We start from the raw sequence: 144,179 nt of genomic DNA, 5'->3' as shown, positions 1-144,179 counted from the left end.
GCTGTGGCTCTGGGCTGGAGAGGTCAGAGTAAGTCAAGTTCCTACACGAGGTTGGACCAGAGCTCGCAGGTCAATGATGAGGCAGACTTGGATGTGCCTAGGGAGAAAGGGGGACACTGAAGAGGGGAATGACCCCCACAGCATTTAACACCCAGCTTCAAAGCAATCCTCAAAACAAGAGTTAAAGATTTAAGAACAAGATTCATTGTGATATAAAATGGAGATGTGCTAAAGATTTTTTATCCTACTTTTTAATGAGGGAAAAATTAAGATGTTAAAACTGATAAAAAGAACATTCTAGGGGTCAGAGCAGGTGAGGCAGAGAGGGACAGGAAGTATGTGTGGCCATAAAGAGGCAATTTGAGGAATTTTGGGGGCGGCGGATTTGTTCTGCATCGTGATTGCATCAGTATCAATATCCTGGTGGTGACAGAACACTATAGTTTTGTAAGAAATTACCATTAGGGGAAACTGGGTAAAGAGTACATGGGATCCCTATTATTTCTTACAATAGCATGTGAATCTACAATTATCCCAATATAAAGTTGGGCGTTTATAGACAGTTTAATAAAGAAATGTTAAAATAAGGGGGTGGGTAGGGCAGGGGAGAGAAATGCGGGGAAATGGGGACAACTGTAATTGAACAACAATAAAAAAAGAGAAATGTTAAAATAAGTTTTCTGAGTTATATATATAAATTGGTTAATGTTCTATGAGGCAATAAATAATAACATTTGGGGTTATTTTTTCTCCTGTGTGTAAATCATATGCACAAATCTTCAGGTTACTATGCAACTTCACAGACTATGAGCCCTTAATTAGTAGTAAATAGCAAAGCCAAACAATGATACATTCCCTTTAAAAATTAACCTTTAAAAGGACATGCTGTTAGCAGGGATGAAAACCTTTTCTTAGGATCAGTCTTTGGGGTACTGTGAGTTAAACTGGGAAATGGCAGATTTGGAAGAAAAAAGACATTTTCATGTATGTACGTGGGAGTTCACAGAAAAATGTGACTCAGAAGGTTAGAATTTTGGGCTTATATACCATCTTAATAGGGGAAGTAAATGAAGAAAAAGGGTCTAATGGGAAAACAAATGACTTTTAGGAAAGAGAAACAGGCCCAGAAGAGAATAGATAGGAGATATGAAAGCTTTGTGACAGCGACTGTCTTAAGTGATTTCTTACCCCTGATCACAGAACTCCTGGAGGAGGGGATTTATAAGAGCTGAATTATTTTGGGAGGCTCTGCTTTTTTAGGCAGATAAGGGGAGTTCAGAAAAAATTAACTTCACAGTCATCTTTCTGGCCTTACACAGTTTAGAATATATATATTCTAAATATATATGTATGTGTGTATATATAGACACATATGTGTGTGTATAGTCTTTCTAGAAGATACCCAGATACATAATATGAAAAATAGAGACATTTACTGAAGAAGATAAAAGATACAAAAACATTGCACATAGGATAATGATGCCTCAGTCTCCTTCAAAGTAGGCACCCTGGGACCTCACACAGTTCTCCCAAATGCCATCAGCTGCCTCGTCTTATTTTACTGAATCTCATCAATGGTCTGAAATCTCTTCCCTTTCAAAAGTGATTTTAGTTTTGAGAAAAGCCAGGAGTCACAGGATGCCACATCTGGGCCATAGGGGAGCTGAGTCACCTGGGTAACTTGATGTTTCACCAAAAAACTCTGCACGAGACATGATACATGAGTGAGCATGTTGTCATGATGAAGCTGCCAGTCACCAGCTGCCCATAACTGTGGCCTTGTGAATCATCTGAATAGTCTCTGGGGAGGAATGTTGAACACAAAAAGCTGACAAAGAGGGCATGAACATATAATGGAGTAAAAATAGCCTCTTCAATAAATGGTGTTGGGGGAACTGGACTGGTACAAAAAATGCAAAAAAAAAAAAAAAGAAAAAGAAAAAGAAAAAAGAAATAAACTAGACCGCCAACTTACACCATACACAAAAATAAATTCAAGATGGATAAAAGACTTAAATCTAAGTCATGATACCATAAAAGTCCTAGAGGAAAACATAGGCAGTAAAATTTCAGATATCCCATGCAGCAATATTTTTGATGCTATATCTCCTAGGTCAAGGAAAATAAAGGGAAAAAACCAAATGGGACTACATCAAATTAAAAAGCTTCTGCACAGCTAAAGAAACCATCATCAAAACAAAAAGGGAACCAACTGTATGGAAGAACATACTGGCCAATGATACATGGGACAAGGATTTAATCTCCAAAATATATAAAGAACTCACACAACTCAACACCAGGAAGACAAACAATCCATTCAAAAAATGGTCAGAGGACCTGAATAGACAATCTCCAAGGAGGATATACAGATGGCCCATAGACATAAGAAAATCACTGATCACAGTAAGATATCACCTCACACCTGTCAGAATGACCAGCATTAATAAATCAACAAACAACAAGTGTTGGAGAATATGTGGAGAAAAGGGAACCCTAGTGCATTGTTGGTGGGAATGCAGACTGGTTCAACCATTGTGGAAAACAGTACAGAATTTCCTCAAAAAATTAGAAATGGACCTGCCTTATGACCCAGCTATTCCACTGCTGGGAATATACCCTAAGAATCCTGAAACACTAATTCAAAAGAACTTAGGCACTCCGATGTTTATAGCAGCACTATTTACAATAGCCAAGTGCTGGAAACAACCCAAATACCCATCAGTAGATGAGTGGATTTAAAAACTGTGGTACATTTACACAATGGAATACTCCACAGCAGAAAGAAGAAGGAATTCCTACTCTTTGCAACAGCATGGATGGAACTGAAGACTATTATGCTAAGTAAAATAAGCCAGTCAGTGAAAGGCAAATACCATATGTTCTCACTTATAAGAGGAATCTAATGAAGAAAGTAAACTAATAAGCAAAATAGAACCAGAGACATGGAAACAGGGGACAGCTGCCAAAGGAAAGTGGGGGAGGGGCTGGGGAAAAGGGGAAGGGGGTAGTCAAAGAACACGCGTGAATGACCCATGGACATCGACAACAGGGTGGGGACGGACTGTGGGAGCAGGGGATGGGGCAGGATGGAGGAGGGCATGGGGGGAAAATTGGGACAACTGTAACAGAATAGACAAGAATGAAACAAAAAAAGGTATTGCAGGGCTTGTATTCAAGTAACTCTTGTTTTCCTTAATAATGGCCCCAAAGTGCAAAAGTAGTAATGCTGGCAATTTGGACATGCCAAAGAGAAGCCATAAAGTGTATGTGTTTATAAGAAACAACATAGTATATATGTATAGGGTTCAGTACTATCTGCAGTCCTAGGCAACGACTGGGGTTGTTGGAACATATCTCCTGCAGATAAGTGCATTTGGGTTTCCTGAATTCCAGCTGCCAGGACTGCCTACCTCCCTCACAAGCCTAGTTATCCCAGGTCTACCCTTGGCCCTCATGACGTCCAGCACTCCCTCCCTCCTGTGCTCATCATGGCCCTATAAAGTTCTCCCACAGGACATCCACCTCAGGTGAAGCCTACGTAGTGGTTGGGACTGGGTACCAATAGTTCTCTCTGCACACATCTTGTATGCTCAGGAAAGAAAAACTGGAACACTTTTCACTTAGTCTCTCAAAAAGAAAGTAACACCAGTCCAGCAAGACATCATGCATTGCTCAACTTCTGTTGGGAAAATTACTACATAGAAACCCTTCCCTCATTTCGTCGCCCCCTTCCTCCCTCCCTCCCTCACCTTTCAGGGTAGCCTGCTGGGCTCTCCATCCTGCCCTGTGTCACCCTGGGCATCCTCATCACTCCTTCCCAGGCTTGCCCACGCAGCCTGCTCTCCCCAGTGTCAGGTCAGAGCTCGCTCACTGGCCTCTGGGCATCCCAGCCTTGAAACCAAAGAGAATCTGTTAGAAAAATTAAAGTGTCCAATAACTGCTGCCTGTATTTTTATGAGAAGCAACTCACTCAGAAGTGGGGAAGCTGTCCCTGCAGGCAGCTTTTCAAGACACGCATACTGTCTTCATCTTGTTTCTGAGATTAAAGTGACCTCTTTATTAGAAAGAGGTGCCCTGCCTGGTACTGCTCAGTGGGCTGAGTGCTGGCCGATGAACTGGTAGGTTGCAGGTTCAATTCCTGGTCATGGCCCACGCTCAGGTTGTGGACTAGGTCCTCAGTTGGAAGTGTGCTAGAGACAACCAAGAGGCAACCGATCGATTTTTCTCTCTCATTCTTTCTCTCTCCCTTTCCCTCTCTCTAAATATTAAGTAAATAAAACCTTTTATTTTTTTTTAAAAAAGACGTGATTTCAGTAGAGAGTTTTCTTCCTCCAACACTACTGATATACAAAAGTCCCAGTCACCCCACATCTGACCCTGTCAGACTTCAGAAGAAGAGGGCAAGGATGGGGGCACAGGGGCGGGCCTCCTGCGGGGTGCGCCCTGAGCCACTGGCTTGTGTTCTGTGCATTCAGGGACACAGCATCTTCCCCGGGTGCAAGGGGCCGAGTGCCTCCGTCTCCCTGGGCTCCTTTCACCTTCTGTGAAATGCAGTGGCTGGATGAGAGGGTCTCAGAGATGGGGCTCTCCTAGGCAATGATTGGGACAGAAGCAGAGGCAGGAACTAAAATGACAAAGCAGAAATCCAAGTGACCATTTGAGCACTTGAAGTGGACCAGTGAGCAGGAATCACTGCTGGCCTGGTGACAGCCACCCATCACATGGCTGGGGAAGGTTGGGTGCTCACATAAGGGACCTAATTTCTGCACTGCACTGAAAAAGATGAGAAGGCCCACCCTCTCCCACCACTTCCACACCCAGCTTCTCGCCAGCGTGTAGCAGTGTGGCGCAGATGACTCCTTTTCCTTGCTTTAATGATCTAGTTTACTGCAGAAGCATAAAATATTCATGCGGAGAAAGGCCTGGGAAGCATCAGCAAATGCTTCCCAGGGGTTTATCTGTGCCAGGGGCTTGAATTCACAGGGAAAATGAACGGCCTGTTCCTCTGAGAAGCACTGCTGGGAGGAGCAGGACACAGCTCTCAGGAGGACACAGTGCCCAAGAGAACTTCGAGTGGTGGTTTCCCAAGGAAGGCCTCGGGGAAGGGCCAGCTGAGGGCCACCGGGACGGGCTGTGGCCCCTAGTAGAGAGGTCTTCTGAGATCACATTTCATGGTAACTTGAAGGATCCAGGAGATACATGGGAGGTGGCTGCCTCTGAGAGCGTTCACCTGCCAGCTGAACCAGAAGGAGGCAAAAATTAAGTAATATATTAAGTTAAATTAAATGTAGGGCGTCCCTTCTTTGCTGGTGTCCACTCCCCCACCCCCCAGCCTGGAGGAGGAGTAACGCTGAGGAATAGAATCCAGCTAGTTCGTTGCTTTTACAGCATGTCATGGAAATACAGTCGATGGAGCTTCTAAGGACACTGGCCAGACTCTGGATAGATCCCTTGTAGAGTTTACCAGCTCTGGTCAGTGCCACAAAAGCTGCTGAAAGCTACCTTGTTTTTCTTTCATTTTATAAACTAAGGTATAATTAACACATAGTAAAATTCACACTTTTTAGTGTATAGTGTTGTGAGTTTTGACTACAGTCATTCACCACAACCAACATATAGAATCGTTTCACCAGACACAAAAAGTTCACTGTGTCCCTTTGCAGTCAACCCTGCCTCCAACCCAGTCCCTGGCAACCACTGGTCTGTTTCTGCCCCTATAGTTTTGCCTTTTCCCAAACGTCACATAAGTGGAAACACACAGTATGTAGCCTTAAACCTGGCTTCTTTCACCTGGCATAAGGCAATTGAGATTCACCCATGCTGTTCCATACGTCAATAGTTCATTCCTTCTTATTGCTGAATAGCATTTCATTGTATGGATGCACCACATTTTATTTATTTATGCTCCACTTGAGGGGCACTTTCGGTTGTTTCCAGTTTCTGGAAATTATGAATAAAGCTTCTATAAACAGATTTTCATTTTTCTTGGGTAAATACCTGTCAGTGGGTTTTTCAGGTAGTATGACAAAATCTTTAACTTTCTACAAAACTGCCAAACTGTTTTCTGAAAAGGCTGTATTATTTTGCTTGCCCACCAGCAACGTAGGGGCATTGCAGTTGCTTGGCAGCCTCACCGGAACTTGGGTTCATTGAGCCTCTAGTTTTAGCCATTCTAGTAGGTATAGTGGATCTCATTGTGGTTTGAATTTACATGTCCCTAATGACTAACTATGTTAAACATTTTTGCATGTGCTTTTTTGCTATTCATATATCGTCTTAGGGGGAGTGTCTGTTCAAATAATTTACTCATTTTTAAAAGTTGACAGAGTTTTTTTTTATTGAGTTTTATGAGATATTTATATATTCTAGATTCAAGTCTTTTATCAGATATATGTTTTGCAAATATTGCCTCCCAGCTTGTGGCTTGTCTTTTTATTCTTTTAACAGTGTCTTTTGAAGAGCAGAAGTTCTTAATTTTGAGGAAGTCTACAGTTACTACTTTATTCTTGTATAGATTATGCGTTTAGTGTCATATGTAAGAAATTTCAGCCTAACACAAGGCCACAAATGTTTTCTTCTAGTTTTACAGTTTTGTTTTACATTTATGTCTAGATCCATTTTGAGCTCATTTTTATAGGGTATGAGGTATGGATTGAGGTTTATTTTTCTGCATGTGGATATCTAATTGTTCTGGCACCATTTCTTGAAAAGCCTATATTTTCTCCATTAAATTATCTCTGCATCTTTGTCAAAATCAACAGACGATATATATGTGATCTATTTCTGGACTCCCCATTCTTATCCGTTTGTCTCTCCTTTCTCCGATACCACCCTGTCTGGAGTGCTACGGCTTCTGGTAAATCTGGAAATCAGGCAGTGTGAGTTCTCCAACATTCTCCTTTTTCAAAGTTGTTTTGGCTATTCTAGTTCTTTTACCTTTCCATTTAAACTTTAAAATCAGCTTGCAGGCACCACTTTTCTCTGAGGAACCCATAGTTTTGCAGGGGCTGCCCAATCAGGATCTACACCACTGTTCATGATGTATCAAGACATGGTTCTGCCCCGGCTGGTGTGGCTCAGTGGGCTGAGCGCTGGCCTGCGAACCAGAGGTCAGCAGTTCCATTCCCAGTCAGGGCACACGCCTGGGCTGCGGGCCGGGTCCCCAGTCGGGGGCATGCAGGAGGCAACCAGTTGAGGTTTCTTGCACATATCAATGTCTCTCTCCCTGCCTTTCTCCCTCCCTTCCCCTCTTTAAAAAATAAATAAGATCTTAAAAAAAGAGAGACATGTTTCTACTGTAGGGTGATGGTTTGTGCAAGACTCTGGGACTGGACTGCTCAGGTCCTAGCTCCAGTTCTTACTAGAATGTAGCAAAGTTACTTGACATCCTTGTGCCTCAATTTTCTTTTCTGTAAAATGAAGAAAATGGTGATACCTATTTCATAGGATTTTTTTGTGAGGGCTGTGCTAACACGTGGATAACAGAACAGTACCCAGCACAGAGTAACCCTTAGTAAGTGTTAGCTATTATTTATATTATTTTTCCTTATCTCAACCTTTCCCGTTCTCTCCACACGCCCACTAACACTCCACAACTACTGAACTACTGATTTTTCTTTCAAGGGCACTTCTCAGGCTTTTGAGCCTTTTGGTAGCCAGGTTCTCGCATTGCCACCGCCCTCCTGGAAGTTCGATATACAGGTCTTCTTTGCTGTTTCACCTTAGCGGTTTCCTGTCATTGTGACATTCTGTAGAAAATCTGCTTTGTGAGCCATACACTTTGGCTAGTTGTAAAAGGCCAGGCTGGGCTCTGCTTACTGTGTCCCACGTCACCCAAGCTAAGGGCCAGGCCACAGTTATGGTCCCCGCGACTGCCAGCAAGCAAGGCCTGTGCCTCCCCTGCCAGACTGGTTCCATTCTTCCTCCATCAACCTGGCATATCCCCAAGGTCAGGAACTTGACCTGTCTGGTTCCATCACTGACTTCTCAACTGTGGAAACAGCTTCTCCCATAGGATCAGGAGACGCACGAGGTAAAGTCTCAGTGTCCCTGACCTACCACAGACCCCCCAGCGGGGTATTCATGCCTTTCCCACTGGAATGGGGTGGCTGAAGGCTGGGGGCTATACTGACTTCTATGCTGAATACTTTTTTAATAAATATTTTAATGATTTTTACAATCATAGTTGTAAAATGGACATCTTTAAAAGAACTCCCTGGGTATCATTTAACTTTTCCTTACTAATTCAAAGCCAAAAGCATGTGCAGCAATGGCTGTGCAGTGATGTCATGACGGGGGCCGTTTAAGGTGCGTAGGCTGCTCACCCCCTGCCCTCATGTCTCCCACACAGTCCTATAGATTAAGTGCATGGGCTTCCTCCTCTGTCAACCTTTACCTGTTTTAGGGCCCACCCCTTTCTTTCTCTAAGCTGAGAAATGAACCTGAACACTAGCAAGATTCCATTATTAATGGCAATAACAATAAGAAAAATAAAAACAGCCCCTGAGATCCGGGCGCTGGCCTGAGCTGGGCTGCGGAGGTCTCTGCTGAACACGACCCTCACAGGACATCCAGTCTGACCAGATCACTTTGTGAGCTGAGTCAGCGCTTGACAACAAACGAGACTGCTGTCCACCTGGAATCATGTCTAAACATGGCCCTAACAAGAATATCATCCAAATCGCCAAAACATCCTTCTCATTTGTCTAATATGAGTGACTTACTTCTTTGCCAATTACAGCTTTTGCTTCACTTCATTCCTTCCATTTTCTAGGTAAGAAATATTAAGATTCCCAATGACAGGATTACTTCCACTTTCTGACACTATCTTATTCAGAGCAAACCCTGCTTCTCTGAACACTCCTCAAAACCACTTAACACAAATCCTTAACAAGCCTTTAGGATACAGTTCTGCAAGGTGTGAGACACACTGCCTTACTTCAAAGAGGAGGATCCCAGTAGAAGTCCAAGAACGACAGCAGGGCCATTAGGAAGCTTTCCGTGTCCCTCAGGTCCCAAACCTTCCTAGAAACTGGCGATTTGTGAATCTGTATACATTTTGGATCAACACAAAATCAATTAGGAACAAGATCTCTCTTGCGCCCCCCAACTCCCATCCCTGCTCCAAATTATCCTGAGAGAGGGATATGTTCAGTTCTTCTTATTGCATTAAGAAGAACAAAGAAATTAACTGCTCAAAACATTTTTAGTAGAACAATGTCTGCCAACAGAAATTGCTTCAATAATGGAACCGAAAATAGAGTGCACAAATAAAGCTGTTGAGACGTCTACAGGTTTAATTTCAGCAAGTGTTTCTAGCTATTTAGAAGACATAAAAATGATCTTTGCAATGAGCAAGTAGTGTTTTATTACCATAGGGGAAGTAATTCTCATTTAAATAATTTCATTTCCTTTATGACACAGGAAGCAAACGTCTCATGCTTTTGGAAGGTGGTAGCCATACAAAAATACATCTGAGTGTAAATGTGAGGGTATTCTGTTCATTATAGTTAAAAGTTTGAAGTTTGGGCTAATGTTTGAAATGTATGAGAAGAGAATTGATAGTCCAGTCGGTGTGCTTCACTTCAGTCTTCTGTTCTGAGGGTCATCCAGACAATATTTAGGGCTCTTTCCAGCAGAAAGGAAGTTGGCACTTCAACGGGAGTTGCAGATGGCAGCAAGTCAGGACCTCCAGCCGGGGATGCTGCCCGCTCTTCCTTCCCATATTGTCTCAGGACCTCGGTGGGTCAGGAAGAAGCCCAAACCGTGAGCCCATGGGGATTTTCCATTCTCCTACAGGCTGTATTCCTAACTGCTATACCTTTCATGCCCCGTATCTGCTTATGAGCAGGAGGAAATAACTGTTTTCTCCTATATGGCAGTGTTTTCTTTTTCATTCTTTATTGAGCTGTCATTAAGTCTTGGTATTCTCTGGGGAAATCACTTTAATCTCTTTGGGGGTGTCTTACAAGCCCCTGAAGGTGATTCAAGTACATCCAGGCAGTATTTCACTACTGAATCAGAGAATAAGCTGTTAGGAAAACTCATTTGCTGTTTCACTTGAACGTCCCACTCTCTCCAGAGGCGGGCCTCAGCTGAATGGCCTGGCTGATAGGCGCGGCCTCCTGCTGTGTCCCAACAGCTGCATGGTCATTTGTGCTTCTGCTGGCTGACTCCTAATTCCCGCCACTGTCTTAACCGCTGGCCCCCTAAGGCTCAGGAGGATCGCAGGGGAGCATGAGATCTTTTTCAAGGGGTTCTGCAATTAAAGACACAAGACAAGATCCTTCCAGAATCAAAGTGGAAAAATATCTTTCATTTTCTGCCCTTGTAGGTTCTCTGCTGGGTCTCAGTAACAAAAGACAGACTGACAAGAGAAAAGCACACACATTTATTTAGTGTAAGTTTTAAGAGATAAGGGAATCTTCCTAAGGCAATAAAGACCAGAAAAAGCAGTCAATCTGCTTTTTTATGCTAGATTCCAAGAAGAGTTGAAAGTCATGGAAAGCCCCAGCTGGTGTGGCGTGGTGGGTTGAGTGCCGGTCTGGGAACCAAAAGATTGCCAATTTGACTCCTAGTCAGGGCACATGCTTGGGTCGTGGGCCAGGTCCCCAGGTAGGGGAGTGTGAGAGGCTACTGCTGTTTCTTTCCCTCTCTGTCTTCCTCCCTTCCCCTCTTTCTAAAAAATAAATTTAAAAATCTCTTTAAAAAAGTCATTGGAAAATAGGGTAGCACAAAGGTATGAGTTAAGAGCAGTAAACTGGGGGAAACTTAGCAAGGCCTGTCGATTTGGAGACAAAGATTTGAAGATAAGACCTGTTCATCTCTGGAGATAAGGATGCTCCTTTTCTACAGGCAGAAGGAGGGCATCTCTCATGTGAGGGTTTTATGAACTGCTCCATGGAAAGTCAGAGAGTTCCTCCTTCAATTGCTAGCTCTCAAATTCCATCAGCTTAAAATATTCAATATACCAAGGTGCCATATTTTGGGATTGCATGTGCTGAACGCCGTCAGGGTTGCAGGCAGCGAGGCTGATATTCTGCAGCAGGAGAGACTGCTCCAGGCTTCAGGGTGGCCTTTCTCAAGCTCTCATTTTGGTTTGCTCTCCCTACGTCCAGTCCTGATGAGCTCAGCCCTAACTTTCTGGATACACAAAGTTGCCAAATATGCCTGTTAACCCTATAGGTTTTTCACCCATCCCACCTTCCAGAAATTTCTCCCACACAGATGTTGGCTGAACAGAATTGTTGAAAACACAGGGCTTCCTACTACAGATTCTGCCAGCAGCCGGACTCTTGTTTTCTGGTCTTTTTCTAGACTCAGTTTCCCTATCTGTGAAATGAAAAGTCACATGGTGGGCTAGTCTGTAGTCTTTGCAGGACCATTAATTGGAGGGCCTGATGGGAGCCAGGATATTCCCAAAAGGTGCAGAAAGATTCTTTGTAAGTTTTTTCCTTGTGGTCTGATAATGTAACCATATACTCCTGGAAATAATTATTCATATGCTCTATTTCCCCAGAGCAACAGTACGGAGTTTCTACTTCATTACTCCGACCGAATCAAATCTCAGCTCATGAGAGCTAGGAGAGACCTCAAGGACCACACAATTCAGGGATTCTCAGCTGCTCTTACAATCCTTTACTGAGCTTTTTAAAAGTATGGTGCCTGGGCCCCACCCCCAGACTAATTATGTCAGGCTCTTTGGAGGGAGAGCCAGAGCCGCCTTCTGTTGAAGTTCCCCAGGTGATGTCAGTGTCCCTCAAAATCAAGCACCAATGATCTGGTCCAACATACTCCAAACATGGATAAGACAAACTGTGGAGGAGATGGGAGCCAAACCAAGGATGGTATGGCTTGTGACAGCCGAATGGAGGCAAATGTCACACAGGGAGTGGGAGAACAGAGAAACTGCAGAAGGTCAGTTAGTCAACCAGTTTTTTTGTTTTGTTTTGTTTTGTTTAATCCTTACCCGAGGACATTTTCTCTTTGCTTTTAAAGAGAGAGGATAGAAGAGAGAGAGAAACATCAATGTGAGAAACAATGATCAGTTGCCCCCAGCACGCCCCAGGACAGGGGATCAAACCCGCAACCCAGGCGTGCACCCTGGAAGTGGAAGGTTACTGGTTACAGGATGTCACTCCAACTGACTGAGCCACACCAGCCAGGCGGTCAATCAGTTTTGAACACCTGGTGTGCCAAGCTCTGGACTAAGTACTGGGGTTAAAAGAACACAAAAATAAATATCTTACACTTCTCCCAAGGAGCAAAATATTTGTGGATGGGCTTGACAATACATCAATAACTGGAGTAAGGGGAAAGTGGGCCTTATGCTCATAGATGTTCATCGGAATATTATTTACAATAGTGAAAAACTAAAGATGCTTGTCCGGTCATAGAATTCTTAAGTAAATACTAAGTTATATCTACCTGATGGAATTTCGAAGCCATGAAGTGAAGCTTAGTTTTCCTAGGAGATTTATTTTCACAAGGAAATGTTCTCATTATAAATGGAAAATATGTATAAGAGATGACCTTGTACATACGCTATGATCATAGGTTATATGTATAAGTGAAAGCCTAGAAGGAAACATACCAAAAGTTAACAGGTACTGGGAACAAGGTACTTCCTCTTTCTTATTTTTTCCTTCTTTTTCTCTGTTTTTCAATCATTTTTAAATGAGCCAGTTGGAACTCCCTGGCTGGGTGAACAGTGGGGGCCATTTCTTGCCTCTGTGTTCACAGTGCCCTGCGGTTCGAATGTCATTAGTGCAGCGATCCTCATCTGCAGGTAGGGACTGAGAGAGACCTGCCAGGGGCCTCCCAGTGGGTTAACTGGAAAGTCAGGTGCAAAAAGCAGAACCCAAGTCCCTCTCCTGTTTTTTGACCCTGGATTTTGGTGGATCTGCATAGTCTGAACACCTTGGCAGGCCTGGTACAGGGGAGGCTGTGGTGATGGGTTCTGCACAATCTGGGGCCTGGGCCTGCCCTGGGGGCCTGGGGCTTGCTCCCCATCTATTAAGCCCCTCTGGCAAGAATGGAGACCCATGAACAGCCAACCTTAGACCCAGGTATGTGGTAGGAAAGGTTCCTGTGGGACACTGGCTCCTTGATATGATCACCAAAACAATCTTGAAGACCAAATTGAGTTTGTTCTCGCTGTGGAGAGAAGCAGGACACACCTGAGTCTTAGGAGCTCCTGGAGGAAGGAGGACAAAGGCTGGGTGAGGTGGGTATTTCTATGCAGGAACTTGATTAGAATTGAGTGAGGATTATATTATAATAGTTTAGCACTGATGGATACAGCAAGGCTAGGATTAAGGGCAAAGATTTTGAAGAGTCTTGGATAGTAAACCATCTCCTGAGATTTCAAACTGTTAAAAAATAAAATGAGGCATGTTAGAATTTTAAAATGTATTTAAATAAAATGGATTTGATTGGACAGTGCCAAACTAGAAGTAGTTAGAAGCCTTCCATGGCTGGGAGCTAGAGGAAAACTTTTATAGGAAAAGGTGGAAGCAAACTAAGGAAATTATTGATGGGCTAGGGTTATTTGTGACTGGTTGTTTTTAGGTTCCCATTTCACACCTTGAGGCATTTACAGGCTTAGATTTGGCTTTGCTTATCCAGTCCTCCTCAGCATGAGAGCCACCTCAGTCTAATGGCCGCCTTGTTTATTTATTTGACTTAACACTATTGGAGAGTTCAACAGTGTGATGTTCATTTAAATCAGAGTTTCTCAACCTCAGCACTTTTGACATTTGGAGCTGTCCTGTGCATTGTAGGATATTTAACATAATTCCTGGCCTCTACCTACTAGATGCCAGTAGCCCTCCCCACCCACAATCATGAAAACCAACAATATCTCTTGCATTTCCAAATGTCTCTTGGGGGATATTTAAATTTAAATGAATCTTTCAGGAAGTTCTTAGCATCAACAATAAAGTTATTTACAACTTTTATCCTTGGCCAGCGTTCCCTATAATAGTAAAGTGAAACTGATAAAGACAGTGGAAGAGTAACCTCCCGTTAATACAGGCTGTAAGTCTGGGGGTGTAGAGGGTTCGGCTTCTGACCCCTAGCCTCCAGCCTCTTGCAGTCTTCTGTTTATGGTCAGCTTTCAGCTAGAAGATATTACATCTGTAAAGTCAAGAATCGGTGGCATCTAAAGAATGAAAAGATGCTAGTTTATCGAACCCTTGCCTGAACACCATAGCCTTCATGCTGTCCCATAAGTGCCATTACCCATTTTATAGACGGAAAAACAGACTCAGAAAAGTGAAAAGAATTGCTCCTGCCACTGGTGAATGGTGAGATTGGAATCTAAACTTAGTTGCCAGATTTAGCTAAACTTTGTGTGGGACATATGCACAGAAAATATTCATTGTTTATCTGAAATTTGAACTTAATTACGCATCTTGCAGTTTACCTGGCAATTCTACTTCAATACCCTATCTCTGGTCCCAGGGAATCAAGGCAAGGAGTGTGAGGGTGCTGGCCGCAGAACTGTTGGGTGGAGAACAGGCCGGGGCGCCCACGGAGCGTTGCCGAGAGAGGCAGTGGGGTGAAACCAGGCTGCTTGGTCTCCAGTTTGAGCGCCTGGAGAGGAGTGACCCCTGGTGGCCGAGCGGCACCCTGCACCCACCGCCCGCCCAGCCCCTGCACTAGAACACGGCTTCTGAGGACGGACATTGTTCTCTGTTCTGACCTCTCCCCAAGAGCAGAGGTCCTCCCAGGGACTGCGGGAAGGAAGCCACGAAGGCGAGCCCGGCTCAGAGCCTCCAAGGAGCGTTTTCAAGCCAGGTAGTTGCACTGGAGGTCCGGTCTCGGGTTGAGTCAGCCACTCTATCGCCCCCAGGCGGCTGATCTGCAAAGAGCAGATCCTCAAGCCCCTAAAACCGAAGGACTGATGAAATCTGTGCCTTCCTACCTTCCGCTTCTCTACTGGCCTTCCTGGCTCCTCCGCCCACTCCAGTGCGTGGGGAGTCAAGTCCAAACTGAAGGCGGCACTGAAAGGGAGTTCCTTGTTAAAATCAGCAGGAGTCTGTACCTAGGGTGGAGTCCTATAGTTACCATTGTGCAAATCTGCTTTTTACTAGATTACTTTAGTGCCATGCAAGCTCCACATGTCCCCTTGGGGGGCTTATTCTTACCCCAGACTTACTCTGTGCCCTACGCTGTGCCAGGATATGTCAAGTACAGAGGGTTGCAAACATGATCCACTTGTGGCCTTCTTTCCTGGGCTGTTGAAGAGAGAGGACTGAACGCACAATCACATAGCACCCTTGCCTTCCACCCCCCGGCCCTGTGGAAACCTCCCTGAGAGCCCGTTCCTCTGAGAGCTGCAGAGGCCAGGATCACTTGGGAATGTGTTGGGGTGTCTTCCCAGGGGCCCCTCCTCTGCCTGGGCCCAGCTGAACTTCGGCACTCTTTGTGTATTTGGCCCCAAAGGCCTTGAGACAGGCCAGCAAGCCAGGACAAGTGGAATAGGGAAACTGAGACAAATAGTTAAATAGCCATGTAATTTATAGCCATCCAATAAATTCTTTTAAAATTATATTGCACTGATTATTACAATTGTCCTGATTTTTCCCCCTCTGCCCCCTCCACCCAGAACCCCCTACTCCCTCAGACAATCCACATATCATCGTTCATGTCCATGGGTCATGTGTCTAAGTTCTTTGGCTACTCCATTTCCGATAGCATACTTTACGCCCCCATGGCTATTCTGTAACCACCTATTTGTACTTCTTAATCCCCTCACCTCTTCGCCCATTCCCCCCACCCCTCCCATCTGGCTACCTTCCGGTAACTACTTTTCTCTTGCTTTTAAGAGTCTCTCTATCTTTAAACTTTGGTCTTTTAATAATGATGTGTCCATCATAATTGGGACTCTATGCATTTCCTGGTCTACATGTTTATTTCCTTCACCAAATTAGGAAGTTTTCTTTCATTATTTTTTCAGATAGATTTCCAAATTCTTGCTCTTTCTCTTCTCCTTCTGGCACCCCTATGAGGTGAATGTTGGACCTCTCAAAGTTGTCTCTGAGGCTGTTTATAGTATCTTCATTTTTTTGGATTCTTTTTCCTTCTCATTGTTCTGACTGGTTGTTTTTTGCTTCCTTATGTTCCAAATCATTGATTTGATTCTTGGTTTCATCCACTTTACTGTTATTTCCCTGTAAATTGTTCTTTACTTCAATTAGTGTTTCTGACTGGGACTTCTTTATGCTGCTAATGTCCTCACTAAGTTCCTCGAGCATCCTTAAAAAACAGTGTTTTGAACTCTGCATCTTACAGATTGCTTATCTCCATTTAGTTTAGCTCTTTTTCTGGAGTTTTAATCTGTTCTTTGATTTGGGCCCTGTTTCTTTGTCTCCTCATTTTGGCAGCCTCCCTATGTTTGTTCCCATGTTTTAGGGAGAGCTGCTTTGACTCCGTGTCTTGGTAGTGTGACCAAATGTAGTAGGTGTCCTATAGAGTCCAGTGGCAGACTCCCCTATTGCCCAAGCTGGGTACTCAAGATGTATCCTCTGTGTGGGCTGAGTACATCCTCCTCTTAGAGCTGAGCTTTGGTTGCTGTTGGCAAATCAATGGGAGGGATTTACCTAGGCCAGTCAGCTGCAAGGACTGGCTGTGACCACTGACTACCACCTTCCGCACTCTGTGGAGGATCAGCTGTGCAGGGGCAGGGTGGTGGCGCTCCAACGTGGTCTGTATCTGTCCACTGGATGCGTTGGCCCTGGGGTCTCCTGAGTGGTGCAGGCCAAGGTCAGCTCCCACATGTGTTTTGCCCAGGGGACCCTGCCTGAGCTATAAAATAATCTGAGATGGCTGCTAGTTATGCTGGGCCTGGTGATACCCACGTGAAATCAAGGTATGACTCTAATGTGGCTGCGGGTAGGGCTCACTGAAGCCAGCTGTTGCTTGTTTGATAGGATTTAGGAGCCAAGATGTGCCATTCTTATGGAAAAGCAGCTGGGTGGACCTGTAATTTGCGTGGGGTAGGGCCTCTGTGGATGTCCAAGGTGGGTCACACAGTGTTAGCCAGGTTGATGGAGTCTCAGATATGGCACCAGCCCACCGGCTCTGTGAGGGGGAAGGGCTCAGCAAAGGGACAATGGCTTCCGCGTGCCCTCATGCCAGACAATTTAGTCTCGCCCTGTATGCCACTGGTGCCCTTCAAGTTGTCACCCCAGTGCTGGAGCTCAGAGGGAATAAGTCTGAGTAGGTGAGTCCATGTGTGGATTCCCCAAGAGGAAATGTTTAGGGCTCCAGCAACCTCTTCCCCTAATTCAAACCCCACTGGTTCTCACAGCGGGTTTTCATGTGGGGACTTATTTTCCTGGCACTGGAATCCTGGGCTGGAGGGCCTGGTGTGGGTCTGGGACTCCTCGCTCCTGAGATGTACCCCCCGAATTTTTATCCATGTGAGTGTGTGGCCAGCCCATTCTGTATCCGTGCCTGTCCTACCTGTCAGGATGGATGTGGTGTCTTTAATCCCCTCGTTGTCAGACTTCCACTCAACTTGATTTCTGACGTTCCTGAGTGGTCGCTGTTCTACATTTTAGTTGTAATTTTGATGTGGTTGGTGAAGAGGCGAGCCATGGCTGGCATCTTGACCTGAAGCCCCCACCCAGTAGATTCTATCTTCCCTAAACCAAAGACACTTAAGGGTAAATGGTTTACACTTCTCCCCAACCAGAGGGTCAATAGCTTAAATCACCCTACCCAGGGAGATAGATAGATAGCAGAAATCCAACTAGTGTCATTTGTGTCAACTATACCCAAGGACAGACTAAGTTAAGGGAATAATCTCATTTTGGCACAGAATCTCATAACCAGCAGAAAGGGGGCGGTGAGAGGGAATCAAACTGGTAACCTTTTGGTTCATAGGGCAGTGCTCAGCCACTGAGCCATACCAGCCAGGGCTCCCTTTCGCCTTTTTTAAGTTGCTGTCTGTGAGGCTCTGACGAGATTTCATTAGGAATCTTTTCATTGGGAAAAGAGGAGACAGGGAGGCATCAGTAGGATTTACCCAGCTGTGGGCCTCCAGTAGGGGAGGTGGCCTTGCTACTCTCCCCAAATTCCCTGCAGGGGAGGCCAGTGGGAAGCGGAGGCAGGTGGTGTGAGAGGGGTCCACTTGTCCTGAGCCAGCCCCTGGCCTTCCACTTCCTCCACTGTTCACTAGGCAACCAGCCTGGCCCCAGTCAATCCCCAGCCACAGTCTCATGAGGGTGGCCTCCTATGTCAGCTCAGATGCTAAGACAGAAGGGATCCCTTTCTGCTGGTCCCCAATTTGAGGGCACAGAATCTCATAACATAATTCTGTTATGTTACAGAATTATATGCTTATGACTTTGTGATAAAGATTTTGTAATAAAAGGGGGTGTTATTTGTGCCAGACCCTGTATGTTAGGCTCACTTCTCTGTCTCTGTAATTCTCATTCAGCACAAACCTTATGAATATTTTATTAAGATCCTCCCCTAAGACTTCCCCAAACTCTCAGCCTTTAAAAACCCTCAAAACAACAACAACAAAAGGAGAACCCAGCGCCCATTCTCTCTCTCTCTCTCTCACTTTCACATGCTCATGCCTTTCTCCTTCTCCACAGATGTGCATCTCTTAAACTCTAAGGGTCCCCATGAGACTTGCAACCAGGGAAGCAATGGGGAGTGGCAGCTCCTCCTGGGCTAACCCCCTGAACCTGTCCCCAAGGCCCCCTTTTCTCTGACTTCTCAGAGAGCCAAAGCAGCCCAGCCTAGACTCTCTACTGTTGCTTCTTCTATCCAAGGCCCATCCTTGTTTCAGTGTCCCCAGCTTTAATAAATCACCTAGACTTGTGTAAGAACCCACACACTACCAGCTGGCCTTAGGCAGGCCCGCTAAGGGCCAGGCCCCCTTTCCAGTAACAGCCCAGAGCTCATCCTGCTCTCTGTTTATGGCCTGGGCTCTACGGGTCTTTGGAGGGCCCACACTCAGTGCCTAAGCTGCCTGTTTTTCTTCTTTGCTCCATATTTCCTCTCCATCCTGCTCTGTGCAGGAGGCTGACGGCTGCACCAGGCCTCCCTTGTCCTCTAGCTGCAGATTGGGTTCAGCCAGAAGTGTAAGAGGATTCCCTGCCACGTCCTCTCCGCTGGTCTGAGGGTTGGTAGGGGCTGTGTTTCTGTGCCTGAGGGCCACAACTTTAGGGAAACCTCTCTCTCAACTACAGTCTCCCCTAGTTCTGGGAAGAGCTCTTTTCATTGCCTTTTTAGGGCTAAGGGGTAAAGTGAGGAGAGGGTGCTTAGTTAACCAGTAACCATGAGAGAAAAATGGGCCTTTCTAAAATACCTTACTAAGAAAAACCATGGGGGCAGTCACGTCTATCTTCCACATCTTCAATGCTCAAGATCAGTGATTATAGAAAACAGTGCCTGTTCTTTCTACATCCTGATAAAAATCAGCTCAAAGGGTTCTGAAGTAATTTAATTATTCCCGAACCCTATCCCCAGACTCCCTGACGCCAGGGGGCATAACCACCCAGCCTTATCTTCTCTATACATTCCTTCCACTTACTGTAAAACTGTTAATTGTTGAACCATATGAACCTTAATTGAAACTTCTAACACACCAGATGTACAGGGTCCAGCAGAAGTAAAGTTTGCTCGAGTGTGGTTGGTGGGGTATGTGAATGTCTCTCACGAGATGGACAGTTTGAACATTTCACCTAAGATGTCCTGTGGTGTGCTTGCATGTGATATTGTTATGTTACAGAATTATATGCTTATGATTTTGTGATAAAGATTTTGTAATAAAAGGGGGTGTTATTAGTGCCAGACCCTGTATGTTAGGCTCACTTCTCTGTCTCTGTAAGCACCCCAACTTTTCCAAAGTTGGAACCATTATTTCAAGGTTTGTTGGAACTCTGTTCTTGGGCTATCATTCTCAAATAAGCCCAAATAAATTTTTTTTAATATTTTCAGAATTTGGGTTGTTTCTGTTGACAGGGGGTAGTGGCATGAGAAGAAACTCTTCCTCTATTCTTTTAGGTTAAGTTCCTGAGAGCTTGCAAATTAAACTTTAAAAAGACAGGAAAACAGTTGCACAATTTGAATTACTATTTACAAGCACAGATGTTCACAGAAAAGAAATGTGTGGGGGTTCAGAACAAGCCACCCAAAGATGTGCTTCTGTGGTGTGTGGATTGCTTTGCGCTAACAACAATTTTAGTTTCAGGCTCAAGAGAAGCTTTGGCCTAGAAGAATTTGAATTAGGGGACTTGATCATAATAAGGCATTGCCAGAGATTAACATTTCTGACCCACCTGTAAGGCAGGGGAAACTCATCTGTCCTTCTTGGCATCACACTAGGACCCTTTGAAGCCCCCAAGGCAACTTGCCTTATCCCTAGCTCTGAATGCCTTCCAAACCTAGATCCTCCTTTCTGCCTCTGAACCTCTCCTGCGCGTGGGGTCTCTGACTCTCATTCAAATATGTGAGATTTCCATGCACATATAAGTATTAAATTTGGTTATTTTCTCTTTCTAATCTGTCTCATGTCCATGTGATTATTAGGCCAGCCAGTAAGAACCTTGAGGGTTGAAGAAAGTTTGTTTCTCCCCCACAAACAGAACTCAAAGAAAGTGGTTAAAATCAGGGGCTTATATACCATTTTAACAAAGGAAAGAGGTTTGGGCCTGAAGGGATGATAAATTGTGGGGAAGTGACTAGGAAATATGTGGGGGAAACTAATAGAAGATAAGGGTTATTTTAGTAAGTTTTGTTTATATGGATTCCTCTTAGTGCGGACTCTCTGTCTCTGGTGATAAGAGCCTCTTGGTGTGGGAGGGGGGACACCTTCACGAAGAAAATGTAGAGCCTTTCAGGCAGATAAGAGGAGGCAGACATCTCTTCCTGCACCTATTGATTCTCAACTGCCTTCAGCTCAAAATAATCCTTATGCTAAAGGTATATTTTGGAATGGTATGTCCTGATGCCCTTCATTTCTTCCTGTTGCTTCCCCTTGCATGCTTCATCATCGTCCATTGTTGATTTCTGTTAACCCTCTCAGGCCTTTGTAAGCAGTCTCTTACTGTTTGTCTTGCTAGACCGGTAGAGTGCCAAGGCCAGTCTCTAATTTCTATCTCTACTCCCCTCCTCACATGCAGTACGGAGGATGTCCTGGCATATAGCTGGAAACACAGAGATGATAAGACCCTCAAGGCCCTTACCGCCTAGAGTGACAGAGAGACCATAACAGGTAAGCAGGCTCTGATGGCAGCTTGGAAAGCCACCGGCTCTGCCTGGAGCATCAGAGGGGCTTCCCGAAGAACAAGACAGGCGAGCTCAACAGAGGAAAGCAGGCAATGCGGGGAGAAGCAGCAACATACATTTGAGGGCACAGATGTCATGTGAGGGGGACCGACGTTTCATAACCTCAAAATATGACTTTTGGGATATTGACTTTAAGCTGGTTGGTTATTTTTGAGAAACAAGAGACTCAGAAAGAACCCATGGCCTTCCCTCTTACCTGACTGCAGGAATTCAGATAGAAAAACCTGCTTGAATGAAGGGAGCATCACCTTAGTGTCATGAGGTAAACTAAATGCAGCAGACATGGAGAAGTCTGGCAAAGCCTGTTTGTTGGGCTCCCCTCTGTGTCCCATTGTTTCTGGGTGGCCTGGCAAGAATTTGTTTGCCACAAGTTGACTCTCTCATCTACCTGTAAAGTACCTTCTTTCCCTTTGAAATCCCAGATCCCAGCCCCTCTCTCCTTTGTCCAGAATGGCATATAAGCTTTAACTGCCCAATGCATCCTCCGTCTCACATTCTCATGTCACCCCCACATGATGTCTGTAATAAATTTTGGACATTTTCTCCTGTTAATCTGTCTCATGTTAATTTGATTATTAGGCCAGTCAGAAGAACTTAGAAACATGGGAGAAAAATTGTTTTTTGACCTTCACACTTTCCTCAGGCACCAAAATGGCCACAGGGAGGCCCTGCCTGAGTGAAGGGCAATCATTTGGCATGCCCCGAGCAGACAGTGGGCCCTTCCAGGTGCTGAGTCCCGCTCCTTGGCACCTCCAGTCTGACTGAGGAGCAGCAGCAGCACAACACAGAAGAGTCCATCTTGGAAAGACCCAAGTGAGCCCCAGGCAGTAAGTGCTAAGGGTGTGCGCGCGTGAGTGTTGGGGGATGGGTTCAGCCATGCCCATTCTCCTGCCTTCCAATGCCGTAGAGGTGAATTTCTTCTTCCACCTTTATTCTCTGGGGACCAGCAGAAAGGGATCCCTTCTGTCTTAGCATCTGAGCCGACATAGGAGGCCACCCTCATGAGACTGTGGCTGGGGATTGACTGGGGCCAGGCTGGTTGCCTAGTGAACAGTGGAGGAAGTGGAAGGCCAGGGGCTGGCTCAGGACAAGTGGACCCCTCTCACACCACCTGCCTCAGCTTCCCACTGGCCTCCCCTGCAGGGAATTTGGGGAGAGTAGCAAGGCCACCTCCCCTACTGGAGGCCCACAGCTGGGTAAATCCTACTGATGCCTCCCTGTCTCCTCTTTTCCCAATGAAAAGATTCCTAATGAAATCTCGTCAGAGCCTCACAGACAGCAACTTAAAAAAGGCGAAAGGGAGCCCTGGCTGGTATGGCTCAGTGGCTGAGCACTGCCCTATGAACCAAAAGGTTACCAGTTTGATTCCCAGTCAGGGCACATGCCTGGGTTTCAGGCCAGGTCCCCTGTGAGGGGCCTGTGAAATGCAGCTTATTGATATGATTTCTCACACATTGCTGTTTCTCTCCTTCTCTTTCTCCCTCCCTTCCCCTCTTTCTAATAATAAAAAAGTAAATAAGATCTTTTTTAAAAAAGGCAAAGGGAGATGTTGGAGGAGGGCAGGAAGAGATCTTCTCCCTGTTTTGCCCTCTTGCTGGAAGCAGGACCCCAGACTACTTCAGGGGAGTGTGGTGGGCAGAATGTCTCATGCCCTGTGTTATCTGCCTCCCCCACCCCCCAACCCTTGAGTGTGGGCAGAGCCTGCGAATATGACAGAATACCACTCCTGTAACTAGGTTGCTGATCAGATTACTCTGAATTAACCAGAAGGAAGACCATCCATGACGGGCATGACCTCATCAGGTGAGCCCTTCTAAAGAAGGCAACATGTCAGAGAGACCCTCTCTTGCTGGCTTCTAGAAGGAAGCAAGCTACCAGGTGTGAGAGGGCCTATGGAGGGGGCATGTGGCGAGGACCCGGGGCAGCCCCTAGGAACTAAGAGTGAGCCCTGGCCAACATCCAGTGAGAAAGCAGGGACTTCAATCCTACGACTGTGGGAACTGAATTCTGCCAACAATCTGTGCTCGGAAGAGAACCCTGAATTACAGGTGAGATCACAGCTGTGGCTGACACCTTGATTTCAGAGGTTGAGACCCTGCCCAGAGGACCTAGCTAACCAGCACCCACACTCCTCATAGAAACTGTGAGATAGTAAGTTTATGTTGTTTTTCTTAAGCTGCTAAGTATGCGGTAATTTGTTATGCAGCAACAGGAAACTAATACAGGCAGTATCTATAGGTCTTACCATCATCCTGGGTACCTCCATCGGGAACATTGCCACTAACCCCTGGCTTCCTTCTTAACCAGAAAGAGCAGGAAAGCTAACAACCCACAGAAATCCCCCCGACATGGGATGTGCTAAAAGAGAGGTCCCTTCGGCCCAAAGAAATCTCCCATATCTCCTGCCTTGTTCTAGCATCAATATTCACCAGTACTCATGTAGCCAACAAATACTCACATAGCGCTGTATCAGTTATCTATTGTCATAGTACTGCTGTATAATAAATTACACAAAAACATAGTGAGCTAAAGTAATAACTAATTATTGTTACTTGTGAATCTGTAGGTTAGCATTTTGGATCTTCTGGTCTCAGGTGACTCACTTATGAGTCTGGAGTCAGCTGTGGGTCAGGTAAGTGGCTCCGCTGTCCTGGCTGGCTCCCTTGCACATCTGAGGGTCAGCTGGCTATGAATGGCCTCCGCTAGACTGACTCAGACCTTCTCTACATTCCTCTCACATCCCTTTGGCAGACAGCGGGGTATATTGTCATGGCAATGGCAGGACCCAAGAAAGAATAAACCCAATTGTTCAGGAGGGCAAGTGGGAGTGCATGTATGCTTTCCAAACCTCTGCTTGCAGTCATGTTTGCTAATATCCCATTGGCCAAAGCAAGGCACATAGTGATCCCAGAGACAAAGTGCGAGGGGCCTATACAATTACAGGAAGAAAGGAGGCATTGATGCAATCAACTTGCCACAAGGGCCAAATACACACAGGCATTGTTCTGGGCTTTGCAATGGGAAAGAGGCTTTGAACATGGCTGGAGTATAGTGAGCAAGGAAAGGGGTGGCATGAAATAAGATTGGAGAAGTGGCAGGACCAGTGATATGAAATGCGGGTTGTATTCCAGGTGTGATCGGGAAGCCACTGGAAAATTGTAATGGGGGTGGGCGTGACAACATGATCTGATCGTGCTTTTAAAAAGATCACTTTGTTACATAGAGAATCTGAATGTGAGGGAGGTAAGTTAGCAGGAGGATACTAGGAGTAGTGGAGAGAAGGGAGGGGACAATTTTGAGCTACATTTGGAGGTGGAGCTGGCAGAAATTGCTGAGGCTTTGGATGTAGAGCACGAAAGGAGGAGGTATCAGAGTTTCTGGCTTGAGCAACTTGGTGACCAGAGAGGTGCCACTTATAAAGACAGAAAAGAGGAAGAGGACAGGTTGGGAGGAGTGATCAGAAGTTTGGCTTTGAATGTACAGTCACGCACAGAGTAAAGTCGTTTCAGTCAACAGCGGACCACATGTGACTCTGGTCCCATAAGATTATAAGGGAGCTGAAACATTCCTATGATGTGTTCATACAATACTGGTATAAACTAACCTACTGTGCTGCCAGTTGTATAAAAGTATAGCACATACAGTTATGAACAGTGCATAATACCTCATAATGATAATAAATGTTATTGGTTTATGTATTTATATACTGTTTTATCATTATTTTAGCATGTACTCTTCTACTTATTAAAAAAAAAAGTTGGTCATAAAACAGTATGCTGTGTTTTGCTGGCAGCAGCCTCATATTTCACATTTACCATGCCTCTTGATTGCATCATTTTCTCTTGTGCCTAATTTAATCTTGTAACATGCTCCGAGGGCTTCTAGCCTAGGAGCAAGAGGCTGTACCATATAGCCAAGGTATGTAGTTGGCTACATCATCTAGGTTTGTGTAAGTGCGCTCTGATGTCCGTACAATGATGAAACTGCTGAGTGATACATTTCTTAGAATGTGCCCCAGTTTTTGAGTGACATACGACTCTATTAAGTGAGAGATGTTCGTGAGACAACCAGGTCATTGGACATACGGGTTTAGAACTGCTGAAAGCAAGACTTGCCCTGAGGTTGGGTCTTGCAAGGGAGAAAGCTGGTTGGGTGGGGCAGAATTTCTCTGACTTAATGGATTGCGGGTCCTGGAGGCAAGGGTCTTGAAAGTTTTGATGAGCAAGCTGTGGCCTTGGTAAGTCAACTGCTTGGTTAGTTTACAATGTTATCTTTTAGGAGCTGACATTTCCTGGAGCAAGCAGCTAAATCATTTCTGCTTGGTCCTAGTATTATTTAACACAGGGACAGGAAAGTGTGTTCACTCAGTTCTCATCATTAACTGAGAGTCCTCAGGCAAGTGACTTTTTAAAAATAATAAATAACTACTATATGGTACTTATTTTGCTGGGAAGTTCTGAATGCTTTATGACTATTAACTAATTTAGTTTTTCCAACTACCCAGTGAGATGGGTACTGTTATTTGCCCCATGTTATAGATGCGCCTCTTTCAAACACAGATTAAGTAGCCTGTCTGAGGTCATGCAGCCGGCGAATGGTAATAAATCTGGGCCCCAGCCTCCAAATTTTAATCTTTCACTCGTTCAGCTGCTTAACTTCTCAGTTTTCCCCCATAGACAATGAGAGGGTTGGCCTAGATGATAAAGCCTGGGAGTTGGAGGGAGGGGGAGAGAGTAAAGAAAGAATCATTCATGACACTTTTCAAAGATGGTAAGACAGACTTTATTCAAGAGGGGCTGCTACAATGGGGTTTTGTAGTAGAAGAGGGAGACCGTGCTCAAATGTGAACACAATAAGGAAAAGTGGGGATTTAAAGCCCAGGCATGGGGGGTCAGAAGGGTCAGTGGATAGAAAATACTAAGAGGCAGGGTAATTCTTTGTTAAAATGATCTAACAGGACTTTTGTTGAAGGCAGGCCAGAGCGAAAAGATACCAGGGTGGTCAGACTACAGTGTGTGTTGGGTGGGGGTTCACTAAACTAATTCAGTGGGATTCTTGGTAAAAGTGAACAATGCAGAGATGAACTGGAAACCCAAAAGTCAAGGCCTTATTGAGAAGAGAGTTCAGAGGAGCCTGACTACAGTTTGCTCAAGGAAAGAATCTTTGTTAGGAGGAAAAACTTCCCCTATCACCTTATCTTAAGAGAACGGGGCCAGTGGCTGCCAGGTAGCCAGCTCATAACCAAAGGAAAGATAGAGAGTGGGGTGCTGCCTCCTGGCTTAAATGAAAGTGAGGTAGAGTTGAATTTTGAAGATGAAGATACATTAGAGAACTCTCGACTTAACTTATAGGAAGGCAAAGAATATGGAACCATTACAAAAATAAAGATCTCAGGTTTCCCTGCAGTGGACTAAAAACTGAAGCAGTGGCAAAAGTAAATGCATATGAAGAGTATCCTTCTGGAATTCCCTTAGATATATGGCCTAAATTTCAAGAATTGCATAAAAAAACACATTTTCCCTGACTGGTGTGGCTCTGTTGGTTGGGAGACCTCCCACAAAGTGAAAGGTTTCTGATTTGAGTCCTGGTCAGGACATGTGCCTGGGTTGTGCATAGGAGAGGCAATTGATCAATGTTTCTTTCCCTCTCTTTCTCCCTCCCTTGCTCTCTCTAAAAATAGTAAATAAAATCTTAAAAACACTTTGAACTTCAAGATTTGGAAAGGAAAGAAAAAGAAAGTGCTCCAGAAAAGGAAAATTGAAGAATGAAGAAGAATCTCATAGTCCTCAATTGAAACCTAGTGAAAGGAATTTACTCAGTATTTTGAAGTCAATAACAGGTTTGAATGCCCGGTTAAAAGGATAAAAAATTTGAGAAGTTGGGCCGTGAAAAGAGCATAAACCAGGTTGTGGAAGAGTAGAATATCTAGCTACCCAAGAGCTTTGTATAAAAATTGCCAAAGCAATTGCTGCCACAAATTTGTAAAAGCCAAAAAGGAAGCTGAAAATTCACAGGTTGCTCAGAAAAAGAAGAAACTTGCATGGGGATTTGAAGCAAAGAAGAGATGGAAAACCAAAAGCAACATGGGATATATGTAACTTGCCAGAGTTCTTCAAGATATTTGCATCTTTACTTGAGTTTTTACTTGAGTCTTTAGCTTGTTCAATTTCCTGAAAAGATTTTCCTGCTTATGTTACATATGTTGGGGGGAAAAAAGCATAAAATTTGGAAGTTGATTATCAAATCTTTTCAATCTTTTTCTTAAGAGTTCATCTTATTAATATGAATAGAATGAAGTATTCTATTATTTGTACAAGGAATCTAAGCATACATACAGAGAAAAAAGATGGGATATTTAATTAATTAATTAATTAATATATACAGTGTGGGGCAAAAGTAGGTTTATAGCTGTTTATAGGGAAAATAATACAATAAGCAATACAAGAGTAAACTCTGTGTTTCATGTACTCACAACTATAAACCTACTTTTGCCCCACTCTGTATAGATCTGCAGTATAAAATTAATTTCACTTTTTTAATTTTTAATTTAATTTAATATATTTATTTTTAGAGAGAGGGGAAAGAAAGGAGAAAGAGAGGGAGAGAAACATCAATCTGTGGTTGCCTCTTGTGTGCACCCTACTGGGGACTTGGCCCGCAACCCAGGCATGTGCCTGAACTGGGAATCGAAATGGCAACCCTTTGATTCACAGGCCAGCATTTAATCCACTGAGCCACACAAGCCAGTGCTACTTTATAAAATTTTTTAATTATTGATTTTTAGTGAGAAAGGGGAAGGGAGAAAGAGAGAAATAAGGGGGAGAGAGAGAAAGAAACATTGATTTGTTGTCCCACTTATTTATGCATCCATTAGTTGATTCTTGATTTTATTTATTTTTAGAGACAGGGTTGGGGGGGAAGGAGTGAGAGAGAGGAAGAGAAATATCAATGTAAGAGAAACATCAATCGGCTGCCTCTAACAACCCCAACTGGGGATCTGGCAGGCAACCCAGACACGTGCCCTGACTGGGAGCTGAACTTTCAGTATTCAGGACAATACCCGACCCACAGAGCCACACCAGTGAGGGCCATTGGTTAATTCTTGTATGTACCCTGACCAGCGATCAGACCAAATCTGCAAACTTGGTGTATCAGGATGACAGTAACCAACTGAGCTACCTGGCCAGGGTCTGGAATTGTGTTTTAAGATTAACATTTGTTTATAATGGATTAATCATCATTGCTGCTCAGCCTTTTGGCTAAAATGAGGTATAATGGATTAGTCATAGTTCAAGAAAGTCTCAATTGATATTGTCTTCACAAATGACTTTATTTTAATGTTATTAAAGTAATTTTTGGTTCTTTATGGGATGTAGTAGACTCAATACAGACACATAATAAAAGCAATTGTGTCTTTTTTTGTGTAAATTCAGATAAAAATATTACAGTAAAAAAGGGAAGGAGAGAGAATGAGGCCTGCAAATTAAACTGACAAAAGACAAGAGAAAGAGAAAAGACAGCAAGAGAAAAGACAGTTTATTTATAGGTGGATCACACACGCCCATGGGAATGCTCATCTAATTTAGGGGCTTATCTAATTTAGTAGAGAAAAGGGATGGGGGAAGCCATTGGTACAGGAAGAACAAATAGGTTTCTTTAGGGAAGACAAATGGATTTTGGGGAGAATAAAAGGGAGATAAGAATGTTTGGGATAATGTTTGTTTATGTAGGTACATGTGGTCTCTTTGTCTTCAGAGCCATAAATATCCCTTGACAGGGATATTTGCTCTTGGTTTTTCTCCTGGGAGCAGACCCATCCCAAGGAAAGAATTTATGGCAGTTCTCACTTCTCAGAAGTCTCTGCTTTTAGTCAGATAAGAGAAGCTTTGAGAAGGCTTCTGTCTGCTTCTGTTGAATCTCAAAGGTCTTCAGCTTAAAATAATCTTTATACCAATTCTGAGGTTCCAGGTGAGTTTCTGTGGGGTTTATCCAGTTCCATCATTCTTTGGCTTACTGCGAAATGGCAAATGACAACCTGAGACATGTTACAAGGATCAAATGCATGCCACAGCTTCTGGGACCACTGCTATCAAACCATACCTTGGGGTATGGGCCCTGAAGAGGCTGTTCTCTGAAACTGTCCTCTTTCAGCTGAATTTCAGTTGAGATGGCAGAGGCTTCTTGGGTTTGGATTGGTGAAGGGAAGTGGGCAGGAGCATTGCAAGGGCAGAAACAGCACAGGGAGGGCAGGACTTTATATTTATTGGGTGCACATTATATGCTTTCCATCCTCCCAGTCATTGCCGTACCAGTTCAAAGATCATGCACCCGACGCTTCAACAGGCCAAAACTCAAAACGTCAGAGTTTGGAGTAAGGAAAGTTTTTTTTGATTGAGAAGACACCAACCAAGGAGATTGGAGCCCCAATTCTCAAATCCATCTTAAGAAAGTACAGAGTTCGGGTTTCTTTTATGTCAAGGGAAGGAAAAATGGAAAGGGCTGGTTTTATAAAAACTCAAGCTCCACATAGAATTCCTCTAACGATTAGATTGTCTAAAGAAGGAGCTATTAGTGTGAAAGCCATGGGAACGGTACAGGCTCGAACAAAATGGAGTCAGAGAGACTGAGCCTTTCACTCTGTTAACAACCCTATGAGGCAGATATTAGTTGATCCCCGTTTACCAGATTGGACAACCAAGGTGCAAGTGCAAGTAAATTACCCAGGTTGCCAGAACTTGTAGGTGAGATCATCAGGATAGAAACCAGGTGTATATGGCTCCAAGATGGGGATGATCCCAGGACTGTGAAGGTAAAGGGCAGGAAAGCAGTTAGCTGGAAAGAGAGACTGGAGCCAGACTTTGGAGATAGAGGCTGAGGCCATATTCAACATGCAAGGGCCGGTAGTTGGAAAAACACCTGGCAGGATGATGAAAAACACCTGGGCAGAGACATCTACCCAGGATGTCTCTGGGAGCCAGAGAAATGCTGGTACTAGCTCTCCCAATACTGGTACTGGCTGTGGTCGGGGATAATATGGAAGTTCCAAGAAAGCTAGCTACAAGTCAGGGAAGGGTGTGAGTCTGGGAGGGGAATCTCTCCAGGCTGTGGAAACCCTCTGGCCTATCTTTCCTCTCCCCAGGTGGTCTAGGCCCTGTCTGTTCCCAGTCAGTCACTCAGAGACCCCACCACACCTTGGGCACTTGGCGGGGTACACTGGCCCCTTTGATTTCTGGTCTTTTGCTGCTGGAAAGACAGGCTGCAACTGGCATCTCCTTCCACCTGGCTGCCACAAAGTCCCTGCCCTCCTTATTTCTCAGGACTGAGAAAGTAAAAATTAGCAAGGAATGAAAAGTTAAAAATGTGCCCTGCCATTTACTGGGTTGAGATAATAAAGATAAAGCCAGCTACAAGTAAAACAGGAAACACTATTTTCTCCCAAGGACAAACTGCAGCTGCAAAGTGGTATCAGCATAAGAAACATCTAAACCTGTAAGAATTTTTATGAGTTTATTCAAGCCAAACTGACAACAATTCCCGGGAAGCAAAATCTCAACAGATTGAGGAAATGCTCCAGAAAATGGTGATTTTGCACCTTATTTTATACATTTCAATCAAAAGAGAAGATGTAAGTGGATTACATGAACTCCATTGGTGATAGATTATGGAAGCAGGAGAAAGCAAAAATGGGGAACCTCTGGGATTCGATAAAAAATAAAATGATAGACACATACTTCTTTTACAGGGGTGGGTACACAATAGTTTACAGTCAACAATTAACAGAATAACAATAACAACAAAGGATTTGTGGGCTCCCTTTGGGTGCCTGTGCCCAGAGGGGTCTGGAAAAAGGAAATTACCCTGACATTTCACAGGGATGTTATCTAGATGCAAAAAGACAAGAGAGAGGTTCAATCAAGGTAATGATTGACTTTTGTCAGAGAAGGTTCTAGTCTGGGACATGACTGCCCACCATGATCTGCTTTTAGTTAAAAAGTTTTCGATTTCAGACCATCCTATGTGGTTTCTTTAGGTCTCTGAGTTTGTCAAGGACATTATGCAGGCCTCCTGTAAGCTTGTTGGGTTTAATGTGTGGCCCTTTTTAATCTGCAGTGGCCTGAGGACTATTGCTTTCTTTATTTAAATTTTTATTAAATTTATTGGGGTGACATTTGTTAATAAGATTGTATAGGTTTCAAGTGGACAATTCTATAATACATCATCTGTATATTGTATTGTGAGTTCACCACCTACTGCTTTCTTAGAAATCTTGTTTTCTAAAATCACAGACAAACAAAAAATTTGCTGTTCGAAACTGCATTAGCAGTAGTGAAATAATTCACTACCTTACTCTTGCTTGGAGTCCCTAATTCACTTTGACAAGGAGAAGCAGCTTTGAATTATAACACATAATGTAGACAAAATTAGATAACAGATTTTTGGACAGTCCATTCCACATCCATTTTAACTTTGTGGTTTCTAAGGAAATGGGATCTTGGGTTCACTTTGCAACCTAGATTAGACTATACACAGCTTTGCTTTGAGCCTATTCCACCCTGTCCCAAAGCGCTAACAACTTTTTCTTTTGTTTTCCTTTGTTTGGTTTTCCTTTGTTTGGACAGATGCCCCTGGTTCCTCACTGTGCTACAGTCTCCTCCCTTGCAACTTGCCCTTAATTTGTCAGACCATAAGCTTCTCCCTGGTGATTAAAGGCTCTTTGGGCCAGGACAGGACCCTCATAAAATACCTTCTTCCAGATTTGACTTTATCTCCCAAGGCCCAAGAAAAAGGCAAAGATTGTTGGGTCAGCCTGTTCCTTGGACGGATGGAGAAGGAATGCAGAGCACCGCATTCTTTTGGAAACCTGCAGAGTTTTATTTATATAACTCTGCTCCATTTATCTGGTGTTCATGGTGGGGGAGGCTTTGGGCTGAGGGCTTTACAATGCCATTTTACTCAACCCTTATCACAACTAGGTGAAGAAACTGATGCACAGGGAGAGATTGAAAAATGTGCCCAGCAGTCATACAGTTAGTAAGCAGTCCAGCTGGGATTTCAGCACCTGAAGTCTGGTTACAGAGTTTTAGGACAGAATTTGAGTACAGAGCTCTTAACCATTAGGCCAAAGGGTCTTAAACCTAAACCTTTGGTGCTCTTAATATTGCAGTACCATCTTTACTAAACTCCCAGGCCAAAAGGAATACTTAACAGTTCCATTTAAGTTTTAAGTCCATACAACTTCATAAGCACCTATGTCCTAATAATTTACTAGCTGTTGGAAAAAAATACATATAAAAGAAAAAAATAATATTTTTATTCCATTCTTAAATATCCCATACCTAGTGTCAACCGATGGTCACTGATGCCAATTCAATGCCAACAGGAATCTCTGGTTTGGGGCGTGATGAAGAAGAAAACTTCATTCAGTGCAAACAGCTCAACTGTGATATAGCACAGCTGTGGAACAGCTCAGTAGTGTTACAGCTCAATTATGAAGCAGGATGGCTGTGGAACAGCACTGTGAGGTTGCCCTGGGGCAAGGTGGCCCTGCTCTGCTCTGGTCTCCTTCACCTGCTTCAGGAAGCTCTGTTCTGTTCTGCTCTGTTCTGTTCTGTTTCACACTAGTCTATCTGCTTTGGTCTGGTAAGGCTTCTTTGGTGTTTCAGCTCCAGCAGGGAAAACACAGTCTTTTATCCTTGGTGGAAAGGGAAAGTGCACTCCCTGAGCCAAGGGGGAGCTGATTTACATTGACAGAAGTCCTGCTTCTGGTCCCTGATCGGTCCATCTCATGCAAATGAGGACTCCAAATCCTTGAAGTGTGATGGGTCCAAAAAGCACTGTTCTGACTGGTCAGACTGGAACAGCTCTGATTGGTCAGTAAAGATGCTGACGAGGGGATATAGTTGCACAACTCTGATTGGATGGGGAAAGATGGGAAACGTCTCAGTTCTATTGGTTGAAATGCAATTCCAGAAATTCCATTATAAGGGCTGGGTCAGATAGCAGGAACACAGTACAGGCAGGCAGTTCAATGCAGGAGGCAGGCAGCTTAGTGCAGGCTTCTCCCTAATGCGTGATTCACATGAGAGAACCCTGTTTAGAAATGGCTGCTAGGCTCTTTCAGAGCTAAGTTAGCCACCAGGAGCCTTTCTTGGTGGGTATCTTCTTTCTCAGCATCCATTATAGTAATGGGATGTGTGTGCTGATTGGGCACTGTACAAATTCTAAAACTGGACTCAGATTTGGATACCAGGACACTCATTCCACATTAATTTTTCTCGTGGTACTTGCTTTTTATCCCAGAAAACACCAAAAGTTCAGCTTCACAAAGATTATGTTGTGGGATCCACTTAGAACCTTCGAGTTTGTAGAGAGAATATTTTAATCTGAAGACATTTGAGATTCAACAGAACTTCGTTTATCTGACTAAAAGCAACTTCTGAGAGATGAGGATGCCATTAATTCCCTCTCTAGAGGAGTTTCATGATGACAAAGACAGAAAGTCCACACATACCTCCCTAAATAATCACAACCTGTTTGTTCTCCTAAAAACCCATTTGTTTTTCCTTTTTTAAAAAAGATTTATTTATTTATTTTCAGAGATAGAGGAAGGGAGGGAGAAAGAGAAGGAGAGAAATGCCGATGTGTGAGAGAAACATCGATTGGTTGCCTTTAGCAAGCCCCCAACCAGGGAGCTGGTCTGCAACCCAGGCATGTGCCCTGACTGGGAATCCAATTGGCAACGTTTTGGTTTGTGGTCCGTTGTCCAACCCACTGAGCCACACCAGCCAGGGCCATTTGTCTTTCCTAAAGTAACCCATTTGTCCTTCCAATAGAAGCCTTTTCTTCCCCTTCTCTTTTATGCACTAAGTTAGATATGTGAGCCCCAAATTCTAACCATCCCTTTGAGTTACTCATCACTGAGCACTCCTGCATGTATTGGTGTTGCATTCCAAAGTAAACTTTCTTTTCCCATACTAATCTGTCCTTTGTCAGTTTAATTTGCAAACTCCCCAAAATGAATCTAAGTGGGCAGAAGAAATGTTTTTCTTCCCCATCAATGCCATCAAAACTGTGAACTACTTTAGGTTAGTAGTGTTCTGCAGTGACCCACAAATGTTGACAAGCTTCCCTTGAAATTTAAATATACCCAATGGTGTCTCTTGCGAATTTACTCTAGCTCACTGGAGTGCCTTGGTGCTCAGTTTGGGAACCAAGGTACTGGCCTAAATACCTATCACAGTGATCTAACATAATCTATGAGCTTGCTGGGACTGGCACACTGTAACTGTTTTCTCAGCAGTCTCCATCTTCTCTGGATGTGCCTGTCTGGTTCATGGCTGTATGCCCTGTGCCAGCATCAGTGCCTGGCACAACTAAAAACTCAGTTGAAGCAGGTATCACTTGAGCTTAGGAAGCCCAGGTGCAGATCACACACTGTTGATTAACTCCTCAGGGATATTTCACCCTCCCCTACTCAGGAGTCATCCGAGTCAGTGTGTCCAGACTTTTGGATATAAATACTACTATTTCCTGATCTTCTGGCTCTTTTTTCCTAGACTTTAAAGAGACCATATTCTCCCTATTTCCACACTCTTTTCGTGTGTGTGTAGAGAACCATACAGCTGCATTAGGTTACTGTTTATTATTCTACAGTCTACTTGTAACACAGCAGTCTGCATTAGATTAGGTAACACTTCTGCTCAAAACTTGCAACTGCTCCCCAGCTTACTCAGAGTCAAAGCTAAAAGTCCATAAGGGCTCCGATGATTTGCCCTTGACCTTCTTTTCTGACTCACATCTTCCTGCTCCCCCTAGCTCATTCTCTTTCAGCCATTTGGGCCTTCTTGCAGTTCTCAAACGCAGAATGTTTGCTCTTCACTTAGGAGTTGTTTCCTCTGCTTGGAAGGCTCTTCACTCAGACATGTGGAAATAGTTAGGACCACCCAAATGGGAACAAGCAAAGGCCATTTACTCAGAGCATGCTACAGCAAGGGAGTCAGCCGCCATCCTTTGTGTTTGGCAGTGACTCAAAGGCATTGCTGTAGGGGTTGTTGTTTGGTTCCCCGGACTGATTGCTACAGATATGGCTGACTTCCTGAGCTGGTTGCTGTAAACTGAAGCCAAACCACCTGGCAGCAACCAGTCCAGAAATGACTGGTCAATGACTGGTCAGCTCAGCTTCTCTATTTTTTTTTGTTCCCACTTGAAACTCAGGACCAATCAGAGAAAGCTAAATATGCTCCCCAAACCAATTGCAAAGTATGTTCTGCTTCTAGTTTGCCCACTTCCAGCTTTTCCATGCCAACTACCTCCAATTAGGGCACACATGAAGCCTTCCCTTTGTTCTCTATGAAGCTTTCCTGCTCCTCTGCCTGCCTTTAAGTCTCTGCCAAATGCAAATGATAGTAGCTGACTCCCTTGCTGTAGCGAGCTTTAAATAAGTATCTTGTTCTGTTCATTCTTATTTGGGTGTTCTTCGTTTGTGTCTATACTCAGTACATACCTTCTGGAGATGGCTGGGTGATCTCGCCTACCAAGGGATTGTGTGTTTGATGCATTAACCAAAGAAGAGGGTGAGGCTGTAATAAAGAACAAAAAGCATTTATTTGAGCAAAAAGATTGCAACCTGAGAAATGCAGACTCAGGTGGCAACCTGTAGGGTAACTCAGGACATGGCCCCTCCACAACCTCAGAGAACAGGTGGCTGCCTGGCCAGCAGCCATAAGGAACGAGGAAAACGGTCTGTATCTGGATGTAACGGCCCTCTCAAGGCCCCTGTGTCTCAAGGCTCCTGTGTTTATCATAAAAGTGTAGAATTTTCAAATGCTACTCCCTCCCTGACCCTGTAAGTAGCACCAAGGCTGGAGGCGGGGTGCCACCTCTTTTCCCCATTGATCAGTGCACTCCCCTGTAGCATGAGTAATAAACACATGTCCACATCTGCTAGTCCTCCCGGTGGTTTTTTCAGAATATCACAAACACAAGTACAGCTCCCCAACTTGGAGCTCCTGTGTTACGCAACCTAAACTGCATTCTGGAGAGGACAAAAAGAGGCAGGGTTTATAAAGCCCAAACCCACAAAATGTATTTCTTTCATGCAAATAAAGGATAGCAGGGCCCTGGCTGGTGTGTCTCAGTGGGTTGTGTGCAGGCCTGTGAACCAAATTCCTAGTCAGAACTAAATTCGTAGTCAGGCCTGGTCCCCAGTTCGGGGTGTGCGGTTAGAGCCTGGCAAGAGACAGCCAATTGAGCTTTCTCTTGCACATCGGTGTCTCTCCCTTTGAAAATAAATAAAATCTTTTAAAAAATTCACATATGTCCACACAGTTATTCAAGGATGTTTATGGTTTTGAGCTGAGTTGAGCAACAGAAATAGCAACTTAGTAGCAGTGCTGAGAACTGAGGCACATGGATGTGCATAGGCCCTGCTTCTCTGATAGCTTCCTGACTATCTTAAGTGACTCTTAGCAATGTTTATTCTATTTTATTTTCTGCATTATCAGATGATTCTAAGATGTGTAACTTCTAGTCTAATTCTTCAATAAGGTTTGTGGGGGCATCAGTCAACATCAGAAAAGTCCAAATCTGTAAGAATTTTTATGAATTTATTTGAGCCAAACTGACGACAATTGCTGGAAGCAAAATCTCAACGGATTGAGAAAATGCTCCAGAAAATGGCAGTGTTACACTTTATTTTATACATTACAATCAAAGGAGGAGATGTAAGGGGGTTGCATGAAATTCATTGGTGGACAGATTAGGGAGGCGGGAGAAAGCAAAATGGGGAATCTCTGGGATTGGATAAGAAGTAAAACAAATAGACACATACTTCTTCTACATAGGCAAGTATAGGATCATTAACAGTTAACAATGAGCAGGACAGCAATAATAATGAGGGGCTCTGTGCTCTCCTGCTCTGGTAGGAGATTGTGCCTGAAGGGTCTGGAAAAAGGAAATTACCTTGACATTTCAAAGGTATGTTATCTAGATATAAAAAGACAGTATATAGGCTCAGTTATGGTAAAGATTGACCTTTGCCAAAAAAGATACTACTACCTGCCATAACTTGCTTTTAATTAGAAAGTTTTAATTTCAGGCCACCCCTTGTGGTTACTTTCAGTCTCTGAGTTTGGGAGGCCGCTACGCAGGCCTCCCCTGAGCTTGTCAGGTTTAGTACGTGGTCCTTTTTTCATCCACACATCTAACTATAGCCTCCATGAGGAAAAAAGTTCCAACAAAAAAAATTACTAGGTTACCTGGCTGGTGGGCTGGGATTAGAGCCTAGGCTCCCATTACCCTAAACCACTGGCTCTCAACCTTTGTCCCATAACTGGCCGATTCCCTCAGAGCCCCCATTTCCTTTTTGTAAAACAATATCACATTAAGTTGAACCAAATGAAATAGGCTTTTCGTATTTCAAAAAAGGTTAAATATTGGCAATTTCATACAGTTCAACCTAATTCAAGGTTTTTGTGACTCTTAAATAAAATGTTAAATAAAAGGAAATATAACATTTGTCAATAACAGGACTTCAGGAACAGCTTCACAGAATTCACCTGGAAATTCCCTACACCATCACTTTCTAGCTGATCTTGGGCAAATTACTTGAGTCATCTGTGTCAACAATTCCTTCCCTTAATTCTGAAACCCAAAAAGCTCCAAAAACCTCAAGTTTTGTGGCAAACTCATTTCATAGCAAATTTTGAGCTAGGCTGATGAGCCTATTCATAATCTACTATTGTTAAAAAGAAACTACAACCCCAAAATGCAATCACTTGTGTTAAGCTCCACTTAAGCTTAGGAAGGCTTAATAGTTAATTGCAATTTCAGCCTTCCCCAGGAATGTAATTGTAGCACACTGGTCTGGAATTTCCTGGTTAGTAGGATGAAGTAATCCTCCTAATAGACCCTATTGTCCCCTAATGAAGGTAAATAACCCTCGATTTCATTTATGACTTCTTTTTCCTACTCCCTCTGTACCCTTAAAAACGGTTCCCTTTCTGTAGCCCTCTGGAGCTTTCTACTTGCTAGATGGGATGCTGCCCAACTTATGAATCATTCAGTAAAGCCAATTAAATCTTTAAAATTTACTCAGAATTCTTGTTAACAATATTTATCCACTTAGTGTGAATAAGCATGTTTTGCTCCAGGAATGTTTGATCTCAGGGTGTTGCCCAGACTCTCTGGGGGTGTCACATATATCTACCCTTCAAATATATATCTTTCAAATATATCTGAAACAAACCTCATTCTATTATTTGCTCAAAAAAAGAAAAGCTTGTGACCAAACACACTTTCCCCTAACAAACTAGAGAGCTGATCTCATATGGGTAATTACCAAAATACAGCTGTTGCTGACTGGGGCTGATTTCCAGGATTCTGGGTTCCGTAGTTATTTACTTAAAATCTGGGATTAGAGCCAAAGGATGGTTATCTTTCTAATTCTTTTTATGCACACCCTGTTACTTTTCTAATATATGAAAAAAATCCTTCATTCTGAGGCCCAAAATGTTCGGATAAGACAATGGGCCTCAGCCCTGGCTGGCGTGGCTCCGTGGCTTGAGCATGGGCCTGTGAACCAAAACGCTTGAGTCCCATTCCGGTCAGAGCACATACCTGGGTTGCAGGCCAGATACCTGGTTGGGGGTCTCTTGAGGGTCAATCAATTTATGTTTCTCTCCCTCTTTCTCTCTTCTTTCCCCTCCCTCTGAAAATAAATAAAATCTTAAGGTCCACAGGCTTTTTTTTTTTTAAGTATTTACCTCATAGGTTGAGAGGATTTAATTAATCTATATAAAATGACTGCATTATTTCCTGGCGAAGGAAAGCTCAGTATATCTGGCAGGTTTTTTTTAATCAAAAACACGTGAAGGACCTGTCACTTAACATTCATTTAGCAAATACTGATCAAGTGCCTATGTGCAACACGTTGATAACAGAACGTGAACATGAGACTTCATCTACTGCAGACAAAAGTTTGGGTCCATGATGTTCCGGTTCCTTAGCAGAAGGTGTCCAACCGCAGGATTTTTCAAGCAGGCGCTCGCTGGTAGGCATTTCCCTGCAAGGGTCGGTCTCCCTCCGCGGTCCTCTGGTTTGCCCCCAAGAACTCATACACTCATGGCTCTAACGGGTGCGAGCACTCGGCACACAGACGCCGGCTCCGTGCTCGCAGCCACCACGACCACCCCCTCTCTTTTCTGAGCCCGACCCCTTTTCCGGACCGGTAGCCCCGCAACTGCACCCGGCTTCCGGCCGAGGTGTTCCGGTCCCGACGAGTCCCCCCCGCCCCGCCGCATCTGCGCGCCAGGCCCACCACCGTTCCCGCCTTGGGGGCAGCACCGGCAGCAGCACCGCTCTACGCCCGGACCCCTTCCCCGCCCCTTCCCCGCGTCAACTGGAACCTCGAGGGGGCGGGGCCGGGCGCGCGCAGCTTAGACACCGCCCGCGCACACCGAGGTGCCTGCCGATTGGCGGCTGGGACCAGTATTCCTCCGGCGCATCGCGCACCTCCCCCCCAGATTTCCCGCCAGCAGGCGCCGCGCGGTGGATCCTGTGCTTCTAATCGCTCGGTCCGATAGGGCCGTTGGGCCTTGCCGCCTGTCGCTATGTCGCGACAGAGCACGCTGTACAGCTTCTTCCCCAAGTCTCCAGCGGCGCTGAATAATACCAACAAGGCCCGGGTCAAGGCCTCAGGTGAAGGCGGCGCTGCCGCTGCCACCAGGGCCTCCTCTTCCCCCAGCGGGGATGCGGCCTGGAGCGAGGACGGGCCTGGGCCCGGGCCCTTGGCGAGCTCCGCGTCGCCCCCCGAGGCGAGGGACCTCAACGGAGGGCTACAGAGGTCGACTGCGCCTGCGGTCCCCTCCAGGTAGCGAGGTGGGGGTGGGGGTCGAAGGCAAGAGCACGGCGGCGGGACGCCCGGGGCCCAGGGCAGAGAGGCTTGTCTCGGGGGCTGGGGTGTGTGCGGCCAGGCCCTGGGCTCGGAAGAGGTGGGGTTGCACATTTGCTTTGAAAGAATGTCGGGACTGAGTTTGTAGCATTGGGGGTGTAGATTGTAAACAACGCAGGAGGAAATAGACTGGGAGGAAGGGGGGGACGGGAAACGCAGAGTTGGGAGGAGGAGATGCACTCCGCTAGATTGGAGGGCTGGGTTAAGGAAAGTACAAGCCGCTCGGGGTTTGGGGAAGAAGGGGGAGATAGGAGCACTGTGGATGGGGCAGAAAGGAGCTTTCCCAGATTCCTGCCAGTTGCGTACCCGGGGCGGGGGAGGGGTGGCGGGAAAAAAGTGCCTGCCCGAGGATGAACGCTGGCATCCTGGCGGGTGTGGGTGCGCGGCTTCCCAGGATGCCAGAATGTTTCTCCTTCAAAGCTGAGATAATGAATTAAGATTCCAGTAGACGTTCGGTGAACTTTGAATGTGAGGCTCCAACGCCAAGTTGATTTGGGGGGTGGGGGGCCCTCGGCTTGGGTTTTGCGTTGTGCAGGAGTTCGGAGTGGGGCGGACCTCTAACGGAGCGCGCGCGGCGCTAGGGGGAGGGCGGTGTCACACCGCAAGACGTGCGGGCCTGATTGGTCCCATTGAGGATTGCGCGTTGTAGGGGCGGGGTTTGGATGGGAGCTGAAAGTGCTGGGACCTCCTGGGTCATCCCCCTAGGTTGATAGCTGTACACCAAAACAAGTGAAAAAATTGAGAATCTTTTAATTTTTACACACGTGGAATTATTGTGTCGAGTTGAATAAAATGTTATTTTATGAAAGTGCACCATTTCAGACGGGCCCACGGGAGGATGGGGCACCGTAATTTTTTCAGAGTTGAGAATGAGTCCCCTAAGTACTTGATCTGACCCTGGGCAGGGACGAATGATAGCAGTTGTGGGGAAGCCTGCCTGCAAGCGTACTGTTTTCTGGGCAGTTCAGTGCTATTCCAGGGCTTAGCTGCCCTTTTGTCAGAGTAGAGTGAAATTTTGAAAAGCTTGCATTTACTGTATCCCAGGTGGTATTTTGGGCAAAGTGTAATGGTAGCCGTTGAAAGGATGAAGAAAATAGAGATTCAGAATTTGTAGAGAACTCCCAAGATCAGAGAGTTGGTTAGTGGTTCTGAATAGTTGATTCGAAATGTCCTGAGTTACAGGCGTCCTACAGATTTTTCAAGTCCAAGTGTAATTATAATTCTACCCTCATTTAAGCAACCCTTTACTTTAGGGCAGTGTATATAGTTGCGGGAAGAGTAGCAGGATATGCCTACCCAGAATATGCCTCTTTGGCATAAAGATTATTTTGAGCTGATTATTTTTGAGAAGGAGCAGACATAAGAAAAACTCTGAAAACTGTAGTAGTTACTCTTCTGTACATTTATTTATATCCAGGCAGAGGGAAAGGGAGGGAGAGAGAAACATCACTATATGGTTGCTTCTCGAGCCCCCCACAAGGGGGACCTGGCCGGCAACCAGGCATGAGCCCTGATTGGGAATGAACTTTACACACTTTGGTTCACAGGCCCACGCGCTCAATCCACTGAGCCACACCAGCCTTGGCTGGAAATGTACATTTATAAAGAAATCTCCATTTGTAAGGGTGTCTCCCTCTCTGCACCAAAAAGAGAAGGATGACTCTAAATCACAGGAAACTCATTAATGGAGAAGGTACTAACTTAAATCTACATAACAACCCATACCCTTGTTAACTTTTCTTTTCCTGGTAACCTCCCATAACTTCCCCTCCATCTTTCTTTTGTCTTTAGCTCCAGGTGATATTTAAGGTGAGGGTGAGTTGGGCTGTCTCGGAGTTACTCAGTTTTCCTTAATATCTCCCATGTATACAGGAGGTATGCTTGTTAATAGGCTTTTGCTTGCTTTTCTCTTGTTAATCTTTTATTACAGAAGGTCGTGGCCAAGAACTCAGAAAGGTAGAGGGAAAAAAATTTTTCCTCCCCTACAAATGCATCCTCCTTAACAGATGAGAGAGAGAGAGAGAAAGAAAGAAATAGTACATGGTGTTATAATGTTTACTTGAACATGAATTGATTCTTCCTGCATCCATGCTAAACAGACACATTTATTGTATGATTGTGCTTAGTACTTAGTAGGGAGGATATGCTCCCCTCCCCCCCAAATTGTCAGAGTAAATTTATTTAGAAAGGTAACAGATAGTCAACCGGGCTGCATAGGCCCAGGTCACAGGTTACAGAGGCAGAAGAAAGGGTCCCTGGAGTTTATGAGAGAGAACAGCAAAGGTGACATGTGTGGGGGGAAGAAGAGAGGGTAGGGAAAAGCATGGGCTTACTCTCCAGAGGGAGAAAGCATGTTTGTTTTTTGAGGTTTCACCCCAGGAAACCTGTAAAAGCATAAACAATGTAAAAGCACAGCGTTATTTACATTTGACCTCTTACTATGGGGACTGTTTCCAGAATATCCAAGAAAGATGCACATTTCATACTAGGCTTCTTTATTTTTTTATTTTTTTAAATTGATTTGAGAGAAACATCAATTTGTTCTACCCACTTATTTTATGCATTCACTGGTTGATTTTTGTATGTGCCCTGACGGGCTGAAACCCACAATCTTTACCTATCAGGAGGATGTCATAACCAACTGAACTACCTGGCCAGGGCTCATTGGTTGATTCTTGTGGGATCAAATCTGAAACCTTGACGGATCAGGACGATGCTCTAACCAACTGCTCAGTTGGTTAGTTAGAACATCTTCTGGGGTACTCCATCTTGATCCTAGGCCTCTCAAGGAACTCTCCAGTACCTGTATATAGTTTGAGCCTTCATTCACCCTTCATTCAACAAATGTTCACATACCTACTCTGCCAGGTACAGTATTAGGCCTTGGGGATCCTGGGTATAATAATGAACAGGACAAGCAAAAAGGCAGTAATAGAGCAGGAGCAGAGTGTATGAGTTCTGTGTGCTTTGGGAGGAGGAGGGGGCATGTATTGATCAGTGTAGCCTTTCTGCTCTCTAGGCTGAGACCCAGATGATGTATGACATAGCCAGGCTGCAGTGAGGTTGAGGGAGGGGATGTTAGGAAGTCAATTTAGGAGGAAAAAGGTCTTGCAAGTTGTGGCTACAAAGGAGAGAACGTGGAAGCCATGGAGAAGGTATGCTGGGATCTAGTCATGAACAGGCTGATGGGCCCCAAAGACATTTTTGAGTTTTTCTGAGGTTCACTTGAAAGCTTTAAAAGCTGAGTCCCTGGCTGATGTGGCTTAATGGATTGAGCATCAGCCTGTGAACCAAAAACTTGCTAGTTTGATTCCCAGTCAAGGCACATGCCTGGGTTGCAGGCCAGGTTCCCAGTTGGGGTGGGGTCGGGGGCGGGGTGTGAGGCAAAGGGTCTGTGTTTCTCTCCCTCTTTTTCTCCCTCTCTCCCTTACCCTCTCTCTAAAAATAAGTAAATCTTTTTAAAAATGACTGAGCATTGATTTTCCCCTCCATTTTAGTTTTTCAATTTTATTTTTATTATTTTAAAGTTTTTATTTATTTATTTTTAGAGAGGGGGAAGGGAGGTAGAATGAGGGAAACATCAATGTGTGGTTGCCTGTTGTGCACCCCTTACTGGGGATCTGACCAGCAGCCTAGGCACGTGCCCTGACTGGGAATCGAACTGCTGACCCTTTTGGTTCACAGGCTGGCACTCAGTTAGTTCACTGAGCCACACCAGCCAGGGCTCAGATGTATTTTTCAGAAGGTGAGCATCTTGTAATGTTACTTAGCTTTCCTCTTGTGCTCATGTGTTAAGTATTTTGCCTGTTTTTTCCCTAATTCTTTGTCAGTTATGTGTGATGGCAAAAGTCTTTCTCCATCTTGCGTTGGCCTTTTGTTCAGGTTATGAGATCTTTTGAACTGAAGTTACTAATTGTAATGTCGAATTTGTCAATCTTTTTCTATATGGCTAACTTCTGTAGGTTTTACTAAGAAATCCATAGGGTGCAGAGTGATGTTTTAGAACTATCATCCTGGCCAAAGTGTGGTATTTGGTGGGGGAGACCACTTAGGAGCCTGCTGTGGTTATGGAGAGAGGATGGGGGTAATGGCAGTGAGGATAGGGAGGACTTAGAAGAGGTTGAGAGAGATTGAAGTGAGAGAGTAGGCAGACATTGATGAAGATTTAGATTATGGGAGATGAAAGAGAAGGGAGTCAAGATGACATCAGTTTGAAGTAAATGGCTATGACAAAAGTAGAACATATATGGGCCGTGGGCCTGCTTTTCAATATTTAGTTTTTCTGTAGTTTATTAAGATCATAATTGACAAAGCTGGGAGCAAGACTTCTGACTACTTCAATCTCGCTTTTGAAAAAAGTCATGGCTAGTTCCTTTTTCATAATCTCATTTTGATAACTGCTGATTATGGGTAATGACATTTGTAGACTAGAAGTGGTTTGTCAGCTGAAAAGTTTTGAGTCTTCAGTTAAGGTAACTATCTACCCTAGCTGTAGGTGCATTTCCTGAGAATTTTCATATACTTATTTATAGTAATATTTTGTTACACTAATTAGTTATGTCACACTAATATATGTAAGAGAAAAGAATTCAAGCTTTTAAAAATATCATTGTGAACTCAGTTTCACAGACCTAACTTGTTTTAATTGATGTAATTAAAACAGGTATTTAAAAAGATGGTCCACTAATAATTGGGACAGTGGGAGCCTCTCAAGTTGGGTTTTATGACTAACTTTTGAAAATATTCTTTTATTCTGATGACAGTTCTCAGTTTTCTCTGCTTCAAGACATGGACTTAATTCTCCAAAGAACCCTGGTTTCTGATATTATTTAGGAAATACAGTATTAGAGGCTAGTTTGGATAATTTATATAGTCACCTTAGACCTAGTGTATAAGTGATGGGAAACACCACAGATACCTAAGCTGAAGCCTTGAAAGCAGGGTATATAGGTAGAGGTACCGGTAGATGGATAGGTATGATGGGAGCCTTGGAATTAATTGCTCTGATTATTACTACTACTTCCCTTTTTTTTTTTTTTTTTTTTGGTCAGTACTGCATTTAGTTATTTGAGGGTAGGGGAAGTCTGCTCTAATAGTCCACCTCGAAAGGTATAAGCACACACATACACCGGTAGTTTGGTTTGAAGAGTGTTAGCATATTTGTGGTGATTCAGTGTTCATATACATTAGTTTTTGTTGGACAAACTCAGTTTTTTGTTTAGAAGCAAATTCTAGTAGTGCTTTTGGTATCTACTGATTTATGTTTTAAAAAGTAGATAGTCAAAATGTTTTATGAATTTGGGCACAATCAGTAATGAACACCAAGGTTATGGACGAAAGAGAAAATAAAAATAGTGCGATTTTAAAAGCAAAACTTGAAAGATAGGCTCAGTGTATGCTTAGCTTTACTAAGTCACTTATTTTTGGTTGTATGAAGGCTTTTACATTTGTTTTTCTGAGCTGTCAGATTTTCTTTTTTTCCACTGTCTTTAAAATCTCAGTATGTCAGACATGTAGGATGTATTTTAAAACACTTGTAAAGTCATAATTGAATAAGTATATCATAATATAAGTTCAATATTTATTTTGGCTTTTCAGTTTGGGCTTTACAAAGAGCCAATGTATTTTTCATTGTAATTAATATAATACGTAGATGTAGGGTGACTTTTTGGCCCAGATATAGAAAAATATATATATTTTTAAAGATTTTAATTTATTTTTAGAGAGGGGGAAGGGAGGGAGAAAAAGGGAAACACGGACAAGCCAGAGAAACATCCATAGGGTGCCTCTCTTACGTGCCACGTCCTGTTGAACGTGCAACCCTGGCATGTGCCCTGACCAGGAATCCAACTGGCAACCCAACTGGAAACCTTTGGCTTTTCAGGTCATTGCCCAACCAAACTGTGCCACACAGGCCAGGGAAGGTCCAGATATTTTCAAATTGGATTTACCTTTACATGGGGCTAGATGCTCCTTGTTATTATTAATACATTCTTAGTTGCATGAAAAATGAAATATGTTAAGATTGTCAGAAAATATAGCCAAATGTTAAAATACAGTAAAGTTAATATGACTGTTAAAAGAAAGTTTGAAGCAGAGCCAGGTGTATATGTCATGTTATAAATTGTTTTGCTCTTACAAGGACCAATGTGTGAAAGATAGCAGATAATTATAGCACATTCCAACTGTCATTTCACATTTACATTATATTTACATATTTTAAGATACAGTAGCATTGGTGGGGAAAAGTTGGAATTTTTGCATGGACATAGTTACTCCTTTTATTTTGGCCTTTGGAAACTGCACAAGTACTAAGGATAAAATTTTAAAATTACCCTTAGAATCAGTGTTTGCACACAAAAATTAATAAACAAAATTTTTTTTTGGTTAGCAGTAAGAAAGATTTTAATGAGAAATAGCCACAATTTTTAGTTTTATTACTTGCTTAGTTTTCTTTGTGGCTTGAAACCAGTGTTTCTTAGGCCAGAATTTTTAGTTACTTTTTCTGAAGCCCTTTTAGCACTGGAGGAAAACCATGTCTAAATTTTCTAGTTAGCATTTTATAGTACACTGCCAATTCTTAACAGCAGAGAAGTTTGGTTTTGTGTAAGATTCTGTAAATATAAGGTTATATTTAGGGTAAGGTGGTATTGAAAAACAAATTTTTTGTTTAAACAGTTCAGTTTATAACATTTAGTTTTACAGATGAAATTATTTTAAAACTGATGATTGTAATTAGCTTTTCACAATTTTTTTTCCTCTAGTGGCAGTGTACATTTGCCTTTGAAATAAATTTAGACATTAAACTTTAAAATTGATTGTTTGGAGAGGGTTGTTTTCTAATCATTTGTGAGAACTTTGAACAGTTTTTTACAGTTTGCACTGTATTTGTAGAAATGACAGTTTTAACGTAACAGCAGTTTTAAAAGCTTGGGTTTTTTTCCTTTGGCATAAAACTAGAATGATTAACTTGTTTGTGTTAAAACTACTATTTTATTACATGGTATAGTTACAGATATAAAACAAAAAAATTTCCCCCATATGTCCTTTAGATCTCAGAATTGTGAGTTACTCTTAACTGAGCATAGAGAGAAACTTCAGGAGGCAGGTGTGGCTATCTCACATTTTTTTGCTCAGGAATTTTGATTTATTCATTTAATTTCCTTGGGATCCCCTAATACAACTTAGATTCTTGCAAATGCTCCGTTGCCTCCTACCAGCCAAAATAGAATTTCACTGGGTTGGGGCATCTTGCTCCCTTGAACTTGATAGAGCACCAAGATGTGCCTTCCTATCAGAGTTGCTGATGCAGTAACTCCATTCTTGAGAATCTGTAACCTCTATAGACATGTATGTAGTAAAAAACTGGTATCCAATTGAGCCCTTCTTTTGTTCTTTCAATCTATGTAACTCAGTTCACACAGGCAAGAAAAAGTTACTTTCAGTTTTGCAAGCCAAGAACGCTTTGTAAACCTCCATACTGGTTAGTCTCAGGGTTCATCTAGAGATATTTAGTAATTTCAAATACAGGGGAGGACCTGTCCCAAACTGGCCAGTGATGGAATTAAGGCTTTGCTCTGTACACACCAAAACATTGAGTCTCCATCTCAAGGGATTTAATTGCCTTAAAGAAGGGCAACCAGGCTTGATGGCAGATGGGTATCCCTTCACAAAACCCCGTCACAAAAATCTGCCGTGGCCAGCACACAGTTTGAAGCCTGATGTCTCAAGACTATATAGCTAGAAAAACGCTTCCTTGACATAACGTGTATTTGCTTTCTTTGTCCAACTTCCAAAAGTTCAGACTCAGAATACATAGTGTGTTTATATAAATAATGGTTATTTCCCTCCTTTAGCAGCATAAATAAAGAAGTAACAGCTTTAGGGGTGCTCTCAGCTACTTAGAGACAAAGCTTGGTTTTCTGAGACCAGTTGTGATAGGCTTTGTGGTTAAGTGGCTACTTGCCTGAGTTTAAGGGAAAGCCTGCTTGACAATAGGGAGGCTTGTAAACAAACCATTGTGCACAGTGATAAGGGTCTTTGTCTCCTGCTAATTAATGGATCTGTTCGTAAGGAAGAAGCTATGGTAAGAAGTTTGAATGGCGCAGAGAGCTTTCAGTTTGAAGATGCCCTATGTGGTGAGCTTGACTGCAGTGTTCACAAATTTGTGGAGGTCGCTGTAGATGTCTATAAATTGAGAAAGACTCTATTTACTCTCAAGGCCCTTGAGACAAACACCAGCCAAAGTCATGCTCTGGTTCTTGTTTCTTTTATAATTATCTAGGCTAGGGGTTTCTACACTCACATATTTTGAAGAAAGGAATACTTTAGTTTCATGATTGGGCCTGAATAAAATGGCCTCACTTGACTAATAATGTTCACTTTTTCTAAAATGTCTGAAATATTGTTTGTAGTGTGCTCATTTTGGTAGTTATTCAGTGAAAAAAACCTTTAAGCAGGCCTAGAAAATCTTGTTATATAGTACAGGAGCAGGGTTTATCAGCTTTGTGGACTCTTCTGTAGCCTGTTAGCGAGATTCTTTCTACCCCTGCCCTTCCCCTCCCCTTTCTCCCCTCCCTTTTTCAGGAAGCCTCAGGGCTAAACCAGTTTTTTGTGAAGATTGAATCTGTTTTTGTTTCTGTCGGCATTTGTACTCATACTTGCTATTTTTGGTGGGCACTTACCTGCTGACATGAGGTTTTTCATAAAACTAGATTTTTAGGAGCGGGTGGGTAGTAGTGGGCTAGGTACCTTTTGTAGTATTTGGAATATAGAGCTTAACTGGAGAGCACAAGCAAAGTCTAGTGAGGTAGCATCTAATATAATTAGCAAATTACATGGTTGATATACTTGTAATTTTATTAATATTGTGGTTAGAGCCACTTTCTGAAAATATACTACACTGTAGTATAGGTGTGACTTTTTTTTAGGTAATTTATTTTTAGAGAGAGGGAGAGAAACATCAATGTGTGGTTGCCTGTTGCACACCCCCTACTGGGGACCTGGCCTGCAGCCCAGGCATGTATCCTGTCGGGATCCAACCCGCAACCCTTTGGTTTGCAGGCTGGTGTTCAGTCCATTGATCCACACCAGCCAGGCCATACGTGTTACTTTTAATTTGGAGAGCAATGTACGAGTGCATACCTTGTCCTGCAATCAGTAATCTACCAGAATTTTGCTATAGTTTTTAAACTTTGAAAGATTCTGAGAAAGTTTCTCACCTTAATACTAGAGTTCATTATATTTGTATTTGTTTATATATTGTGATATCTGCTTATGTTTAAAAAATGTGAAACTCTGATTTAAAAAAAATCATTAACTCTAGAATTTGTGTTTGAAAATTGATGCCAGAAGGCTTCAGAGGAATCTTAACAGTACCTTCTTTGGAATTGTTTGTTCATAGGTAATTACCTTTAATACAACTTAACCAAATATTAACCAAGTTGTGTTTCCTTTTGGCCACAGTCCTTGCGACTTCTCACCAGGTGATTTGGTTTGGGCCAAGATGGAGGGTTACCCCTGGTGGCCTTGCCTGGTTTACAACCACCCTTTTGATGGAACATTCATCCGTGAGAAAGGGAAGTCTGCCCGAGTTCATGTACAATTTTTTGATGACAGCCCAACAAGGGGCTGGGTTAGCAGAAGGCTACTAAAGCCATATACAGGTAAGAGTTACTTCCCAGGAGGGGGGTGTAGAGTATGTGCATGTGCATGTATGTATGAGAATGAGGGAGCCTGTACACATGAGCACAAGTGCCAGTGTCTTCCATAGAGTGAAACTGAGCGTATTTTACCTCGTTCAATTGCAGGAGTGGTGGATGAATGCTTTAGCATGGAGAAAGGTATAAGATGCATCTAGTTTTTAGTTTGTTGTGTGGAGTGGAACTTTTGTGTCCTTTGAGTGACTTACAGCAATATCATGCCCTAAAAGGAAAACTATTTCATAATTTGATTTTATGACTTGGACCGAAGTATCAAATTTTCAGACATGGAAAGGGTAATTTAAACAGTGTTCTTATCTTAAAGGATCAAAAAGAAAGGCAGTGTAATCAGGATACATAGCATATGGATTAACAACATTATCTGGGAGAGTTAGAGACATACACTTAGCTGGCCTTCAAAATCCACCTATGAGCACATCTGAGTTCACTTTCACATCAGACTTCTGGAACTTTAACTTCTTCCCAGGTCCAGCCGTATTTATCACTGATACCAGCAGACTACAGTAATGTATAGCTTCACTTCGGTTAGGTGCGTGCACCCTGTTAATCTCTTCAATTCTATAGAGCATGAACAGTATGATTGCTTAATACAGTGAAGCACTCAAGCATGACCATGTCCTGCCCATTACCCTCAAACTTTCCAGGCTAGGACATCATTGAACTTAATGTTTTAGAATCAGAACAACGGTGAGTTTCCCAGAAATATCTGGGAATCATGCCTTTTGGTCATAGTGCGTATCCTGCAGGGTGTGGGGAGGGATCATTGAAGAAAGTTAAGTCTACATGGAAACCTGATGTGAAATAAGGAAAGATAATCAGGAAATTTGGTTCTGTCTTCCCCACTAGTTTGCTGTATAATCTTGGCCAACCAAAGTAGTTTATTTCTGATATTGTTTATTCATATAAAATGAGTGAGTTGGAGTAGATGATGAATGAGGTCTTTTTGCATGAGTAATTTTGAGATTCTAAACACAACTTTGGCAAAATGACTTCAAAAAGAGATCAAAAAGCTTGTGTTTATGTTGTTATTATTTTCTAAAGTCACCCCTATGCATACAGCTCTTTGGCCTTTAAATTTCCAAATTGTTGCAAAACATGTATGCGAATAAATCAGCAGAGAGGCATGGATAAAATAAAGTCCTTTTTGTGTATTGGGGGGCAGTCCTTAGAATTGCATAGTATAGGTTTTCATGAGGGATTTTTGGGAATTATTTTGACTGTTGTAATTTGTAGCTTTGGTGCAGCTTTTCAGAGAAATAGGAAAACACAGCCTTATTTTAGGCAGGCCATAAAAGCTGCTTGGAAACTTAGGATGTCCTGTTAGCTTTAGTATACAGAAGAAGGAAATAATGAGAAGTTTGGATCTGTTCAATTTAGGAAGATGCTGATTTGTTTTCCAATTACAGGTATATCTGGGCAGAAGAAAACAGACATTTCTAGTTATTACTCTAGAAAAGAACTTAATTTGGTACCATTAGACTAGTGATCTTAATCTTTTGCTCAGTGAAGCGTCATATAATATTACAGCTTTAAATATATTTTATTTGTTTTTAGAGAGGGGAAAGGGAGAAAAAGGGGGAGAGAAATACCAATGTGCGAGAGAAACATTGATTGGTTGCCTCTCACATGCCACCTGGCTTTCACATGCCAGCTGGTGACCTGGCCCACAACCCAGGCACGTGCCCTGACTGGGAATTGAAGTGGCAGCCTTTTGGTCCCCAGGCCAGTGGCACCCACTGAGCCATGCCAGCCAGGGCTATTACAGCTTTTTAAAATGAAACGAATAAAGGAAGAGTTTTACTTTAAAGCAGAGCTACTGTTTTGGGAAAGAAAGTAATTAATACATTCTAAGTCTGAACTGGGTTACCCTCTCAAAATGTTAGGGTCCCTTACTTTATAGTTATTTTTTAATATATCCTTACTGCCTTAGGGACAAACTTATTTTTAATATCATAGCTTCATTAACTGACAGTGTAGTCTTTGCCTTCCCAAAGTAATTTTTTTAAAAAAGGATCTCAGAACAAACCCCTTGACATCTCATATCTCACCCCAAGAGGTGTGCCTTACTATTTGTTTAGGGCTACAGTACCTAGTTGATTAGAAGAAGAGAGACTTAAGTGGTTCTGGGTGATGCAAGCTCAAGGAGGTAGAATAGGTAATTTCAATTCCACTGGTAGTTTTACCCCGAAGATTCCTTCCTTGTGGGCTTTATTGATCTATCTATAAAAATTTAATGTTCGATTGTCATCATTCTTGTTCATTTGGACAAGTGTTGTAGGTTGACCAAACTATCCAGCCAACAGTTTTTATTTATAAATGAATATTTTTAGGTTCAAAATCAAAGGAAGCCCAGAAAGGAGGTCATTTTTACAGTGCAAAGCCTGAAATACTCAGAGCAATGCAACGTGCAGATGAAGCCTTGAATAAAGACAAGGTTAAGAGGCTTGAATTGGCAGTGTGTGATGAGCCCTCAGAGCCAGAGGAGGAAGAAATGGAGGTGAGACACTGCAGACAGTTATTTCTGCTAGGAAGGTGATGGGAAAAGGGGCAGGGGGCATGTGAAAGTGATATTTTCTTGTTTTACATCTGTATATACTTAAGTACTCAATACACACATGCTTTTTTTCTTTCAAATTTTTATAGGAGTTTATATAACCTTGGTTTCAAATGTTAATGGTCATTGAGTGAATTAAATCTTGTTAAGTGAACAAATAATTTGTCCATTTAAAACAATTTGTTCATTTAAAACATTCCTAATTGAGGAACTTAATGAGGTACGTGCTTAAAAGAGATTCATCTATAAGCTTGGTTTTTTTTAATCTCTTATTCTATTGTCTTATAGATGAGGGAATACGCGAGTTAATATAATTGGTATTTTAAGAGAAATAAAAAAGTTTTTAATTTTGAGGATGAGACCAAGGGGGTCATGACGTTAATCAGGCTTAGAACTAGGTGGTGACTACAGTGATTATTTAGCCTGTACATGTGTGAGAGGTCCATGATAAGTAGATGTGCCTTGTCCAAGAAGATACAGTTGGTTTGTGGAAGATTACAAAGGCTAGAATTGGTATTGATTACTTACAGCTTTATTATACTAAAGAATGTATAAAACGGTAAACTTCATAATATGTTTTCTGTTCAAGAGAGGTAACCCTGGAAGATAAGAGGGAGATTTAAAGATTTTATTCCTACAGCTATAATAATGAATGCATCACCTGGGGGTATTTGGTATGTGGTCATGCTTCATCACTATTGTATAGAACTGTCATGACAGAAGTACTAATATTTAATGATACTTGCTTTAATGTTAGGTGAAACATTGATATTCCTTGAGAAAGAAAATTCTCATTTTTGAAGGTTGGTTTTTCTTTTGGTATATGAAGTCTCAGCATCCTGACAGGTATTCCACGGCAATACTGTAATTTTTCAAATTTTGCTTTGTTTTAAAAGAAATTGTTATATATTTTTAGAGGGGGGACAGGAGGGAGAAAGAGGGAGAGAAACATCAGTGTGTGGTTGCCTCTTGTGCACCTCCTCTTGGGGACCTGGCCCTTAATCCAGGCATGTGCCCTAGAGTGGGAATTGAACTGGTGACCCTTTGGTTTGCAGGCTGGCATTCAGTCCACTGAGCCACACCTGCCAGGGCTAAATTTTGCTCTGTTTTTAAATGCTCTTTCCTTGCCTGACAGGTAGGTGCAACTTATGCATCAGATAAGAGTGAAGAAGACAATGAAATTGAGAGTGAAGAGGAAGTGCCACCTAAGGTGCAAGGATCTAGGCGAAGTAGCCGACAAATTAAAAAACGAAGAGTTATATCAGACTCTGAGAGTGACATCGGTGGCTCTGATGTGGAATTCAAGCCAGATGCTAAGGAAGAAGGAAGCAGTGATGAAATAAGCAGTGGATTGGGGGATAGTGACAGTGAAAGCCTGCACAGCTCTGTCAAAGTTGCTCCAAAGCGGAAGAGAATGGTGACTGGAAATGGTTCTCTCAAAAGGAAAAGTTCAAGGAAGGAAATACCCCCAGTCACCAAACGAGCAACTGGCATTTCGTCGGAAACCAAGAGTGCTTTGTGTGCTTTCTCTGCCCCTCAAAATTCTGAATCCCAAGCCCACATTAGTGGAGGATGTGATGATAGTAGTCGCCCCACTGTCTGGTATCATGAAACTTTAGAATGGCTTAAGGAGGAAAAGAGAAGAGATGTGCACAGGAGGCGACCTGATCATCCTGATTTTGATGCATCTACACTCTATGTGCCTGAGGATTTCCTTAATTCCTGTACCCCTGGGATGAGGAAGTGGTGGCAGATTAAGTCTCAGAACTTTGATCTTGTCATATTTTATAAGGTGGGGAAGTTTTATGAGCTGTACCACATGGATGCTCTTATTGGAGTCAATGAACTAGGGCTGGTATTCATGAAAGGCAACTGGGCACATTCTGGTTTCCCTGAAATTGCATTTGGCCGATACTCAGATTCTCTGGTCCAGAAAGGCTACAAAGTAGCACGAGTGGAACAGACCGAGACGCCAGAAATGATGGAGGCAAGATGCCGAAAGATGGCACATATATGTAAGCATGATAAAGTGGTGAGGAGGGAGATTTGTAGGATCATTACTAAGGGTACACAGACATACAGTGTGCTGGAAGGTGACCCGTCTGAGAACTATAGTAAGTATCTTCTTAGCCTCAAAGAAAAAGAGGACGATACTTCTGGCCACACTCGAGTGTATGGTGTATGCTTTGTTGATGCCTCACTGGGAAAGTTTTTCATAGGTCAGTTTTCAGATGATCGCCACTGTTCCAGGTTTAGGACTCTAGTGGCACATTACCCTCCAGTACAAGTCTTGTTTGAGAAAGGAAATCTCTCAACAGAAACTAAGATGATTCTGAAGGGTTCATTATCCTCTTCTCTTCAAGAAGCTCTAATACCAGGCTCCCAGTTTTGGGATGCAGCCAAAACTTTGAGAACTCTCCTTGAAGAAGGATATTTTACAGAAAAGTTAAATGAGGATAGTGGGGTGATGTTACCCCAGGTGCTTAAGGGTATGACTTCAGAGTCTGATTCTATTGGGTTGACACCAGGAGAGAAGAGTGAATTGGCCCTCTCTGCTCTAGGTGGTTGTGTCTTCTACCTCAAAAAATGCCTTATTGATCAGGAGCTTTTATCAATGGCTAATTTTGAAGAATATATACCCTTGGATTCAGACATGGTCAATGCTACACGACCTGGTGCTGTTTTTTCTAAAGCCAATCAACGAATGGTGCTTGATTCTGTGACATTAAACAACTTGGAGATTTTTCTGAATGGAACAAACGGTTCTACCGAAGGTACCCTGCTGGAAAAGATTGATACTTGCCATACTCCTTTTGGTAAGCGGCTCCTAAAGCAATGGCTATGTGCCCCGCTGTGTAACCCTTTTGCTATCAATGATCGTCTGGATGCTATTGAAGACCTAATGGTTGTGCCTGACAAAATCCCTGAGCTTGCAGACCTTCTAAAGAAGCTTCCAGACCTTGAGAGACTACTGAGTAAAATTCATAATGTTGGCTCTCCCTTGAAGAGCCAGAACCACCCAGATAGTAGGGCTATAATGTATGAAGAAACTACCTACAGCAAAAAAAAGATTATTGATTTTCTTTCTGCTCTGGAAGGATTCAAAGTAATGTGTAAAATTATAGGGATTATGGAAGAATTCATTGGTGACTTTAAGTCTAAAATCCTTAAGCAGGTCATTACTCTGCAGACGAAAAATCCTGATGGCCGTTTTCCAAATTTAACTGTAGAACTGAACCGATGGGATACTGCCTTTGACCATGAAAAGGCTCGAAAGACTGGACTGATTACTCCCAAAGCAGGATTTGACTCTGATTATGACCAAGCTCTTGCTGACATAAAAGAAAATGAGCAGAGCCTCTTGGAATACTTGGAGAAACAGCGCAGTAGAATTGGCTGTAGGACCATAGTCTATTGGGGAATTGGAAGGAACCGTTACCAGCTGGAAATTCCAGAGAATTTCATCACCCATAATTTGCCAGAAGAATATGAGTTGAAGTCCACCAAGAAGGGCTGTAAACGATACTGGACCAAAACTATTGAGAAGAAGCTGGCTAATCTGATAAATGCTGAAGAACGGAGAGATGTATCATTGAAGGATTGCATGCGGCGACTATTCTATAACTTCGATAAAAATTACAAGAACTGGCAGGCTGCTGTAGAGTGCATTGCAGTGTTGGGTAAGATTTTCAACAAGCTTGCTCCTAAGGCCTTTGTTAGTGATGTCGTGTAATCCACTTGTGCAGTAAGAGGTAAAATCCATTGGTGCATATCCCTAAACACAACACGGTTCTGTATATTTTGACAAGTACAAAATACACTTGCCTCTTTACCAGTCAAAATAAAATGACTAGGCTGTCCATAGTCATGGAAGTCATTCCTTGGAAACTTTCCATTATTAGTAAGTAGGCTTCTAACTTTCCTTCATTCTTAAATAATTGAATAAAATATAAAAATAAAAGTACTTTTAATGAGACAACTTCCAAATGAATTTTTAGTATTTGAATAGTTTTTAATCGCCTGTTTAACACTAAAACTATCCTTGACCCATCACTTGTTTTTTTTTTTAAACCTCTGCACTTTTTATATTTTAGTGAATCTCGTTTAGTGAACGCCTGTTTCGAAAGATTTTAATTTTCCCTTTTTCTGTTAGCCCAAATTGTCGCTTTCATCCCTGCAATTGATTTCTAAGAGCCCTGACTGATGTATTTGTAATTTACAACCTTTTCAGCTTCTTTTATATTTTAAGGTCAACTTTTTGGAGCCTTTGCTGTTTTACAGTTTAGGTTTTTGTTTTTTTAAATATAGCTACCACACAGAGTTTACCCAAATTTTGTAACCCAAATTAATGCTATTCAAATTTGTAAGATAATTGTGGTCTGAACCCTAACTGTCCAGAAAAGCATCTTTATGAATTGTGCCACATTTTGTGCTTAAGCCAATACAGCAGTTTGGTGGGAATATTAAAATCTCCCTCAGCACGGTGTTCAAAATTGGTGAATTTATTTTCCCCTTATGATTGTACCTATTGTCAGAATGGGAAGTGTTAGCTTCAGGATTATAGGTTCTATAATGAAACCACATAAAACACTTAGGCTCGGGGTTCATTTACAGTTAATGAAAGCACTGTACTGTGCAATTAATGATAATGATATCACTAACTGCCTGCTGTATCTGCCAATAAAGGAAGAACACACCGCTTCCACTGGAGAAAGCATTTTTGGAACAGATTTTGTAGAGGTTGGGTCTTTGTGATTATCAAGAAACCTCAAATGATGAAACCTCACTTTTCCTCTCTCTTTAACAGATGTCTTACTGTGCTTGGCTAACTACAGTCGAGGGGGTGATGGTCCTATGTGTCGTCCAGTAATTCTGTCACCAAAAGAAGACACTCCTGTCTTCTTAGACCTTAAAGGATCACGCCATCCCTGCATCACAAAGACTTTTTTTGGAGATGAGTTTATTCCCAATGACATTGTAATAGGCTGCGAGGAGGAAGAGGAGGAAAATGGCAAAGCTTATTGTGTGCTTGTTACTGGACCTAATATGGGGGGCAAGTCTACACTCATGAGACAGGTAAACTTACTATTAAGGTTTTGTTAAGGAAAATCATTAACAGTTTAAAAATGAATGTATTAAACACTTAGACGATCCTTTATCAGCACATGAATTACACAGACTTCAATCAGTGACTTAAGGAATGAAAGGCAAACTCTTGTGTTATAAAATTGGAAATTGTATTTTCTCGTCAATCAAATCGCTGGTGTTAAGGGAAGAATATATTAAGGAAAAGAAGGTTTCAGGTCATGATTTCTTTATAAGCTTTTTGATTTCATTTCCTCTGAAGGTAGATGTGTTCATAATGAACAAAAATAATGCAGATGTTGCAGGTTGTCTTTCAATTAGACTCATTTGTAAGAACTCTTACAAAAGAGCCATGGCAGACTTACTCATCATCTATAAAAGTAAATAAAATTCTTGACCTCTAGTAACTGTTGGGAACTGCTTTTAGGGGGAAGACAGTAAATGTATTTTGTCTTCACTTTATACCAGAAATTGGTCTGCATGATTTTTACATTTTTAATGGGTTGTAGGGAAAAAGCCAATAATGTGACAAAGACATTGAGCCCTGGATGGGAAATGCTGGCTGACTCCTCTGTATACCTGTGCTATAGTATACTTAAGTTCACTACAGTTGCTAACTTGAGAAAGGCAATATAGTGGTTCTCAACCTACAAAGATATGGAACACTTCATGAATTTGCATGTCATCCTTGTGCAAGGGCCATGCTAAACTTCACTGTATTGTTCCAATTTTAGTATCTGTGTTGTTGAAGCAAGGGCTTTTTGTTTTTAATCAGAAATAAAATCACATAGAGAACTCAACAAAAATGTAGAGGGAGAATTTCATCATCTGAAATGAATCCATTTGGACTGGAGTTACTTCTGGCACCCCAAATGATTTTACTGTATAGCCAGGATTGAGAATCAGTAGTGTAGTAGATTAGTATGCAGGCTGAGATCTTAAAACTAGTTAGGTCCTAAGCCTCACTTTTACTACTTAGGATTGTGAAGGTGTTTTAAACTAACTGATCCTACCTACATAATGGTTCTTAAGGAAGATTAATGTTTAGCTTAGCTTATTGTCTGTCTTTTGTGTATGTATGTGTGTATTTATGATAGTTTTTAACACCAGTCATACAAGACCTTTTCCTCCCTTAATTCACACAGGCTGGCCTGTTGGCTGTATTGGCGCAGATGGGTTGTTATGTACCTGCTGAAGTGTGCAGGCTCACACCAATTGATAGAGTGTTTACTAGACTTGGTGCCTCAGACAGAATAATGTCAGGTGAGATTTTTTTTGTAAAAGGCTTTATTATTTGATTTTTCTTTCTTTTTTGGTGTTATGTGAAGTAAAATGCTTTCAGGCATTTGATTGAAAACACTATGAAATTCTTAAAATAACTATCATCTCTTTAATGAGATTTAACCTTTGGTACAACTGGGCAGCTCATTATAAATGCAAGTAACAGGAACCTAAAAGATGAATTTACTGTCGTAATAGGATGCTTTAAATGATCACCCATTTGTTATTTTTTTTTTTAAGGCGAAAGTACATTTTTTGTTGAATTGAGTGAAACTGCCAGTATACTTACACATGCAACAGCACATTCTCTGGTGCTTGTGGATGAATTAGGTAAGACGGTAAAATTTCCATTTGAAGGCTATCTTTAAAACAAATTATTAAAAAAAGAATGTGAATGGACTCAACTTTGTGCTACAGACCCACAATTGGAGATGAGATAATGTAAAGTGTTTGATTATTAAATTTATCTTATTCAAATTGCTATAATACAGGGATAATGAGACTACCTAAGGAGAATAGGAAGTTTTGAAGATCCACTGGTTACTTGAGCAGTATTCTTAAAAAGAAATGTACCACCACTCCAAGGGCTAAGCAGACCTAGTTGGCTAAACGGCCTAATTTTCATCCTTACCTGAGGATGTGCCCACTGATTTTAAAGAGAGGGGAAAGAGAGGGAAGGGCAGGAAAAAATGAATCGGTTGCCTCTTGTATGCACACTGACCAGGGACTGAATCCACAACTTTTGTTTGTGGGGCGACACTCCAACCAAATGAACCACACTGGCCACGGCCAGAATACTTGTAAGTAATATTGTTCTACCCCGTATTTGCATGAGGAACATGTTTTTTAGGGGGATTCTAATTTATACATGTTTCACTTTCATAGGAAGAGGTACAGCAACATTTGATGGGACAGCAATAGCAAGTGCAGTTGTTAAAGAACTTGCTGAGAATATAAAGTGTCGTACATTGTTTTCTACCCACTACCATTCATTAGTTGAAGATTATTCTCAAAATGTTGCAGTGCGCCTAGGACACATGGTATGTGCAAACTGCTTATTCAGAAGTTGATTAGGTTTTTGAGAGAATCAAGTTGGGTACTTCATTGCTAGCACATGAGTATAACTAGTATTTCTCATTTTTAGGCATGCATGGTAGAAAATGAATGTGAAGATCCCAGTCAAGAGACTATTACCTTCCTTTATAAATTCATTAAGGGAGCTTGTCCTAAAAGTTACGGTTTTAATGCAGCAAGGCTTGCTAATCTTCCAGAGGAGGTTATTCAAAAGGGACATAGAAAAGCAAGAGAATTTGAGAAGATAACTAAATCACTGCGATTATTTCGGTAATTATAATTGGACATAATTTTGCCATGCAGCAGAACTTATTAAAATAGTTAAGAGGGATGGATGACACACTGAAAAATGTGAACTAAAACTTTTTTTTTTTAATTTTAAGGGAAGTTTGCCTGGCTAGTGAAAGGTCGACTATAGATGCTGAAGCTGTCCATAAGTTGTTGACTATGATTGAGGAATTATAGACTACATCGGAAGCCTTGAGTTCACTTTTTTGACAAAGGTGGTAAATTCAGACAACGTTATGATCTAATAAACTTTATTTTTTAAAAATGACCATTTTTCCATTTTCTTTCTAGGAAATTAAACCCTTTTAATTCTTATCTACCTTCTACATAATGGTTATTGAATACTTCACAATATATTAAGTCTAGATGTTATGGTACATGCATACACTTTCAGGCTGTTTTATACCCACTGTCACCAATACACATAAATGGGGGAGGGAAGCTATGAAACTGTATAGGGCTGTATATATACTTGTCTCAGCTTAATGCAGGAAATTGTTTTAATTTCCAGCAGTTTATCTAAACTGTTCAAAAAAAAACTTATGAACAGAGTTCAAATACAGGACTGTTTTGAAGAGACTTTCTAAAGTGTACTTTAAAACATAGTAGTTTTTACCTTTCACAAAACTGAGTTACAAGAATACTTTTGTTTTACAGTGCATCCCTTCCTAGGAAGTCTCATTAAAACACTCACTTTTCTAGGGGTGATTCTGAATGCTGCACAGGGAAGGGAAGGAAATAATAGTCTTAACTTTTCTTAAAGGATACCAGAAACATTGCTGGATATAATTTAAGGTTAGTGTTTTCTCTTTCATAGAAAGAACGTACATCCTGGGACATGAGTACATTACAGCGAGTCTAGGTGTGCTAACAAAACAGGGCACGTTCAAGTACAGTAAGATTCTGCTTGAAATTAAAAAACAAACTACATGAGATTAAAGCATTAAAATCATATTTCTCAATCTGAATACATGTTAAAAAATCAAAAGAAATGCAGAAGTGCTAGCTCACATTTTTTACCATATTACAAAAAGCAATTGGTACCCATGTCCATAAAGGCAGCAACAAAGCTGCTTGTTGTCTATTGAAGAGAGTTCTACTGCAAATTGGACTGCATTCAATGCTAGCTGTAAAAACACCAGCTTTTTTTCAGAAGTTGGTATCTGTACAAAATTGCAGCTTATTTTTTCTTCACTTCTGTCCCTTCAAGTCTTTTACACAGTAATGCTAAAACACCCAGCTTTGAGATCCTGAGTCAATATATTGCCACTTTCTTTTTGGTAGCTTCAGCTTCATAGTGTCAACTGACCTCGTGTATCCATTTTTAATACAGTCTCTTCCTGTAGCATGGGCAAATATTTTAAATCTTCTTCCAAAAATGTTTTAAGTTATGATGTTAGAATGGCAGAACTTTTTTCTTAAGGAATTCAGTTGTGCTGCAATGTATTAGATTCTATAGGTGGAGCAGAGTCATATAGTGTATCTGTATCATGTGTAGGCTCACCAGCTAATGTACAAGGATTAGACAGTGTTCCAGCACCACAGTCACAGAAAAACCTAAAGCAAAATGAAAACCCAAAAATTAGGAAGGGTAGGAATAGAGCAGGCAAGTAAGAAGTGGGGGGGAGTAATTGGATAATTGAGCAGGCAAGTATGCTACATACCTATCATGTCTAATAAATTCTACATCGTGTCCCTGATGGCACTTCTTAATGCAGTTCACACATATGGCATTTCGATCTGTGGTGTTACAAGTGTGACATCTAAAAAGCAAAAGTTTACATTATTTTTCTTGAATATGTTACTCAACTATTTTACTATCAAGTACTACTAAAACAATTATGTGGAGAGTCAAAACTCAGTAACTGGAATGTATGGGAACACTTCACTGTCTTATACTTTTCCCCATATTTATGGTCTCAAACACAGGATCCTTAAGTAGACTGATTTTAGAACTCAAATGTGGACAAATTACAAAAATTTAATTATATTGTCTTTCCACTGGCAAATACCCAATTTACTGTGCCTTGGCTCACACATGCAAGGGGGAATAAAAATATCTCAAAATGCTAGCTCTTTGCCAGTATAAGGGAAAAAAATCTTCCCCCCTTTTCCAGACTCAAATAATTTAGAGAAATATACCTGTAGAAATCATGCATGGGATAGCTGGTATAGCTTGATATTTTATATAAACATTGACCTCTACTAACAGCCTTTTCTATGGCATCTTGATTGTTCATTATTTTGTTATCTGTAATAAAAAAAAAAAAAGTGAAATTCTAGAGGACAAAGACAAAAATATAAATTATAGGGTTATTCTAACTGAAGAGTCAAGAGGCTAATCAATGAAGTAAATAAGCTCAGAAAAGAAATGGGTTTCCTTGTGTAAGGTACTGCAACTAGAACTGAAGTCAAAACTTTTCTTTGAAAATAATATCGAGTTGTTGCTAACTTTTTAGAGTGACAGAAGAAATCAAGTTACCAAAAGAGCAGTGGTTTTTGATGATTATTCCACGTATTTATAGGCAGAACGTAGACTCCAACATACCTTTCATTGTCACATTAACACCAGATGCTAAAAATAAGCCTCCAAACCGGTTGTTAAAAATCTGATTGCCTTCTAGTGTTGCAGTCGCATGATTTGTAATTTCAATACCTGAAGTAAAATTTAAACAGCAGATGCATCACTTTACATCGCTTCTTAAATGAAACCTGAAATATAGTAAACTGGTTCTTTTATATCAAATGTATATTAAATAGGGAATAAAGTGCAAATGTTTAATGACTAACATTGTTTCCACTGTTAATCCAGTATGTTGGTATGATACAAGATGGTTCTTAGTTTTACTACTTTTACAGAATTTCTTTGCAAACTAGGAGGAGGATAGTGCCTAGGAACACATTTAGGTAACAGCTGGTTTAGCTATTGAAGAGAAGTTAGATGATTTTTTGGAATATTAGTATTGTCTTCACTAGCAAAAAGTTGAAATACATTATGCATGATACTTGGATTCACTTACCAAGATTTTTAAAACTTTGTGAGGCCATAGGCTTTAATTTATCTGTATTCCTAATGGTAGCAGTACGTAGTCTGCATTTATTCTATCCCAAGTAACGTTTCGTAAGTTTTTCTTATGGTGGAAGAATCCAGAATTTGGATTAGGTATTCTCACAAGGAACTGTTAATAGGCATTCACCCACTTTTGCACACTTGTCATGCCTTTAGTTACTAAGCAAAAGAGATACACTAAAACAGAAAAAAAAAAAAAAAACCCTACAGGTAACAAAAGAAAATACAAACCTGCAGCAAATCCATCAAATATTCTGTTTTTCCTTAAGACTGGATGACTATTAGTGCTGATGAGAACACCTGCTTGAGCATTCCTGAAAATATCATTTTCTTCAAGGAGACCTATAATAAAATATTTCCTTAGATTAAGGCTGATGCATATAACAAATTTGGGTGGTATTGAAGGGTTTTCTTTTCTTTTTTTAAAGTTTCTTATTTACTGCATTGTAAAATTCACTGAATTTTTTAGGCAAAAAGGAAGTTCACAGCAACTCAGGTACTTAAGGTAGGGGTTAGCCAAAAATACAAAAAAAGTTGCAGGTAACCATTCTAACCAGTAAACTTTAGAAGTTTCATGGTTACAGGGACCATGTCTAGTTTACCCATCATTCTATCCCCTGTGGCTAGCACATAGTTGATTCTTACTCAACACTGCTGAATTAAAATTAATTCCTTTGAAGCATTTTTAGAACCTTTGTATCCTCAAGTTTTAGTTGAAGTCCTGATTATGTTTGGCCATTATTACTATGATTCCTGATCAATTTCCTTTACTCCAGTCTCTCAACTCATACCACGTCCCCTTCTCTGCTCAAGGAACTTTTATAATAAAAAGTTTTAAATTACCTTGCCATTTAAAGCCTTTCAAAATATTCCCCAAGCTACTTCATCTCACTTTTACCTATGCTGTGAATTATTTTTATCCCCAGTGCCTTTGGGTTTAGATATTTCCTCTTCCTGGGATGTCCTATACTCTTTCTTTCTCATGTCATTTCCTCTGGGAGGTTTTCAGTTTCCTTCCATCAAATTTATTATTCTCTCTTCTGAAAGTTTAACAATTACTGAGTTGGCCAAGGAATCAGACTTTGGGCCTTTCAAATAATGACTACTACTAGTGCTGAGTAGGCGAATAACTTACCTTGTCATTGTCTCTAGTTTCCTTATCTGTAAAATGGGTATATCACCTACCACATACAGTTGTGAGAATTAAATTCAGTCAATACATGTACAAGTACACAGCAGTAAGTATTAGCTAATATTACTCCTATAAAACCTTATATACACTGAATTACAGTTAGTTGTGAACTAGTGTTTCTCTGCTCCATAAAGATGTGAAACGTTTTTATTTTTGTAGGTTAGCTGACCCATCTGGTATTTCACAGTACTGACCACTAACCACCTCAAGTACTTTTGCTAAGATATAGTCTGAACTCCATATACTGCACACAGAAAAAGCCTTGTGATTTGGGGCCCTGCCCCTTCTCTAGCCTTAACTTACAGTATCTCTTGCTTAACTAAACCATTTTTAGTTTCATTTAGACTTGTTTACGATGTGCCATTCCATTAGACTGTAAACTTCCTGGATATAGTACTGTTTTATTCACCATTAAATCTTTGGCATCTGTATCACAGTGGTTGGTACAGAGGTGTTCAATTTAGTAATGACAAATGAAAAAGTGAAAGAATTATGCTTTCTACACCTAGAATAGCTTGCTTCCCACATGATCCCCACCCCCACTTTTCAGTGAATACTAAATTTTCAAGACAGCTCAACAATGATTTTACTCCATGAGTCTTTTCTCAATACCTTACAAATAAAAACACCATTTTGTATTGTGTTTCCTCATATCTTGTAAAGATTCCTATCATATGTGACTTTATTGAATTAATGGATTAAACTAGAGAGCCTATGTCATTAATAGAATCATGACTGCTTGGTTGCAGTAGTAAATTATGTTGATTAAATCTTGGTATGTCAGAATAATAACTAGCTAGCCTTCCACATAAGTACACAACGTTGGGTTACTGACATTTCAGGAATGGTGATAAATCTGCACTAGTCATTCTTTCCCAGTCTCTCTTTATGAATATGAATTTGCAGAGGGCAGACTATGGAACTTTTGCCTCAAAACAAAGTGAGTTAACCTTTGTGGATACCAAACCCAGCACACCTTAGCTTCGTCAATTCCATTCTCCAAAAAACAGTTCTAAACAGGTTCAAAGCAGTACTTATCTATTACAGACATTTTAATATGTTTACAGACCAATTAATTTCTCACACCTAGTTCTATAACTTGACTTTGAAGTTTATTATATCACTCTTCTGAATAATAAAAAGTCCAGAGAGGCTGTGAACAAATTCTGCTACCTTAAAAGAGCCTTACTAACAACAGGCACACTCAATGTGGCTACAGAAAGAAAAGAAAATTCAGTAAACATTTGTCTACTTTAACTTCAGGCACTAATCCCCTAAACCATCTCAAAGACTTGATAAAAAAAAAAAAAGATTTACTCATTTATAACATGTTAATTGGCAATGTCATTGATAGTTAAAGATATGGAAGAAGAATAATGGAAAATTGGGGTTTTTACTAATGCAAAGTTAACAACAATACCTCGACCCCCATTAAATATACAGATGCCACCATCTCTTCCATCATGGATTTTATTTCTTCTTAGTGTAGGGTTACTATCTGTCTTAATCCAGACGCCAGCCATTGCATTGTCAAATATTTCATTGTCTTCTATACAGCCTAGACCTATAAAAATGCAAAAATTTAGGTTACATTATTTAGAAAGTATATTCCTAAAGGCAATTAGCACTGAAAAAAAGATGAAAGATTACACATACCAGAATTATAAACCAGAATCCCACCATTCTGTCCTCCCCAGATTTTGTTGCGCCTAATTTTGGGGTTGCTTCCAGTCCTATGGATAGAATAGAAGACAATGCCATTTTAATTGCTTTTCCCACATCCCATGTTAGATTAGGTAACTGGAAAAATCCACATTAATCATTTTAAGAATGATACAATGGAGTCCTTTGAAATGCTCAAAGTTTGTCAATAAACAAACTGGTTTAATATAGCTTAATTCTATTTCCCACAGAACAGTTTTACATTTTGTTATTACCATAGGGTTTCTTACCATGTAAACTAAATGGAGGGGGTAGGTTTGAATAACTTACACACTTGCCTCATGTAAAATGAAGGGTTGAATTATATGATTAGGACTACTATAGTTCCAAAAACTGTTAAAATACAGGAAAGAGGGTGTGTGAAAAACCATTAATTGTACAGAAATAGCATAAAAACATGAGCTCCCATTTATGGGGGCCTACAATATGTCAGGCAGTGCTCACAAGTGTTTTTATATAGCTTTCCACTATACTAGTATGGTTGAGTATACTGAATGCTATCCTCAGCTAGTCCAAAAAAAGTTAATCTGGCAATTTAAGCCAATAGTATGATAAAGTGTGAATGTACATACAAAAAAAAGAAAGACTGAACATTGAATAACAAGAGAATTTCTCCTACATATCCCACATATTTCCTACTCCCTCCCAAAAGCAAGCCCAATGTGAAAACATTTACCTTATCTGAACCCCTGAATACATGTGATTATAGATATCATTGTCTTCTAGCACTCCATGTCCATTGTCATAAAAATAAACACCAACCTAGAATTAAAAAAAATTTTTTCAAATGATGAAAGTGTTTACAAAACAATTATTTCCTCTACAAGAGTCCAAAAAAATCTTACCTGCTTGCCACTGTGTATCCTGTTTCTTCTCAGTACCGGAGTGCTGCCAGTTGTCACCCAGACCCCAGCCAGAGTATTACTATAAACTTCATTCTCTTCTATTACACCTTGTCCTTTCTCATGCTAAATAAAAGTTACACTGATTACAATATATATTTTATATAAGCAAGAAATTTATAGTGCATGCCCCTCTATAAAGACAGTGTTAACAAAAAAATTTAATTTTTGTTCTTTATGTGGGACAAGGAGGCAATGATAACATTTTTATGTAGCCGTTAAATTTAGGTCCCCAAAATATTTATACTATTCTTTACATGGTTTTGTACTTTTAAATCTACTATAGTTAAGAGTAGTATCATGCAATTTTTTTTAAAGAATTTATTTCATTTTAAGATATACAGCAAACTAAAGATCTCATTTAGTAAGTTAATATTTATTTCAAGCTTATCACTGATAAAATCACTTCAAAAACGGCAAGGTCTCAGGTTGCTAAAATTTTTATTTTTGGCAGATGATTTAAGATAAGAATATTTCTAGAACTGTAAGTAAAAATTCAAGTCACACCTGTCATTACACAAAGAGCTTTCAGAAATTAGGATCCTTACATGAATCAGTTGTAACAGTTTTAGATACCATGGTAACAAAAGACATATATAGGTTTTAAAATTCTGTAAGATGCTCAATCATGTTTCAACATAAATTCATGTGAAAATTGGTTTTTTCCTCTGGAAAATTTAAGAGATTCATATAGTAGTCACATTGGCAAAATTCCAGTGCAACATATGTGACTTGGGCTGACAATCAATTGTTGTTTTGAGTTTAGCCCATATTGCCAATTATAATTAAAAACTTTAATAGAAAGATTCATCTCTTATGCTTAAATTTAGTCAGTTGATTAAATTTTATAGAACTCTATACATACTATAAAATTAAACGTCATTTATATATACTGGCAGGGAAAACAAGAGTCTTATTCATTGTCTAAATATTAAAGACAGTCACAAATTCATACTCTAAAAGACTGACCTACCTCAAGCTAGACATATTCTGCTCCCTCCCCCTTTCTTGCCCTGGTTTTGATATATGATATTCCAGAACTGTATTCATTAACTCACCACATAAATCCCACCATGCTGGCCATCATGAATTTTGTTATGTCGAACAATTGGACAACTGTTTGTCCTAATCTGAATTCCTGCTAATGCATTTCCTATTTAAAAGTAAAAGTTACATTGTCAACATATGAAGCCTAGTGAAACACAGTAAACGTTTTACATTATGTAGTAGTTAAAATTCTTACTAGAATTTTAGTGAAAGCACAATGCTGTGAAATATGTAGTATTTAGAAAGATACATACGGGGAACTAAGTGTAAAAAGATGCAGCAGATTGTAGGCAGTATAAGTACAGTGGTTAAAGGTAGAGACTCTTGGCCAGGCTGCAGAGTTTTAAATCCCAGGAATCCTGTATGACTTTGACTAAGTTATTTAACCTCTCTGTACCTTTGCTTCCTGATCACTAAGTGGGGGATATTTAATAGTATCTACTTCACAGACTGATGTGACTATTATATGACTTAACTTAGATAAGATGCTCAGAATAGTGCCTGGCACTGAGTAAGTTTTATGTAAGTATTGTCAGGTGTTAGCAAAAGAGGAAGTCTAGGAATGTATCAGTGTCTAGCACATAGATATCCAGTAGTTTGTTGAACTAATACCTCAAAAGTTTTAAAATAAGGTTTAAGTATTTTCCCTTTCTAGTTAGTACCAAACTACCACAGGAATTGTTAATTGTTAAACAATGGAGTGGATTTAAGGAAACTGTAGATATTCCTTAAGATTATTTATCTACCTTGTATTTTCATCCCTGGTATCTGGCATAGTGCACGGTACATCGTAGGTATTTAGTAAACGTTTGTTAACTGAATAAATATCACAGAACAATCTTTAATGAGAATTAAAAAAACGGATCAGTTCTACTTGGATAGTTTCAAACTGGTCCATTTTGCTAACAGGAGGAAGACAGGTCAAACTCTAAAATTTTATAGAACAAAACCACATGCTTACCATAAATGTCATTTCCTTCAATAAGGCCTCGTCCATCACCAAAGATATAAACTCCCCCTTGATTTCCATTAAATATAGAATTCCCCCTAAAATTAAGTGAAATAATAAAAATAAGCATCTATTCAACAAAGTTTACTTGTTTTAACCAATTAATTCTAAGGCCACTCGTGGTGATATGATCTTGGAAAATTATTTAGCTTCTATGGCTTCAGCTTCTTAATCTTTCAAATGATGAGATTCAGGCCCTGGTGGGTGTGGCTTAGTGGACTGAGTGACAGCCGGTGAACACAAAGATCATCGGTTCGATTCCCAGTCAGGGCACATGCCCGGCTTGTGGGCCAGGTCCCCATTGGGGGCGTGCAAGAGGCAACCAATGGATGTCTCTCTCACTCACTGATGTTTGTCTTCTTCTCTCCCTTCCTTCCTTTCTCTCTAAAAATAAATAAATAAAATATTAAAACGAGAAACTTAGAGTAAATAATTTCTAAATTCTCTTCTAGTTCTAAGACCTAAATAAAGCCTTGGAAAAGTTATCTAGTATCTGAGACAAAAGAGCGTTCTCAAAAACTCCTGTCAAAACAGGTCACACATTCAAAAAAGCTTTTTTAAAGCTGATCTAGACACATTTGAATATTAACAAGATGGAAAACCCATTCTCTAATAAAACCAGTAGAAAATAAAATTTGACAATTAAAAATACTTCATGGTCTTTAGTTAAATTACAAGAGCTCTGTTCAACAGTCTTAACCAAAGCCTTTAAGACTGAATCTGTTCGTTTCCTTACTGTGGCCAGAGGGAGAGGCAGAAACTTTTTTAAAAAAAGATTTCAGGTATTTATTTTTAGAGAGAGGTGGAGGGAGGGAGAAAAGAGATGGAGAGAAACATTTATGTGAGGCAGAAATACTGACTGGTTGCCTCCTGCACACAGCCCGACTGGAGACTGAACCTCCAATCCAGGCATGCACCCCTACTAGGAATCTAACCAGTGACTGAATTGAACTGGCAAGTTTGACTTTTCGCTTTGTGGGAAAATGCCCAACTAACTAAGCCACACTGGTCAGGGGTCAGGGCGAGTGGCAGAAACCATGAAAGACAGTCTCGGCTTGAAGTTTTGACTTTTTTGTTATTCTTGGTTTCTCTGTTCAAGAATCTTTGACATAGTTTGCTGAGTTATTCTATTGGCTGATTCAGGAAAAAAAGAGAGAGAATAGGTCATTCTGGTTCTAGATAAAAAATGAACAGAACACACACACAAAATAAATGCAATAGCTATGCTCATTCAGATGCAGAGGCTTTTTATTAGGAAAAGTTATTTTATAGCAGTCAAGTGTCTAGAAAAATCCTTAAGAGTTAAAGCTAAGTATTTTGACTTTTCTTTTTTACTGAATCCTCACTTGAGGATATGCCCATTGATGTTAGAGAGGGCGAAAAAAGGGGGGAGAGGGAGGGTGTGGGGAGAGAGGAGAGGGAGAGAAATTTCAATGGATAGGATGCTGCCTGTACACGCCCTGACCTGGGATTAAACCCACAGGCTGGGTATATACCTTGACCAGGAATCAAACTTGCAACCCTTTGGTGCATGAGATGACACTCCAACCAACTGTGCCACCATCCGGCCAGCGCTTGACTTTTTTCATAACATCAAACAAAATAAAAAAGGAATTTCTATTCATAATATATAAATACCTTATTGTTGGGTCACTATTTGAGGTAATCCATACACCTGCAAAATTGTTTGCATAGATTTTATTCTCTATGAATTGTCCTCTTCCTTTTTCGTGGACATATATTCCTCCTGTCTGCCCATGATGAATTTCACATCGAACCACTGTGGGGTTAGCATAGGCTTTTACTTCAAAGCCTGCTATCCTGTTTCTGTGTATGTTGCAACTTTCAAAGTAACCCTGAAAAATACAGAAATCAAACCTATAGCTAAGACTACTTTCCAAAAATAAAACATTTAAAAAAACCTTTTTAATGTGTATCTCAAAATTAAGAATCAGAGATGTTCAAGAGTAAGAATAAAACACAGATATACACTAAATTTCAAATGATAAACACAGAAGGAAATGTTTTAATTTTAGTACAACAGAACTACAAATCCTCTAATTAGTCTGAATATATTCAATGCCAGGGAAGAAAAATACAGAAAAATTTATTCAATAAGTGCAAAAAAAAAAAAAAAATACCATTACCCAAAAAGTATGTATATCCTTCAACAAAATATTTGTGAATATTAAAGAAAATAAATCCTTGTAGCTTAAAAAAAGTCCCAAGAAACCAACTTCTAAAAAGTTGACCTAAGGATATAATCTGAGACTACAGAAAAAGACAAAAAATAATTTTCATCCTAGCCTAGTAACAGTGAACCAGCAAAATAGAATGTTTTTGAAGACTATGCTCACAGTATACATACTATCATGTTAAATGAAAAGAACAGTATACACTTCAAGGTTGTGTACATTGTTTGATCTCAATTTTATTCAAAGAAAACAACTTGAAGGATTAAACAAAAATATGAGGGGCATGATCATCTGAGTAGTGGCATTATGGATGATTTTTGTATCCTTTATGCTTCTCTGAATTTCTTAAATTTTCTATAGTGGACATGTTTTACTCATTTTATAAGGAGAATAAAAGTACTCTAATACTGACATTTTAAGTTCTAAGACTCAATCAAAATTAGATATTAAGAGAAAAAAAATTGTTGCACTCAATAGCCAAACTGTGACTGACATTCATTCATCCACCCACCCACCCACCCATCTATGCTCACCTCTTGTTAGACTCCCATGTACTGACCTGTATTATTTATGTATTTGTCCTATCTATTTATACCTGATCATAAGCTCCTGAAGAGAAAGAACTATCCAATTATGCAAGACTTTATACATAGCAAGCACTCAAATAGGACTTGACAAACTTTTTGCCATACAAATCTAGCAGAGTTTAAAACAGGATGTAATTCTGACTAGTATACTGCATATTTAACTCTTTAAGAACATGGACCTCCGAGCATAACATTCAGAAGTAGTTTTCAGGTTTTATTTTCCAGAAATAAGGTGCAAATTATCTATCATTTACCACTTTACACATTTGGATTATAATCCTTTTTTTAAAAAAAATTGGGAGTTGCACAAAAATAGCTTCTTTACATATAAATTTTTTTTCTTCTTTGATTTTATACCAAATAAATGCACAGTGGGTGAATATATAAACTATTATGATAAAAGAGAGCACCAAAGAAACAAAAACAAATTTAAAAAGAGGCTAAACTAGAAGATCTTAATGTTCTATTGAAACATTTTTTCCAATGCATTTATCACTGAGAAGGGAGCTCAATTAAGTCTCCTAGTCTTTCTCTGCCTAAAGTTAAGTGACATATTGAATGATAAACATGGGAAAGAATAAACTGGGTATGCTCAATTCAGCTTCACTCTTTTCCTTGTAGAACTGAGCTACCCTTAGGTAGTAAGCCTTCTGCTGCTACTCACGAACACTGTGCCCATGACTAAATGGGTAAGCCTATTAATTTTGGGGTTCATTTGAACAGACCCAATTTGGTTCTCATTCTAAGTTGTATCTTCCAACTTAACCTTTAAGAGTAACAAAGATAGTATTTCATACTACATCATGGCTCATGCTACATCATGGCTTTATTGTTGGGTCACTATTTGAGGTAATCCATATACCTGCAAAGATGCTACACCTCCTCATACTGTATCATGGCTTTATTTCTTAACTGGTCACAATGTGGCAGAGAAAGGTGAGCTGTGTATTTGGCTTTCATTAAGATTCCAACAACAGGCCACTGTCATGTCCTGGCTATCCTAATTAGACATACAGTAGTACTTCAAGTATACTTTGCTATATATTGACTAAACATTATTCAAACGCAGGAATGCTCTTTCTCTGTTTTATTTAGGTTTTAACTTTGTAATATAAGAGAGTCAACTAGATCCACAAGTTTAATTGGGCAAACACAGCTGACCATTTTTTTTGTTTTCCATTACCCAAAGGCCCATACTTTCAACTCTTTCAGCGGATTTGTTGATCTGTTTCCATATTTTTAAATAAAAGACTTATATTGCTATATCTTGAGTTTTTAGATTTAGGTATGATCTACTGACTTCCTATTATGGAAGATGAGAAAGTAACTCTTCTACATTTCTAGTACATTCTATCATATACATCCACATGCTGTATTCTTCTTATATATTAATATAATTTTGGTTAGTGTGCTATTCAGCACTGAACAATTTTTAATTTTCCCTGGAGTTAGTAATCATCTTGTTTTCTGCTTAAATCTCTAGTGATAATCTATCCTAAACCGGCTACCAATTGTTTAAATTTCCTCTTAATATATTTATATTCACATTAGATTTATCAATTTATTTTCCTTAATATAAGCAGATTTTATAATCTGCTCTAATCTGGACTGGTTGCCCTGGTTATGGGCACAAGGTCATTTACCATATTTAGTTTAGATTATGCTTAAAAATGACCCCTAGTTCTGTCAACAATGGAGTCTGTAATCTCTACCTTTTGTTCTAGGGTAACTTTCAAGAAAAGAATGCGGCAAAAAAATTTTTTCCTTCATGATTTAAAACCAGAAGCCTCTACAAGACTACAAACCTTTTATTACATTCAGAAAGAACAACTGATGGACTTACAGTTTTATAATTTTACAAAGAAACATCTTGAGTATTATTCTGGATTAGAGGGCTCAGTTAATGTAATTTTGCTTTAAAATACATTTTAATGAAATGTATCTGTTTTGTTGAGATGCCTTTAGTGCAAAATGGTCTAATATAGAACTCCAGGTAGAATTTAGACAGAATTCTACTTTGCCTTTTAAATGCAAGCCACAGAAGCTCCAACATTTACGTAAAGCTCCAAAGGCACAGACATTTCTTATGGCTGAGTAGTATTCCATTGTATATATTGTAACACATCCAATATTGTAATATGATATATTGCTCTACTAGAAGATACTGGATTGCTAATGGCTTCTTATACACATTACTGCAAATTGTCATTCTATCAAGTTAACAACACTGATATAATAAAAGATGAGACTAAGCCCTTTTTATTTAAAACTTTTTGAAGTAATGTATTCTTTATTAAATATCACAGTAAAAAGCACTCAAGTGCTTCTCTTAAAACTCTCTACCCCCTACCCCCCACAAAGAACAGGAAGGAGGAAGAAAAAATATGCTATCTTCATAGAAATAAACTTCCATAACCCCAAAACATAACCTATAAAATGCTTGCTAAATACTGTGAAATCTGTATTGTGAAAAGTGCTAAGAGCATAAACGTTATCTGAAAAATCTTCAGCAAGGTAGTCTGTCCTAAGTAACTGAAGGTTCTAATAAGCCTACCCAATGATCTACTAAAGTGATGGGATCTAGTGGCATGAATAGAACACAGAAGAGGAAGGAAACAGAGTATAATTTTCATAGAAATAACTCAGGCACAAGAAGTAAATCTGAAGAAGAAAAACCACTACATTATGTGCAATTTCTGCAATATAAAACTTAAGTTTCCTATCTAAGGAAGACTATCCAAGATAAAGTAAGAGGAAAAGAGAAAGGACAGCCAGATTTCAGCATAAAGAATCTGTCATCTGTCACTGTGTCATGAGTTAAATTCGTAAGTTTAGACTGGCTCAAAAATTTTAAAGCAGTTTGGCACTGCTGTATCATTTTAATTTTATTGAACAAAAATAACACTCTGCAATGGATTTAATATTAAAGATAATTAGGGAACCATGAACATTGATAGAAAAATTATTTTTAGTAGTGAGATTTGGCATTGTGGTTATGTGAAAGATAGAAAAAAGAATCACTCTTTTAAAGATACATGCTGAAATATTTACAGATGGGATAATGATGTCAGGATTTACTTCAAAATAATCCCAAGAATAAAGAGGAGAGTTAAGGAGTGATGAGGTACAGAATGAAACAAAGCTGGCCATCAATGGATAGTTGTTGAAGGTAGAGGAGAGATATATGGGGATTCATTACATGATTCTCTTCACTTTGATGTACATTAGAAAGATTCCATAAAACAAAAATACATGAAAAAATTAGAGATAAAAACCAACTAGAAAGAAAACAGAAAAAGAGACAAATCTATGGAGACAGTAAAGAACACAAATTTGAAGAAACCACATAAATCTTAAAGGAAAAGAACAGCTATATAAGTAATAGAGAAGAAAGAAAGGAACATAAGGAACAAAGAAATAGTGTAAGTAAAACAACACATTAACAATAACAAAACCCACATATGGATACTGAAGCAGAACCAAAAAACCTTGGACTTCTCTGCTGCACCCAATGTTAGATATATAAAAATGACCACAGAATTCTGAGGGAAGGTAAGTATAGATATAATCAAAACTTTACACTTACCCAAGTTAAAAGTAAATGAGTAGGCATCCTAAAACGGGAAGAATTCAAGCTACAATACTCAGAAACCCTTTTTAAAAAAGTGGCTAGATGATAAAGCTCAGCCATTCCAAGAATAAATCAAAATTAAAAAATGGAGAAACTATGATAAAAGGACTAAAGATAGATAAATATAGAGTAAACTGACCAATAACTATTGGGATGTAAATGTTATAAACCTTTAGAGAAGATAAATAGGCATAGGTTAAAATATAAGTATGTTTACTTCCTTTCTTTTCGTAGGGTGAGTTCAATTTTTATCCCAAAGTTAAGACATGTGGTTAATAACGACAAACTCTGAAGTCATACCTTTTGAAATCTCAGGTGTTTTTATATTGGGTATCAGTTAATGTATTTTTATAAAAACATTAACTTCTTTAAAATAAGAGTAGAAAAATCTTTTATTTTTTAAAAAAATTTATTTTGAAAGAGAGGCGAAGGGAGGGTGAAAGAGAGGGAGAAAAATATCAATGTGTGAGAGAAACTTTATAATCACTTGCCTCTCACATGCTCCCAATGTTAGGGCATGTGCCCTGACTAGGAATCAAACTGGTGAACTTTCAGTTCACAGGCTGGCACTTAATCCACTGAGCCACAACAGCCAGGGTAAAGAAAATTTTCTATAATTAATTCTTATGAATGTGGTAATTTAAATTCTAAGTACATTATAGACAAGGAAAAACAATTTCAGGACAAAAAAATATAATTAAATAGCATATATTTAAAGATAGAGGACAATACAAAAACTAGTTTAAGTATTTATTTTGATATTCTCCAAGGTTCTATAGAAAACAAAGTCAAATTTTGAATAGGTTATTTTTAGTAATATCATCGTACCATTCATGGACTGCAATACAAAGAAAGGCAAAAAAATTAAGTCCTCACTTAAGTGGTTGGTTGATAGGTTCTTGGAAATTGCAATTTTAAAGCAAAACAATATATATAAAGAAACCAATTTAACCACTGACTAATTGACATATGCAAGAGTTACTGTATTTTGCCATATAGAATGCACACTTTTTTGCTCAAATTTTTGAGGGGAAAAAATAAGGATGCACATTATATATGGGTAGTAACTGAAATACCTTGTTACTGTTCTTGTGTTTTATAATTATTTGTTACATATAATTTTTTGTACCACAGTATGCTGAAAAATAAATGCTAAAATTCCTATATAATACAAAAAACAAGTATCTAAATATACATAAACAAGCAATTGAATTAAAAAATTAAAACAAAAGATTTTTTTCTGAAAGTTTGGGCCAAAAATCTTATACATGGGAATGCATACATGGCAAAATACAGTAAGTTCCTATGGAGTATTTTTGGTCACAAAAACATCACTAAATTTCTAAAAACACTTATATTAGACACTGAAGTAAACGTGAGCTTAATAAAAGTAGGATAATTATTTTCCAACCCGCTTATTCCAGTTCAGGGTCACAGGGGGCTGGAGCCTATCTGTAGCTCATGGAGCAAGGAGGACCCAAACGTGGACAGGGTGTCTTTCCATCTCAAGGCACACCAATGATTTTTTTTTTTTAATTAAAGATTGTATTTATTTATTTTTAGAGGGAGGTGGAAGAGAGGGAGAGAAACATCAATCAGCTGCTTCTCACATGACCCCAACTGGGGGCCTGGCCTGCAACCCAGGCATGCGGGCATACTAATGATTTGGACACCAATTAACCTAATGTGCCCATATTTGGGACGTGGAAGGAAACCAAGGCACCAGGAGAAAAACGTGTGCAGATAAGGGGAGAATAGTCTGTGCAAACTCCACACAGTCAGTGGACCCAGCCTGGAATGTTCTTTCCCTCATCAACATTATAAGAAAATGATGTTATTCGAGGACCCTGCCATACTTGGAACAGAAGAACATTTTACCAAAGGATTTTAAAGGATTGTGTTACAACAGTAAAAACAGGGTAGGCCCAAGATACACTTTACTTTGATCCTTCCTTTACAAGTCTATGTTACCTTACAAGTCTCTTCATTAATCCCTAATGCCTACAATTGTTTTAAAAGTTATTAAAAAAAACAAGGTCAAAATGAAGGCACTGGTAGACACACTTAGCCTCCTTGTGCAACCACAGAGAATTACAACTACTTCAAAACAAGTAACACCTAGAACTGTTAGAAAATTGAACTATATGGGAGTCCAATAACCAAGGATTTAAAGAAGCCAATTTATCCAGATGGGTAGGAGAGGCAGACGTGGAGATGGGCAGAGAGACAGGGAGATGCAGTGTGGTGTGGAGAGGTAGCGGTGGAACAAGCAGTCTAACATTCACGTGTGGTGAATAAAAATCAGGATGGATGCTTTGGGAGCAAGCAATCCCAGCCCCAGGCCAGACTGTACAGCTGGGAAAATAAATCCCTGTAACTTCTGGCTGTAAATACCAGTAGGAGTTGGGGCAGTGTAAGAAATGGCTGGATTTTCAGGAGACTCTGCTTAAAGGGCCTGCATGGTTTTAGAACATATGGAAACCTACCCATTCTGGGATTTACCACCCCGGCAATGGCTGGAAGGGTGACACTTGCATATGAAGGGGAGTGGGTGAAATGACTAGAAATGGGGCAAGTGCTGGGCAAACCTCCAAAAGCCAGGCAGTAGCATTATTCTCTCTCCAAGCCCTCCCCCAACACAGAGCCACAAACCGGTGAAGTGGGTTGCCCCAACACTGGCAATTACCTAAGACTCTGCCCCACACAGTTTACAGGTGCCTTTTCTACAATAGGCCACACTACTAAGACAGAGAGGCAAAGCAGCTCTACCTAATGCAAACACAGGGAGGCTGCCAAATTGAGGAGACAAAGAAATATGATCCCAATGAAAGAAGAGAACAAGACCCCAGAACAAGAACTAAACATGGAACTAAAAACAACTGAAAGTGGAGATGGTAACCAACCTATCAGATGCAGAGTTCAAAACACTGGTGATCAGGGTGCTCAAAGAACTCACTGAGTAGGGCAACATAAAGGAAGAAACGAAGGTTACACCAAGTGAAATAAAGAAAAATCTACAGGGAATCAACAGTGAAGGGGAGGAAGCCAGAATTCAAATCAACAAGTTGGAACATGAGGAAGAAATAAGCATTCAACCAGAATAGCAAGAAGAAACAAGAATTCAAAAAATGAGGATAGTACAAGAAGCCTCTAAGAAATCTCCCAATGTACCAACATCTGAATCACAGGAATGCCAGGAGGAGAAGAGGAAGAGCAAGAAATTGAAAACTTATTTGAAAAAAATAATGAAAGAAAACTTCCCTAATTTGGTGAAGGAAAATAGACACACAAGTCCAAGAAGCACAGAGTCCCGAACAAGTTGGACCCAAAGAGGATCACACGAAAATACATCATACTTAAAAAATGCCAAAGGTTAAAGATAAAGAGAGACTCTTAAAAGCAGCAAGTGAAAAGCAGTGAGTTACCTACAAAGGAGTTCCCAAAAGACAATCAGCTGATTTCTCAAAAGAAACTTTCCAGGCAAGAAGGGACTGGCAAGAAGTATTCAAAGTGATGAAAAGCAAGGACCTACAACCTAGATTACTCTGTTCAGCAAAGCTAATTTAGAATGGAGGGGCAGGTAAAGTGTTTCCCAGACTAGGTAAGGCTAAAGGAGTTCATCATCACCAAGCCCTTATTACATGAAATGTTAAAGGGAATTATGTAAGAAAAAGATCAAAACTATGAGCATTAAAATGGCAACAAATTCACAACTATCAATAACTGAATCTAAAAAAACAAACTAAGCAAACAGAACAGGAACAGAATCATAGATATGGAGATCATTTGGAAGGTTATCAGGTGGGAGGGGAAAGGGAGAAATGAGGGAAAAGGAGCAGGGATTAAAAAGCATAATTGGTGGGCACAAAATAGGATGATGTTAAGAATAGCACAGGAAATGGAGAAGCTCAAGAACTTATATGTACCACCCATGGACATGAACTAAGGAGGAGATTGCTAGGGGGAAGCGTGGTACGGGGTGGAGGGGCGCAAAGGGGGAGAAATTGGGCCAACTGTTAAAAGCATAATCAATAAAATATATTTTTAAAAAATTATACAAAATAAACTACATAAGGGGTGTGTGATAATAAATAAATTATTATGATGAACTTTAGTAAGTAACCATCATCATAGGTCTTTTAAAAATGAGGAAATTTACTCAGGTTAAAATTATCTTGGTACCTCAAATCACTTGTGAATGAGACCAGTGGCAAGCACCAATTTGATACTTGAAATGTATGTAACTCTGGGGCAGTGTAAAGGCAATATAGGCAAAGAAATACTAGTATAGGATAGTTCTATTACAAAATAAGAAACCATTTGGGAACTATAACCCATCCTTCTATACTTTTGTCCAGATTCTTCTTGGAGAAAACAGTTACCATTAGCAAAAAAATGTCAAATTAAAAAAAATTTTTTGCTTTTAAGATTTTTATTTATTTAGTTTTAGAGAGAGGGGAAGGAAGGGGGAAAGGGAGGGAGAGAAACACTGACTGGCTGCCTCTTGTGTGCCCCTAACTGGGGAACTGGCCTGAAATCCAGTTCCCTGACTGGGGAATGAACTGGTGACATTTTGGTTCACAGACTGGCACTCAATCCACTGAGCTACACCAGCCAGGGCAAAATGTCAGTATCTTTATTCCAGTTGGAGAAGGGCAAATGGTCATCTCCACTCTGCTTTCTTATCAGCCAGCCCATACTACAAACCCAAGTTGCAAGCAAGTTGTTTTTCTCAGGTTATAGTTACCCCAGGGATGATGATGAACTGAATGGTCTCAAACTATTTAGGTCTATCTAATCAGAACTTGATAAAAAGGTATACTCCTTACAGTCTAGTTAAGCTTTAAAAGAGTTCTGCATTGGGGTTTTAGGCACAAATGTAAAACTAAAAACTTTCCTTCACTAACTGATTTGTGTATGTGAATACAACATTCCCAAGTTACTTGACTAATACCATATAATGGCAACAAAACTTCACCTCCCCTTCTCACATCTGTGACTCATCAAAAAACGTTGCCAATTCTGTAGTAGGACTTGAAAATTACCTCAATTAAAATTAGACATTACATGAAAAGAGTATCTGAATAAACATCCAAGAACATTATTTTTAAATAGCAGCCTAAGAGAGCTCAAAAAGTCTGTTTCTAGAAAATTATGTAAAATGACATAGTATTTAAAACATATCATCCATAGAGACACCTAATTAACTGCTGTATAACAGTTTTAGAATTGATATTTTATTACCACTGTATCTCTTACTAAAGTTCTGTCAGTCTAAAAATTTTTTTAAAGAGGAATAAAATGGAAGTCAAACTAGTAATAAAACCATTACTTCTCAAAGTGCAGTCTACAAACAATCTGTATTAAACTCACTTAAGATGCTTATTAAAAATGCATATCCTGGGCCTGATCCTTGAAAATTCTGGCTTATAATACATGGGTGATTTTTATGTCCACTTACATTTGAGAACTACTGGATTGGACACTGATCCTCCCAAATGGCACATCAATTCCCTAGGGACTCCATCTTTTCTACATGATTATAGTGTGAGATCCATAAATTTACAAAATAAATATTGCATACTGATTTTAAAATGTAATGCTGAAATCTCTTTTAAACTTATGCTCTGCAATTCAGATAGTTTGGTGGTTATAAAATGTTGAAAATTATTTGAAATTTAACTGATAGGTCTGCTTTTCTTAATAGAAAAGCTTTTCTTAATTTTATTCTTAATAGAATAAACATTCTTACCATGCCATGATCAAATGTGAACACACCAACATCACGTCCATGATGAATATGATTCCGTCTAATAATTGGGTTTCCATGATTTTTAACCCAAATCCCAGCTAAAGCATTATTGGAAATTTCATTATCCTCATATATTCCCTACAACAATTAATCAGAAATAAACATTATTAATGCCTCAAAAAATATTTTAAAAGAATAAAACCACAAAATTAAAGATATACCTGGGCATGATCTGTAATATAAAGTCCAACATTTTCACAGTCGCTGATATTACAGTGCTTGATAGTGGGACATGCTCCTTGACCACTAACACATACTGCAGAGCCAACTGTAAGAACATAATTTATTTAAGAACCTACTGGGCAACAACACAGTGACTCGTTTTACAATAAAACATAAAGGAAACACTAACCTGTACATGTACTTCGGATGATACAGTGATCAATAATAGGACTACAATTTACTGTAATTTCTAAGCAGTGGTGTGCATTGTGGTGTTGAGCAGATTTGTCATCAGGGTTGAACTAAAAAACAGAAATTTTGTTAACTAAACAATCTCTGCTTTAGTGATTTGAACACATTATTTTAATTCTTAAAATTTCTTACCCTTATTGTCATATATCCAACATAAGCATCTTCAGAACCTTCCATAAAAACAAAGGTTGAATCTCTAGTGTTTTCAATTATAACTTTGTCTGCTACTTTTCCAGGTGCTGTGGAGAAGATATTTAAAGCACATTTTATCAGACAGATGAAACAGAAATTTAAAAATTACTTTTAAAAAATATACTTTAAAAATACAGCACAAAGAACACTTTTTACTGTTTTTAAGTTGAGTTTTTTTTTAAATGGAGAACTTTTAAAAATCATTAATATTGAGTAGGGAGGACAAATACTCATTATACTGATAACTGTTTCACCAGCCTTTACTAACGGCAGTCATATTTAAGGTGGGTATTATTTAAGTAACATACTGAAATCCATGTAAAATAATACTTCTAATAATATTCAGCTACAAATAGTATTTACTATTGAAGGAAACCTCTTTTATTTAAACTTAATTCCAAAAATGGGCCCTGATTTAGAAAGTAATAAAAATCTCAAGGCAGAAATTTTCTCTCCCCTTCTCTCCCCTTTTTATGGTAGAAATGGGGGAGGAAAGAAGAAAGGGCAGTAGAAGCAAATTTTATGAACAAGCTATCTTAAAATGGGCTATATACTATATCCTTAAAAAAAATCAGAGATAGCATAAATCTTCAAATGACTGATCAGTGCTCAACAAATATTTTATTACATTTATCTTTTTTTAATGAAAAACTGGCAGTTGAACAAAGTACTGCCATCAAGAAATAATATACATCTTAAAAAGAAATAACTATCTCCATAATTTCTGAAGTCTCATGTTTTCATTTTTATCATTATAAAATATGCATGACATTTAATTCTTATTTTTTTCTACCACTACAGTATTATCAAGGTACACCTAAATTTTAAGTCACTAACATTTTATAGAGCCATTATGTAAGTAAAATGTTAAAATTCTAGTAACAATGGATTTCATAATACCTGCACCAATCATGGTAATTGGAGATTCAATATATATCCACTCATCAGTATATATTCCAGAATGAACAAAGATAAGTCCATCAAAATGAGCTTCTTGTACCCCTCCAAGGGCATCTTCAATTGTATCGTAATACTTAAAAAAAAAAAAAAAGAAAAAAAGAAAAGTGTCAGCATAGAACTAAAAGATTACCATTTCAAGTCCTATGAAAACACAGCTCAAACTTACCAACATATTTTCTCTTCCTTTATATCTTGCAGGGTTACTGTAGAAATGTTCAGCAAATCCTGGCTTTACATGTGCACCTTTATACTAAATGTCAAAAAAAAAAAAAAAAAAAAAAAAGAAAAAAAACCATATTCTAAATTAATTTAGTAGTACTGTATGAATATTTTAAAAATGATCAATTATTGCAACTAATTTTCTTTTGCATAGTAAAACGTAAAATCTGGAACAGCTGATGACTCAGTAATACCCAGTAAGAAGAGACAAGGTTTCTCAATCTCAGCACTACTGATATTGTGGGACAGACAGTTCTTTGTTGTGGGGGCTGTCTTGTGCACTGTAGAACATTTTAGCAGCATTCTTGGTCTCTACCCACTAGCTACCATACCAGCAGCATCCTCTTCTCTAGCTGTGACAACTAAACATGTCTCCAGAAGTTGTCAAATGTCCACTATGGAGCAAAAGCACCCTAGCTGAGAATCATTAGTAAAGGACTACATGAAATTACACTAAATGTGAAACTTTAAAACAACTACTGAACGCTAATAATTTAAACAAAGGTTCAAATAGATCTATAGAAAGAATAAGTGCTCCCCAGGCTACTGATGTTTACTGTCACTGTTAAAATTATTAATAAATGTGGCAGTAGTAAAATTGTTGAATATTTTGTTGGTTGATAAATGTTCACTGTCTTGAAACCTATTCTTGAGATTAAAATTTTCAAAAAACTTTTATTTGTTATCAGGTTAAATGTCTGTTTTTTAGCCAAGTGATATATGTTCCTTTGTAGTATCTACTACTTCATCAGAGTCATTACACCTGTCATTATGAGTGGCAAAATGTTTATCTCAGTAAGTCATAGAGTATCTGGAACATTCCCCCATTTCAAAAGGTTCACAGAAATATCCTTCATGCACCAGTTTAAATTTTTTAAAAAGGAAATTTTATTTACAAATATATATAAACCCGTTTTTCTTATTTATACTTCATACCAACTGCTGGAAACTCTCCTTCCAAGGATTTGGATGTTCATATTCTTCTGGATTAATCTGGTAGAATTTGCCAGGTTCAGGATGCATCATGGGGCGGGTATATTCAAATACTTCCATATATAATCGTTTCCTGAAGGTGGAAAAGGAGTTAAGGAGTTTTCCATAAAATGTCTTTTAAACAATTCCAAAAAAGTATTTGAGGACTCAAAATAGTTTATCCTTAGCACCGCACAAGCTGTTACAAAATATAGAAAACTATAAAGAAAAGAGATAACCTATACTTTCAATATGTTCATTAACAATTTACATATTTCCTTCTAGTTTTTTAATCTACAGTTAGTTTCATTTGTTACAGCTATGATTTATATAGCATAAAAAAACAAACTTTGTATTCTGTTCCTTTCACTTTTTTGTAACACAGCATTTCCCCATGCTATTATAAACTGTAAAAGTCACTGTTCATGACTATACTACAACCCTACAAGGAGACATTACATTGTGTTCACTTAGTCCATTTCCTTATTGTTAGACATAATTTTTAATTTCTCCCCACTTATTAACTATGCCATTATGAAAAATATGTACATAAAGCAAAAACATTTTTAGAAGCAGAATTTTAGAAGTGGCCATGAATACAACTGTTCAAGTATTTTCCAAAAGTGATGTATAAAATACATATTCTCACTGAACTACCAGCACTTCAGTTTTTAGTTGTTTTAAAAAAACAATTAAATAACAAATATATCACACAATCACAGTTGCTATTATCTGATAAACAGCAGAGAAAATACTTCATTTATTATTTTATAAATACTACCTAAATTGACAATGCACATTTGTGATAAACAGGTAACTTAGAATATATAAGCAATCTAATTTTGTTCTTATTTAATTGTAATCACCAACTCACAATTCATCTTCCCTATCATCTTTAGTATTTTGGGCAGCAAATAATATATCTCAAGATAGTAAATAAATTTCCACTTACCACAAAATTGGATCATTAGCAAGCTCACTGAAGCGTTTACACACACAAGCTGCTCTACAAAGATCCTGTTCCAGCAAGTAAGAGAAGATTTTTAGAACTACTTCATCTGGCAATTTCTCCTGAAGATACTGTTCAGCAGGTGCTGCTACAAAGAGATTAGCAAATAAAATATAAACGATCTACTACTTATAGTGTTAGCAATGACTTTTCCCATTTTTAAAAAAGCCTTATTTTCATTTTATCTAATGAATAGCTTTTGTGATGATCAAAAATAAAAAGCAATCATTTCATAAACATTTTGCTTTTATAGACGACAAATTTTTTTCTTTTATCTTGATATAAGCATTCTCTTTTAGCTATTTGCACCATTTTGGAAACTGGTAAAAATAAATATATAAAAGGTATTTTTAAATAACAAAGTCACAGAGTGAGAGGTCAGAGTTGTCATGTTTATTCTGCAATAATCACTTTCTCAGTCCCAAATGTAATACTAAAGTACATTTAATTTAAATATTTTGGTATCAAACAAAATTTAAAAATAATTACTGGACCTTATCCCTTCATTTTCCCATAGGAAATACCTGCCAGATCTTGTGATTTTCCAGATACTCTTGCACGTTTTGCACGATGACCAAAGTTTTCTGTAGTTGAAGTTGAGGCACCCTTCAAAAACAAAATGAAAACTAAGCAAACATTTTTACCATACATAATCATTACTTCTAAAAAATGATGACATTCTCTTTTTTGTTTGTTTCCTAACAATACTTTCATTACAAAAAGAAAAGCAGTTACTTCAATTTACCTCCATGCTGCTCTTTGTAGGACACGCTGTTCTTTTCGGCAAAAGAGTTTTTCTACGAAGTTGGTAAGGACTATTTTGTGCACCAGGACCTGATTCTTCTGCAACCATATCTGCAGGTACATCATCATCTGTGTATAAACACAAGCAATATGAAAAATGACACTTACAAAAGCTCTATGGATAAACTTTTTAAAAATCTAAAATTTTTTTTGGGGGGAATATAACTTTTACATAAAACTCCAGCTAACTAGATGATAACAATCTCAAAGAAATGTTCGTTTTCTTTTTTCTTACTTCAAAATAGATTCTAAAATACACCATATATTTAAATACAAAAAAGGAAACAAAATCATTAGAAGAAAACAGAGAAAAATTATTTTTTATAATGTTAAAGTAGAGAAAGCTCTTTTAAGGTTAGGACACAAAACTTGGAAGACATTAAAGGAATTGATCAAATAGTTATATAAGATAATGGAAGCCAGATACCTTCTGTCAGAGAAGAGAGTTAAAATATAAACAAAGAGAAAGCTAGAATAAATGCTGTGGTTAGACTAGATTGAAGGTATCAACATGGAACTCATGATTTTTAATAGACACAGAAATAAATATAAACGCAAATGTTTGGATGCAAGTATTTGGATGTAGTTCTGTCCACTGAAAGCGAGCCTAGAAGCAGTGACACTACAATACCAATGGGCACGAGCAGCACTTGGAGCTTGGCCTGTGAATAACACTTTCTATAAAAGAAATACCATATTTAATCATGTGTAATGCATATTTTTTTTTTGCCCAAATTTTTGAGGGAAAAATAAGGATGAGCATTATACATGAGTATAATGATTACATACAATCCTGCATATAATGCACAAAAAAACATGGGTGCTCATTATACACGGGGCACATTACACACGGCAAAATACAGTAAAGTCTCCTTGGAGAAATGGCCGATTCCAGGTTGGGGGAAATACAAGATGAACCTGGAATATCTTGTGGTAGAAACAGTGCGTAAAGAATGATGAGGACACGGCAAAAAACAACAGAAGAAGGTCTGCATGGTTACCCGCTAATGAAATTATGATGGAGCATCAAAATTCATGATAGGAAAGGGTTTATAACACACTAAGTGAACAGCAACCCATAAATCCATACTGCTATAAATACATAAATGAAAAGTGATAAGGACTGGGATGTTTAAAGTACCTTCCCCACAAAAACTTAAGTAGAAAGGGAAAAACAGTAACTCTATAGTTGAGATGTCAATCAAATAGTACCTTAATCAAATTATCGAAGTGATGATCATCATTAATAGGACAAACTGAAATAGTGTGCCACCTGATAGCATGCAAGGCCACAGTATCATATCTATGATGTTCCCAACAAAGATGCATAACCTAAATCTAACTGTGAGGAAACATCAGACAAACCAAATTTGTTCTAATTTGTTTTAAATCATCCTCAAAATTTTCAAAGTCATGGAAGTCAAGGAAAATCTGAGGAACTGTTCCAGATTGAAGTATACTGAAGAGATACAACATATACTGAAGAGATATGGCAACTAAATAGCAATGTGTGGTTCTGAACTGGATCCTTTTGCTAAAAGGTTGCTATCAGGACCAATACTGAAACTTAAATGGGGTGGCCCGGGGTGAGGGTCTAAAGCTTAGAAGACAGTAATGTGTCAATGTTAATTTTAAGATTTTTTTTTTAGTGGTAGTATGGTTATTTAGGAGAATATCCTTGTTTGTAGGAAATATAGACTAAAAGATGAGGAGGTGACAGGACAACAGGCTGGCAACTTACTCTGTAAAGGACTGGGGGAATAAACTTTGTTCTGTATCACTAACTCTTCTCTAAGTTCAGATTGTTTTTAAAAGAACTAATAGCCCTGACTAGTGTGGCTCAGTGTATTGAACACCATCCTGCAAACCAAAAGGTCACAAGTTCAATTCCCAGTCAGGGTACATGCCTGGGTGGTGGCCCAGGTTCCCCAGCTGGAGGCTTACGAATGAAGCAACTAATGGATGTATCTCTACATACTGATGTTTTTCTCCCTCTCTTTCTCCCTCCCTTCCCCTCTCTCTAAAAAGTAAATAAATAAAATCTTTAAAAAATAAAAATAATAAATTTGAGTAAATATAAAAAATTTAAAAACTTGACTTGGAAAATAAATACCATGTAGCCAAAAGAGGTAACACAATTAGGAAAAATATTCGCAATATATGTCACAAAAGGGTAATTTTCCTGAGTATCTATGAATCAATAGGGAAAGACTTAGACTTCCATAGAAAACTGGGCCAAGTCAAGGGCAATGCAGAATTAAGAAACTAGACATGAAATGCTCTAAAAGAAACTACAAGATATTTTTTATATAGCAGATTATCAAAGACCAGAAATTTGATCACATACTAGTAGTATAAAAAGATAACATGAAGGAAAAAACAGTTCTTAATTGCTCTAAGAAGAGCAATTTGGCAAGAGCTAACATTACTTGGCAATTCCATTTTAAGGACTTGATTTTGCAGCTATATTCACACATGTCGGCAAAGTAATATGCACCAAGATTTTTACTGCATACTGTTTCTAGAACTAAAAGATAACAATCAAATGTTCATCAATATGGGTTTGTTAAATAAACCATGGCCTAGCTATACAATAGACTATTATGGGGTCATGACAAAATATAAAGCAGTTCTATACAGACTGGTAAGAAATTATCTTTAATATAAATTAAGTTTAAAAATGGAAATATACAGAACAATATTTTTAGTATTTGTGTGGTTTAAGACAACACACACATATTCTTACATTTATATATAAATGTATATATATTTACTAAAATATAAACTCCATGATGGTAGGGAGCCAACCACTGGCTAAAGGTGTAATAATTTGACCATAAGAAAGAACTGTAATCAACTAAAAAAGATATGTTTAAATCTGTGAGTTTATAATGATATTTTTTTTGAAAAAAGGTTATTTTCAAAGTTGCTGGTGAAAACGAACTCATCATTTTGAAAACTGAAAAATAATGGGAAATGATCAAATATTTATTTTTCTTTTCTCGTATCAACTGAACCACCAGGTAACCAAGTACAAGGGGAAGCTTCTTTACAGAAACAGACTAGCAATAAATAAATAAGAAAATTAGAAATTTAATAAAAATTGGATTTAACCATTGAGTACCAATAGTTCTATAACATCACAAAAAGAAACAACAATCAGACATTATATATTTCCTGATGAAAGAACATACCACCACCTATAAAGTTTTGACAAAAATATTAAATTTGAATATGATAAAACCTGTAAGAAACTCTACAAGGTCAAATTATACCAGTTTTGTCAGCAAATAAAATTACATGAAAAACTGGGGCGGGGGGTGCGCGTGAAATAAATAAATAAAATTTTTAAAAAAATAACCCAGAAAATGATTATCATAGAGATACTTCTTGTGGTAAGGACAGGATTATGATTGGAGTGGGGCACATAAAAGGCTTCCGCAGTGGTTGACAAAGTTCTATTTCTTGACCTGTTGGTATTACAGTACCAATCTAAGTAATAATTGTAAACTTTAATAATAATCCAATAAGCTTTATATTTCTTTTATGTGAGTTTATCTACCTGGCTATATTTTATAATAATAGAGGTGTTTTTAAAAGATGAGGGGTTGTAAGGGTATAATATTAAAAAACAGAGGTTTTTCCAAAAGCAGTCCTTGGGCAAATTAACATTTTTAAGCCTAAATTTTCCCACCTATTAAAGATAACTGTATCTTGCAATTCCCAGGGCTGCTGAAAGGATATAAATAGAATGACATACGCAAAACACCTGTCAGCAGTATGCCTGGCTCACATTAAGTGTTCAGTAAGTGTTTTAGATATTATTTCATTTAAATAATATTCTATTAACATTATTTTTTAAAAAGATTTAATTTATTTTTAGAGAGGGCAAGGGAGGGAGAAAGAGAAGGAGAGAAACATCAATGTGTGGTTACATCTCATGCGCCCCCAGTGGGGACCTGGCCAGCAACTCTGGCACCTGCCCTGCACTGGGAATCAAACCAGTGACTCTTCGGTTTGCAGGTTTCCAGTGCTCAATCTACTCAGCCACAAGCCACACCAGCCAGGGCTCTATTAACATTACGTTTAAGCAAAACTTGTAAAATTGAATAAGTTCTTTATGTACTGCAATGTAGTGAGAAAATACAGCCAATATGACATGCCTGGCTATTTGTGGAGTCATTCCCTTGTAGTTTAATATGTGGTTACATTTCTATAAATGTTTCAAGTGTGCTTCAAAAAGATATCTACATTCTATTTTTTAGAGTAAAGTTTAAATATATCTAAAATATAAAGTTTGATAATTGTGTTAAAATATTCTACACCTTTAGTTGGTGGTGGTAGCAGTGGTGGTTTGTCTTTTGTCATTTGAAGGAAATTTCCTATAAAACTTCCCACTCTATCCTGTAGGTAGTCCATTTATTTTTAGTATGTACATTTTTGCTTTTATTATATTTTGGTATGTTATTTGGGTGTGTATGCATGTGGCGGTGATATCTCTATCAGCTTATCATGCTCTGAGTAGTCAGTTAAGGAGTCAGTCAGTTTCTACAACACTCCAAAGTACATTCTCAAACTTTTCATCCCATACAACCCTCTTTCTCACCCCCTCCAACTCCTGTTAAAATATATAGACATTATTATTAGATACCCATGCACCCTGGAATGGAAGTCTCTTTTCCTTCTCACCATCAACATAGCAAATATTAAAGACTAAAAAGTAAGGAATTCAGAAGTTTTGACAGAAAAGAGGTGTTGGTTAATGCAGCTACAACCTGAAGTTCCCATTAAATATGTGAAGCTACATGATTTGAATCATGTAATGTCATAGTAATCTCAACTTCCCATTCATAAGCACAGTCCCGTTCTAAAGCATTCAAAGCTGAGTTAAAAAATTGCACTAAATTCTTATTTGTGCTGAGGTAAAGAATCTATGCTAAATTTCTATACAGTCCTCATTATAAGTTATCACTGACTATAAGGTACAGTGATAGAAGGTTTTTACAAAGGGGTCATTCTGAAAAGGTCATTTGTAAGAAGCAGAGGAAAAAGTTAAATAAAATCTCTAATCATTAGTGTTCTCATCTTCTGGACTCCTGTACAGTACTATCCACTCACACACCCATACATTCTTTACTGTATCGTAGCTGCCTTATGTTATTTACTTTTTTGATATATGCCTTATTTTCCTAATACAATCATAAGCTGAGGGTAAGGTCCTTCCCCTTCCATATTCTTCCTCAGTGTCTAGCTCAGTGTCCAGTATTTTTTTTTCACTTTTTAATTGTATTTTTTCCATTACCTTTATCCCCCTTATACCTTCTCTTCCACTTCCACTCACTTCTCCCCACCACAATCACTACACTATTCTCCATACCCATGTGTCCTTTTTCTTTTTTACTGGACCCCTCCATCCCCTAACTGCCTATCCCCAGAGCTGTCAGCTTGCTATCTTTGAGTCTGTCTTTATTTTGTTAGTTCAGTTTGTTCATTAGATTCCACATATGAGTGAAATCATATGGTATTTTTCTGACCCAATAAGTATTTAAATGTTGATTCTCATCTATGAAGATCCTTTAATTTTACTCAATTCGAAGAATTTTCTCCAGAAACCATCACTAGTGGTGGACTATGATGACTTACAAACTGCTTTACAGAAAGCAAAAACCCAGACAGGAACTACTTCACTTCTACCGAACTTTAAGTCCACAAACTCAATTACATGTATGTACATCCATTATTTTTTGTTACTTTCTAAAATTATGGAGAAGTATTCCCCAAGATATATTTAGCACATATAAAGCAAACAGAAAATGTTTGTCAAATAATCAATGGGAGCTTATCTGGTTCCAAACCAAGAATCGAGAAATCATGAAGTATTACTTATGGCATGTTCCAATAACAAAGTCTATAAACAAGTCCTCGAAATATTTTGTTAAAACACTTTTAACTTTACCCTGACTGGTGTAGCTTAGAGGGTTGGACATCATCGCATAAAGCAAAAAAAATTTTTAACATTATAGCTTTCACTTTTACATGTAATATTAGAATGCTAATATTTAGATGTCAAACTGTAATATAAGACTAATAAATGTAACTCAACATCAAAATATTCAATTTCAACTATAACTTATAGAAAAATTAATTTTCAATTAGAAAAAATGTTCTTGATCAGGTATCTCCAAAAGAAACAGATGTGATCTATATTTTGTAATTTTTAATTTTCTAGTGGCTAAATAAATTTTAATATAATTTACCCTCTCTATAAAAAATTTATCATTTCAACATGTAATTAATACAAAATTGAGATATTTTACATTTTTTCTACTAAATTTTTGAAATCACTATGTAGTTTTAACAACATGCTTCAAATTCAGATAAGCCATATTTCAAGTGCTCAATAGCCACATGTGGCTACTGGCGACCCTAAATGGATTGTACATGCATATACACAGTTATTAAATTCTTATTGGTCCTCCTAAATAAAAAGTACCATGCAATTTGAATGGGTATTATACACATACATACATGTACCAAAATTTATTTTAGATTTGACTATAAATCCTGTAAAAACATACTAGAGTCGTCATTATTACTAGGAACCACAGCGGAAGGCATAGGCTTCTGGAGAATAAGTATGCTTCCTTAACAAAACAAACAAACAAACAAATAAAACCCTTTCAAATCTTTGATATTAAATAGCATTGAAAATTTACATTAGGATCCATTTCAACAAAAGAAGACACTTAATTCTATACATTCTGAGGCTAGCAGGATACCTTAACTTTTACATACCTTTATAACTATCTTAAAGATTTACAAAAGACTATATTATTGACTGGTAGGGATTTAAAGTATATACACGTTAGGGTATAGAGTAATCTAAAGTTACAGGGTAGTTTATGGAATTTAATTTACAGAAATCCCCCCCCCCCCACAAATATTATACATATTCCACATTACTTACCCATAGCCACAGATCAGACTGGAAATTTAAGCAAATCTGTGCTAGTAACTGTGTTTAGAAACAGCTCCCAGTCTCTGGTGTAAAGAACCACACTTGGCAACTGTTTCTAACACAGTTGGGAACTACCAAAACTTTTTTCCAACTACTAAAAAAATCCATGAATAAACTGAAATCAAGACAAACATTTATTTTAAATGCTTTTAAATTTAAATGTTTTACTTAAAGCTTAAATATTTTAAAGATTTACTTAAAAGATTTTAAGGCGGTGTTTCCAGAAGTAAAGTCATTTTAAAAATCTGCTTTTTAAAAGCCTGACTTGTTGTGATCAGATGTTTCTAATTGTGTTATACATAGTTAAAAACTTTTAAAAATTTAATTATTCAGGAGACTGGTCTAGACTTCCATTAATGTACTGAGTTATTATTTATACACACATACATATGCACATGCACTTCCGCGCACTTCCGCTGAATTTCCACTACAACATGAACTACAAGGGACTATTTAGGACTTGTCAAAGAAAATTTATTTACACTGACCACTGAATAATCTTCAGAAGCTAAATCTCTGATGTTATAAAGACCTATACTGGAAATTGAAATGAGGCTTCAGTTCAACAGAAGAAATTTAAACAAATTCATTCTAAATTGCCTTAACGTGTGTTTAACGAATACTTGCTCAATGAGTAAAGAATAAAAGAATGAATGTGCCATGTACTGTAAGAGGTCAACAGAAAAACAAACAATATTGTATTTGCCCTCCAATAGCTTGGGAGAGGCATAGACAGTCAATAGTAATACAGTATGTCACATGTTACAATGGGGATAAGCAAAAGGTAGTATGAGAACACATGGTAACATCTAATCCAATCGTAGATGATATTGGCATATTAGTGAAGGTTTCTTCAAGAAAGTGCAAGCTGAGATGAATGACAACTGGGAGTTAGTCAAGCAGGAGTAGTGTGTGTGAAATCTGAAGGTGCTCACCTCCAGCACAGGTCTCAAGGAACTCTAAGTTGCTCTGCATGGTTGAATCATGTAGCAGAGGCCAGATTATAAAGGATACTATAAACAATTAAAAGAATTTAGATTTTATCTTTAAGGCCAAAGGTAGCCACCAAAGAGTTTTAAATAGAACAGTGATAAGTTTTGATTTGTGTTTTAGGAATGATTACCTGAACAGTGTAAAAAACAGTTGAAAATGGATGGCACTGGTGGTGGGAGATCAGGTAGGAGGCTATGGCACTTATATACAACTGACATAAAAATGGCTTGAAATATGGGAACAAAAATAGACAAATGGAGTAGATTTCAGGTTTAGTCACAACATAAACTTATTAAACTTGGTGACTGGATATATATGGGTAGGAGTGGAGAACAGGATGGAGCCAGTAATATTAGTCTGGGCAATCCAATGGGTGAAGGTGCCATGTATTAAGGCAGGAGCTTTGTGGGCAAGATGGGGAGGGGGGAAAAAAAATGAGTTCAGGTTTGGATTTTGAGTTCTGAGGTACCTGTGGGACATTCAAGTGGAGATTCTTAACAGAAGTAAGTATGTGGATCTCAAGCTTCAGTGAGTGATACGGACAGAAGAATTAAGAGAATTTTGTAAGGCTGAAAATACACTGTATTAGGAATGGAGAGTCAGAAAGTGTGGATTAGCTATCATCATTTACATATGGTACATTATTGATGTTTCACGGCAGATGTGCCTTCCAACTCTCAAGAAATAGCTATATAATGTAAAAAAAACTGTTATCTATTGATGTGAAAATTATCAATACTGCATATAAAAATGTCTGTAGGTCCCGGAATTGACAAGAATTCGTAATTTCAGCTCAATGAGAAGTAAAAGAAAACCAACTGACAACTACTAACTCAAGGATTAACATTCTTTGGGAATAGTTGAGTTTATTTTCATTTTTTCCTGCTACATTATCATTCTGTTCTCCTAGGACATCCCCCCCCCCCCCGCCCACTGCTTTCAGGGAAAGAAAGAGTAAAAAAATAACCTCGCTCCCAAATGGAACATTTTAAAATTCTTATAGTCTCACATTTTTACCTCCAGTTTCGCATTTTCACTATTTCTTAAAGTGAGAAAATTCACAATATAATTATTCTTTCCTACTTTATCAAAGAAAGAAAAATATCTTTAAAGTTATTTTAGTAAATTTTAAGTATTTTTTAGTTTGATTGAACGACAGTATAATTCAAAATAGCATTATATCCAAAGTAGAGGCTGTTATTACCAGAGTATCAAGTGTGTCATTAACTCAAGACCAGAATCATCATGGCCCCAAATCAACAATTAAGACAAACTTAATTCTAGGCTAATCTAAGATTCATAAAAGTCATTTGCTAGTCACTATAAACATCAGTCACCGAAGGACTTGATCTAGTAGGCTAGGCACGGGTGTCCAATCTGCAGCCCGCAGGATGCATGCGGCCCAGGATGGCTATGAATACAGCCCAACACAACATTGTAAATTTACTTAAAACCTTTTTTTGTTCATCAGTTTTCATGAAGGTTTGTATATTTAATGTGTGGCCCAAGACAACTCTTCTTCCAGTGTGGCCAAGGGACACCAAAAGATGGGATACCCAATTGAAGCAATACAGTGTCATACGAAAGACATATAATACACGAGGTGTCAGGAAAGTACAACAGGAGACACAAATGAACACAGGCATAGGGCTTAAAAGAAAACAATTTAGCTTGTCCTTAATTTTATTTTCACACAAAATTTAGAAAATTTTAGAAATGTCTTTTATTAGTTCAGTTTTATGGGGAAGAAATAGCCAAGGCTAGGAGAAGGGTAGAGCATGATCAAAATGAGAATAAGGCTATTGTACTCTTACAAATGTTAAGTGCTTAAATTCTGATGTGATTTCATCCCAGAAACTATGTTTTGAAGGAAGGAAAATGAACAGAGAGAGGAGAGTGGGAGAGAGGGGAGGGGGAAGGCTGAGCATCATCAGCTCTCTTTATCAGTTCCACAGTTAGACCATAATTTCTGGAAATGCATGACTTCTGGTAATATTTTAGAGATCAAGAGATCACCTGACATGAAAAATATTATTAGTTTGTTTTGCTGAGGCCCATTAAGTTTCAGTGAAATGCTGAGGGTTAGAAAGATAGTAAGTGGTAGCAAAACAATTTTTAGGTCAATGGGCTCCAAGCACAATATTTTTATTTACTTATTTTTAACAAAAAGTCTCAAAGTTTATTATATAATCAATACAAATGATGATGATGATAGTAATTGGAAATAACAGCAGTACTACTACTCCTACTACTAGTATACCTAAAAACTGAAAACTTAAAAGTGCAGGAAGTCTTTCAGTGTTTTATATATGTCTTAACTAACTGAATCCTTGTATAAACTCTATGTGGAACATATTAATATTCCTATTTTACAGATGAGGAAACCAGGCAGAAAGGTTAAGCATCTTGGCTAAGGTTACACAGTATTAAGTAGCAGAAGCAGGCTAGCTCCACAGCACCACATTCTTAACCACTGTGCTATCTAAATATAAAAGAATACCATGAAATGGTAAACATACAACTTCTGGAAATGTTTACAGAAAAAAAAATCAAATCCTACTTTTTCATGTCTTATTTTATTCAAACTATTAACGAGTTAACATTTTATACAAAACCACCAAAATCTCTTTAGATATTTTTGTATGGTAAATATAGTATTTGGAGACTAAGGACACAAAAGGCAGCAAAACAGAGGAAGCTACTGCCTAATAAAGCATGTCAGAGGCTACACAGAAAAGGGAAATATCAAATTCCCTCAAAACCTCAGCGAAGCTTTGAACTCTGAAAATGTAAGTACAATAAAGGATAACAGTAATATGTGGATCTGAAAAATAATGGCAGTAGATCAATAAAAGGAAGTCAAGTCTCCTCATCAAATTATGAAACAAGACTGAAGGTAAGATAAAGAAATTTCCAGACATGCAGAGACTTACAAAGTTCTCTCCTATATCACCTTTCTTAGAAAGTCGGTCAAGGATGCATTTCAACAGAACTAGGGAGTAAATATATAAAGAGGAAGATGTGGAATGTAGTAATTAATGAAATCATCACAGAAAAACAACAAAGGGAAGAAATCCCAAGATAAAGGGTGTGAAGCAGGTCCACAGATTGGAACAAGGCTCCAGAGGGCTGTAGGAATATAATTTCCTGGTGGTGGGGGGCAGGGAATCAATAGGTCATATACTAGAGAGCTTATAAAAACTTGTAGAAATGATAAAGGCAATATGTAAAATGTATAAAAGGATCCATCAGAAAAATTAGGAATAAACTCTTTTGAGTGACCTAGGAATAGCAGGTAGTAGAGAAAGAAATAGAATTTAGCATGTACTGGGCTCTACAGAGAAAATAGCTCCATATTCATAACATGAACACATTATTTCTCAACATCTAGTATCAACCTATGCACAAATCACTGAAAAATATTTCATTAACAATATACATGTTATTAATGTTGATAATGAAAATGTAGAATTGAAACAGTTTAGTGGTGAAAAGCAAGAACCACGGTGTCCTCATCTTACAAAGAACAAGTCTATAGGTATTCATAGGTGACGAAATATAAAATTAAGCCTTGAGTATGTGCTGTATGTGCTTCAACATTATATTGGGATGAGATGGCTGGAGAGAACACTGTAAGTAAACCATTGTAGTGGAAAGCAAGAAATCAACAATGCTTAAATTTGATAGAGAAATAGCAGGATAAGCTTTGGGCAGCCAAAACAGATATCATGCTATTTAATTCATCCCATTTACTCAAAATTCACTGCCCAGGATTCATTTATCTTTACTCTGCACACAGTTCTTTTAATTAGGGCATCAGCTTTCTAAGACTTCAAACTGTGCAGGCAAATTTGTTATCTGAAAATTACAAATTCAGCACATAAACTGTCCCAGTCAACAAAAAACATGCCATTTGTTTGGAGAGAAAAGACATACATGACAATTAAGGAGCAGTATCTATCTATCTATCTATCTATCTATCTATCTATCTATGCCACAGTGCTGTATCATGTGAGATGACTCAGGATTATGACTATAGTTTATATTCATATATATTTTATGAATATAAAATGTAACCTCTGTAGTGCAAATAATTCATATAAAACTATAGAAAAGTAATAAAAATAAAAATAAAAATAAAAGTAAATGTAGTTCAGAATCACAGGGGAAGATTTTATAGAATGGACAGAAATGTGGCTTTGAGGGTAAGATAGGAGCAGACTATAAAAGATGGAAAACTAGGTGTTCAGAAAGGACATAAAAATCACAAAAAAGGTAAGGAATCCAGTGAATCTGTCTTAATTCAGGATCTTTCATGGGAAGACATAGGAAGCTAAAAAGAAGGAGCTCTTCAGGAATTCAAGGGCATTGAATGAAAATATTTTTTAGATATTTCTTACTACCAAAATTACAAGGAGACAGCCTTAGCAGTTGCAAATATAGGAAACATAAGGCAGCTCTAGCAGCCCTTTAAAGAAGTTCATTACTTTTGTACTTTTTAATGTGTAAAGAGAAAAATATATACATGTATTTGAATCTACTTACAAATTTTACTGAAGTAAATAAAATCACATTAAAGAACAGCAGATGGCGCCAAAATATTTATTTTCCACCATTGCCTTGGGTCACATAAATCATTAACTGAAACCAAAAGGAAAAACTCATCATATTAGAACTGAAGAGTACTAAAACAAACAAACAAACAAACTACAAATTATCCAGGTTTTCACTGGTATATCCAGAGGGTGATGTCAGTAGCAATAATCTAGAGCATGAATAACCTACTGAAAAATACAGGGTTGCATCAAACGCGAAAAAACAGCTCTTGGAAGTACTTTAGGTTTTACTAAAAATTTAACTATACTTCTTACAAAAGTTACTAGTATAGAAAAATTAGTATCTACAAAATTAAAGGAATTGATATCAATATTTACATAAGACTCAATTAACTGCACTAAAAAAACGGATCAGCAACATAAGTAATTAAAACTACCCTTCACAGAAGTGTATTTATTTCCCTTCTTGTTTCTAAGATGTTTTAAGGTAGAATGGTACCACAATAATATACACACGGATCTCAAGATCATCCAAAATTCAAAGTATTAAAATGTAAACTTTTTAAAAATTAGGGGTTTGGAAAACAACTTGTGTCAGCATAAATGGTTCATCTTTAAAAAAATCTGTATGGTTTACTTTTTATTGAATGTATTGGAGTGACATTGGTTAATGAAATTATATAGGTTTCAGGTGCACAATTTTATAATACAACGTTTGTATAGTGTATTGTGTGTTCACCACCCCAGGGTCAACACTCCTTCCATCACCATTTATTCCTCCCCCAACCTTCTTCTACCTCCCTTCACCCCCTTTTCCCTCTGTGTCTATAAGTTGTTCTTTTTTTCTCTTTTTTTGCTTAATCCCTCCATTTTTTCACCTAACCCTGCAACCTTCCTCCCCTCTGACAACTGTCAATGTGTTCTGAGTCTGTTTCTATTTTCTTAGGTTATTATTTTTTTTCCATTAGAGTCCATATATGAATGAAATCATATAGTACTTGTATTTCTCTGACTGGCTTACTTCACTTACCATAATATTCTTCAGGTCCATCCATGCTGTCACAAAGGGTAAGATTTTTTTCTTTTGTAACAGCCAAGTAGTATTCAATTGTGTAAATGTACCACAGCTTTTTTTTTTTACTTTTTTTTTTTTTAAAGCCACCTATCTACTGATGGATACCTGGGCTGCTTCCAAATCTTGGCTATTGTGAATAGTGCTATAATCAATATAGGGAGTGCATATATTCTTTTAAACTAGTCTGGGTAGGTCAAGATTAAACTAATTTGCACTGATTGAGGCAGGGGATTAGGGAGGGAAGGGAGAAACTTGGCAATATTTAGAAGTGATAGGTGCTAGAGGTGGTTTACAGAGAAAAAATATACATTTTCATAAATTCATCAACAAATGAGACCTCAAAAAAAGATTCTGGTTCAATCACTTGTGTACAAACAGCTAGAGCTCTAGTGTGTCTTTATCTGTAGTAGCCTTCAAAGTATTTTCTTAGATACTTTTTCAGGATAGCTGAGGGTTTTATACCCTTTTTAAGCACCAAAACAGCATTCTAATTTTAATCATTCTAGTTGAAAATATTTCTGAAGTAAATTTAGCTTTTAAAAGAATATTCTTAAAATAATGTAACCTTTACTTGATTATAAGATAATCTTTAGAATCATGAAATTAATCTACTGTTTTGTAATATGATGAGACCTTGAGGACTCATTCATCAGTGCAAAGCTATTTTCTGGAGTAAGTTGTCCTATACTGCTGTGTTTCTTGTGTTACTCTTGCAGTTTATAGATTTTTTTCCCCCCTCCCTTTTTTTGCTGACATGTTGTTAGCTGTCACTTTTAGCTGTCCAGGAGCCTAACTACTGGTTTCTCTGATAAACCAGAGAAATAGCACGCCAAGTATCTGTTTTAAAAATAAGGGTATTAAGGCACCAAAAAGGGGCTTAAGAGACTCTTCCAAGAATAAAGTACGTGGGTTTTAGAACTATGTAGTGTGACTCAGAAGTCTTCATTGCTTCTTCTTCTTAGCGTTAAGATAAATGACACTGTTCGACAGCTTTATTCCAAATAGTTAAAATGCTTTTTAACACTGTCCTCTGAGTGGTTAAAACTCATTTGCCTGACAGCACACAACAAAAGGACCTCTAATAGCAGCTACATTAGAAATTGGCTATATTTCACATGATTGGTTAATAAATATTAACGACAATTATGAATATAAGTTTTCAATCCTTATGCTTAATATTTATTTTACCCTGGAGCCTTATCCAAGGTCAACCAAAACTGCAGCAGAAATCTTAAGCAGAAATCAAGAAGTAAAACAAACTGTCCTTTGTTCCACTGGGGGAAAAAAAAAGTTTTTTTCTTCTCTATTATATTTTGAACTGGGAAGTACAGCAGGGTTCAAACCTAGTTGTGCACTGCATCACTTGTAGACTTTGTAAAAACACAACACATATATCCACACTTCCTATGGAGTGGACACTGAGACTGACTTCATAGTATCCACCCACCACATATGAATAGTCTGGCTATTTATGGTAATTCCATACGCCCCCCCCCACCCCCCCGCCCAAGGATGAGGAGGCCTAAACCAATTTGGCCCAAGGAGATACAAGCAGCAGCTTGCTTTTTGGCTTCTGGGTTCTGGGTTAGGGAGGGAGGTTCTTCTCCATTTTCTCCTAGTACATACAAACAAGGATAAATGCTGCATTATTTATGGCAGGCAGTCATCCTAGGCCCTTGAGGCGAATTAACTTGAGACAAAACTCCTTGTCATGTGAGATAAGTTTTCTTTATTGTATAAGCCTGTTTGGGTCAGATTTAAGCTACTCAACACCTAAAAGCATCTTGAATTTTGAAAAATATCCACTATTAACAACATACAACCAGGGTTGAAAGCCACTGGACTAGAGAAATAATCATCTAAAATTCAAAAGGAATTAAACAAAGCACTTAAAGGACTTGAAAAAGAACAACAAAGCCCAAAGAAAGAAGAAAATAACAAAGTTCAGAACATAAATAAACAAAATAGTCTAAAATAAAAAACAAAAAATCAATGAATCTAAGAGCTGGATCTTTGAAAAGATAAACAAGATTGACAATCTTTAACTCACTCATCAAGAAAACCACAGAGAGGACCCAAATGAATGAAATCAGAAATAATAAATGATACCAAAGAAATACAAAGGATTATAAAAAAATACCATAAACTATGCACCAACAAATTGGACAACCTGGACAAAATAGATAAATTCCTAGAAACATACAATCTTCACAAACTAAATCAGGAAGAACCATAGAATCTGAATAAACAGATTACACCTAGTGAAACTGAAGCAACAATGTAAAGAACCCCCCCCCCCCACAAAACAAAACTCCCAACAAACAGAACCCCTCAACCAGATGGTTCACAGGTGAAATATTACCAAACATCCCGAGGACTACCACCCCCCTTCTCAAACTGTTCCAAAAAATTCAAGAGAAGGGAAGACCCCCAAACTCATTTTACTTGGCCAGCATTATCCTAACTACAAAACCAGATAAAGACAGTACAGAAAAAGAAAATCACAGGCCAGTATCACTGAGGGACATAGATGCTAAAATCCTCAACAAAATTTTAGCAAACTGAACACAGCACTACATCAAAAAAATCATACATCATGATCAAGTGGAATCTACTCCAGAAGTGCAAGGTTGGTAAAACATTTGCAAATCAATAAATGTGATACACTACATAAACAAAAGGAAGGATAAAACCACATGATCATATCAATGATGCAGAGAAAACATTTGATAAAATTTAGCATCCATTATGATTAAAACTCTCAGCAAAGTGGGAGAGGGGGAACATACCTAAACATAATAAAGAACATACATGATCATCCCACTGCCAGCATCATACTCACCTGGCAAAAACTACAAGTGTTCCCCCTAAGACTGGGAACAAGACAGGGATGTCCGCTTTCATCTCTCTTATTCAACATAGTACTGGAAGTCATGCCCACAGCAATCAGACAAGAAGAATTAAAACGCATTCAAGTTGGAAAGGAAGAAGTAAAACTGTCATTACTTGCATATGACATGATACTGTACATAGAGAACCCTAAAGATTCCACCACGAAACTACTGGAACTGAAAAGTGAATTCAGTAAAATAGCTGGATGCAAAATTAACATGCAGAAATCAGCTGCATTTTTATATGTTAATAATGAACTATCAGAAAGGAAAATTAAGAAAACAATCCCATTCACAATTGCTTCAAAAAGGATAAATTACATAGGAATAAATTTAACCAAGGATGTAAAAGACCTGTACTCAGAAAACTATAAGATACTGAAGAAAGAACTGAAGAAAATACAAGTTAGTGGAAGCAGAAACTGTGTTTATGGATAGGAAGAATTAAAATGTAATACTACCCAAAGCAATCTATAGATTCAATGCAATTTCTATCGTGATACCAATGACGTATTTACAGAAGTAGAACAAATATTTCAAAATTTATATGGAACCACAAAAGACCCCACATAGCAACAGCAATCTTGAGAAAAAAGAACAAAGTTGGAGAAATCATGCTACCTAATAACAAACTATACTACAAGGCCATAGCAGTCGAAACAGCCTAGTACTGTCATCGAAACAGACACAAAGATCAATGGAACAGAACAGAGAGCTCAGAAACAAACCTACACCATTAGAGTCAATTAATATTCAACAGATGAAGCAAACACATACAATGGGCTAAAGGTAGTTTATTCAATAAATGGTGATGGGAAAATTGGGCAGATACACGTAGAAAAACGAAACTAGGCCACCTTCTTACAGCACACACAAGAATAAACTCAAAACGGATTAAAGACTTAAATGCATACTTGAAACCATAAAAATCCTAGAATAAAATATAGGCAGTAAAATCTCAAACACTATTCATAGCAATATTTTTGCTGATATAGTTCCTCAGGCAAGGGAAAGTAAAAAAAACAAAAACAAAAACAAAAACCCCAAATGGGACTACATCAAACTAAGAAGTTTTTGAACAGCAAAGGAAACCATTAACAAAATAAAAAGACAACCCACTGAATGGGAGAACATATTCGCAGATACACCGGATAAGGGGTTAATATCCAAAACTTATAAAGAACTTACAAAACTCAACACCAGTAAAAGGAACACTCCAATTAAAAAAATGGACAAAGGACCTGAATAGACACTTCTCCAACGAGGACAAAGGACCTACAGACACATGCCAAGATGCTCAACATCACTAATCATCAGAGAAATGTAAATTAGAACCACAATGAGATATCACCTCACACCTGTCAGAATGGCTATCATCACTAAATCAACAACAACAAGTGCTGGTGAGGATGTGGAGAAAGGGGAACCCTTGTGCACTGTTGGTGGGAATGCAGACTGGTGCAGCCATTATGGAAAGCAGTATGGAGTTACCTCAAAGTTTAAAAATGAAACTGCGTTATGACCCTTTGACTCCACTTGCAGGAATTTATCCAAAGAAACCTGAACCACTAATTGAAAGAATATAAACACCCTTATGTTCACTGCAGTTTATTTACAATATCCAAGATTTGGAAGCCCAAGTATCAAGCAGACAAAACTACTATGGGACATTTACACAATGGAATACTACTTGGCTATAAAAAAGAAAAATTTACCCTTCACAACAGCATGGATGGATCCAGAGAATATTACACTAAGTGAAATCTAATGAACAGACTTAACTAACAAGCAAAATAGAGACAGACTCAGAGAGAGAACACATTGACTGCTCTGTGGGGGAGGGGTTGGGGCAAAGGAGTATAGCAAAAAAAAAAAAGAAAAAGAAAAAGGCCTCATGGACTTGGACAACAGTGTGTTGACTATGGAGGGGGAGGGTGTGGGTGGAGGTGGAAGAAGGTATAAGGGGGATAAATGGTAATGGAAAAGATATAATAAAATTTAAATCTATGCCAAAAAAGAAAAAAAAAAAAGTGAGGTGAAAACCTGGGAAAAGGGAAAATAGAAATAAAAACCAAAACCTACTACATGGGCCAAACTGTTCATCATAAAAATATAAGTAACAAATCTCAAAATATGCATCTATTCTTTATTTGGATCCTCCAACAGTGGTTATCATTGCATCAGGCATACCAATGCTGTTTAACAACTATAACAAATTTAAAACTATTAGTTCAAAAGACTTACATTACCTTCAAATACAATGGTTTCACCCCTGCCTTCAAATCTGTTTCAATATAGAAAATAAAACCAAAACACTGTTGTGAAAATTAGTTAAAAAGGAAATGGTCTCAAATTTAAAATGCTGCCTGTCTTGTTGGTACCATAAGAAAGCTAATGAGCTAATTATTAAATAATTCTTAAACATTTTGTGAAGAATAATCATTAGTTGATTTTACAGGAGTCTAGCTTTAAGAAATCAAGAACATAGTTAAATAAAAACATACTTTAATTTCCACAAGTGTTCTTAAATGACTCATTTATTATTTTTAAGTTACAGAAAACTTAAGTGAAACCTATAACCAAATAAAGGCATTAGTTTAATAAACTGTTCAAAACATAGAGTCTATAAAACAGTCCCTAAGATATGAATTACCTTAAGTTATAACTCTATTTCAAAAGTTTCACACATTTTTTAAATTACATCTAGTACTTTGGGGTCATGGCACAAACATTTTCATAGGTACTGGACGACTTTGAAGAAATATAGCATCTACAATACTAGAGCATAAAGATAAACCTAAAACGGAATTTATGACTTTATTTTATTTTTACAAACTGGTATATGTACTAGAATTTTACATTGATTTAAATTAAAAGTTGGTAATTTGGTCATGTTTACAAAGTCATGTGACTGCTGATTTTTAGTTTTTAAGACTACTACCCACTATAACCAAGATAACATATCTTATGGTATATAAAGTACTCCTGCATATAATGCACACACACATTTCTGGCCCAAGCTTTCAGGAAAAAAACCTTTTGTTTTAATTAATTTATTTATATTTAGAAACAAAACTGATTATCATATTCCAGGGTATTACTTTGCATATGGATATCATTACTGCTTTCTAGAGTTACATTTTTAATTCATAAAGCATAAATAAAAGAATTAAAAACATTTATATAGATACAGAATTAGTACTACCCTTATATAATGTGCACCCTTATTTTTAACCTAAAAAAATTTGGGCAAAACAGTGTGTACTATATGTGACAAACTATGGTAGTTAAACAGAATGTATCCTAAATAAATGTTCCTATTTATAACTATAAAAAAGCTATATATTATACGGTGATATTACTTCATGAGACATCATATAAAGGTAGTGAAGTAGAAACAGAAATTACCTTGGAATAACTTATAATTAAAGCCAGTAACATTATAAATATTAAGTACCTAGATTTAATAATTTATTTATGTAATATATAAGTAATAGGGTCTTCTGCCAAGATGAGAAGTCCTTATAGAGTTAAGGTAAATCACTAACTCATATGCACTAAGGGAAATGACATGCATATCAAATATTCTGACTCACAAATAAAGGAAGAAATAAAAGAGGCAAAGCCTTAGATCTCCAAATGAATCCACATGTATTACTATTAATCATACTCTATTTGCTATGTGAGACAGGAATACTCTTCTCTCATTTACTTTGCCAACAATATTTTAAAGTAAAATATTAACCTAACACTTTCAGTTTGTGGTACATAAGTGTTCGACAAACACCTATAAACAATTTGAAACAAAAATTGATTACACTACTGTGACAGAAATTGTTATATACTCCAAATCTGATTGCCTCTTCCGCTGACAGACTAGACTTTTAGTTGAGCAGATGACCATCTAGAATACTGCCCACACATTTCTCAGCCTCCCTAACTGCTGAGTGAGCTGGCCATCTGACTAGGTTTTGGCCAACTGGATGTAAGAAGTGTCCTTTAGAAGGGACAGCTCCTAAAGGGAAGGAAGAAAGCCCTTCTTCACCCTTTCTGCTTGTTGCTAAGTAGAATGTTGGAACAGGAGCAAATATTTTGAACCATGAAAGTCATGTACTTAAGGATAGTGGAGTTATAGAAAAGGAGCCTAGGACCCTAATGTCATCATAGTAAAGCCCTCAAACTAACCTTATATGCTTACCTCCAGACTTTTAATCACAACAGAGAAAAATAAACTTTTACCTTTTAAAAAAACTGTTGCTTTAGGTTTCCTGTCACTCTAACTAATCTAATTTTAATTAACAATCACACAAAGCAAACACATTCTCTGCATTTGTGTAAGAATCTTAAATACACTTAAGACATTAGTGGAAACAACATGGGCTATTAGAACCAACAGAACTTGTTCAAATCCCAGCTCTGCTACTTAACTATATGACTTTGGGCAGATTACTCTGCCTCATTCTTACAAGTTGTAAAATGGCAGAAAAGTATCTGCTTCTTAGAATTATTCTAGGGATTAAACATAATAAAGGGGGCACATGAGGAAACAAAAGGAAAACAAATATCAGCAAAGAGAAAAGTATTAGCTGGAAAAGGGAAATCAAAATGGTATTTTAGGAACTTCCAGTGAAGATGGTGGTGTATACTGACATGGCTCGCCACTTTGCACAACCACATCGACATTACAGCTAAAATACAGAACCATCATCACTCAGAGCTGTCAGAAATCGAGTTGAATAGTAGTTTGACAACTATGGAATTAAAGAAACCATATCCATCCAGACTGGTAGGGGGGGCGCAGATGCAGAAAGGGTTGGTCCCTCACCCATGTGTGGTGGATAAAAATTTGAGAGGGATATCTTGGGAGCAAGGATTCCCAGCCCCACACCAGGCCCTCCGTCCAGGGTTCCAGTGCCATAAAGATATGTTCCCACACCTTCTGGCTGCAAAAACCAGGATTGGGTTGGTGAAAGAAACTTATGGAGCCCAGAGCAGTTCCTCTTAAAAAAAAAACAAACCACACATGGACTCACCTACTCAAGACTCACCCACTCTGAACTCTAGAACCAAGGTAGCACCTTGAAAGTCACCACTGGTATACAGGGAGAAACTGAAGTGTCTGGTATCAAAATGAGCATAGGTCATTGTCCCTTTTCTAAACACTACCCGCGCCCCCACAACCCCCAGAGCCAGCAAGCTGGTGCCATATCTGAGACTCAATCAACCTGGTTAATACTGTTAGACTTGCCTTGGAGATGCCCTGATACTCTGCCCCATCCAACTTCTGGGCCCACCCAAGCTGCATTTCCCTATGAATGCCTGGCCTCGGCTCATGCTGCATGACTGCATTAGCAGGAACCAGTCTTAGATTTTCAGTGTGGCTTTGCCCGGGCATTTCCAAGCACAGCACAAGTAGCAGCCATCTCAGATTATTTTATAGCTCAGGTAGCGTGGCAAAACACAGGTGGGGGCTGACCTTGGCCTGCATCATTTGCAGGGCCAGCGCACCCAGTAGACAGCCACAGACCATACTGGAGCACCATCCTGTCCATGCATAGCTGATCCTCCACGGAGGGCAGAGGTTGGTGGTCAGTGGTCACAGCTGATCCTTGTAGCTGACTAGTCTGGTAAATCCCTCCCATTGATCTGCCAACAGCAAGCAGGCTTAACTACAAGAGGAGGGTGTACTCTTGTAGGGAGTCTGCACAAAGGGCACACCTCGAGTACACAGCTTGGGTAATAGCGGAGGCTGCGTCACTGGACTGTATAGGACACCTACCACATTAAGGCCACACTACTAAGACACGGAATCAAAGCAATTATACCTAATACATAGAAACAAACACAGGGAGACTACAAAAATGAGGAGGCAAAGAAACATGGTCCAAATGAAAGAACAGATCAAAACTCCAGGAAAAGAGCTAAACAACATGGAGATAAGCAACCTATCATATGGAAAGTTCAAAACACTGATTATAAGAATGCTCAAGGAACTTAAAAGGATCTCAGCAGCATAAAAAAGATCCAATCAGTAATGAAGGTTACAGTAATGGAAATAAAGAACAATTGACAGGGAAATGATAGTAGAGTGGATGAAGCTGAGGATCAAATCAATGATTTGGAACATAAGGAAACAAAATACAACCAATCAGAACAACAAGAAGAAAAAGAGAATCCAAAGAGATATGAGCATAGTATAAGCAGCCTCTGGGACAACTTCAAGAGGTCCAACATTTGCATCATAGGGGTGCCAGAAGGATAAGAGAAAGAGCAAGAAATTGCAAATATATTTGAAAAAATAATGAAAGAAAACTTCCCTAATTTGACGAAGGAAACAGACATAAAAGTTCAGGAAGCACAGGGAGTCCCAAACAAGTTGGATCCAAAGAGGCCCACTCCAAGACATCTCAGAATTAAAATGCCAAAGGTTAAAGAAAAAGAGAGAATCTTAATAGGAGCAAGAGAAAAGAAGGTAGTTACTTACAGGGGAGTATCCCATAAGACTGTCAGCTGATTTCTCAAAAGAAACTTTGCAGGCTAGAAAGGATTAGCAAGAAATGTTCAAAGTCATGAAAAGCAGGGACCTACAGCCAAGATTGCTGTACCCAGCAAAGCTGTAATTTAGAATCAAAGGGCAGATAAAGAGCTTTCCAGACAAGAAAAAACTAAAGTTCATCATCACTAAACCATTATTATATGAAACATTAAAGGGACTTATTTAAGAAAAAGATCAAAACTATGAACAATAATATGGCAAAAAATACATATTTATCAACATATGAATCTAAAAAACAAACTAATCAAACAAGAACAGAGACAGAATCATGGATACAGAGAGCGTTTTAATGGCCAGATAGGAGAGGGATGTGGGGGACTGGCTAAAGAGGTGAGGGGATAAAGAAGTACAGCTAGGTAGTTACAGAATAGCCATGGGGATGTAAAGTACATTATAGGAAATGGAGTAGCCAAAGAACTCATACACATGATGCATTGACATGAACAATGGTAAGGGGACTGCCTGAGGTAGTGGGGGGTGTTGGGTAGAGAGGGGGAAAAAGGAAACAAATCAGGACAACTGTAATAATATAATAAAATATAATAAAAAATGCTATTTTAAAACCTAAGAATAATGTACATCTTGGATTGACCATTTAATTCATTTAGTTTTTTCCATACAATGGCTCTAGTACTGTTTAGTTGTCTTTAACTTCATTTGAAACAGTTTTGTTAGGCTATATTGTGACAGCTGTCATATCAGCATGCATTTTATTAAAAAAAAAATCAAAAACTGATGAATTTTTGTGCAGCCATATTAATCATGATGGAATAAACTATGCAACATTTTCAGCATATTATGGTTTATTATTTCAAGAAAGGTAGAAACATAACCAAAAGGCAGAAAAAGATTTGGATAGTGTATGGAGGTGCTGTGACTGATAACATGTCTAACGTGTTTTACAAAGTTTCTTGGTACTACTGATATTTTGGTCAAATAATTCTTTCCTCTGGACTTGTCACGCATTAGAAGATGTTTAGCACCACCCCTGGCCTCTAGCCACTAGAAGTCAATAGTGGGAGACAGCTGACATACTTAAAATACCCAAATCAATAAAGTTATTTGTGAAAATGAAAAATGTGTCCTTATTTTATGGAAAAAAATTAAACACACCTCTGGGCCAACCCAATAGTAGGTTAATTCAAACACATTCTTTATTTCAACTTATATAACATAAGTATAAAATAAGGGTACTGTATTAAGTGATACCTAGGGGTTCTTCTGCATCTAAGATTACCTCACAGAATTGTTATGTCACAAATATCTATCTAGCAAGGTTGCCTAAAAACTTTTAGTTCCAAGCCACTCACAAAAACACATACACACACACACCCCCACCCATCCACCCTTTAATAACAAGCAGAATTTGCTATGACCAGCCTTGATTATCTTCCAACTCTTTTAATATACATAATACTGTGCTGACTCTACAAAGTGTTTGATGATCTGGTATACCTTGTGGGTATTCTCAGAGGAACAATGTATAAGAATTAAAGCCCTCAAGGACAAAACTTATAAATAAGAATTACCCCAAAGACTAAAAACAGTCTTCTACTAGCTTGTAGGTTATACACTTTGTTTAATATAGCTGCCTTTAATTAATTGCTTTAATTAATTAGTCAATTACTAATTTTATTAATTAGTTTACTGGTACATTGTAGTATCAGTCAGATAGGCTAGGTTAAATTGCAGCAATGAACAATTCAAAAATCTCTAGCTTAGTCCTGGCCAGGCGGCTCAGTTGGTTGGAGTGTCATCCCATGTGCCAAAAAGATCGCAGGTTTGACTCTCAGTCAGGGCACATACCTAGACAGTGGGTTCAATCCTGGGTCAGGGCATGTATGAGAGGCAACTGTTTGATATTTCTTACATGGATGTTTCTCTCTCTTTCTACCCCCTCTTCCTTTATCTCTAAAATCAATAAACATATCCTCGGGTGGGAATTAAAAAAATTAGAAAAAAAAAATCTCTGGCTTCAAACAACAAAGATTTACTTCTTGCTCACTGTCTATCACTGGTTGGTGAAGAGCTCTGCTCTATAAAATTATTCTCTGGAATTCAGACTTATGGAGCAACTACTCTCTGAAATACTGTTTGTGACAGCAGAAAAAAAGAGGGCTCTGGAAGGTCTCATAGTGGCAATTAAATGATTGACCTGGAAGTGACACATTCATTTCCAATTATTTAGCCAGAACTGTACACACGGCCCAGTGACAGAGGGGTCAGGAAGTACCAGATGGAGAAGAGCTAAAAATATTTAGTAAGTAAAAATGAGTACCTCAAGTGCTCATCCTAATGACACAGAAAGATGTTAAATGTTTTTTTAGTGATTTATATTTGAGAAATCATTAATTCTAATAGTCATGTCATCACTTAACAAAATTAGGACCTTAAAAAACTTCACTGAATTCATCAACATTCTTCTTATAGAAAGTACTAAACTCCATGGGAATGCATATTAAATGCTTTCAGTAAGTCAGCAGAATTGATAATATGTATCTATACATATCTGTATCTATATAGATAGATATACATAAACATATTCTCCTAAAGACACTACAGATCGGGGGAAGAGATGGCAATGCTAGCCCAAATTCAGGGTTTTTTTTAAAAAACATTGTTTATCCTAATTAGTGCTAGTTTCCCATGTTACAAGGAATTAGAAACAACAAAATTCTTAAGAAGCCTTTGCACATGGGCCAATAAGTTAGCAAGGGTCATGTAGTTAAATGCCTATGAAGGTCATGGGTAAAGAAAGTGAGAGAAATCAAACAGTGAGAAATGGTGGATACAGAGAACTGCAAAGTTTATGGCTCATGCAACCCTTACACAATGCTAAATCCTGGCCAGCTGTTGGAATTCAAGCTGGTGACATCAGATGATGTGAAACATTAAAGGAACCTGGGAATCAAGATTATGTGAAATTTCACATTTAAAATGCTGGGATCCAACTGAATTTACTTTTTACAAATACTGTGCAGAATAAAACACTTTATTGACCAGATAAGTCCGTTGGCTATAAATCTGAAACCTTGTGCTAGGCAAAGTCAAAGACCTTTTGTGCGCACATCTTTTGGGAAGCTTCCCGATTCCTGACTGTTGTCTCAGAGGCATCTTAGCAAAATAAACCCTTATTTTAAGGAGGGTGGGAATATTGAGGTAAAAAGTAGGAGTTTGACAGAACAGACCTAAAATACTTTATACGATTCTACTTTTTAAAGTTATTTAAAATACATTAATGTAAAAGTTACTGTAAGAAAAATTTTTACCAGAAGCTCCTAGTTAAACTACTATTTTAATGAAGTAAAAGCAAGAGAGTTTAGTTCTTTTGCAGGGATTAAACAAAAGTAATTTATATCCAAATAGCTCTCCCAAAATCCAATTAGAGTGTTCAGATTTTTCTGAAGTGTTGTCCTTTAGATACAGTGCTATACTATGGAAACCTAACAGACATGGCTAAGGGTTTGTTTTTTTTTTTACTGGAGTACATACGTTTTATTGTTTTTAAAGCTATAGATACTCTACAGTTCACCTTAATAATGACTGATAGGGATTGATTTGCAAGATTGCTTACATGGGATTACGAGTAAGTCTTTCTATATGAAATTTACAGGAGTTTTGGTTCACTTAGCACTGTGTTCAAATTAAACTTAACTCAGACATTTGCTCATCATAACTTTAGAACCATACTTTTGTGCCACAAAATATAATTAATAAGCTAGGGAAATAGCTCATTTTTCCCTTCAATCCTTCTATGAGATAAAAGTAAAATTGCTCTATGGAAACAAATAATTACACATAGGCAGATTTTGAATTTCATGCTTTACTAAGAAACACAACTTCCATACTTTTATATTTCTTCTATACATTTATCTAAATTATACAAGTGATTATATTAGATTAAAATCATATATATTTATATTCCATACATTTATATTATCACCCCCAGATACAAATTTCAAACTTTTAAACTTCAGCTGATAAGGACTGAGTTACTATCAAGATCTTGCTGTCCAGTACGTCCATTTCAGCAGCTGTCATTATATTTTCTGTACAGAAGTATTTATATAATTATTGAATTATTTTATAGTAGAGCTCTTCTCATTGTGCTCAGGGAAATGTAAATGCCAAAGACACTGACGTAGAACAGGAATGGAGGAAAAAAAAAAGACTGAATGTTTATATTTAATGTATGAATAATATTAGTAATTATGACTTTGTCTTTATCTAGTTTTTTCATAGCATTTATCATTTATCTTTCACTAGACTGTAAACTCCATGAAAACAGGATTCTGATTTATATACTGCACTCCTGGTAGATTGGTAGGTGCTCAGTATCTGCTCAGTGAATGTGTTAAAATATTTTTTTCTCCTTTACTTTTTTTAAAGTGACAGGTTACGTTAAGAGGTTTTCTGGTATTAAACCAACTTTGTATTTCTGGAATAAATGCCATTTCATTACTATAAACTGGGTTTAACTAGCTAATGTTTTAAGATTTTGGCATCTTTGTTTGCAAGATCTTTTCCTATTCTGTCATTGGTTGCTTTTGGTATCAAATATTTTTGTATTATTTTACTAACATATACAGTATAAATGCTCTAGAATTACTTGTTGAATGATTAGTCTTTTAAATTAGGCAACTTTTACTATTTCCTCTAACTACAGAATTTTGGGGTTTGGTGTATATTTGGTGGGGGAGTTGGTACAGGAGAATTTGTTTTTGTTTTCTACGTAGCATTTACTGTTAATTAATTTATTAGTATTATCTATTTCTAAGGTTATTTTTGGCAAATTACATTTTTCTAAAAAAATGGTTCATGTTACCTGCGTTTCAAATTAATTGGCATGAAGTATTCATGGAACTATGGGAGGATTCTTAAAATTCTTACTCTATCTTTGGTTATATTTCTTTTTGTCTTAATATTGCTTATTTTTATCTTTTTCTCCTTTATTACTCTTGTTAGAAGCTTATCTGTTAGTCTATACATTTATCTCATTATTTCGTTAATTTTTACTTTATATTTACTTACTGCTTCTTTTGTCTTTATAGCTTTATTCTTTTGTTTTCTAGCTCTGAGAGTTGAAGATTTAATCACTCTATATTCAGTCTTCTAAAAATCAGTACTTTTAAAGCATTAACTGTCTGTTCACTATAAAACTTGTAACGGGTAAGTTCTGACATGTAGTGCTTATGTGTCCAAGGATTCAAAATATGTTGTAATTTCTAAAGTGATTTTCTCTTATAAGTTATCTACATAATTTTCAAATGTAATTTTAAAACGCACTCTTGCTGATTTCTCATTTAGTTGAAGTTAAAGAATACTCTCTAAATGATATTGAATCCATGAAACCTGTGAAATTTCCACTGGCTTTAATACGAATTTAACTTTTATAACCTCAGTTTTGCATGCTTGAAAATAATGTATATGCTCTACTTGTATGTGTATGTGTGTGTGTACATATCTTTTAAACCAAGCCTTCCAATTGTATTGTTCAATCTTCTATATCCTAGGTTTGTGAGGTATGACTATGAATGCGGACTTGTCCATTTTTCTATACTTTTTAGATTTATATTTTTCTTCACACATTTCAAGGATATTATACCTTATTCTACTTCATGTATGATTGACAGTGTGCCTAAGTAATGAATTCTAAGGTACAAATAATTTTTCAATAATTTTTCCTCATAAGTGTGACAACATTGCTTAAGTGTCTTTCAGGTTTGTTTTTGAGAAGTTCAATGATATTCTGACTCCAGATCATAAGCAGGACTGCTCCTCTCAGTCCCCAAACCTTTTAGGTTTTTCTCTCTTTATCCCTGATGTCCTGAAATTTCATCATACCCACAATGTAAATTTTTTATCATTTACTGCCACGAATGCTCGGTGGGCCATCTTAGTTTGCAAATTCGTGGCCTTTGGCTTTGAGAAATTTTCTTAAAATACTTGTTGAAATTACTTCCTCTCCCTTTTACTTTTCTGAAACTCCTTGTATTTGAGAGCTGGTGCTCCCAGACTGACAATTCTCTACTTTTTTTACCCATATTCCATATTGCTGGTCTTTTGATTCTAGTTTCTGGGAAACTTTCTCAACTTTAACAATTCTATTTGTATAAATTCTTATTGTATTTATTTCACATTTTCATTCTCTTTATACAAAGACAACTATTATAAATATGAATCTTTATCATAAAACAAGTATTAGTTTTTTTTTAAAAGATTTTATTTACTTTTTTAGAGAGAGGGGAAGGGAGAGAGAAAGAGAGGGAGAAAAACATCAATGTGTGAGAGCTACATCAATCACATCTCACACGCCCCCAAGCGGGGAACCTGGCCCACAACCCAGGCATGTGCCCTGGCTGGGAATCGAACCTATGACATTTTGGTTCGCAGGCCAACACTCAAACTACTAAGCCACACCAGCAAGGGCGCATTAGTTTTCACACATGGTCTGATGAAGGATCTTGACTGTCTTTCCTTTTCACAAGATATCACACTGGTACATTATACTGATTGGACCTAGTGAGCTAGTAATAGCAACTACTCTAGACTTATTGGAAAAATATGTATGTGCCAGGAAGTAGGAAATAAATTCGACAAATTCAGATGCATTTAACTTCAGTGAAATTTCTATGGGATTCACTGGTGCGGGAATGTTGAGATAATAGCTTCTAAGGTGAACGGTTAAGATTTTGCATCTAGCATCTTCCACAATTACACACACACAATGCCTAGTTGGCCTCTGGATTTTGGAGGCACTATTGCTCATTTGGGTGTATTACTCTGGCTCATTTACTGAATATACAAAAAGTTACTAGTGGGACCTTGAACAAGTAAAGGCTCTGCTGTATCTCCAATCTACTGTGTAAGCTGCTCTGACATGGGTTGTGTGATCCAGTAGATCCAATGGTGCTTTAAGTAGCAGAGAGGGAAGCTGTTTGGAACCTCTGGCAGGCTCCTATAGGAGAACTGCAGCACAGGCCTGTAGGCATTTGGAGTAAAACCTTGACTTCCTTTGCAGATAAAGATTCTCCTTTTAAGAAACAGCTCTTGGCCTGCTACTGGGCCTTAGGAGAGACTGAATGCATGGGTCATCAAGTTACCATGTGACCTGAACAGATCATAAATTGGGTGTTATCTGACACACCAAGCCATAAAGTTGGGTGTGTACAGTAGCATTCCACCATCAAATAGAAGTGGTATGTATGAGACTGGTCCCAAGCAGTTCCTGAAGACATAAATTACATGACGATGTGGTCCAAATGTCCATGGTCCCTATTCCTGCCACACTACCTTTTTTCCTCCAGCCTGCACCAATAGCCTCATGGGTGGTTCCCTACAATCAGTTGACAGAGGAAGAGAAAACCCAGTCCTGGTTTACAGATGGTTCTGCATGATATGCAGACACAACCTAAGAGTAGACAGCTGTGGCACTACAGCCTCTTTCTGGGACATCCATTATGTGCCATGAGATGAAAAAGGTTGAAAATTGTTGGGCTAGATGGTCAGGGACTTGGAAGGAAGACAATTGGAAAACTGGTGACAGGGAAGCCTGGGAAACAGCTATGCAGATAGACCTCTCTGAATGGGTGAAAGACACTAAGACGTGTGTCCCGTCTCAATGCCCACCAAAGACTGACCTCAGCAGAGGAAGATGGGAGTAATCAAGTGGATGGGATGACTGTTCTGTGGGTTTCAGCCAGCCTATTTTCCCAGCCACTTCTGTCATAGACCAATGGGCTCATAAACAAAGTGGTCATGTTGTAAGGACAGAGGTTATATATGGGTTCAGCAACATGGATTTATACTCACCAAGGCCAGCTTGGCTACAGCCATTGCTAACTGCCCAGTCTGCTATTAGCAGAGATGAAGACCAAATTCTTTATATGGCACCATTCCCCAGGGTGATCAGCCGGGTAGTAGGCTGACTCCATTGGACCTGCTTTCACCATGGAAGGGGCAGAAATTGTTCTTACTGGAATACACCTACTCTGTGTATGGATTTACCTTCCTTGCATGCAATGCTTCTGCCAAAACTGCCATCTGTGGACTTACAGAATGCCTTATCCAAGCTCATGGTATTCACAGAGCATTTCTTTTGATCAAAGGAGTTCATGCAGTGCAGCAATGGGCCCATGCCTATGGAATTTACTGGTCATACCACATGCCCTACTGTCCTGAAGCAGTTTGCTTGACAGAATAGTGGGATGGTCTTTTAAGACTCAAGTTATAGCACCAGCTAGGTGACAATACTTTATAGGGACAGGACAAGGTTCTCCAGGTGGTTGTATATGCTCTCATATACAAATTCAATATATGCTCATTCAAATATTGAATAAATATGCAATATTTGGTGCTGTTTCTTCCATAGCAGGATTCACAAATCCAGGAATCAAGGAGTAGAAATCCAAGTGGCAGCCCTCACTATTACCCCTAGTGATCCATGAGCGAAATTTCTGTTTCATGTCCCCATGACCCTATGCTCTATTGGCCTAGAGGTCTTAGTTCTAAGACTCAGTTCCTTCAAAGGAAAGAATGCATTTATCAGGAGACCTAAGAATAATTCCACTAAACTGGTAGTTAAAACTGCCACCTGGACATATTTGACTCTTTATGCCTCTGAATCAACAGGTAAAGAAGGGAGTTACTGTATTGCTAGTATGACTGAACCAAGGGGAAGTTGGACTATTACTACACAATGAAGGTAAAGAAGAGTATGTCCAAAATACACGGGATCTGCAAGGGTATCTCTTAGTATTAACGTGACCTCATATTAAAGTTATTGAAAAACTACAACCACCTAATTCAGGGAGGACTACTTAATGGCCCAGATATTTCAAGATGAAAGTATGGATCACTATACCAAATAAAGAACCATGATCAGCTCATGAATTGCTTCCTGAAGGAAAAGGTAATAGAGAATGGGTAATGGATGAAAGTAGTTATAAATACCAGGTATGATCATGTGACTAGTTACAGAAATCAGAACTATAACTGTCATGAGTATTTTTCTTATTTTGTTATGAATATATCTCTATTGCAAAAAGCAAATGTTTGTTTTTCTTTCCTCCCTTATCCTCTTACCTTTTAAGATGTACTGACTTTATATCTTAGAATATAAACAATACATAAAATAACATCACAATATTTAAATTATTGGGATATCAAAAAGAGTAAACATCAGCTAAAGACTATGTACTCTCCTGTGGGAAAACAGTTTGTGTGTTTTGATAGTTCCATCATGTTAGGGGGAAGTATGATCTTGTTATTGTCTTTACCTGGAGACTAAAAATGATTTAAGGAGATGTTTGTGTTGTCAGTTTGACAAGAGGTGAACTTGTGATGGCAAAGATTGGTGTGATATAGCTGCAAGCCAAGTGATGCCAAGGATTAACAGCCACTAACATAACCTAGGAATAGGAAAGGAAGGATTCTACTCAAGAGTCTCAGAGAGAGCATGACCTTGCTCACACATTGATTATGAACTTCCAGCCTCCAAAACTGTGAGTGAATAAATTTGTTGTCTTAAACCACTCAGTTTAGTACTTGGTTATGGCAGCCCTAGGAAACTAATACAATGTACATTCACAAATTTTACCTATCTACACTCAGACTAGTATGTGGGACATCTAGATTGCTTCCATCTTCCTGCTGCTACAAATAATACACTGCAATGAACATCCACGTATATATCCCTAGGAAACTTACAAATACCTTGAGATATATGTCTAGAACAAAATTACTGGGTCATAAGGCATTCATATTCTTTACCTAAATATCACTAAACTGAGCTTCAGAATGACTGCAGAGTGTACACTCCTGTTAACACTTGGAATTACTTAGTGTAGTAGTTTCGCAAAATCCACAAATTCTTTGATACATCTCTCTTTCTAAGTGAAGCCTATTTCCCTCCCCTTAGCTTTGGCTGGACTTAGTGACTTGCTTCTAATGAATAGAAATTGACAATATGCAGCATGGAAGAAGAGATCATAAAAGGCACAATGGCTTCCTGTTTGTCCCCTCTTGGATCCTTGCTGTGGGGAAAGCCAGATGCCATGTGTCTTAGCTTAGGCTGCTATAACAAAATACTATAAATTGAGTGGCTTATTGACAACAGAAACTTATTCTTCATAGTTCTGTATGCTGAAGTCCAAGATCATAATGCCAGCATCACTGGGTTCTGGTTGAGGGCCCTCTCCTGGGTTGCAGATGGCTGACTTTTTCTTGTATCCTTACAAGGAGAAAAAGGGTGAGCTAATTCTCTGGCCTCTTCTTGTAAGTGCACTAATCCCATTCACGAGGGCTCTACTCTAGTCACCTAATCACCTCTCAAAGGCCCCATTTACAAGTACAATAACATTGGGGATTACAGTTGAACAATATACTTTGAACATATAAACTGGGGAGGAGGAGGGAATCACAACATTCACTACCTAAATCCATGTCATTAGAATTAGTCTTACGAATCCACTCAAGAGCCCTGTGGATAGGCCGATGCAGTGGAAAACTAAGACCTTCTGCCAACAACCAGCAAGGAACTGAATGAGTCCTGCTACCAACAGCTATCTGCATCTTAGAAGCAGATGTTCCAGCCCCAGTCAAACCTTCAAATGACTGCAGCCCTTGCTGACAACTTGACTGCAACCTCATGACAGATCCTGAGGTAGAACTACCCAGTTAAACTGCTACTAGATTCCTGATCTTCAGCATCTGTGAGGTAATATATGTTTAAGATGCTGTAAGTAATAAAACAGGAACACAGAAAGTATCAGTGTTAATAATGAAACCGTAAGTCTATGGTTTTAGACAGGTTAGTTTTCCCAGAAAGTACTCTTGTATCTTCTTCCCTGAAAGACATAAATCCATACATCAAGGAGGAAAAGAAGGTTAAAGCACTGGAATTTTCAACTTTCATATGCAGGCTTTCCATTTAATCATCTTAGGTTTGAAGGTCCCACCCTCACCTGTATGTACCTGACACATTTTCTCCCATAAAAAACCTTCAGCTTTTTGCCTTGATGGTGAACAGGCATAACACCTAGTTGCACAGGACACAGAAAGGGAGCTGATATCTAATTATGCTTTTTAAAGTCTTACAACCAGTAAGACTTTGGGTTTTTTAGCCTTGTCCTTCACTCAGCCTTTATAGTCCTTTGAGGGGTGGGTTGGCATGATTTGGCTTGTTTCTTCAACATGCCAAGTTGTTTACCACTCAATTATATATTTTTCAGTTGCCAAAAACTTTGGTTCTTTCTTTCTTTTCTGTTTATTGTAGGTTTATGCCTTTTTAAAATTACTGCTGTAACATTATAGTGTCTCAGAGGAAACAAAGATAAACATGAGTTCAGTTCACACCGTTTCTATCCCTTTACCATTAATCTGTGTTTCTTCACTTTGAGTATACCTCTTAACTGTTTTTTTTAAAACCTGTAACTGTTAAACATCCATATTTAATTAATTATATTTAATAATTGTAATTAATTATATTTCTACTTTTTTTGTTCTATTATTACATTTATTCTGCTTTTTCTTTATTTCACACTCTCCCCTTTCCTGCTCATTTCTCATACTTTAACGCTTAATGTACCATTTATCATCTGAGTCCAATGGACTAGTTCTTTAAAATAAATTTTGGGATCATTTTACAATTATTTACAGAAGACTGGATAGTGAAAGACAACTTCATTAGAAATTTTAGTAAGACTTTAAACATAGCAAACCTCTTTGTTCAAAGTAATTTTTTACAAACACTGTAAGAGAGGAAAAGAACACTGCCACAGGGCTGTTTTGAGCAAAAGGGGATGGCATAGGTTTGTGATGTAAAACATTCCTGTTGAATTACTAACTGGAGGAGAATACCATAGTTCTTTTTGTTTTTCATCAGAAATATGCTGTGCATTCATTAGAAATATATTGTGTGTTCACCAATTCTCAGGTTTGAGAAAATTCATATAGGATCTGGTTATCTCAAGTCTCATAATCTGATATTTAATGTACATGATCAATTTCACTATCATATTTAGTAGTGATATCTAGTAGAACTTTCTGCAATGATGAAAATGTTCTGTATGAAAGCCATAGTGAAATGAGGCTAACAGTTATATTCTCTCTATATAACCAATTCATGGTTAGTGTGAAGGAACTAAGTTTTAAATTCCATTAATAAATTTTAATTAATTTAAATATAAGCAGTCACATGTGGCTAGTGGCATACCACACTAGACAGCTCAGGTCTACAGTGCTAATTCTCCTTGCATTTATTTTCTGATCTTTATGCCTCTCATCCTCTTTTATACTATTTCAAAGGAGAATGCAACACTCAAGAAATGCAATTTAAAAATTGAAAAATGACTTTCACTACTGCATCTTCCTTCTAGGAGATTCCATCATTCTTGCTTAATTTTAGTCTATTTATTTATTATTTTTGGTATAGTATGAAATAACTAGTGGTAATGATAAAATTCCCAAAATTAAGTATCAAAATATTTGAAGATACAGGAAATGTAAGATTACTAAGACCCCATAAGGCACCTTTTTAGATTTATAAAAAGGGTCTGATGGATTCATATGGTAATTGCAAGAATAATGGGAAAAAAGTACAATTTTTCTGTTCTTTTAAGATCTCTAAGAAAGAAAGAATAAGTAAAAACACCAACTCTTATAAGCAGAACTGCTCAAAAAGAAAAACAAAAAACCTAAAATTACTCCAACGGATCCTGATGGTATACTGAGGGTAAGGCTTACCTAAATTTTTAGAGAAGATTTTTATTTTTTTAGACAGCGGGGAAGGGAGAGAGAAAGAGACAGAAACATTTGTGTGTGGTTGCTTCTCATGTGCCTGCTACTGGGGGACCTGGCCCCCAACCCCGTCATGTGCCCTGACTGGGAATCGAACTGGTGACCCTTTGGTTTTCAGGCTGGCGCTCAATCCACTGAGCCACACCAGCCAGGGCGCTTTCATTTTTTAATTTTAGTTCTGTTGGCTTGGAAGCCATTGACTTTATTTCTATTGGTTTCGCGGTTACCCTTAAGTTAAAAAAGCAATAAAAGCTGCACCAGCCAACATGCACTGAGTGCTTACACACACACTGAGTAGTGTTCTAATGGCTTTGTATATACTTCCCTTAATCCTCACAACACTATGAGGAGGTATTACTGCCACCCTCATTTACAGATAAGGAAATTTAGGTATAAGAAGGTAAAAAATTGTAATGTTACACAGCTAGTAAGGGCTAAACTACGATTCTACCCAGGTAGTCTGGTTGCAGAGCCAAAAAAACAGTACTTAGTCTCGTAAGACACCCTAAAGTTATTATCTCTGTATTCTTTTTTTATGAACAAGATATTAGAATTGACTCAACGTAACCATTCCCTTTCTTCCAGCTCTCCTGTAATTCTCTAATACTTTAGTTCTACCTTTAAAAACACTATACCTATTTACGATCAACAGTAGCCTTATTTAGTAACATTTTTAAAACCAATTATTTGCTCATGATGTATTCTTTTATCCAATTCTTTATCTGGTTTACTATTTTTCCTGCTCAAATATATCCTTTCATTCTTGCACTAAGTTTTTGTAAGTGTTGAACTCACAGTTTTGTGTCTCTCCTCACTTTGGGCCTCATTCTTGCTTACAGCTGATAGTTTAAAAGGTACAGAATTCAGGGAAAAATTACATCCCTACATTTTGAGGAAAGAGTATCCCATTATTTTCTGGAAATTGCTGTTCCAGGAAATATACTGTTAGTATAACTGATGTTTTGGTGTAGGCACTTTCCCTTTTCATCATTTTAATGAACTCTATTTTTTATGTTTAGCAATTTCAAAATTGAGCATTTAGAAGGTTTTTTTTTGGTATTTGTCCTGTTAAGCTATTGTTCATTAATGTATAATTTCAATATGAAAATATAGGTTTTACTTCAATTCTTAAAAACTTAATCACTATCTCATTAAATATTATTTCTGTGCTACTCTAATCTGTCCTAAAATTTCTTTTGTACATATGTTTGAATCTCTCAGGCTATCTTCCATATTTATTTTTGTATCTTTCACTTCTCTCTTCCTACATTCTGGGTGAACTCAATGTTATGTTCCAAATAACTAAAATTCTTTTACTGACTGTGTTCAGTCTAGTACACCTACTCTACTGAATTCAGTTAAACGATTTCTGTGTTCTCTTCTGATATCCATTTCTTTAAATTAACATTTACTTAGTTTTGTTTTTCTTTTATGGCTATTATTACTTCCTTTATCTCCTTGAGGATTGCAAATATACTTAGTTTTTTTAAAGACTTTTCATAGACTTAAGAATTTACTTAAATGAAAATATCAGTTATCCCTCCTATATTCCCACACAAAAGTAAACATACTATGATTTCCTTTTTTCCCCACTAAGCAACAAATCTCGGAGATATTTCCGTATTAGTACACAGAGCATCTTCTTTATTTTATAATAGTGTTGACCAGTTTTTTTCCAAGAGTTAGATTTTCTTGTGTTCTTGAATTTTTGTTTGCTGGTTCAGCGTAAGTCAATGCTGTGTGCAAGTGTGTGTGGGGATTGCTGGGTACATTTATGTGCTTACCTCCTTCTAACAGTTTTCATTTGCTACCACCTTACCACCACCCCAGAAAGTGGCTTCTAATTGCTCCAGATGGCTCTTCCTGGAGATCCAGTCAGTAAGTCATGTGGGCCAGCCCAGATCTTATCCAGGAGGCTTTCACTGCTTCCTTCCACCACTGTGAACATGCAATTTATATATATTCAGACCCTACTAAACATACTCTTTTTGTTCAAGTCCAAAGAGGCTTTATCTTTGTTTTGTCTTTAAGAGTTAATACATTTTTATTTTGGAAAATAGTACCCAATCACCTTCCACAGGTATCTATCTCAGTTGCATTCGCAACAGCAACGTATGAGACAGCCTCTACTCACAAGAGTATGTTATCTAACTTTTACGTTTTTGCCAAACAGGTAAACTATATCATTTTGGTTTGATTTGAATTTCTTTTACTATGAATGAGGTCAGTGACTTCTCATATGCTTATAAGCCATTTGCATTTAATTTTCTGTAAATTATCCATTTATATTTTTGCCCATGATTTATTGAAGAATCTTTTAAAATTGAGTTTCCAGGATATTCTTTATGAAATAAATTGCAGATTAAGTTTTCTTAGTTTTTAATGTTTATTTTGGTTGTACTGATATGGTGTTTGACACTGAGTGCTTTTTAAAAATTGTGGTAGCCCTGACTGGTATGGTTCAGTTGGTTAGGCATTGTCCCGCAAAGCAAAATGTTGCTGGTTAGATTCCTGGTCAGGGCATTTGCCTGGGTCGTGCGTTGGTCCCTAGTGCGATCAGGGCGCCCGTGAGAGGCAACCGATCAATATTTCTCCCTCACACTGATGTTTCTCTCCCTTTCTTTCTCCCTTCCTCCCCCTTCTCTCAAAATAAATAAAATGCTTAAAAAAACAACTGTGGTAAAACACATGGAACTTACCACCTTAATAATTTTTAAGCATACAATGTAGTAGCATTAATTATAAGGAAATTGCTGAGCAACGGCTCTCTAGAACTTCACCTTGCAAAACAAATTCTATAACTATTGAACAATAACTCCCCTTTTCCTTCTCCTCTTTGCCTCTTGGCACCTACCATTCTACTTTCTAAGAAATGTAGTAACTACTTTCGATACCTCATCGAAGTAGAATTATGCAGTATGTCTTTTTGTGAAGGCTTATTTCACCTGGCGTAAAGTCCTCATGGTTCATCTATGTTGTACACATTAGGGGATTTCTTTTCTTTTTCTTTTTAAAAAGGCTGAATAGTATTCCATTGCATGTACATATCACATTTTCTTAATCCATTCAGAATTGCTTTTTTAATGTAGTAAATGTATCCATTCATAAATTCTGGAGTCGGTTTAAAAGGTCTTCCTCATATTTATATTATTTATAAATATTTAAATATTTATATTTAATATTTATTAAAGAAAAAACTTCTTTAATGTTTTCTTCTACTACTTTCATGGCTTTATTTTTCACTGACCCATTTGGTAGATGTATGAAATTCAGATCTAACTTCTTTCATATGGCTATCCAGCTGTCCCTAGAGTTAATCAGTTGATCTTTTCAACACTGATTTGAGATGCCATCTTAATAATATTATATTCTTTATTATAGTCTTATAAGTATTTGTAACTATTTCTGGACTTTCTATTTTGTTTCACTGACCCATGTGTGTGTTGGCTGGTATCATGCTGTTTTATGTATCTTTACATTTTAATATCTGGCAAGGCTAATTCACCCTCAGTACTCTTTATTTTTTAGTTTTCTTGGCTATTCTTGTTTATTTTTTCCTTATTAATTTTGGAATTAGTATATCCAGTTTTAAAATTAATTTGTAAATTACCTCAATTAAGAACTGTTACAATGTCATTCTTTATATCCAGAAAACATGGTATGTCTTTTCATTTGTTAAAGGCTTGTTTTATGTCTTGCAATTAAATATCTCCTACTACTGATGTTTCCATTTTTCCTCATACTTTCTGTAAATTTCTACTTAGCCTGGGTTGCTGCTATTCATATACAGATACAGCTATTGAACTTTCATCATACTCTTTAAGAAATAAGTGCCCTTCTTTATATTCCTTTTTAGTGTGAACTCCTTGTACATTAAAGATTGTGACACCCTAAATTTTGTTTACTTTGCCCATCTTTAAAAATGTTAACCTTTCATAATCATTTTGTTAAGTGTACACATTGCATGAACTTTGAATCTAATCTGAAGATTTTTTTCTTTTAAAGGTAAGTCTATCTGTATTTTTTATATGAAAGATATGTTTGGTCTTAGTGCTGTCATGTTTTGTTATAGGTGTGGCTGTCAGTATTCTTTTACTATATGATATTTTCTTTTTGATAGGTTCATAGTTCTTTCAATATTTAGAAAGGCTTATATTTTTATTCTACTGCTTACACTTATAACTTAGCAGAATTCCCCTAGATTTCCATCTCTTTAGATAACTATTAGTTCCTTATTATGAACGTCAAAATTAATGTTTCCTCTTCCCTAACCCAATTTAATTAATCGTGTTATCTTTAGGGCTTCCTTTGGGGCCTTAAATATGTTTATACTTCTATTATTTGACTTGTGATCTTTATATATCTTTTCACTACCAGTAATTACAATGTGGTATAATGTATAAACTTCCTTCTCTCAAATTTGATGAGGTTTTATCACTTCTATATCACCAGAGTCTATAACACTATGCTCTGTCATCATGATCTCCACATTTGTTTTAGTTTTTAGGATCATTATATATATATTTATATATTTCATGATCCTATATATATTTTCTATCTATATATATCTATACAGATATAGACAGACTCTCTGTATAGGGTCTCTACTTGTATATATCTATATTTAATCTATGCTTACTACCAATCCTTTCCTCAGATGTCTCTCAGTTGGCTGAAGTTTATACTTTAGGATTTTCTTCCAGAAGTGTTCCTGTAAACACTATTCCCTGAGTTCTGCTTGTTATCTTTTATACCTGAAGAATGGCATGACTGGATATGAAGTCCCTGGCTCCCACTTTAATTCTTTATCTTGTAAACATTGCTCTATTGATTTCTGGTATTGAAGGTTGTGGAAAAATCTGAGGCCTGCCTGATATCAACTCTTTATAAAGGATTTTGTGGAGGGGATGAGGAGGGTAGCTGGCTGACCAAAGGAATCTTTGTTTATCTTTATGACCATTCTGGTCAGTTTTCTCTGGCACAGATGCCCTTTCAATATATAAATTTCAGTTCAATAAGATTTTAATTGTACTTACAACAATTTGTTGTTGCACTGAACTTCTGCTTAAGGGGTTTCACTTTCAAGTGTGTTCAATCTATTGCCTTTTGCATTGTTTTCTAAAACCTAAAAAAAAAAAAATCTTTACTTCCATTTCATTTTGTCCATTTTCTTTATTTTTATCCTTATATCCCTTACTGTGTTTTCCTCAGGTCTAGTCTGCTTTGTGGGCTCCTCCCAACTTCATCTGCATTTGCTAGTTTATGCTCTTCAATTTCTTTTTAAAATTATCTTCTCTCATTTTATTTTCTCTTGTTTCCTTGCCATCTCTTCCCAGAGTTCCTGCATCTCTGCTTCATGTTCTCCTTTCATAGCAAATGAAGTTTTCCCAACTCTAAACAACTGTACGGTGGGTCACAATTTTTATATGCCCTGTAGGGACATTTTTCCTTTGTCTTTTAAAAGTTTTGTCATCATTGTCATTTTCTTTTGGATTTTTCCTGAAACAGCTATTTACTGGTGTGCACAGACTTCACAGTCCAGAGACTACTCTTTTGATGCTACATAGAGAATACAAAGAAAAGTGGGTTCCTGTACATATGGCTCTGTGTGCATATAGCTCTACCTTTTCAAACCAGGTATTTTTGTTACCGATCCTGTCATTATAAACAAGAGATTTAGATTTTGAACTTTAAGGTGAACACCTCACTCAGGAAGTATATTTAAGTTCACAGCTTCTTCCCCTTCTCAAATGCTTTTGATAGCCTTTAAATAAAATTTAGAGCCTACATATTATGTCTTTCAGTTCACTGAAAATGGAAGTTGAAACATCTTTTCCTTCTTACTTTTTTAATGACTTGTAAGAGGGCAAAGATGCACACTTATGCAGTTATATTCATGCTGGAAGTCTGATTAACAGTTGTGTGTGCCTGTTTAATCTACCACTGTTGTCTTTGAAAAGGTGGAGAATCTCAATCCTGGAATTCATAGCAGCCATCCTGATGACTTCTCCTTACAGTGTAACATATAATAGAGAAAAATTAGAGGTAATCTCTTTGTTGGTCAATAGGGAAATAATAAAATAAACTCAAGTACATACATAACATATTACATAGCCATTGAGAATCACTTTCAAGGAATATATGCATACGTACTTCTAGAGGGAAAACAGTAACATGTTAAATAAGGAAAAACATAAAATTATACCTATAGTATGATTCCAATGAAAATAGTTTATCTAATTTTACATATGTTTCTTTAAGTTACATGTATAGCAAAAGAAATGTATCTGGTTGTTGCTAATTTTCAATTTCTTTTTATGCCTTTTTGAATTTTCAAAATTTTCTTGGGAAACATGTAACTGATTATTTATTACTTCTGCCTTCCAAAAGCAAGTAATTAGCAAGTAGTTGCAGTGATCGTTTTCATGCAACAAATATTTACTAAAAATAAGTATTTTTATGAACTGATACATGGGAAACAATAAAACTGATATAACATAACATGTAATTCAAACTTTATTCAGGTTGTTTTTAATCAGAAAGACATGGATTCTAACCCTATAGTTGCCATTGACTAGTTCTTGTGAGTTAAATTCCCTAAACTTCTGTTTCCTCATATGTAAAATGGGGGTATTGCCTACATATGGGATATTCTGTAAGAATAAAACGAGCATTTAGTGTCTACCTGGAACAGAGTGATTGATAAATGTGGCTATAAATATTATAACTACTAAATAGTAATTATAATAATTATTACAAAAATTCCTTGTGTTTCTTTCCCATGGATATCTAGACAGCTCAACTGGTACTTAATTGCTTACAAAAATATTTTCTTATGTTTAATATATAATATATAAATTATACATCTTTATATTATATATTACAAGTTCACACACTTATAGTAGATAGCTATTAATGAGAAAAATACTTCCTGGTGAGTTTTCAGAAACTTCATTCCCAAACAGTATTATAAACAAAATATTCGGGACATAGAACAAGATTAGCTTACTGTATATAGTTTTATCAAATAATTACTGAAAATCATGTGCACATTAAGCATAAATGGACCTAACAACAACTGTAAATGACAGCAAGCACCTGAGGTTGGGTGATGGGGTAGCTACCAAGAAGGCATGGAGGCACAATAGGAAGTGACCAAACACTGAAGTCAGGCAACAACTGAATGCGCAATTTTACATCAGTGTCAAAAAAAAATTACACACACACACACACGTATATATATGGAATAGCAATATGCATGGTTCATTAAAAAACATTATGTAAATGAGTCTGTTAGAAGGAAAATCATATACAAGAAAAACAGGCAGCCAAAATGTAGAAGACTTTGAATTCTGGACTAACGAATTTAGATTATTCCAGTAGTAGTAAAGCCTTGAAGACAGAGGAGTACCTAAATTCAGCTTTAATTTCCTTTTTGAAAAAGAAACACTGACATAAAAGTGAACTGAGAGATGAACAGAATATGATGACAGAGTAAAAATTCTGTCCTGGTAACTCTTCCAATGCCCTTTGTCTGGCCCATTTCCTCTTACTAAGAATATCCTCCCACCCCCCTTTCCTCTATCTGTGACATACTCATTCTTCAAGATCTAGTTTAAGTATCCCTTTTCTCTGGGAAGTCTTTCCAAACCATTTCATCCCTCAGACTAGTTTACCCTCTATTCTTAAGTATTTCATTTATTCATCCATTCAATAACATTTATCCTCATACAGTCAGGGTAAGATGATTTTTTTTTAAAATGGCAACATTTATCAAACTAAAATGAAAATATCCCTTTGACTTAATAACTCATTTTCATTAAACTATTACTGAAATCGTGACATAAACATATTTGTACAAAGATGTTCACTGTAGTCCTCTAATAGCACACACAAACAAAAGAACATAAATATTAATCAATAGAGGTACATTTAATATAAATTGTGGCCTGACTGGTGTGGCTAGGTTGGTTGGGCATTATTCTGCAAAGGGTAAGGTTGCCAGCCAGTTTGATTCCCGGTCAGGTCACATGCCTGGGTTGCTGGTTCGGCCCCTCAGTGAGGGCCAGCCGATTGATGTTTCTGTCTCACACTGATGCTTCTCACCCTCTTTCTCTTTTCCTACCTCTCTCTGTAAAATATATATACATATATTTATATAAATAAATCATGATACATTCATATAATGGACTATTCTGCAACTGTAAAAAAGAATGAGGTAACTTTACATTTATACTGATACAGAAAAATGCTCTGGATATATTTAAGTAAAAACTTAATTTACAAGTTAATATATACAGTGTGGTTTCTTTTTGGTGAAAAAAGGTATGTATATTTATATACATACGCATTAAAAAAATTCAGAAGTAAACCCACACAGTTAAGAGTTATATTTGGGGAAGAAGAACAGAACTGATTTTTCAATTTTATATACTTCTGTATTCATTAATTCACTTATCAATCATTAAAAAATTTTGAGAGTACCAGGTACTCATGATTTATACAACTTACTCCGCACTTACACATTAAGTATCTTTTAAGGGAATATATTATGTTCCTGTTTGAACCCCACTGAACCATAAATATCTTCTTGAAGGCAACTTCTTACTTTCTCACAGGAACCACAACATCTTAGAACCGAATGTTTACGGATGTACACATATATGTAAAAGTATTTTAAAAAAGAAATGCACAGGTTCAAATCTAATTTATGATAGTGGTAGTTTCTGAGAACAGTGAAAATGAGGAGGAGAATGAGTAAGTTTTAGCTCAATAATTAATATTTTACCTGTAAAATGTTTTTCATAAAAACCCATGTGTGATAGTAATCATTTGTATGTTAGATATATGCAGTATTTTTCTTCTAGTCTGCCATTTGCCTTAATTTTATTTATTAGCACCTATGAAGTCAATTTCTTTATCATTCTTCAATGATTTTTTAATTTCTTTTGGCCTTGCTTAGGGAAAAGTATTTTCTCCTAATTCTCTTTATGATTTTTAAAAACTACTGAGTTCTTACTTGGAGAACATTATGCTAAGTAAAATGAGCCAGTTACAGAAAGACAAATAAATGTTACATGATTCAACTTACAAGAGGTATCTAAAGCAGTCAAATTTATAGAGGCAGGGTAGAATTGTGGTTCCTAGAGGCTATGGGGAAAAGAAAATGGGGAGTTGTTATTTAATGGGCATAAAGATCCAGTTATGCAAGATGAGTTTTTGAGATCTGATATACAACATATCACCTATAGGTAACAATACTGTATGGTACTTAAAAAATTTGTTAAAAGAGCTCTCATATTAAATATTCTTACTACAATAAAAAAATTAAAAAATGTTGAGCTTTTTAATCACTTGGAAAATATTTTTTGGTACTGAAGAAAGTAGAAAACTAACTGAATCATCACTCCTTGATTGATAAATTATTTCCTCATTACTCTGAAATACCACCATTATCATAAATGGACACCTGAATTCACGGTGGAAAAGAACTTTGCTTTACCTCTTCAAAAACATTAACCTGTTTTTAAGCATCTGAAATCAGTTACACTGAGAATCACCACATGAATCTACCACCAACATGGATCACCTTTCACTATAACTGACTTATTTTCAACCAGTCACAGCTAAAACAAAATGAAAAAGATCAAGTCAATAAAAAAACAAACTATAATTTTACGTGCCTATTTTTTAAGTTATTGAATAAGACAAGTATTGTAAAAAAAATTAATTTTTGTTTGATTTAACTAAGGTTACAAAAACTTTTACCAGAATAGTAGGTTCAACCTATTACTAAACTGAAAAATGAAAAGAACAATAATAAACTTCTGTAACAAGAACAGATTAAGTGATTGAGAGTCAAGAGACCTGTTCCTAATTCCAACCACCGGTCTTGAATAACTGAATAAACCTCAAAACTACAGTTCTAGTTCCAACATTCTCCAATTTCTAATTACCATCTCTAAGATAATTAAAATATCTAACACTAATAGCTGCCACCCAAAAAAGTAAAGTATAAACTCTTCCTTAGCAATCTGTTTTAGAATTAACCAGATATTCTTTACACAGTCTAAATTATCAAACTAACAATTTAAATTCATTTTCTCTAGCTACCTCCTAGAGATAAATCCAGAGATATCTCCAGAATGAAAAATAACTGAGCAAACATTTTTCTTTTAAGAATTACTTTCAACCATGTGAAAGGTTTGTTCACCCTTTAGCTTGTCCCTCTTTAGAATAACACTTCAATTTTTCTAATAGGCATATCTGCCCAACCATTTTAACATTTTACAAGTCTAACTGCTACGATACAATATCGTGTTTACATGGGCACACACACTTCAGGATGATTCACTTAACTACAGTCTATATTGCTTGCTACTATACTTAGTTCTGGCTAAACATTTCTCAGTGGTTACTCTTTTTGTTGTTGTTGTTGTTGTTATTCCTACAAAGATTAAAGCACATTTGCTTTTTTAGGAGAAAAACCAAACTATGCAAAGTAATCTGATCTTCCTTCTTGGTTTTTCTGGTACTTAGCCTCATACCATTTAAAAAAAATTATCTATGATCTTAGCTTTTCAGGTAATTAACCTCATACCATTTTTAAAAATCTATGGAGTTAATATGCTTAGTCACTTAAAATAGTAATTATATGAACAAAACTGGGTCCAGGGTAGTTGAAGGGAAACAATTATTTACTAAATGCCTATTTGCAAATAACACTATTTTTATAAGTTGTAGCTTCCATATAACACAACTTTAAAAATTTTCACTGTTACAATAATGGTACGACTACTTCAAAACATAATACTAAAACTTTATTTACATATGGCTCTGTTGCTCTTGTTCCCTATTCATCTACCAAAAGTCACTGTTTCAGAAAAATACTTTAAATACATTTGTAACCAGCTCTTCATAAAGCTATCTGGGATTACTATCCAGAATCTTCATTTAATGACTCATTTGCCCTAAACGATATCAGTTGTCTCTATTTTAAAAACAAAATGAAAAACCAAACAGTTCACCTTTCAATAAGGTTCTCATGTACTTTCTAATAGAAAAATGCTTGAAGACTGGTTGAGTGTGAGGCAAATTAATTCCGAATCTGATCACTAAATTTGAGTTTCAAAAGCCCAATTTTTTTGAAAATCATTGCCAGGTTCTTATTATTATCAAGCACAATAGGTTCTACAATCCAAAACGTCTTAAAATATAGTACATTAGAAAGGGGACGGAGGGGTGTGTTTTCTTTACTGATAATGATGAAACAATTTCCTTTAGAAATCTGTTTCAACTTAATAAACTGACAGTCATTAATTTCTTTAGAGCCAATTCCAGTTTTATGAAAAGGAAAATACCCCAATATAATATTACCAAATAGACCTGAGTCCATGCCATACCAAGGTACAGAAGAAATAGCCACCTGTTGTGACCAATAAATTTCTCTTTTCTAATTATCCAGTTGTTTGCACACTAAATTTCCATCTTCCATCATTCAGCCAGGGATGTAATTAAAATACTATTTGCACTTACTACCATTCTCTATAGTTATAAACTTATCCTAGAAAGACAGAATCATTGGCTCAAGGTTCAAATATCAAATGTTTTTAATTTTGAATTGACTTTTTGATCATCATTTTCATTATCTATAAATTAAAGCATCATTTATTGTCCTAAAGTTACTGTGAATACAAACTAAAAGTTTCCATAAATAACACAGTAATATTGAAAAATGTAAAGTTTTAAGCTTTTATTCAAATTTAACGTGACCTATGTGGGGACTATATAATCAAACAAAGCAATAATGAGTTCACATAATAATCAGAACTAAATTCTTCTAAAAAATACAAACCTCCCTTTCCAGGTTTCATATAGCAAAGAAATGTAGAAATAGTAACAAAAAAATCACCTCACTGCCACCATTCCGAGATACTATACTAACATTTCACCAAAAACTTTTAGATACTTGACAAAATCAAGAGTGCATATTCAGTTTCATTGTGTGTGTGTGTCTATGGTTGATATGTGACATTTTTCTAGCCCTCTAAAACCACAGACCCTGTATGAGCTCACTACATCCAGATCTCTCAGCTCAGTTTTTCAGTTTTCAAAATTTCAGCTAAGAGGTTCTCAAATCAAATGACTCAGAAATAGAGGACTGGTTCCCTGTGAAATGTAGCAATAGAGGTACTAAGAATCAGAAAAATTCATAAAGGAAACCTGAGGGTTACAATTACTTGATAAATGGGATTACAGATGCTATGAAGAACCTTTAAGTTTTGTTTTATCTCTGCAATTGAGGAGTTTAGATTGTAGCAATATATAATCTAACTTAAATCTGTGCTCCTACTTCATTTCTGGATATAAGGGCAAAACAGTGACTATAATGAAGAAGGATGATACTATGAAAACAAAATGAATGACCCCAACCCTGCAGGTAATTTCCTGCACTAGGCACATGTTTCTTTCTTAATCATTTATACAAGCATGCTATAACTTAGCTTAATCTTTGGGCTGCAACAAGTTTCCAAGCATGGCACAAAATACAATGAATGATTAAAGGGTAGAACATACACCAGACAGCAGGGGGTTTTAACAAACCATCTTAATAGCGTTTCACAGAAAACTCTCTAACAGACTGCTCTTGCAAGCAGCCTATGGATAAGCTTACTTATCAACCAATCTTTGCCTGTCTTCTCTCATCAGAAGATGATGGAAATACCAACCCATTATTTGCAATTCACCTTGATCTTAAAAGTTATTTAAAATTCAGCCTCTATCTCAACTATAAGTTTCAAAAGACAAGATATATGTCTATCTAGTAATACCTAACAGACAGATCTAACTGATTTATGCTGGTAACTCCAGTGATACAGGAAGAGTTTTAGAGCATCTCAGTGTCGCCTTATTCAAAATCCTCTAATTTAGAAATGACATTAAGACATCACTCTAGAAAAGAGGAAAAAATGTCACTGAAAAAGCTTTGGCTCCTTATGCTCAAACTTTACAGCAACATTTACTGAATGTGGCTGTGTGTTTAAAAAAAAAAAAAAGATGGAAAAGGAGGCGGCAGTCTCTTCCACACTGCTTGTTATGGACAAGAAAGAACAACTGTTAGCACTAAGTGCTGAAAGAGCACACGTGAAATAACGAAATCTTACTCTTTTGGTATCTACAGCTACTATATCATCAGCTTCAAGCAAGTAGTTCCTTAAGAAGAGTTTCATCTGTCATTCTCGGAGCATACTTGTATCATATGAGATATAAGCTTATATAAGCCTAGCACTTTAACACAAGCTTTCACTTGAGAAAAAATTTACTATGCTGCCAGAAGCACTTTCACATCTTTTTCCCCATACACTGCTAACTGATAGATCTGTTTAGGGACTAGAAAAACAACTCTGAGGGCACAATGGACCCCAATTTTTCTGTGAAACTTTTACAATTTTAAAGTAATTTGAACGTAAGTAATAAAAAATAATCAAGATATGCAGAAAAAGAGAAATAAAATGATACAATCAACCAACAATAGCAAAATATTTTCAGAGGAGTTAAAAGGACAAGCTTAAATGTAGTAGAAGCAGGGTTCCAAACAGAAATGAAGGAATGAAAATATTTAAGGCAGTAGCAGAAAGAAACAACAGGTTTTTTGGGAATAAAAGCTCAGAATCACATATTGAAGTCAAGAGTACTTTTTAAATTCCTAAATATAAAAAAAGATTGCCCGCTTCTCAAAATAACCCAACCTATGATCTTTGGGAAAAATTAAAGCATATGAAGCTGATGGGTAAACTTCCTCACACAGAACTGTTGAAAGATGCAAGAATGGACATAGCAAAAGACTTTAGAAAAATGCTAATATTTGAAATAAATCAACTGTTTTAGCAACATGATCATGAGAAGCTATGTTCATATCTGTCTCGGAGCTGTTTCATCTTCCATTTCTTGTAAATGAAAATTTTGCCTTTGGGAAGAGACAAGCAATGGTAGGGAATGTGTGCATGTATTCTATTCACAAAAAGATATAAAATGCTCACAGCAGTACTATTCCTGACAGCAAATATGAAAACTCTATCAATTGCCAAATAGATAAACTGTAGTATTATACAGCAACGAGAATGAACAAACTATTACTACAAGCAACATCATGGGTGGAACTCATATAGGAATACATACTGGGTGATTACATTTACATAAAGTTCAAAAACAGGTAAAACTAATCCAAGCTGTTAGAAAGACAGGGTTGGTTGAGGGTAGTGACTGGAAGGGTGGAGTATGCTCGTAGTGTTTTATTTCTTGATGTAGGTATTACTGGTGACACAGATGTGTTCATTTTGTGAAAAAGTTATAAAGCTGTATACACCAATGATTTGGGCACTCGTATACTTTCATTATACCTGAATAAAAAAACCCCAAAATTTAGTTCCATAATTTAAACATCTATATATTTATATGTAGTACATACACACATAGTTATAGAAATAATTATATATACTGTTTCTAATTCAAATGACCACTATTAATTTAAACGACCTATAATACTGGCACTCCTACCTGCTCAAATTCTTCCCCTTCTCTCTATTCCAACCCTTACCCAAGATTCTTTTGAAGAAAAAAAAAGTGAAACTTTAAGAAAAATTTTAGGTTGAGAAGTAGATTAGGAAAAACAATTAATGTGTAAGGTAAGGGATTTTTACAAGAATCTCCTACTTTCTCCCTCCCCTGACTTGCTTCTTTCGCCTCTGAAGAAGTACTCCTCCCAAAAACTTTGTCCAAATCACTAACTTCTCTTATCTTTCACTGGGCCTAAAATACTAAAACTTGACTAAGTAATTAGTTTCTTATAAATTCAAATGCATCTCAAAGGATTATGAAGTTATCAGTTATTTGTACACAGCTGTGAATTAGTTCTGTGGCTACTCTTAACATATAGATAACTTTCCAGGTGAAGAATAATGAATGATTCCACCATTTCTTTTACCAAATGATCACTCTGCTAAAAATATCAGATTTCAAAATATACTATCTTCACACATTCCTTTTTCTTCCAAACAAGTCTTCTTTCATCTTTCTTCTCTGCCATAATATATAAAAACCTGGAATGACTCCAACTTTCCATTGGTTCAATTTTACTAACTTCTAATTTTCTTTAAAGCCTGTTTTTCTTTTTTTTCCAAAAAGATTTCAATTATGTGTGAAGAAACATTTACTAGTGACATTATATACTGTGTACCAACAAGGTTCATCTCAAAATATAACAGGTGAATAAAAAAATGATATGCTCTTTCTCTTCCCCACTCCCTGTCCTCTAAACTATTAGACTTCCATAAAGCCACATCTTATAAATGTTATATCCTATGTTACAAACCATTGTATACTATGGATGCAAAATCATACCTGAATGTAAAAAAGAATTCTCAGAGCTAAACCCAAGCAGAGTTGGCAAACCAGCAAGGCTAAACTGATTTAAATCAGTTATCAATACACCGTAATAAAGAAACCAATGCTACAGGTTGAACCCATTTAGCAGCCAGTTAATTTCACAAGAAGGAACAAGTTTCAACAGTCAAAGATTTTGACACAACCCAAATCGACCATCTGGAAGACGAGTGTTGTGATACACTAGGGGAAAACAGTAAAAACTAAGATTACACTGTTATCAGAAAAATAATTTAAAAATACAGACTGTTACCCCATTTCTATCACTAAATAATTTGAGCTTTCAGAAACTAGAAAAATAGGCTCTCTTCCCAAAATAGATGAATGATACCTCTTCTCTCATGAGATGTGGAAGTATTCCTTAATGTTTTTTTAAGGCTTAGCCACCAATTGAAAGAATAGCATTTTTCCCCTCCTTTTTTAAGCACAGTCATACAATTTTCCATTTGTAAGAAGGGCAGAACATTTGACAACTGTATTTTTAGAAATTGGGAGAGTAGCAACTAACATATAGAACTTATAGTTGCTTTAACATACTATCTATATTTTGCTTTAAAATAAAAAACACAATTCACTCATTTTCAAAGTAAAGTAAATATTTTCAATATTTGCCTTCAACTAAAACAAATTATGTAAAGAAGTTAGTTGGTTTCATTTCCCTATTTTCTAAGGATTAAGTTTAAGCAAATATTTTGTATTAACTAAACATATACAAAGACCCCAACCTATGTATGTAGATAACAAGTTATGAAAAGAATTAGTCCACAAACCTGTCAAAATTACTACTGCAATCTAACTCACTTTTTTTTCCTTTTCTGAAACTGTCCAGTTTATAATCATGAACTAAAATGACCTAACACCCTTGATTCATGACTTATGAGTAATTCAAGGGAAATCTACCCTTCTTTGTACAATGAGTGCTTAGTGATCTCATCAACAAGCTGGAAAAACATGCTGGCCAATCAGTGCAATCTCTTCTGGAGACAAATCTACATGAGAGGTAAAATTATGATCAGAAGGTTAACTTAGAAAAAGTGAAACCAGATGATTTAACAATAAGGGCATCACACTACAATATCAGTCTCCAACAGGATAGATGGGATAGGATAAGAGACAGATGTGCTGCACTGGTTATTTCCTCCCCCGAAAGTGATGGAGACATTATGCCAAGTGTACTCCATTATCTCCCCTTGTTTTTGGAAAAACCAGGTGATATAAATCAGTTTTCAAATTCTTCTGTTACTGTGCATATTCACTCTGTGTAATGTTCCTCTTATGGAATTGTTGAGGGTTAGACTCTAACATACATAAGCAGGAACAGTCAATGTTTATCATTATTTCATTTCTTCTGTTTCCTTATTCTTTCTCTGAAGAATATTTCAGTTCATCAGATTTAAGATTAGTGGTTTACAAGTCGCCTAGATTGCACTTTGGGGGATGCCAAAAACTCTTTAATGACTACCGCACATTTTATCTCTTGTATTTAGTTTTATATATAGCTGACTTCACTCCTTACTATTAACATTTAAGAAAACTGCCATTTAGTTGAGTATCTACCATGTGCTGGATACTTCACTATCTCTTATGCTCACAATTTTTCCATAAGGCAAGTGTTATCATCCTCATTTAAAATGTAAGTAAGGCTCCAAGAGATTATTGTTTGCTCCATGTCAAACAGCTCTCCGGTGGTGTAGCCAGCATTAGAACCCAGGTCTAGACAGGTCTAACTCTTGAGCTCTTTCCATCATACCATCTGATTATCTCATCCCTTATATTTTACTTCTTTATAATTTTATTTTCAGAGGATAACAAGTGCATTTTTGGAGTACCTTTCTAGTCATCTCAGGTATTAACAACAGTTATCTGGACGACAAGGATGGAATTAAAGTGCTGATAATGTAGCAAAATGGAAAGTCTAAAACAGAATAACCCTTCAGAGTCCAATGGGACAAGATAGACACAACGTAAAAGTAACTTTTTAGTAATAAATGAGCAACAATAAGAAAACATAGGTTGAAATAAGTCATTATTATAGATCATTTAATTTCAAAGTTAAAACAAAAAGGGAAAAAAAGCCTAAGAAAATATTCACTACCCTTGAATTATGCCAAATCTAAACCCAGGGGTTCTCACTAACAAATTAAGCTCTCCTGGTGGTTTCTGCCTTACCTGGTTTCCAAGCTTGCTGGCCTTTCCTTGGGTTTGTCAGAATTTCCAGTAAAAAAATAAAACAAAACAAAAACAAGAGAAAAGTAGTACAGGGACACCCTTAGGCCTAATCGGTGGAATTCTGATATCAGCACTGTCTTTATCCCATTTCTATTCCTCAAATAATTTCTAAATTTTGAGAAAAGGGGCTCTCTTCCTACACATGCATGTGCGCGTGCGCGCACACACAATAAAGCTTTCTTCTTGTGGGATGTAAATATTTTGAAGATTTAGCCACCACATTGGAGAACAGTAACTGACAGTACTTAATTCCTCAACAGGAAAAATCATGTTCCTTGTCCAGAACTCTTCTATCTAGAAAGGTTGCAGAAGTTCCTCATTACATAAGTAGCAGGAAAATCTGAAGGTAAAATATCATGGGCCAGAGCAATCCCACAGAAAGTATAATTAGCATGCATGACTAGAACACTAAGGAGCTTCCTGGCTGCTGCATATTATAAATGTGTAGTTCCATCAGGAATATTTTATGTAACACTATCCTACTGAATTATTTCCAAAAATTCAGTTAAAAATAATCCTTAATTTCAGAGTCACAGGTGATATTTTTATCCCACAAATACATATGGGATTAAAGAGATTAAGTTTTTACTCTCTACAATTACTTCAGACTGGAAATTAACAGCAAAATCCATTAATATAATGTATTTATTAAGTCTCTTGACCTATAAATAAATCATCACAGTTAAAAATTTCAGCACTTCAAAACAATCTTATGAATTTTCCAATTATTAGAAAATTACACTTTTCAAAAACTTCCATATCAAGATTATTTTCAGATATCAATTTCATCTTTTATTAAAACATAATACATGAGAAACCAATAGTGATTGATTCCAGGTAGGAGAATTTGGTAGCTGGGAGCAGGTATATGCATTTATTACTTATTAAAAAAAATCACTTTTAACTAAAAGTACTCAGAATACAAAGCCCTTCTGCAGACTTGTAAAAGTTTCCTCCTACTTTTTTTGTAAAAAAGACTACCAACCAACTAGATATCAAGATAAATTAAGCAGAACAAGCTGCAAAAGCTAAAATCTTTTTAGCATTTTAAAAGAAAAAATATAAAATATTCAACCCCACACTACTTTCAGTTTCATTAACTCTGAAATACATTATCAAAGTGTCCCTATGTGGAACAAAATTATTTTCCATTAGCTTAAAGTGGTATGTGAAATCTTAAACTAAGAAATTTAAATCAAATGAATAAAAAACCTAATGATTACTGGATTCTTAGTGTAAAAAACTCTTCCCCATGGAAAAATCCTTACACTCTGTAAGGCTGTTTCTTTCTTCTTCAAACAGCGCGCACACGTGTGTGCATGTGTGTGTGCATGTGTGTGTGTGTTTTAAGGATATGTCAAGGAAGTTTTCAGACCAATTAACCTATGGGCAAAAAAGCAACTAAAAACCAGTTCTGACAGAATTTTTGCTTGAAAAACACATTATCTTATACTATTTTATTATCACAAAAGAGCCAAAAGCCCCTCTTTTATGTAAAATAAATAACTGATTTTATATAGAGATTGAATTAACTTGTTTTAAAACAGCGAGTCTCACTTCTTCAATTCGCTACCTGGAAAGTTGTCTAATACACTATTATGTAACTCTATCCAAGACTCTAATGCAAGAGTTACATATCCATTAAGAGTTAGTAAAACCACACACACACACACACCCCCCCCCCACCCCACACCACCTCCCCCCCCCCCGCTGTAGTTCCTTAACTACCTTGTCAAAATTATGAAACCTAGCAAATTCTTAAACAACAAAACCTCCTATCCAAACCAGAAATAGTAGACACTTTGCGTGCTCCATAAAACTTTTAAAATAAAAAGTATTCTTCTTGGCTAACTTCTGATCATTATGTGAACTGCATGCTTAAAAATGTAATCAAAACTCCAATTTTCAAAGAATGCGATTTTTACATAAAGCTAGCAAAACATTTTTAGTTTTTCAATTCATCTTTGTTTTCTTCATTGTGAGGCCATTTATTTGCTCCCTAAAAGATCCATAGCATTTTCCCTGAAGACTAATCAGCAAGTTCTTTTCCCTTCTGTGCCAACGTAGATTCTCCAGAACAATTTCTACTAGCTGCAGCAAAGCAACAATTCTACAGTGAATCTGATTTACCATTTGGTTAGATACATACTGAAATTTTGATTCATGAACATCTTAGTCATGACATCAATGGACATTTCCATGGACATCAATGAAAAGAAAATTGACACTCTGGCATGTGACTACCAACAAGGACCAAGTCAACTTACTTCAAAAGGAAACAGACTTTAATAGCTAATAATTTTAAACAAATGAAGAAAAGTGTTCAAGATAAAAGTACCTCAACAAAGTTTGAAATCACACACGAATTGTGAAAAAGAGATTCAGAATAAACATTGAGAAACACAGAATGGGACGAAGTTTGGCTGAAAGAATGTGATTCAGTGCTAATGCTGCGAACAAATCAGTACATCTTGAAAAAGCTTTACATCCAGCAATAGTATATTATGCTAGGATTTCAATCCGGTTTCATTGTTTTCAGAAAAAACCCCCCTGTCAATTCTATTATATATAGTGCCAATTCTGGAAGGAAACTTGAATATTATTTGAATGAAACAAGAGAACCCTGATATGCAAACGTGAAAGGAAATGATGACACTACAAACATTTTTAATTAAAAAAAGGTAAGTGTATCAAAGAATCATTAAAACACATTTACCAATATTGTTGCACAAGACCTCTACCTGGCTTGAAACATCACATTCTTTGAAGCAACATCGAGCAAACTGCTTTCTCAAGGACTATCTGAAACAGTGACTAGTGAAAACCCTTTAAAGTATTTTTCAGATTATCATCTCCTTCTTTCATTTGTTAAGTATTTTGACGAAGTACAACAATGAAACAGTTTTTAAGGAAAGAATGTATAATTTTAAAAAGGCATTTAATCTCAATTGCCTTAGTCAAAGAAGGTGTGACAACCAACGTACGTAAAATTAACCTTAATCCGCCAACGAAAACACGCAAAATGTCTCCTAACAATTCCCCTCCTCCTAAAAACAACAAACGTACACATAAATATGGTACTGACCTCCACCCGACTGAGAGCAGGTAATTAATAAAGTAGATACGTTTGGAGACTAAGGTGCAACACCGCACCTCATAAACCTCCCAAAATAACCACATCGTCAAAGTAGAACTGAACATTATTTTTGCTAAAGCAAGAATCTAACCCCCGGGAGCCTCAGCCCTTAGACAATGGTGGTTACCAGACAGAGCTGCACAGTTGGGTCCAAATGACACATTTCACTAGGCCTTGGACACAACACACACACCACACACACACACACACACACACACCAAGGGGCCGGTTGTAAGGAAGGGGCGTTTCAAATCCCTCTAGGAGATGGAGGGTAGCACGATGGTGTGGGGGGGGTTCGCTAGGGGAGGGGAGGCGAGAGGGGTGTTGATAGAACGTTAAGTGTAACTGCACTGCACGCGCGGGAGGGGGCTGGAAATGGCCGATGGATTCTATATTTATTTATTTAAAGGTCTTCATTTAACGGGTCCTTCCAGGGGTTCTGTAACTAAAGCCAAACTGCGCAGCAAACATTGTGGGGTTGGGAGAGGAGTTGCTGCTCCCCCTACCCCGTGACGGGGGCGGGGGGGCGGGAGAAACAAGTTCCCTGGCCAACACCAAGGACCACTCCGATTCCCCCTCTCCCCTCCTCCACAGGAAGGGGGAGGCTAACAGAAAAGGGGGAAAACAAGTTCCCCTGCCAGCCCCACCGCCCAATCACTCCCAGTTGTTTCCCCCACCTACCCTCAGAAAGGGGGAGACTATAAACCGTGGAAGGCAGCAGAAAAGGGAGAAATACCATCCTTCGCCCCCCACCCCCCCGGCCACCAACAGACTCCTGCGGGGTCCGTGAGCAAGCCGGGAAGCCAAAGGGATGGGTGGGGGTAGAGGGTGCCGAGCCCCGAAACCAAACAAAGCGCGGCCTGAGCGAGAGCCCGGGCGAGTAGGGAAGCCGCGGCTTTTCCTGCCGGCTGGGGCCCGAGTCGGGCTGACACTGCGGCACCCGGGGACCCGCCTCCGCTCAGCCTCCATCTCCCACCCTCGGGGCGTTCCGGCCGCCCCCCGCTCACCCCGGCCTCCCTCCCCGCGGGTCCCCAACGGCCGGGCGCCCGAGCCGGCGGGCTGTAGGGAGGGAGCGCGGCCTTACCCCGCTCGCCGGCGTTGTTCCGCTCCTGGGGCAGAGGCGGAGGCGGCGGTGGTGGCGGCGGAGGCTGCTGCTGCTGCTGCTGCGGCGGCGGCGGAGGCTGTTGCTGCGGCGGCTGCTGCTGCTGGAGCGGCTGCTGGGGCGGCTGCGGCGGAGGCTGCTGCTGCTGTTGCTGCACCGGGCGCGGCCGCGACACTCGCCTGGGTCTCCGGTTGGCGGCTCGGACGGAGTTCATTTGCCGGGCTGAGGTGGCGGCGTTGGCGGAGGGACACACACGCACACGCACAGCGAGCTCCGAAGCAGGAGAAGGGGGTGGGGGGAAGGGGGAGGAAGGAAAGGGAGCGAGGGGAAGGGGAGACGGTAAGGGTGGAGGGGGCGAGGGAGCCCCCGAGTCCAGAGAAAG

General features: G+C 38.0%; 2 protein-coding genes, 1 non-coding gene and 1 pseudogene across 5 annotated transcripts; 2 read left to right on the top strand and 2 right to left on the bottom strand.

Annotated features, from left to right (window-relative positions):
• Positions 1 to 23,204: 23,204 nt before the first annotated feature.
• LOC129067905 (protein FAM204A-like) lies at positions 23,205 to 27,410 on the top strand (annotated as a pseudogene).
• Positions 27,411 to 39,712: 12,302 nt separating this feature from the next.
• On the top strand, positions 39,713 to 60,509 carry MSH6 (mutS homolog 6). 3 transcript variants are annotated; one of them, XM_054566840.1, is made up of 10 exons: positions 39,715 to 40,180; positions 49,727 to 49,926; positions 52,314 to 52,480; positions 53,673 to 56,217; positions 57,345 to 57,613; positions 58,768 to 58,885; positions 59,144 to 59,233; positions 59,789 to 59,943; positions 60,048 to 60,247; positions 60,361 to 60,509. In XM_054566840.1, the coding sequence occupies exons 1-10, from the start codon at positions 39,921 to 39,923 to the stop codon at positions 60,440 to 60,442; spliced, it is 4,086 nt and encodes a 1,361-aa protein (XP_054422815.1). In that variant the 5' UTR covers positions 39,715 to 39,920; the 3' UTR covers positions 60,443 to 60,509. The 3 variants fall into 3 exon arrangements, with proteins under 3 accessions (XP_054422823.1, XP_054422820.1, XP_054422815.1); XM_054566848.1 differs by lacking the exon at positions 60,361 to 60,509 and having other exon boundaries at positions 39,713 to 40,180; positions 60,061 to 60,225; XM_054566845.1 differs by lacking the exons at positions 59,789 to 59,943; positions 60,048 to 60,247 and having other exon boundaries at positions 39,714 to 40,180; positions 60,361 to 60,451.
• Positions 58,274 to 58,376, bottom strand: LOC129068093 (U6 spliceosomal RNA). The gene has a single exon (XR_008528894.1). It is a non-coding gene; the product is annotated as a U6 spliceosomal RNA (small nuclear RNA).
• FBXO11 (F-box protein 11) lies at positions 60,500 to 144,173 on the bottom strand. Its single transcript, XM_054566857.1, has 23 exons — positions 143,780 to 144,173; positions 85,944 to 86,071; positions 85,723 to 85,804; positions 85,142 to 85,286; positions 84,154 to 84,283; positions 83,165 to 83,248; positions 82,939 to 83,071; positions 81,979 to 82,085; positions 81,785 to 81,896; positions 81,594 to 81,700; positions 81,373 to 81,510; positions 70,846 to 71,063; positions 69,160 to 69,245; positions 68,210 to 68,304; positions 67,095 to 67,217; positions 66,926 to 67,011; positions 66,184 to 66,260; positions 65,948 to 66,091; positions 63,567 to 63,677; positions 62,814 to 62,921; positions 62,408 to 62,516; positions 61,930 to 62,028; positions 60,500 to 61,822 (listed from the first exon to the last, which is right to left on the bottom strand). The coding sequence occupies exons 1-23, from the start codon at positions 144,009 to 144,011 to the stop codon at positions 61,693 to 61,695; spliced, it is 2,784 nt and encodes a 927-aa protein (XP_054422832.1). The 5' UTR covers positions 144,012 to 144,173; the 3' UTR covers positions 60,500 to 61,692.
• Positions 144,174 to 144,179: the final 6 nt, after the last annotated feature.

Source organism: Pteronotus mesoamericanus, unplaced genomic scaffold, assembly GCF_021234165.1.
Source record: "Pteronotus mesoamericanus isolate MK-2021 breed Mesoamerican mustached bat unplaced genomic scaffold, CSHL_Meso_final contig_101, whole genome shotgun sequence".
NCBI lineage: Eukaryota > Metazoa > Chordata > Mammalia > Chiroptera > Mormoopidae > Pteronotus > Pteronotus mesoamericanus.
This window is presented reverse-complemented; position numbering and strand designations above follow the sequence as displayed.

Excerpts from the sequence above, each read along its gene's own strand:
- MSH6 (XM_054566840.1), top strand. The coding sequence starts at position 39,921 with ATGTCGCGACAGAGCACGCTGTACAGCTTCTTCCCCAAGTCTCCAGCG. Across the intron at positions 52,481-53,672 it reads CAGAGGAGGAAGAAATGGAG|GTAGGTGCAACTTATGCATC; the intron begins GTGAGACACTGC and ends CTTGCCTGACAG. Across the intron at positions 59,944-60,047 it reads CAGTGCGCCTAGGACACATG|GCATGCATGGTAGAAAATGA; the intron begins GTATGTGCAAAC and ends TCTCATTTTTAG.
- FBXO11 (XM_054566857.1), bottom strand. The coding sequence starts at position 144,011 with ATGAACTCCGTCCGAGCCGCCAACCGGAGACCCAGGCGAGTGTCGCGG. Across the intron at positions 63,678-65,947 it reads TATATTTAATGGGGGTCGAG|GTCTCCTTGAAGAAAATGAT; the intron begins GTATTGTTGTTA and ends ATTTTATTATAG. Across the intron at positions 61,823-61,929 it reads GAATTTATTAGACATGATAG|GTTTTTCTGTGACTGTGGTG; the intron begins GTATGTAGCATA and ends ATTTTGCTTTAG.